This window comes from Hippoglossus hippoglossus, chromosome 18 (assembly GCF_009819705.1).
Source record: "Hippoglossus hippoglossus isolate fHipHip1 chromosome 18, fHipHip1.pri, whole genome shotgun sequence".
Taxonomy (NCBI): Eukaryota; Metazoa; Chordata; class Actinopteri; order Pleuronectiformes; family Pleuronectidae; genus Hippoglossus; species Hippoglossus hippoglossus.
In genome coordinates this window covers 6,139,591-6,274,590 of record NC_047168.1, presented here as the reverse complement: position 1 = coordinate 6,274,590, position 135,000 = coordinate 6,139,591, and the positions used below count along the sequence as shown (strand labels likewise).

At 41.7% G+C, this 135,000-nt stretch overlaps 6 protein-coding genes and 11 non-coding genes across 25 annotated transcripts in view; 9 read left to right on the top strand and 8 right to left on the bottom strand.

The window, feature by feature from the left end:
* hspa12b (heat shock protein 12B) overlaps positions 1–2,243 on the bottom strand; it is a 12,133-nt gene extending 9,890 nt beyond the window's left edge. Inside the window, 8 exon segments of the mRNA XM_034615613.1 lie at positions 15–44; positions 46–81; positions 83–129; positions 448–556; positions 887–1,073; positions 1,161–1,285; positions 1,732–1,814; positions 2,184–2,243. Of these exon segments, the coding sequence (XP_034471504.1) occupies positions 15–44; positions 46–81; positions 83–129; positions 448–556; positions 887–1,073; positions 1,161–1,285; positions 1,732–1,814; positions 2,184–2,229 (663 nt within the window). The 5' untranslated portion in view covers positions 2,230–2,243.
* nagk (N-acetylglucosamine kinase) overlaps positions 1–29,519 on the bottom strand; it is a 30,991-nt gene extending 1,472 nt beyond the window's left edge. Inside the window, exons 1-11 of one of the 2 annotated variants that reach the window (XM_034615608.1) lie at positions 29,449–29,519; positions 28,967–29,051; positions 28,711–28,809; positions 28,478–28,619; positions 28,068–28,178; positions 27,862–27,974; positions 27,654–27,741; positions 27,480–27,577; positions 27,286–27,364; positions 26,687–26,906; positions 585–591 (exon numbers count right to left, since the gene is read on the bottom strand). In XM_034615608.1, coding sequence (XP_034471499.1) covers positions 26,704–26,906; positions 27,286–27,364; positions 27,480–27,577; positions 27,654–27,741; positions 27,862–27,974; positions 28,068–28,178; positions 28,478–28,619; positions 28,711–28,809; positions 28,967–29,051; positions 29,449–29,477 — 1,047 coding nt within the window. In that variant the 5' untranslated portion in view covers positions 29,478–29,519 and the 3' untranslated portion in view covers positions 585–591; positions 26,687–26,703. Of the gene's footprint in view, positions 1–584; positions 592–26,278; positions 26,907–27,285; positions 27,365–27,479; positions 27,578–27,653; positions 27,742–27,861; positions 27,975–28,067; positions 28,179–28,477; positions 28,620–28,710; positions 28,810–28,966; positions 29,052–29,448 lie in introns of those variants that run through there. The other variant, XM_034615607.1, reaches the window with a different exon arrangement.
* On the top strand, positions 11,251–24,395 carry paip2b (poly(A) binding protein interacting protein 2B). 3 transcript variants are annotated; one of them, XM_034615612.1, is made up of 4 exons: positions 11,251–11,543; positions 20,988–21,154; positions 22,122–22,301; positions 22,409–24,395. In XM_034615612.1, exons 2-4 carry the CDS (start codon positions 20,999–21,001, stop codon positions 22,463–22,465), a joined length of 393 nt encoding a protein of 130 aa, XP_034471503.1. In that variant the 5' UTR covers positions 11,251–11,543; positions 20,988–20,998; the 3' UTR covers positions 22,466–24,395. The 3 variants fall into 3 exon arrangements, with proteins under 3 accessions (XP_034471503.1, XP_034471502.1, XP_034471500.1); XM_034615611.1 differs by lacking the exon at positions 11,251–11,543 and adding an exon at positions 14,215–14,397; XM_034615609.1 differs by lacking the exon at positions 11,251–11,543 and adding an exon at positions 20,854–20,886 and having other exon boundaries at positions 20,960–21,154.
* Positions 29,520–31,542: 2,023 nt separating the features above from the next.
* dok1b (docking protein 1b) lies at positions 31,543–45,071 on the top strand. Its single transcript, XM_034615601.1, has 5 exons — positions 31,543–31,931; positions 41,047–41,370; positions 42,196–42,295; positions 42,389–42,561; positions 42,846–45,071. The coding sequence occupies exons 1-5, from the start codon at positions 31,875–31,877 to the stop codon at positions 44,187–44,189; spliced, it is 1,998 nt and encodes a 665-aa protein (XP_034471492.1). The 5' UTR covers positions 31,543–31,874; the 3' UTR covers positions 44,190–45,071.
* A 6,506-nt stretch (positions 45,072–51,577) lies between these two features.
* Positions 51,578–85,007, bottom strand: m1ap (meiosis 1 associated protein). Of its 4 annotated transcripts, none has more exons than XM_034615603.1 (13): positions 83,059–83,272; positions 82,631–82,894; positions 82,273–82,470; positions 79,141–79,312; positions 58,606–58,761; positions 58,220–58,379; positions 56,700–56,841; positions 55,631–55,694; positions 55,408–55,550; positions 55,084–55,199; positions 54,765–54,846; positions 53,334–53,592; positions 51,578–51,724 (listed from the first exon to the last, which is right to left on the bottom strand). In XM_034615603.1, the coding sequence occupies exons 1-12, from the start codon at positions 83,065–83,067 to the stop codon at positions 53,350–53,352; spliced, it is 1,749 nt and encodes a 582-aa protein (XP_034471494.1). In that variant the 5' UTR covers positions 83,068–83,272; the 3' UTR covers positions 51,578–51,724; positions 53,334–53,349. The 4 variants fall into 4 exon arrangements, 1 of the variants encoding a protein (XP_034471494.1); XR_004617006.1 differs by lacking the exons at positions 51,578–51,724; positions 83,059–83,272 and adding exons at positions 53,029–53,264; positions 84,826–85,007 and having other exon boundaries at positions 53,295–53,592; XR_004617005.1 differs by lacking the exon at positions 51,578–51,724 and adding an exon at positions 53,029–53,264 and having other exon boundaries at positions 53,295–53,592; positions 82,273–82,467; positions 83,059–83,273.
* Positions 70,115–70,186, top strand: trnaa-cgc. The gene has a single exon. It is a non-coding gene; the product is annotated as a tRNA-Ala (tRNA).
* Positions 72,013–72,084, top strand: trnaa-ugc. Its single transcript has one exon. It is a non-coding gene; the product is annotated as a tRNA-Ala (tRNA).
* trnaa-cgc lies at positions 74,335–74,406 on the top strand. The gene has a single exon. It is a non-coding gene; the product is annotated as a tRNA-Ala (tRNA).
* trnaa-ugc lies at positions 74,656–74,727 on the top strand. The gene has a single exon. It is a non-coding gene; the product is annotated as a tRNA-Ala (tRNA).
* trnaa-ugc lies at positions 74,999–75,070 on the top strand. The gene has a single exon. It is a non-coding gene; the product is annotated as a tRNA-Ala (tRNA).
* trnaa-ugc lies at positions 75,307–75,378 on the top strand. Its single transcript has one exon. It is a non-coding gene; the product is annotated as a tRNA-Ala (tRNA).
* Positions 85,008–114,172: 29,165 nt separating the features above from the next.
* Positions 114,173–114,244, bottom strand: trnaa-cgc. The gene has a single exon. It is a non-coding gene; the product is annotated as a tRNA-Ala (tRNA).
* An 893-nt stretch (positions 114,245–115,137) lies between these two features.
* trnaa-cgc lies at positions 115,138–115,209 on the bottom strand. Its single transcript has one exon. It is a non-coding gene; the product is annotated as a tRNA-Ala (tRNA).
* Positions 115,210–115,522: 313 nt separating this feature from the next.
* trnaa-ugc lies at positions 115,523–115,594 on the bottom strand. The gene has a single exon. It is a non-coding gene; the product is annotated as a tRNA-Ala (tRNA).
* Positions 115,595–121,040: 5,446 nt separating this feature from the next.
* trnaa-cgc lies at positions 121,041–121,112 on the bottom strand. Its single transcript has one exon. It is a non-coding gene; the product is annotated as a tRNA-Ala (tRNA).
* A 604-nt stretch (positions 121,113–121,716) lies between these two features.
* trnaa-cgc lies at positions 121,717–121,788 on the bottom strand. Its single transcript has one exon. It is a non-coding gene; the product is annotated as a tRNA-Ala (tRNA).
* A 4,288-nt stretch (positions 121,789–126,076) lies between these two features.
* The window catches only part of sema4f (sema domain, immunoglobulin domain (Ig), transmembrane domain (TM) and short cytoplasmic domain, (semaphorin) 4F), a 46,825-nt gene continuing 37,901 nt past the window's right edge, over positions 126,077–135,000 (top strand). Inside the window, exons 1-2 of one of the 3 annotated variants that reach the window (XM_034568733.1) lie at positions 126,078–126,542; positions 126,624–126,858. In XM_034568733.1, the coding sequence (XP_034424624.1) occupies positions 126,735–126,858 (124 nt within the window). In that variant the 5' untranslated portion in view covers positions 126,078–126,542; positions 126,624–126,734. Of the gene's footprint in view, positions 126,859–135,000 lie in introns of all 3 variants that reach the window. The other 2 variants (XM_034568734.1, XM_034568732.1) reach the window with 2 other exon arrangements.

Genomic DNA, 135,000 nt, shown 5'->3' with positions numbered 1-135,000 from the left:
GTGTGTTTTGGTACCAGGTATGCGGCCTCTCTCATGAACTGTTTTGGCAGGTTGTCTCCACACCGCGGGGACCGTGATCACCCCATCTGATATCCTCTCCCTCCAGCACTGATGAAGACTGGTCTTCACCTCCTACAACAAACCCCCCCAAAAAAGTTTATTTCTAGTAAAACATTAAAACAAAGAAACTTATGTCTGGCACTCAACCGTAACCGGAGCCAAACAGATTCTTGATTAAATCCATCTACTGTTTCATTTCACTAAATACTGAGCTGCTTCGAATTTGCCAAAAGCAACTACTGTGTATATATCGATTATAAAACAATCTGAAGATGTTTCTTTGGCTGGTTTAAAATCATCTCAACACCCTGTTTTATGAAGAAATCTGTGAGCGTGTAAACACTGTACATGACGGGGACTTTGTACTCATTGAGCCAAGCTTTAAACTGACCTTCAGAGCATGTTCCCTGAAGAAGCGCAGGGCGTGGGCGAACACCTCGATGGCCCTGACCTTGCGTCCGTTGACCGCATCCAGCTCTGTCTCCATGGAGAGGTCCTGCATCAAACACAGACACAACTGCTACAGCACTACTGCAAGGAGACATCCACTCCCTGATACTTAGAGAGAAACTTAACAGCAGATAAACCATATTTTTAAAATGTTTTTTACTTCTGATTTTGCTGCTGTGATGTAAAAGGGTACTCACTGTTCCGTGTGGTTACAAGTACAAGATACCTTTTTATCCAGGCGGCAAAACAGTTGTTTTAACATGTTAAGTTGGTTAAGTTACTTTTTATATCTTTGTTTTATAATATGTGCAAATTAAAAGCTTTTTGTCACTTTCACTGTTCTATTTCTTTTCCCCATTAATTTTCTTTGTCTTACACTTGTGCTGTGGATCTTCATTTTAAATTTATCGAAGTAGAGCCAGTGCCGGGCCTCTTCTGGGTCCAGGTCGTGGTAGAAGTCCCGCGCCGCGAACCCAAAACTGTGGAACCGCAAATCAGGAGTCAGCAGCAAACACGTCGGGCTCTTCTGATTGGCCACCCCGGGGTCGCCGCCCTCCCAGCGCCTGCACAGATTGGAGGAAAAAAATCTGTAGAGAAAAGAAAGTACAGTAGAAGACAATAGAAATGAAGAAATGCACACAGAGTCTTACTTCATCATGTGTATGGCGTCTGAATCCTTTGTGAAGCTGAACGCATAGCCGCTGGAGGTCGTCCCGAAATCGATCGCCACGACGACGGAGAACGGGCAGGCCATCCTGGGTCGGACCTCCACCCTCTGAGAGAAGAAGAAGCAGATAGAAGAAGGGACATTTGTGTATATTTAAGGGAACTCCTTTTAATCTCTTATTTTAAAAAAAAAAAGTCCATATCCTCTTAGTACAAAAGCAGAATCATGAAAAAAAGAAAAAGAAGTTCAAAAGCACGGCCATGGAACTAAATATCCATTTTTGTGGAACTAATTTGTCCTTTTCCTATTTTCTCACCGTGTGAGTGTGCATGTATTTCTTTCCCACAGACTGTAGCCTTCACGGAGCACTGGTTTCAAGTCTACACTTCACTCTAAACTGTTAGTGTAAGTGCTATTATAAACCACTAATAACACGTTGAAGTGGATGTCGGTTTACAAGTCATGTTTAAGAGCTCTATATTAAGAAAAATAAGGAGGAAGAGGAAAGGGTGTGTATCTGTGGCGAATGTGTGTGTGTGTGTGTGTGCAGTTACTGGTGAGGGTGAGGGCGTGAGGGGTGTGATGCTGCAGTCGATTCTCGCCGTGGCAGGTGACGAAGGGGCCGATAAATCATCACCTAGAAATGAATGGAGAACCATTATTAGTCATCAACTACTGATACTAGCCTGTACACATGCAGACAACACCTTATTTTTTACAGGGGAGATTAAACACACTTGACCTGAGGCGCTCCAGATGTGTGATTGAATATTTGTGATGAACTGGAATGAGTGGAATGTGACTGGAATCTGATGTGAGCATTTTTAAGTGGGAGAGGGACACGGGAAGGTCAGCGTGTTCACACAAAGATAACGAACGAGGAGTGAGCCATTTTAACCAGGATGCCGTATTAATTTAGCGTTTGTGTGTGTGTGTGTGTGTGTGTGTGTGTGTGTGTGTGTGTGTGTGTGTGCGTGTGTGTGCATATGTACAGTGTGTGTCTCACCCGGGATCTGCAGGCTGTTTGTGTCTGGCTGCACCACGTCAGCCATCTTTACAGGAGCCAGGGCCTGCAGAGCAACACCAACATAATGCAGATAAGATAATTGATACAGAAAACCCTACTTCATGGCGCTGTCGATGTAAATATAAAGTGTTTAAATATAAAGGGCCCATTCTAGGGTAAAGAAAACAACAATTTGTACAATTTAGATGAAACACACTAGAGAAAACATCAACATGATTATTTTATATTTCTGTCAATAGATCCCTTTCACCTAAATCTTACACACTGAACCTTTAAATATCAAATTGAACTTCAAGACATTCATTTCAATGAGTTGCAACCAATAACAATAAGATTATATGGCACATATACAGAAGTGACGAAATGGAGAATGTGATATCCGAGCAATTAGAGGAGTTGATAAAATACTAAGTAAGCCGTATATTAATAATTTGGACACAAATTAATTGTTGCAATTTCATTCCATTGTAATGGGTGTTGTGCATATTTTCCAATTTTACTCAAATACAATGGCAGAAAATAAACATAGCGTACAAGTCAGCGAACAGACATTAATCAGCCAAGCAGGGGAAGTGAATGAGACACACCCCAACAACAGCAACTGTAACTGTAGGTCACTGGTGGTTTGCAGAGGGAAGCTCATTTTTTAAATATTTATATTAACTTGTACAGTATTTTACTGATATATGACACACACGGCAAACAGTAAGAGCCCATTACGTAAATCAATACATTTTAAGGTGAAGACGTTTTTTGAAATTTGGTCAAGTTTAGGTTTAGGTTCAGGTTAGGATTAGATAAGAAGTAACTATGGTTAAGGTTATAGTCTCCAGGAAATCAATGTAATGTCCTCTGAATTCACGGAGACACAACTGTGCGTGTGTGTGTGGGTGTGTGTGTGCGTGTGTGTAGTGAATTGCAGCGCCAGGAATCATTGGATCAAAGAGTCTGTGATCTGAGCCGGAAGCAAACTGAACAGATGAGTGCAATGAAACAAGGATGTGTTTGTTTAAATCTGATTCTTGTGCAAGCGTGTGTGTGTGTGTGTGTGTGTGTGTGTGTGTGTGTGTGTGTGTGTGTGTGTGTGTGTGTGTGTGTGTGTGTGTGTGTGTGTGTGTGTGTGTGTGTGTGTGTGTGTGTGAGAGAGAGACAGAGAGGGACCATAACTTTTTTTGAGATCCTTGTCTTCCGTACATGCACGCAACATATGTGTGTGTTCATTCAAGCATATGCCTATAACATCTGAATATATTGTGTGCTTGTGCATGTTTCCAGCCGCCGTCCTTGCACTTTGATGATAAAACCAGAAGATGAAACTCCACATCTCCTTCACATTCTTTTTTTTCTCTCCTTCTCTCTGCTTTTACTCTCTCATCCCCCTCATCTCTTTAAACCCTTCGTTTAAAGAAACCCCCATCGCCCTGCAGTCTCTACCTTTGTCTCCCTCTCTCAGGCGCACGACCGGAGTTTTGCAAGGGATCAGCAGATAAAGCAGCTCAAACTCCCCTGAGATTTTACATTAGGCACAGACTGTGCAACACGCTCCACTTTTACGCACCATTAACAATGGGGCCCTGTCACTTTCAAGTATGTGGAGAAGTTTTGTGCACGTTAGATTTAATGTTGCACATTTGTCTCTGAACTATTAATGCAAAATATTACAAAAGGAAAATTCAAAAGACTGCAAGCAATACAAGTGACACTATAATAAGAGCGAGCAACATCCAATACAAAGCAATACTTTTAAGTGCATTTCCTTCTTTTAATGTTAACTCACCTCTTTGGAAGCAGTTGCAACACTATGCCCTTGTCCCTTTTATGCTTCTCAAAAAGTGTGTCCCAACTCTTGCAGTCCGAAGTTTGGAATCCGCCTCCAGGGAAGAGATGAAGAGGAAAAGGAAGAGTGGTAGGGATACAAAAGGATGCTTTTGTAGAAACCCCCTCGTTGAGAATGTGAGACGTCTCAGCTCACTTGCAGGCAGATCTCCCAAAATTGGGAGTTCAGAATCAGAGGGATGATCACGACGAGAAGAGACGAGCTGCAGCCTCGAGGAAGGAAATAATGTCCCTCTTGTTTTTCTGGGTAAAAGTCCTTGTTTTTGCTAATGGAGTTCGATATGGAGCTCTGCCTCCCTGCAGCCAAGCGCACCGTCTCTGCGCTCCGCACAGGAATGTCAGAGAAAAGTGGTGACACATACACACACACACCAGTTGCATTAGAGGGAGGGCTGTGGCAGCGTATGGGGGGGGGGGATGCTGGGGATTTACCTCACTGGGATATTGCTGTGTGTATGAGGGTGGAGTAATCTTGAGTGTATCCCGTTTAAGTCATCTTGCCCCCTCTTTCCCCTCCCTCCCACTCCCTGCGTATCTATCCTTCCTCTGTTTAATTGGCTCTTCCTATCTTCCTCCATGCTTCTCCTTTCATCTTGTCCTCTCTTTTTTTAAAGCTTAATTTCTGTCTTTGTCTTAGAGTTATTTCACGCTGCCCTTTAAACCTTTGCACAAGATTAATGCCCGACTTTCTAACTTTGAAGACAAAGGCAGGAAGCGACCAGGTGTTTGGGTCAAACTGACACAGATATGATCACACAGAGGGGAAGACGACAGGTGACTCGCTCCACATGTATCCGTTAATAGTTTAAAGGAGTTTCACTTGTCCAAAATATATCGATTTTCTGTCTTGCTGGGAGTTCGACGAGAGGAAGGATGTGACGCTCATATGCGACCACTTGATATGAAGGCTGGAAACGGGGGGGGGGGATAAACTAGCCTGGCTTCATCTAGCCTTTAAAACAAGATGTAATACGTCAGCAACTCAGCCTTGGAGATCTTGGCCAGAAAGCAAATATGTGTTTTTACCAAAATGTCATACTGTATCACCTTAATGAGAATCATATTAAACCTTAAAGCGTAGATGAATGCATTTGCTGCGCTCTCTCCTGATGTCTGAAAAGTGTTTTCTTATGTTCCGAGTGTGTCCATTGGTGTGTGTGGATCTTGGAGTCGGCATCAACACTGCAGGGATCTGATTTCTCCCCCACTAGAGCAGTGATTGAAAGCATACATTAACCCTCAGTGCTGGTAACACACACACACACACACACACACACACACACACACACACACACACACACACACACACACACACACACACACACACACACACACACACACACACACACACACACACACACGCACACACACACACGCACGCTAACTGGCCCCACTCCCAATGGGCAAAGGAAGTCAGACCTCTTGAGTATATAGAAAAAGGGCCCCTGGTATATACACACACGTCCACATACACTCAGTCTTCTTGTCCTGTCAGATTTCCAAATCAAATTAGTGTGTGTGTGTGTGTGTGTGTGTCTGGAAGCCATTACCTGGCATGTCTCCCCTTGCTGCCCCAAAACCAAGAGGATATGGATCCTGCCATCACCTCTCTGTCTTTTTCATTCTCTCTCTTTCTTTCTCTTTATTGCCTCATTTATTGTTCTCGTACATCCATCCCTCTTCCCTCTTTTACGAGCAATTCTTCCTTCTATTCTCTCCTGCACGTTTTATCTGTTTGATTTGACACCTTGCTTGCACTGCCCGCTATCGGCATTTCATAAATTTGGGCACCTGACGGAAATTTCTGTTTAGCAATAGGCCTGATTAAACCCACCGGGGACACTAGGAGGTGGTTTGGAATTCAAATCTTTTCTCTGTCACCTCTGATAGACTAAATAATGACCCATGACCAGGACCGCTACAGAGACGCAACCTTGCCCTCCTCCTCAGAGGTCCAGACGCAGGAAGCCTGATGAAGGAAGTGATGGAGTCAGGTGACAGGAAGGAACCCCTGGGCTGCATTCCTCTCATGAATTCCACATTATCTCTCGGACCTCGAGCAACGGAAACACACACATGCACACACACAAACGCACACATGCACACACACAAACACACACACACACACACACAGTGCAGGAGTCACTGTTCTTCTTCCAGCTCCTCTAAATAGCTGCGGCCTGAGAGAAAACCTGATGCTAGAAAGCATCACATGTTACTCTGTCACTGATGATGTTCTTGTTTATAGCTTTTCCTCAGGGTAACCATTAATATACCAATGACCAACTGTTTTGCAGTCATCTTTATGTGCAGAATGAGTTTTGTGATTGACAGAACTATTTCAGCTCAAGGTCTGCACCATTCTGGAGCTTTTCACCACATCACATGGTCTTCGGCAGAAGGTGGAGTTTGTCATGGAGCTAAAGACGCCGAGCCTTTCATCCATGTTGGCTCAAATTTCCTTCACAAATTTTTTGGGGAGCAGTTGAAGACTCAAGGTCTATCGGTCTTGATTTGTAGACACAGCCAGGGTGAGAAGTCCAAAAGCTGTTCGTAAAAACAAAAAGCAAGTAAATGAATCTTGAGTCGACCAAGCATGATGTGTCCAGCTTGAGATTTATGATCCTTTGTGCATATAAAGAACTGATGTTGTGCACATTTCATTTTCTGCAATCAGAGTCAATAATGGTCACAAATATTCCGACTTATACTGCATTAGTATAGTAACAGTTATACAACTGCTCCTACGATAAATGTCCTTGTACAAATGTTGCGTGACTTTTATTTCCACCATTTTTCAAGCAAACAAGGGGCCCAGAGTCTGAACATGTGAGGGCCACACTGTAAAAAAACCCATTAAAGGTTGAAATGTCTGCATGTACCGTGTGACCCGTTGTTTTCTTAAACGTTTATGGAACAAACGTGCAGCCAGAATATATTCCGTTTCTTGCTGAGCGTTGACAGCACCTCAATTGTGACTGTTAACACGACCTCGGACTATGAGCACTTGGTACGTGCAGGGGTTTGTGCAGAAAATAATAAAGGCAACATTGTACCTTTGAGTGCCTCTGTGTATGTTAACGCGCCACTTCCTGTTCCTGTGCACGTGAGAGTGTCCCTCAGTGTGTGCATATTCATGTGAATGTGTGTGTGTGTGAGAGTGTGTGTGTTGTATCGGACAAACTCACCCGTGTAGCCTGGGGTGGGGACCCAGGGCCACAGGAAAGGCTGGGGTAGAAGATATACACACACACACACACACACACACACACACACACACACACACACACACACACACACACACACACACACACACACACACACACACACACACACACACACACACACACACACACAGGTTTGTGTGCAGCTATCCTCATTCGGACTTTGCATTGACTTTGCATTCGTTGTCTAACCAAAACCATTGGTTCGATCCCAGACTCCCTGATTCCATGAGTGTGTGTGTGAATGAGTGAAAGGCAAAACTGTACTGTAAAGTTTGTTGGGACTGGGCTTTGGTCCCCATGAGATGTTTATACTGGAAGAACACACATACACTAATGTTACATCCCTCTGACATGAAGTGTGGACTATTGTGTAATGAACAGAAAGGGGGGCAAGAGGAGAGAGAGGAAGGGAATTTATGATTTACGATTCAACGGCAGAGACGGATTGTGAAATTTAAAGCATAGGGGGAGAGAGGGACAGAGAGAGAAGAGGAGGGAGGGAGGAAGGTGTCATGTAACAGCAGAGTGGAGAAGAGAAGTGGTGGAAAAGAGTTGAAGAGGAGCACTTCTTTACGTCTGTAACTAGAGAGTGAGTGTGGAAATAATTGAGTGAACGCACTATATCACAGTGCACTCTCATGGCTCTATATGTGGGAGTGGGCCGTCTACTGTGGGCACTTGAGGTTTTCATCAAGTTTGGTGATAACGGCCTCAGACATGTGAACTGAGAAGGACCTCTATTTGAAGTCTCACCGCCGAGTTTATGAAACATATTTGGCTTCTGTTTAGATGTGTAAGTTTAGATGTGTAATCACAATGAAACAAGCCATTCCTGCAGCCTTTTATGAGATTCCAGAGGAGAGGTGTCACAGGTCACTATGGATAAATCATCTGCAGACAAACATCTAACCTGACTCTCTGAGGAACATCTGCTCGTCATCTCCTTCTCAGTACATATGCACTTCCATGCATCTTGCACGCAGGTGGGACTTCGCAGAAAATCATTTAGCATGTTGGAAATCTGTTACAGTGATGATTTATGGTGACTGTTCACTTCTGTGTTCACAAAACAGTGGTTTAATGCAACATATACACACAAGAATATGCACTGCTCCTCTATTGTAGAGTACTTTATTTGGTCTATACCACAACAGACATTAGTGTTTATAGGGTTGGGATCAGGCTAATCTTTGGTTCTAGTTACAGAACTTAGATCCACATTTACTGCACAATAGCAACGATTCTGCTGGTGGACACACTGTGAGCTACAGTTGCCCTCTGCTGTCTTTTTATGGTGATGCACCCTCTTATTGTGCCGTCTTAAACAGCTGGCTGAAAGTGTCTCGTCCTTTCTGGTTTTCTGAAATGCACGAGGACCTTGAGAGATGATGGCTGGGTTAATGCAGGCGAAAGCTATACTCAAGTACTGTTCATGTCACTTCAGTGAAGATGAGCAGGGTGCAGACAGAGAAGATGACTGAGGTAAGAAGCTGCTGCAATTCAGCCTCAGAAAGGAAGTGTTCAATAAATTCAGTTTCCAGTTTTGCATATTCCGCAGTGCAATGTTGGATTGGAAGTTTGTTCTTCTCTTCATTAGGGCCCGAGCACTGACGGTGGGAGGCCCTATTGTATTCCGAAGAATTTGTATTTCCCTTTTGGGGCTTTTTCAGGGCCTAGACAGGCTCAAATTCTCACCAAAGTTTGCAGGAAATTCAAAACCCTAAAAAGTATTTGAATACTGGAGTAATTTGAAATGGGCGTGGCAAAATGGCTCAACAGCGCCATCTAAGGAAAAGCCCCTCAGTTAGCTTTCACCGATCTTCACAAAAATCGCGACACCTGTGTATTATGACCAGACGCACAAAAAGGTCTAGAGGTGCATTGTGAAAAACACAACAGGAAGCCCGCCATTTTGGATTTAGTGGCCATTTTCCACATTTTCCAAATTTTTACTTTGACGAACTTGTCCAAGGGCTTTCATCAGATCAACTTCATATTAAGATGAATGTCATCTCAACAAGATGGAGATATAAACTAGCTTGAATTTCGTGTTTTTGTTGCACGGTGTGACCGTGGCGTGGCGTCAAAGTTTGATTACACGCCATCAAAACACGAGGTTGTGTATCTCAGACATACATGGTCCAATCGAATCCAAACTAGACATGTAAGACAAGAGTCCCGGCCTGATGACATCTACACAGAAATCCTGGGAAATAACTCAGCCGTTATGTCAATGCATATATTATGTCTGATAATATATAACTTAAAAGCTATTACACAAAATCAAAGGCGTGTCACTGATGTTAATTTGGCACTGATCTTGCCTTTGATCATTATTATGCACTAGTGAATGGCATGCACTGCCGAACTTCAAAGTAAAAAGCTTGCAGCTTACAGCTTATAACTATAAGAACAGTACAAGCCCCGTCCACAGTCATTAAATCACTATAATCAATCACTCTGTGACATAGTCCATTTAATGATCATTTTAAGAATAATATAAATCACCAAAAGAAAAAAGAGCCCCCAAGAGACAATCTCATTGAATCTCCTGGGCTTCCAATGCAACTGTGCTGGACTGCCTCACGAATACAGATCTGGGACGAAACGATTTTCCCTTGGTGGGGGAGAGACAACCTGCTACTCAATGTAAAAGAAAACGCATTCAGAAAACCGCTTGAGACACTTGACGACTATGAGATTCTTTTGAGGCGTAGTAAGGCACAGTTGTGCACATGTAGAGCAACAAAGTCCATGGTTGTAGATAATGCTAAAAAAAGCTTAACTAACGCAACAGGAAGTTGGCGATTTTGGATTTAGTGACCATTTTGGCCATTTTACACGTTGTGTATTTTAATGAACTCCTCCTGGAGCTTTCATCAGATCAACTTCAAAATCAGTACGATGAACTTTGAGTTTTTACAACTTTTCACCGTGTGGTCTACACTTGATGGCGTGGACCGTAATTCTTGATTAGTGGGACGCGTTTATTCATCCCGCGGAGCGCAAGACGCACGCCGTTTCTGAGCCGTTTTGCAGCCCTAGTTAGTAATATTTTTATTTGTTTTTGCATTACTCAATTCACTGCCACAACACGAACATTAGTCACCCTGGATAAAGATGCCCATCAGCTGAGTTTATTCTAACACAGGCTAACAAAACACCACACGAGGAACACTGAGCATTTCCAATTTGATCATTTACATAAACAATTTTTCGGTCGCGGTAGTGTCTCATCGCACCACACTCACACTGTGCATGGTGTTGTGTATAGGCCCCAACCCTTAAAACAACATCCGAGATGCACGACTATTGTTATTGTTACCTTATTTTCATTGTTGTTATCTTATTGCTACTTTACTCATGCGATCGAATCCGAAGTGGGATTGGATTGCTGGAGATGGGTACTAATTTCCTCCTTGTAAAATTGGGGATGCAAATGATAATGCTTGCTTTTCCTCTGTATGGTGTCATGCAATTTTCTGCAGTAAGACCAATCAAATATGCTTCTAAATACGTTGTGCTCTATAGCAAAATAGGATACTACATTCCTGATAGTTTACAAATCTAATTTAATACATTATTCTGGTGGCATTTCCAGACTTATAGAAACATCTGTCTTACATAAAACAGATGTGAGTATAATGGCACTTAATGGATTTGGTTTCCTCAGCCCTGAAAACTATGTGCACGCCACTGCTTACTTTCACACCATTAAAATCTTACAAACTTTACACTTTTAATCAAACCCAAACATCTGTAAAAAATAAATAAATACATGAACCTAGAACTGTTGAGGTAAAGGTCAGTCATAGTTAACACGGCCCCACGCTGTCAAATATTAGCTGTTCATATTGATCTCAACAAAAGAGGCAGGGAGAAAAAAACCGGGTTAAATTTGGTTTACTTACGTGAATGGGGAGGTGGGGCGGGGCATGCGGTCGCCCGGGCCAATAGCATCCCGAGGGGCCGTTGACCGATGGATGCTCCAGCCAATGAGTGAATGCTATAGCTGGACAAACGCGACCACGACGCTTATGTTTTTCAGTCTCAACGTTTCGGCAGACAAACACTGGATTTATCCGTTTTTTCAGTCAATAACAGGAGAAAAATAACTAAGGAGACCACTGTTTATTTACCATAGTGGAGAAAACAGGAACATTGTATTCTCTGCGCTTTTTTCTTGAGACATCCGGGACCGGAAAAGAGCAGTTTTCACCCCAGTACCGACAGCTTGTTTGTGGATTCCCCCACTACTGGCACTTGAAGTTGTGTGGTGAGTCTGTTGTTATTATAAAAAAAAAAAGGGGGGGTAGTAATCAATCATTAAGAAACAGAAAGAAAGAGCAGGGAGAAAAAACAACAAGAGAAACTAACCGTCAACAATGTTTGGATGCACACCAATAAACTTGTGCTACTGGGTGTTTTTGATTACTTGTTTACATTTCACGTTGCCTAACATCGGCACCACTTAAACACTGAGTTTCAAACTATAAAAAAAGAGCTATAACTATACTTTATATACTACAATACCGGAGCACTGTCGAGTTCGTGAACATCTCCACTCTTTCCTCAGATCAGTAATATATCTATAAGTGTTATGGACACAGTGAATCATTTGATAACACGTTGTTTATCACGACACCTTGTCAGTCCTCCACATCGAAGCTAATCAAAGCCATTTTGGATTATTTGTGATCGATTGACAGAAACGCTTGTATTTCCCTAAGCCACGCAGGCATTTGTGTTTTTGGAGGAGAGCGAGCTGCTAGAGCGAGAGGGGGGTGTTTGCTCTCGTGCTGCGTTCACGTACCCACTGTGAGCCCCGAACCTTGAATCTCAGCGTTACTGTGACGTGTAGCACGTAAACGATTGGTCAATTATTTGATTAGCCTGGATCACTGCCTTCCCGAACTTTTTGATTTATGTCCCCTTTAACGATCACATGTCTACTTGTGACCCCTTGGCTTTTTTCACCCGTTTCATGTTTTTGAGTTGCAGTTCAACCAAAAGTGAAGCTTAATTCCCTCACAAAGTTGTTGCACTGCAGATAGCAGGTAAACCCCCCCCCCAGTATGTTTATTCTAATTGAAAAATAAATGTAGATTCAGGACAGAGGGTCAACTCCATTGGATTAGATTTAATTCAACTATTTTGATACTATTTGATCTGTATTGAGCGCAGTGAGCAGTAACCTTTAAAGGTGAAATTGTTAAATTAAGTGTGGCCTCTTTAATGTCTTTGGTAATTAACAGAAGCAGAAACAGTTGCTGCAGGTCCTCCATATGTTTTTACTCTCATGTCATGACTGAATGATCAGTCACATAAGTTCTTGACCTTATCGCATTATGAATAAACTCCTGACTTGAAGGTATTCACATTTGTCTTTTTTTCATTGTAAAGCTGCAAATTAAAAGTGTCGGACGTTCTTTGTTGGCTCGAGAATAGGACAATCGATTTTTGTAAGAAGTTGTTGCAGGCAAAAGCACCATAGGATCATGCCTCACTTGCTGCTAGGCAACCACAGTGTCAGTTATTGTCAGTCACTCCGTTAGCATAACTAACGACATTAACCACTGGAACTTCAAACTGGCGAAGAAAGGAACACAATATCTATTTCTGGTGGTGACACACCAAGCCCAATGGTGTTTATTTCTGTTGTGATATTGGTTGTTGATTGAACGGGAGAGGGTAAGAAAAAAAGAACACACCAACCACATTTGATTAATTTTTCTTAACACAGAAAACTCCTTGCTGTTTTTCATCTGAAGGGATAGCAGAGGAGAGAGGTTCAGTGATTGATAGTGTTTTTGTACTCCAAGTGCATCGGCGCTGGATCTTGTTCAGTCTGAGGATCAATCCTCTAATCATTCACTATGATTAGATGGGGAATAGGAAAGGGAAAAAGACAGTAGAGGGTCTTGTCTAGATGTTGTGGTGTAGCTTTTTTTGCATTTTTGGTTTGTTTTTCAGTTGCATATCACGTGCACTGTAGACCTGCATAACTACACATTCATATTTATCAGTCGATGCTGGTCATCCTGAAAATAAACATCAGCATCCTCCGAATATGTCAGATGATTTCAAAACATCTGAACTAAGGCTGTTTGATATAGTTGAAATCAATAACACAATATGATTAAGTATATTTGTCAGTATCAGTATAAATCAGGATATGCCATGGTAAGAAGAGAACTGTATTCTAGCGTTATGGATCACACCAGACCAAATTCTGAAATTGAGGCATTTATAAAACCAAAACTTGAATATCGAAATTCTATTGGTTTTTAAATTGAGTTTGTTTCAAACCATTTAATTTAAAAACATAGATTAATAACAACACAATTATGTGATAACAATAAGATTGCACAGCAATCATACACTGAAGTTCATATCCTATCTGCCATGTGAGGTTTTGACTGCATACTTGTATGATGTGTACTTATGACACTTGAGAACTTATTGTTGCGTTATTTAAATGTTGTGTACTTATATTTCTACGTAAATGCTTACACACACGTTCAGGGAGAAACAGAATTTCAATCCCTTCTAAAGTTCATAAACAAAAAAACGGAATTTTAGACAATTATCAACTTCAAATGCATTAGAGTTCTTACAATAGATTAAAAAGGAATGCGAATCGTTAATATGTGCTTAACTTGTGTAAAAGAGCCCCATCTTATAAAAGGTTTTAAAATTATTATATTTTTTTAAATCTCTTTTATTAAGAACCATTTTGACATTCCAGATTTTACTTTTCTATCACATTGACATGATCCTGTCTTCATAACTGGTTCTTTTTCTCACTCTTATACACGAACAATATGTAAAATAACCGTTTAAAGAATAAATAATGACTTTTTATTTTTCACGTTCGCTCAGACCAAACGTGAAAAGTAAAATTCCCACGCTCCTTAAAGCCCCTGGACGCAGCAGCGGCTCACGTGACCCCCCTGTAACGTTAGCAGAGGTGGCTAACGGGATTTAGCTGAGTGGAGCTACGTCGCAGCAGCAGCAGCACGGAGCAGCGGCCGCACGGAGAGAAACGACGAACGCACTCTTCGCGGTGTAGTTGCGACAACTTCAAATAACGTCACACTTCGAGGCGAACACCGGGATCACGATGCCAGGTAACACGGGGCGCGGGGAGCTCGACGCCACGCGGTTTTGTGTCGTGTGGCGCGGCGGGCTGCTGTAATCCCCGCAGCGGAGGCTTGTGTTGTTGACCTGCCTCCGTGATGCTGCCATGCTTTAGCATTAGCTCTTAGCTTTAGCAGCGCGCTAGCTCGTAGCGGAGTAGCCGACTTTGTTTGGCCTCTAGCATCCGAACGGGAGCGGAGTTTGACCTCGGTGCGCGGTTTCATTGTCGTAATACCTCACCGCGTCGACGCATTAACGTGTTGCGTTGGCTTTTGAGACGTTTCCACGCTTCTCCTCGTTGCCACTTAACTGAAAATAACTGTTTTCGCTCACCCAGCCCTCTACCCTTTGTTGTTGCTGGATTAGCATTCACCTTAGGCCCGTTCGCTGACAGCTACCTATGTGCTAGCCGCTTAGCATCACCTCGGCTAAACCAGTCCAATCCATTACACCAACTTCCCAGGTAGGCCCCGGACACCTGGATTAGCCCCGTTAGCCGCGCAGGGATGTTAGCCGGGGTGAGCCACGACGACGCTCCCATTACACACAGGACACTAACTGTTGCGTTACATAATGTGTTATGGAGCGGTTTGTTCCCAGCATCTTGTGTCCACAGGGGATGGAGCCGCACAGACCTTTCTGTGATTCTCACTGATCTGTCGCACATTTAATCTGTGTTTGAGATTTTACAGTTTTTTTTTTTACTCACCCTTAGGTACACGACGTATCCCGGGGTTTCCCTAAACTCTCATTTTCACATGTGTAAAGTTGAATATTTTGATATTTCTCAACTCTTATATATCCTTTAAGCGCCATAGCCTGTTTGTGTTGTTGTCCCTTTAATTCCAGCTGCTTATTCAACACTTTGCAACTGGTGTGAATCAGAAATGGTAAATATAACTATATAAACGAATGTTTTTAGTTCCACAACTGAAACATTTTCATTGTCAATGTAGTACTTTGTAGTACTTTTTTTTTTTTTGATGTCTTAATGAATTGAAAACTGTAAAATGTCCAAAAGCCCATGGTGATATCAGGTTTGTCAAATCAAAAACTCAACCTAATATATAAAATGTACTGATACAGTAAAGCACGACATATAGTTAAATTAGATAAATATAATTTCCTTGATGAGTTTATAATTTACTCAGATTGAGTTTTACCTTTCTTTGCGACACAAAGTATCCCAGGCTTTCTCTAAAGATCAAAATACATTAAAACAAAGTCGTCAACAGACGTAAATAACATTTTCACGTCTGTAGTTTAATATTTTCCGTTTGATTTCAGCTGCTTATGAAACTGTTTACAACTGGACTGAATGAGGTGATGTGGAGAAATATCTACACAATATTTCATTGTCATTTTCCTGTTTTCTCATTGAATTGTCTCTTTGAGAAATCTGTGTAAAATGTTGTCCAATCACCAGCTCAAAACCTAAAGATATTCAATGTACTAGTGCAGTATACAGGGCATGAATCGTAACTGGCGAACTTTCAATCACTCGTCTAAATGTTGCTTATAACTTTAGCATTCAGTCCATTATTTGTCAGAAACCAATGAAAACTAAACATCAAAATTCCCGAAAGCTCAATTTCAGTGTGTCTGTGTTTCAGGTTACAACATAAGATACATTTGCCAATTGCAAAACAGGTTTTGTAAGTTTTACATCATTTTAACACTATCTGTGTTGCACCGCTGCAGTACAGCCCTTTACTTTTCCACTGTTTACCCATGATTCTCATTAGATATGATCATATCGCACTCTGCTTGCTGGATGGGCCAAGCTCTGCTAACTAAATATTACATGGTGACCAACACACGGTTATGCAACGTGTACATGTTAAGTGCTTTGTGCGGTTCATAATGGCACAGTGCTGACTGTCTTTACTATTCTTTATACCAGTTCACCATTTGCTACTGAGTCGTCTGAGGATAGCAGAGAAATGTTCACGCTACTGAACAGTTGCAGCGGTTGTAAATTGATTTTAGGGCTAGTGTTCACATGATAATTCTCAAAGGGATGCAGCTTAATTTTTTCTATTTGTTCTTTATTTAACTCGGGAATGCTCTTATTAGTGATATCTGCTGTTCACAACTTAAAAATAAGAGAAAAGCATCAGAATCCTCACAATTTAAAAAGCGCAAACCAGAAATCAGATTGGCACTTTTGCTTCATTTTATCATTAAATCAAATGCAAAATATCATAATTGCTGTGGATCTTTTTCCAGCAAACTTGAGCAAAGTTCTTGTTAAAACTTAATGGAACTAGCACACACTTGCACAAATGCCTTAAACACTTGGGACTTGCACCTTGCTCAGACAGTGCATAATTAAATCTGGGCCTCTGTGTATTCTCCCACAAAACATTCTCTTTAAACCTTTCGCTCTCTGTTTGCCTTTTTTAAAGCTGACATCTTCTGCAAATCACTGCGCTGAATAATTAGGCTGCGTTATCATTGCTAACACATATAGACACACCTCTTCTTAGTCTGCTAACCTACTTAGATTATCCATGTTTATTTGAGCTGCATCCAGTGAACGACACTCTGCCTCAGGTCACACTCTGTCTTCATGTGTTGGATCACAGCGACCAAGATGGAAGCTGCAGGAGCAGGCGTCAAAGTAACAGAATGTTCTGACTTTGGACATCAGGTAATGGCGCGGGTGAAGATCCACCAGGTTTGGGGACTCTAAATCGTTCCTTGCAAGTCAAACACACAAATGCGTGTGTGCATGAGGCTGACCCTGGAGCTGTGTTCACGGCCCGTTTTAGATCTTTTTTTTTTCCCTCCCTTTCCCTCCCCCTCTGTATCCACCGCGAGGCTGCAGTTGAGTCATGACAAGTCTGTTGGAGCTGGCTGGCTGGCAGTCTAAGGATTATGTCATAATGGTCATATCTCATCGTAGAGGTAGTTCTGTGTCTGTGCCACAGAAACACTGATGGACAAACTGTTATTACCCCTTTTTATTCATTATGAAAGTATTGCATTTCTGTATATAAGCACAGTTAACCCTCTGAGAGCTGATCTCCTGTAGGCAGTCAGTACTCATAATTGATATAAAATAAGAACTATATTCTATTTGCAGCAGAAAGCCTAAGCATATGTCTCCCACCTCATCACATTATACACTGTCGTTACGTTAATTGCAGAGCTAGAGAATGGCTGGAGAGGAACAGAAAAATGTAAGCGCTCAATTAACTTATTGAAGGTTAGCAAATATTTGGTTTGTGTTTCTATATTTACAAATCTTTTGGATCACTGTTTAGCGCAATATAATGGGGAAATTTAATTTGAGGCACAATTAAAGTACATTTATTGACTTACTTGGCTTAGGTTGTAAACATTTGAGATATGAAATCCCACAAATGACGTCACAGTAAAAATGCATATGTAGGCACTGGCTGAGCATTTCTTTTGCAGAGTTCAAATACTAAAAGTATTTATGTGTAGCAAAAAGTGCAGGATAACCATGATCACTTAATCTTTAGCGAGGGGGTTCCCAAACTTTTCAGCCCCTAACCCCCAAACTAGATTTGTATGAGTAGGATTTTCCTACTGTGCATTCACCCTGTTTCTGTGGTTGGTGGACTGTCATGTCATGTGGTTGACACTCAGTCTTGTGTAAGTGAAGCTGCAGGTCTGGATACGCAACATTGTTGCTGCGCTGGATAGTCCACGTCAGATAAACTGGTTGTATTGTGTTGCTTTGTTATTGGAATTCCTTGTGGTGTGGAAGACAGCCAGCTAGTGTTAACACAAATGGCAAAAAGGCCAAGTAAAACATTCAGGATGTACAGTGTTTTCAGAGCAGGTGTCGATGTTCAGCTATGAGATTGTGTCCATTCAAGCAGCAGATCATAAATCCACATGGACAGGTCATGAGAAGAAAGAACTACAGTATTTACACAAGGGCAACTTTGTATTTTTTTAGTTGAGGAGAGTTGCATCATGTTGATGGATCCTCAGTCGATTTAGAGATTCTCACTCGTTTGTATTTGTGCAAAGATGAGCACAAGCAGTGATTTTTGTGTTATTCTAACCTTGAGACAGGCTTTGTTTATCCACCCAGTGAAAAGATGAGATAAGAAGCAATAAGAAGGAAGTAAGTTGCATGAAAATGAGGCTGCAAATTTGACTTTTCAGCAGAAAGGGGGAGATGCAATGTGCGGAGAAACGTGATCAATCTCAAAGTTACTCTCTAACCAACTGCCGGCTCCAGACTAACTTTTTACATGGGTTGCACTGATGCGCCTAACTCTTTCATTTAGGTGCACCCAAACATTTTCCGCAATAACACACCTATTATACCTTTTCTTGACAGTTCCCTTATATGTTGGTAATTTCTTAAGGGCTGGGTATCACCACTGATTTCCCAAATCAATTCGAATCACAAGGTTTAGATTTTCGATATCGATTCAGTCCAGAATATATTGTACAATACTACATCTGCTCGGATATGGAAGAAATTCTCAGAACTAAAGCTGTAAACTGCAAGGAAGCCTCTAACTTGATGTGTTACAAAAATCAATGTAGGCCTTTCACAATAACAAATTTTGTTGGACAATATTTTGTCCCAGAAATTATTGCAATAAACGATATTGTCATTTTGAAACCATTTTATACAACTGATATAATATTATAGCATAATCGTGCATGTCAAAGAGCGGTGAACTTAATTCTAAAGAATATTCAGTCTGACATTTGAATGTGAATAAAAAATATCCTAATCAAATGAACTCTCTGGCTCTAAACAAAATGCTCTTGAAAAATTATTAAACATTATTTGGCACAGAATGTCACCATCTCAGTAAACGGGATGGTTATGATTTAGATTGTGTTGTGTGTCTGGTTAAGTGTAAAGTGAGCACAAGTCAGGAGAGTGGAGGGAGGACACCCAGACACGGTACAAACCAACCGCTGCTTCTCCTCTGAGCCTCAATCAGTGGCACTAATCGTTTATCATTAGCACTACGTCATGGAAACTCTGTATTCACACTTTTCGTCACCACTGTTAGTCATATACCCGCTTGTTCACCGCCTCTCACCTCATCTCTGTTTCACTGTCCGCATGTCACTGGGTGAGTGAGAGTGGGGGCGGGGCCAGCCCAGGGCCTGTGTGTGAGATGAGGAAGTGACGCAACTCGCTAAAATAGAGACAGACCAGCTTATTGTAAGGAGCACCGGTGCGCCTGAAGACCTTATTTGTTCCATTTCACAGACTTTCGGTCGCACTCTGGAGCCCTGAACTGTCATGATCAGCTCTAGAAGTACTACCTTCATGTCTGTAGCACAGTGTCAGTCAAACATCTGCACTAAACTAGTTTCATTCCTTACTGGTTTTCGTTTGGGCTTCACCTGCAGCCTTTAAATAGCACCAGCACAAGTCGGTTCTAAACATTTTCTGTCATGTCACCTGTCATTGTGAACATGTTTTATTTTTGTATGTTGGGATACAATGTAGTGTTGCTTTTTTTTATTGATCTATTGCTTTTTTCCCCTCAGTAATCAGCGAGCTGCTCAATTTATGAAATTAAATTATGAAAATGCCCAAATCTACAATTTAATATAGACCAGGATGATGTCTTGTTGTAGATAAATGGTTCAGAATCTAAAGACACTAAATATATTCTTTTATATCTGATTATTTTGCACGTTTGCTTAAAGAATGATAAAAATTAATAAAAATAAAAGTACGTTCTGACTGAAGTTTACACTTTTAGTTTTTCCATTTGTTGCAGTATTTGGGAAGCATCTGTGATTGGCCCAGCTGTTGAGCAGAGTGATTGGCTGAAAGGCCAATGATTTGTCATTTTATGTGACATCAAAAAAGCGTCTAGTGAAATACGTGTTTTAACATAAAGAAAAATACTAGCTTATATTCATGCTTCTGTTTGTCAGTAGGTGTGTAACCTGATTTACTGTCTTGTTTTTACCTCACAGTTTTCCTACCATTGTTGTACTGTACTGAAGTTCTGGCGATGTATTTTCTCTTTGTGGTCAGCCTTCAGTAACTGATGTCGCAGGGTTGCAGACCACTTGTCTGTAAGTGGTGCTGCAGGTCTTCATGTTGTCTGTCTACACCACTCGGTGTGTGTGTGTGTGTGTCTTTAAACACTCTTTTCCTGCAGTATAAACAAAACCTGGAAACTCGATTGCAGCTCTTAAATGCCTTTGGACTAATTTCAAAATGTTCAGTAAGAACATTACTTATTGGGTGTATTGTATGTTATTTTTGGAGACACATATGAGCAGGATCAGTCCCAGATATTGGTGTCGTTTTCAGTCTTATTCAGACCATGAGATATTGAAAAGTGTTATTTGGTTTTTGCACTTTTCAAGCTGTAGCAAAAATGTAACTGAGACACTGCTGATTCGTTAAGTTTGGATCCAGGGCTGAAACCTCAGAGCCTTGATTCAGATGAGTCAATATAAGTATAAGTCAATGAGAGTAATATTAGATGAGCCAATGTTATGTCTTCCAAGGAAAGAAGAAAACCAGGTGTTTAATCAGAATTTATTTTCCTAATTTTGAGTTTTTCTAATTTCCATTTTTTATTAACACTGCGTTCTCTTGCAGAGCCGGCTGAGATGAGCGGTCCAGAGGTGGCCAAGACACCGGGAGGCGGTGCTCCAGGCAAGGAGGGAAAGGAGCCGGTGGCCAATGGGCATGCAGGAGAGGGCAGCGACGCCAACCCGTTCGCCGAGTACATGTGGATGGAGAATGAAGAGGAGTATAACAGACAGGTGTGTGTGTGCTCATTCTACATGTTGTTATGGGACATTGAACACATCACAGACACTTGTTAGAGCAGGAAAGGACCTTTTATCATGCTGTTGGTTGAACTTTAGTTCAGAGCATGATATTTAGCCCGATTTGCAAGTCGCCAATAAAAGCCCCTGATTGGTGCTCAATTCAGTCTCTATTAGTCTTAAAAAACATGATTAGAGAGGTTTGTTGACGGGTTGGATTTCCAGCGCAGGAGGATCATTTGGATTCAGTGTCTCCTCTCGAGTGTCTTTTGTGATTGAACGTCATATGAAGACCAGTCGGGGGTTTCTCCTGTTGAAAGACCTTGTGTTAACGCTGGCTCTCTGGTTAAGTCTGTGATGCCCTTTAAACTTGAATGTCCTTCACTTGACCTTCCAGTTTACCTCCTGCCGTGTTGCCCTGTCTTCGTTGTCATGGTTCTTCTTAAAACCTCTTCCACGCTTTCAATAAAAATCTGCCATTTTATCTTTATCTGCTTCCCCTTACCCTCCATTATCATCCTCCCATCCACTCATTTTCCTGTTTCCCATGATTGTCAGCGCAGCTAATGGCTGATAAAACACACAGACACTACCTCACTCCTGCTTCTTTTGTCCCCTCGACCTCATGTCATACAGACGTTTTTCTTCGTCATGTATTGGGTGTTATTTGGACCCAACCTTAATCTCTTGAGTCACATGATTAGTGTTATGTGGGTAGAGGTGTGTCTGTGACTTTTCAAATCCATCCTCTTCGAATCTCTGATGCCCTTTTCAGCTCCCTCTTATCTCCAACTCAAGTCTTTTTCTCTCGCTCAGATCGATGACTCATGCGTTTTACGAAACCTCCCGTATACTTTTTATGCAAATTCACTCAAGCAAACCACCCTCTCCTTGTTTTCCATCCTCTTGGTCTTCTCTGTCCCTTGATTTCGCCGCTCACTTGTGTTTCCCGTCTCCCCAGGTGGAGGAGGAGCTGTTGGAGCAAGAATTCTTGGAGCGCTGCTTCCAGGAAATGCTTGAGGAGGAGGACCAGGATTGGTTCATCCCGTCGCGTGACCTCAACAACCAGGGGATGGGGCAGCTGCAGCAGCAGCTCAACAGCCTGTCCGTCAGCGATCACCACAACCTGGAGGAAGTGGCGGTGAGTCACAGATTGTTTTATTTTTTTAACCTTAGCGCACTTTAGTATTAATCATTTACAGTTAAGAGGAGTGTTTTCTTACTCGCCTTTTCTTTATTTTCCTGCAGAGGAAGAGCATCTTGAATCCTGAAGCGAAGGAGTTTGTTCCGGGGAAGAAATACTAGGAGTCCCCCTCACCCCCATGGAGCCTCCACACACACAAACACACACCAGTCCTCACATGTTCTCAGAGACTCTGGAGGCCACCATCGTGGACACACTGATTCTTACACATACACACACACGCACACACTTGAAGTCAGTGGCGTGCTGGCAGGCCCAGTTGGGGGGTGGGGGGATTTCTTTTTTTTCTCTATTCTTTTCTTTATGTTTCTTTAATCTTTTTATTTCCTGTTTGTTTCTTGTAAACTGAGGGACATTGGGAACAGGGGTGGGGGAGGGGTGTAATAACAGAACAGCCCCACTGCGGGTTCCAGCTCATCCCATTTCAGATGACACCGCCGATGTTTCGCAGAGTCCGCCGAGCTCATCTAAGTCCCCTTTTGAACCGAGGCAGCTACCAAGGAGTGATGCCGGGGTAAAACTTAAAACGAATCCAGAACATCTAAAAAATTCACGCCCTCGTTCGTCGAGGGTTTCCATGACAGTGAGCTTAGAGAACGACTCACACTTCAGGGGACTTGATGGGCATCTGCTGCTGCTCTGCAGAGTCATCGCGGTCAAGCAAACCCGCCAAAACATTTGCTCCTATGATGTCCCTGTGACATCACAGCCCTTGTGCATCGAGAGATGCGGGTCGTTATTTGTATCCGCAGCGGCTCCGTTCCAAACCAAATACAGACCCCCCGCCCTCCCTGTGCACTTTGTGTGACCAGAAAAGACATGGACACGTGTACTCATGGATGAATTATTATTTTTCCCAATTTATGTGGAAGTCCATGTTTCTCTTTTTGTCCAGTTTATAAGAACAGAGATGTGAGTTCCCATTTATGCATCAAGTCGAGCTTAGCAAGGATCATGTCGATATAGAGGGATGGTCAGGGCTTTTTGAACCTTAAAAAAATTCAGTTAAGTCGTTTCTATGTTCGTCGTTTCAGTCTTTGGTTCCGTTTGGATTCACGACATGTATTGAGCAACCTTGTTACAGGGGAGTGTTTGGTCTGGAACACAGCCACTGCCTCTTTCTGCCAGAACAACTTGGTTTGTCCAGCGTCAGATCAAGTGTGCATCTCCAAAATCAGGTTTTCAAACAGCCTCTCCTCCTCTTTTCTTCTTTTTTTTTTTTTTTGTTTTTCCTTCATGTTTTTGAGGACGAGGTGTTTTGTGTCTCTACTGGGTACAGTAACCTGCGGTGTCCATTCAGTCCTATTTGTATGAGGAAAGCGTTAGGAGGCAGTATTGCTCACAAGCCAATCAGAATAAAGCAGTATGGGACACGTGGCCGACGGCATGGCCTCTTTGCTCATCTTCTCTTTGCAGGTTGACTGTTTTTTGAGGAAGTTCGTCTATTTAACCACTGAAATAGTAAGAGATTATGATTTTCAGGAAAACCATTTACAGTAATCATTAATTATTGAGTCAAGTTTTCGTCTTCTCTGCCAAAATTTGGAGGCAGCATTGTCACAAGGGGAAATGTTGTGATCTGAACATCAGTCGTCTTTATACCGCTATTACTTTGTGGTATAAACGGCGACATTAATGTCTCCTGAGGTTCAGCGCACACACTCGTGCACTGGCGTTTGGCCTCTGAAAGGTGAAAGCGCTTCAGTCTGTCCATCCCTGCAGCTCGCAGAGAATCGAGCGCTCGAGTGTCTCGTTGAAGCCGCGCAGCAGAGACGGCGAATACGCGGTTAAAAAGGGGAACTTCCTCACAGTGTTGGACCACAGATGTCGAATGGCACCCTGGTGAAGCCAATAGGAATGTCCGCCAGGTGGATTGTACAACATGGAAATCATTTTTGGTGATTTTTGTTCGAGTTAGATGACAGATGCCGTTTAAGGAAAAAAAAAAAAAGAGGTCCAGAAGACACAGAGTATGAATTTCAATACAAATAAAAATAATGAAAAAAGATGAATAAAGATGTTAAAGACAAACGGCTCAGTGTCGTGTGTTTTGTCACATTCTGATGAGGTGTGGTGGACCAAGACTGTTTGTAAATGTTTGATCTGTAAATTCAACATTTATTATATAGATGCATAAAGTCTTAATGCTTGTACAAGTAATTTACTGTAGAATAGAAACACTACGTTTTGAAGTTTAACTTTTTTTGTTTCTCTAAGAATTAATTACTAATGAGGGAATTCTCTTATTCCTCATTAGGTGCAATGTGTTAAATGTTCACAGCCATAATGATGTAGTTGACTGCTACGGTAGGAATTGGGCTACTCTTGTCTCGTACTTTTACTTTGTATACTTAAGTACATTTAAAACCCAGTTTTTATTTACCATGTACTTTTACTCAAGTAGTAAAGTGTATATAGTATTTTTACTGTTACAAGAGTACTTTGGTCTATTGAACTCAAATGTTTGTGTTCCTCCGTACACATTTTACAACTGACCCTGATTTCCAATCTACGTTTTCCTTAAGTCTATGTAGTGTCTATTAAAGTTGTTGTTTTGAATTCAGGATGGAGCCACAATGTCGGACTACACACGATCAATTTAAGGATTACTCGTCTGACATTTGAAAACTTGGGTACTTTGTGTTTTTCATGCTACCTCACCACAGAACCTGATCTGCCTGAGGCCTTAATGACAAATGTCAGGACAGAGAGTCTGACCCCAGTCTTCACTTATGTTGAACTCTGGAGGCTTTAGGAAGGACTGCAAGATACCTTAATGTTCCTGTCCAATCATTCTGGGATAGCATGGTTTTCATGTTTTAATTGATAGATTGACCTCCTGCAACGTAAGAGTTTATATTATCACAGCTAACAGTAGAGGTTTCTTTCACAGGGCTGTGTCCCCCTCGTCCACAGTGCTGGAGAGGAGCAGGTACTGTCTATGGTAGAGGAGCAGAGGTCATAGGAGGACCTTCAGAAAAAGAGGAAGTGGATGAGAGCAGTGGTGATATCCCTGATAAAAAATACCTGCTGTCTGCCATTTTTAGGGAGGGGGCTTCCAGAGGTTTTAATGTGAAGGTTAATCAAGAACATCTCATCCCGTCGCTTTTACACTCGACTGCAAATGTGGTGAATCCAGCAGAACATTGTCACCTGCAAGCTGATACTGTGGCCTCAGACATCATCACGCCAGATAGAACAAATGCATGGTTGCTTAAGAAATGCATTTAAAATATTGGTTTAAAAAATGTGATTACATGAAAATCACAGTCAACAGAAGAACAAAAAAATCTAATCCTGTCACAAATGTAAGATATCAAATTGCCATGCAGAGGTTTTAATGAAGGAAATGTCATTAATTAAAAAAAAATGTTGGTATGCATGAGGTGAGATTGGGGTTTGGTTTGACGTCGCAGTAATGCTGAGTGTCAGTGCAGTTTGGGTTTGGTGACAAAGCCTGGAGGCTGCAGACGAGAGAAAACAGTCAGTGTGAGTAGTGGTCAAATTAAAACTCATTTCAATTGGAAACCCGCTAGAATAACAGAAACAAGGACAAATACTAACCAGTCGCACAATTCAACACAAAGATGTGCTCCTCTTTGGTGATGAAATCTCAGCAGTGAAGCTGAACTGAGCTGCCATACACTGTGTGCTGTGCTGTTTTTAATCAAACTTTGTTTATCCAGTGGATAATTATTCTATTACCGCTGCTCACTCTGCATTATTTCAGTCATGACTCATGAGACGCTGTGAACCAGCAGACAAGCCTGTGGAGCAATGTAACGTGCGTAAAGCTTTTAAAAGACAAACTTTTTACACTGAGACAACCTGTAAAGCAGCTTTGCACCTTTCCCCCTCGGTTAGACACAAAGTTATGAAATCCACTGGCTCCTGTAAAGTAATGAATCATGTTTATTATAAATCTGAAAGATCAATAAGAAAAAATTGTAAATGATTGAGCTGTGAATAAAGACACATTCAGCAATATCTCAGCACGTGTGGGCCCAACAAGTAGAAAGGCAGGGAAACAGCACCATCTAGTGGTGAAAAACAAGTACAGAATTAACCTGCACAACAATGAACAAAGTGCTGATTTCTTTTGAATGAAACTTGAATTATCTTCAGAGATGATTTACAACCCTGAATCTGTTTTCCGTCTAATAAACGGTGTTTTTTATTATACATGTCAAATGTAAACAAAGGTACAAAGATTTGGAATGAAGCAGCACAATCTGGGATATTTTCAACATTGGTAGAGTCATTATCGTAATTATTACTAGCATTATTAGCAATTATGCTAACCATTACAAACAGGGCGTTACATTTTCCTCCACTGTACTCATTGGCTGCTGCTGAAGGTGTGTCGGTAGAAAACGTTGGCATTGGCAGCGTGATCCATGGTCAGCGTGGCGCCTAAACTCTGAGCTCCAAGACTGGCGCCGCCGAGAGCCGAGGACTGCCGCAAGCTCAGGAGGCTGTATCCATGGAAACGGCCCTTGAAGTGGTCAGATGAGGCGAGTTTATCGAGGACCTCTGTGAACCCTGGTCAGAGAGAAACAGGAAGTGAGAGTTCGTCATGACAACAGCGTAACTTTTCATGCCTTAGCAGAGAGTAGCATCGAATCACGTCAATGACAAATTAAGGTCCTGCCCCTCAGCAACCGCTAAAATGAGCCAAGAAAGAGGCAGCTGATGAACCTGGTGTGTGTTTATCTGGTTGTGGATTTATCTTTATACAACTAGTATGGTAGGTTAGCACCAAGTAGGACACTACGCGGCCCACAAAGGCAAAACTAAAATGAGACAGTCTGGTCTACGAAGGATTTCCAATATTTGTGTCAGCAGCTTGTCCTTCCCCTTACTGCTGTTGCAGCCCCTGAATTGAGACACAGCGATGACGTGAGGCCCCAGGGACACTGACCTGGCTTCAGAAGCTCCCAGCTCTTCCACACCGAACCGACGCACAGGATGGGCAGGCCGTGGTCCCCGCTCAACAGAGGCTGTCAGGAGACCAAGATGTAGTGAAACACGTGGAGTCAGTGTTTATGGCGAATGAGTGAAAACACACCTCTGTGCTGTTGTGTGTGTGTGTGTGTGTGTGTGTGAGGATGTTACCTCTTGTGCTGCAGGCAACACGGCTTCCACATGTTTCCCCAGGACTCTCCCGGCCTGAGTGAACACGTACTGACACAGAGCGTCCCCGGCCTCCGCACCTTAAACGCAAAACACCATTTTTATTTTACCCAACTTATTATTTTCTACTGAGCAGGAAGTGATGGCACCAACTACCTTCAGCCAGCTTCTTGCAGAAACCAGCAAAGTGGGACTTCTGGAAGTTCCTGTAGAGGTGCGGCAGCAAGCCCATCAGATCTGACACCTGGGATGAATTCAGTTCAAGTTACTACAACACCCCAGTCGGTTTAAAGGTTAAAGGTTAAAGGTCAGCTCTTCCATGCAGCAGAGAGCAGCAGCTGGGAAGTGACTGATTTGGTCTGACCTGGAAATATTCCTCCATGGCTTTTGTGACGTGGGTGATGTCATGAGGAGGAGCGACCAGGTGGTCTCGGGCATCGAACACCGTCTTCACCGCCGAATGAGCGATCCAGAACGCTGAGAGACAGAGAGGTGAATTAAACGTGACATTCTCCAATTTTAAACATGCAGTTTGTCCGTTTTTAATGTTTCTCGTGTCGCCGTGGTTACCCGATCCTTCATCTCCCATCATGTGACCCCAGCCTCCGCAGCCGATCTGCGAGCCATCGGGATTTACTAACTTGCAGTTGGAGCCGGTCCCTGATATCAGCACTACGCCTCCTACAGAGAGAAAAAGACTGAGCTGAGCGGACATGAGGATAACGACGGCGTCTAGATGTCACCGAGCCATAAAGTTAAAGAACATCCAGTATAAATGTTATCTCTTATATAGAGCCACACCTGAAGAGGGTAAAGTATCAACCTTTGCATTGTTAAAACATGTTCAGGTCATGATTTCACCTGAGCAGCAAAATGTTCTGAAATTTGACATGGTAAAAATAGTTGAACATCAAAATCCACATTAGAGATTCATATTTAATACAGTGTAAATATAGCCAACTTTTAAAATGGCTATTTACCACAATCGCTAGCGGTTGCCATGGCTCCGATGGCGTCAGTGGTGATGAAGTAGTTCTGGCTGAGACCGGGGAAGCGTTCCTTCATGAGAGCGATCAGTTTGTCGATGGCGTCCTTCTGCTCCCCTCCACTCAGAGACATGCCCTGACACACACACACACATTTCTGTATAAGGTCCTTTCATTACAGCTCAGTCAAAGTGTACATGCGTTAGTATGAGATCAGTGGGACTGACCAGTGAGCCCAGTGGCGTGTTTGGATCCAGTCCGGCCTCCACCTTGGCTCTCTGCACCATGTCGTTGATGGTTTCAATACATTTGTCCAGCCCCACCAACTGTGTGTACACACACACACACACACACACACACACACACACACACACACACACACACACACACACACACACACACACACACACCAATCTGTATGTATTCAGAATTTGTAGCTTACACAATAAAATGTATTAAAATAAAGTCCCTGTCCCTGCTCACCCAGTGGTTGGTGGACGGCCCCTCTGTCTCTGCCAGGATCCTCCCATCTCCTGACACCAGAACCGCCTTCGAGTGGGTCCCTCCACTGGAGACAGAGGACAGGGGACAGGTGTGGTGAGACAAACACTTCAGTCCATCAAGACCACAACACAAGAAGCCATTAGGGAAAATGGGAGAACTCACAGAGGAGCGAGCACAGACTCAGATCAAGTACATAAAAAGCTTCAAGAATATTTATATATGGTCATTTTTCTTTAAATGCATACACACAAAAACACACAAATACACACAGCAGCATTTAAACTGGAAGTGATCACGAGACTTCAGTCAGAGGGGAGAATGAAAGTGGTTCACTACAGGCGGCTGCGCTACTTTTCTACACGGGAAAGGCGAACAAAACAATGACAGGAAACAGGAAACACTAACTTTAACTGACAACTTCAACAAATATCAAGGTTTTTAGTATTTAAAGACTGTCTCACCCCTCTACTCCTCCGAACACGGAGGCCATGTCAATGGTTCCTGTTTATGTCCTGTTCAAGTGCGCAACTATCGCGAGAGGATGTAGCTGAACTCACACCTGCAGTGCAGATTATTGACCAGTAGATGGCATCAGCGTCTGTGTTTTTTATCAGTGGTTCTAAATTAGAGAAATACAGTAAATTATGTGAAAATTAGTATAATCAATTATATAAAATCATATATCATTATATTTTAGTCATATATATATATATACACACACACACACACACACAATTTACTATACTTTATTTACTATACTATATACCAGTGGGTTAGGACGAGACCCAGAAGGTCAAAGCATGTTTAAATCAAAAGCAATTTAACAACTATTTGAAAACAACATATTTTAGCCAGCAATGTTACAAAAGCTAAAGAAAACACTACTTAAATTTAAAATAAAACCATGCGAATAATCACCAGCCCTCTGCCACCCACTCATATCCTGTTATAGCCGGTTAATTTACAGCATCACATGAAATACTGCAATACTACGCAACTCTCTGGCATGGTTATAGTTAAGAGCTGCTACATCTATATTTACTTGTTTATATTTAGCAAAGACGTATTATGAACAAGTTGGATTCAAAATATGAACGATAATATGAATGTGCAAATATTAGATTGTTAATGCCTCAGTGGAAGGAGTCTCAAACCAAAATGTTTAAAACTTTAAAACAACACTGTGTTGTCTTTCATTGGATTATTATATGTTGTGAAAATAAAAATTTAAGGGTAACAGTAACCAGTAGCTGTAGATGTTCAATAAAATGTACCAGAGAAGTCAAAAATGTCAATACCCAAGTGCACATACCTCAAATGTGTAATCTCCTCATGCACAGTACTTGAGTACTTGTACTTTCCTCGACAAAAAGTGAACGACAGGACATGTACAGACATTTGTTCTCTACTGGAGGAACCCTGGCCAGTTAAAAACCCATTTAATGCCCTGACTCACGGTCTAAAATCCCCTCTGACTGTCAAGAACAACACTGACCGAGATGAAACACCACGTGCTTATGGGCCTGAAACAGGGACAACAACACTAGGTGACACTGCGAGCCAGCAGGAGGCATCTGCAACACATTAATATGGAGGTCGTTCTGGTCTTGCAAACACAGGCTGCTTAGAGAGAACTTTCAGTCTTTGGCAACGGACATATGTCTGTGGTTCATATATGTTAAAGTACTTACTGTAGGTATAGGGAATCACAGCAGGTTTCTATGAGGTTTACAGTCCTGCTGTAAACTACAACACTTTATTATCATCATATATAATATAATCATCACCTGTGGTTCAGTGCATACAGTTTATTTTACATCATGGTTTATGTATTTGTGTTAGAAAGTTGGTGTGTGTGTGTGTGTGTGTGTGTGTGTGTGTGCGCGCGTGAGTCAGAGCTGAAGTTACACAAGAGTGAGGAGGAGGAGGAAGAGAAGCTCAGCACGCGCCACTCACTCCTCCTGCAGGAGTATGTCAAGTTTAGCATAGTCCCTATAGTAACAGATGTCAGCCTTTCACAATAAAAGTGTGCACTAAGCGACATAATTCATTTACATCTTAAATTTTTTCTTTAATGCATGTTTATAAAATGGTTTTCAACCGCTTTATTTGATCCTTTATCTCTTGCATTCACTTTGTTTTTGTGCTGTATTATATTCGTATATAGTTTATATACATACATACATTATAAACCCCAAAGATGTGTGAACATATTAATAAATACTTCCCCAAATCTCTCAGGTTACCAACAAATAATAATAATAACAATAATATACGTTTTACAGTTTATCTAATAGTTACAAATTGCAGATTGTTAAATAAATACATTTGTGCTCTATCAAGTTACCACAAATAAACTTGAGATCAGATAAATCAGGACACACAGCTCAGTTCTTTTGACCCTGTGGGACAATTACCTACATATTGTCTTGCGCTTAAAATACATTGTTAGTGTTGCTATTTTCCACCTGGCAGAGTATTTACTATTTGTTTTATTGTGAAGGCTGTAAGCGGATGCCTCAGTGCAACATCTGGAGGCTGATGTTCCGGTGCAGCCGTGCAGGAGGAGAGAGAGAGGCAGCAGAGAGAGAGAGAGAGAGAGGGGGAGAGAGAGAGAGGGAGAGAGAGGGAGAGAGACCCGGCGACAACATTGAAGACCTCACCTCAAACTTTTCTCTGTGGACCACCGTGACCCTGTGAGGAATCCGCTCCACGTTCCACCATGACCACGCTGAACCTGCGCTCTAACAGCTGGAGGGAGCGGACGTGAGAGAAGGGGGAAGTGAGAATTAAAACCACCCGACACCCAAAAAGTTTGGTCCTGCAGCAAGTTCAAGTCCAAGCTGTGGTTTCTGGAGGGAGAGCAGCCTCTGGAGTGGGAGTGGGCATGGACACCCACGTCAAGGAGGGACAACTGTATGTGCAGCACCAGAAGTTTGGGAAGGTAAAATTTAAATTTTGATGGTTCTGTTGTGGCATTGTTGTTTTTGCTCATTTGTTGATTAATAGAGTTTATTTCTAAGATAATGTCCCTTATAATTAGCGTGTTGAGGATGTTAAATAACACTGAAACGATTAGACACTGACCAGCAATAAATAAAGCAGCTAAATATGAGGAAGTTCCTTTCAGGAAGCTAAAAAACAAGATGAAATACATTTTAAACATACTTAATGTCACTGTAGGAATATTATTAGTATCATGTATCATTATTACTCATATGGTGCAGTTTAGAGACACTACAAACCCTTTTAAGTATTTTTTTAATTTAATTCAAGGAAGTCAAGGTGTCCCATTAAGTCTTAGAAATGTTCAGAGGTCACAAAAACATGCTGATCCCAGTTGTAAACCAGTAAAGAAGCATTTGGCGTGGCAGTAAATAAACAGGCTGAGCACACATTGGTGCAATTACAGCCCAGTCACTGTGCAAAGAGAGGAAGTTACTGAAGTGTCACTGATCTGATCTGGACTGGTTTTGATGTGGTGGTTTGGAGTGAAGCTACCGTGCATCTGTTTTTTAATCTGTCTGTGTGTGTGGGTGTTGATGTGCTGGTAAAACCCTGGTGCACCGTAGTAAATGTCACTAAATGTCAAAATACACGAAGGTTGGATAGTTGTTGCTTTTGTGAGCTTTTAATGCACTTTTCAAAATCAAGCCATTGAGATTTGTACAACTGGGAAGTTCACACCTCTGCAAACACACCTTCATATAGATCACATGCTTGGACTGCATACTGCTGAAAGGACAGTGATAACACTTGTGTGCGTGTGTGTGTGTGGGTGCATCTGAGTGTTTGTCTCAGTTCATGGCCTCACAGCAACCTTGCCTTTGGTGTCAGAGCTCCACTGCCGGATAAGAACTCACTTTACTCTTTCAGATTGGTAAAGAGGGTCTTTGTCTCTCCGTCTCTCTCCATCTGGTCATATGACGCGTACCAACACAACACTCTGGCCCCCGTTTCCTGCCCTGAAATCACCGCTCCACAATACATGTTCAGAGCCCTGCAAAAAAACACAGCTTGAAGTGTTTGCAAGAGAAAACTTCTAATTCTACAAATGATAAAAAAAAAACCGCCTGAGAGGAGAAGTGAACAGAACAGGAAGCTTGAGTGTTCTATCAGTGTTGAAACTGCCGCTATGGTGAATTATGCAATGCCGCTCGTGGACGTACACGCTCACACATATATAGGCCTCGGCCCTGTGTGCACACTCGGAAAATGTGACTCAAGAGGGAAGGACTCTCTTTCTGACTGCTCTCTCGTGTCATGTCAAGAAATGGCCTTAGCTGTCAAATATCAAGCCTCAATTACATTTATTTGTCAAAGGAGTTTGATAATGACATCTTGGGAATCACTGCTTATTTTTTTAATATGTTCAAATCGGCCTTTACATCTGTATCCGAAATGTTTTAGTCATTAACATCAGTTCAGTCAGACAACTCGCGTTCAAGTGTTTATTCAACAGTAGAACAACAGTTTGGCGTCTAGGCTCCGACTTAATCACTCCCCCAGATATGATTACATAGATGTGATGGGAGTGATGAGCATATACTTGTAAACCCCCCCCCGTCGGAGCCTACAGGTGGATGCTGGGCTGGTGGAGGGGCTGAAGCAACTGGCAGCAGTTCTAACGCAGCAGCGGGGGGGCAAGCAAAGGGAGTGATGGGACATCTTTCTCTGCTTAAATAGCTCGCCTGGGTGTGTATTATAGACGATTGTGGAGAGTGAGGTATGTCACATGAGGTATGTCACATGATTGGAGCAGCGCAGCTCGAGCTGGCTGCCTGAACTAGATCAGGCGTCGCTCCGTTCTTGCCTCCGCTCCCCAAAATCCATACTGATAGGTCTCTAATGAAAAGTCTGTTGTTTTAAATAATCTATTAAAGAGGCACAGGATGTCTCTATGTACAAATATGCTGCGTCTCTATCAGTATAAACGGCACCTTTCCTTTTCTTCTTTTTGTTGGTTAAGATAAAGTAAGAATTTGAAAGATGACATTTATGGATTATTGGAAAAAAAACCTTGCATGATTGTCATTTTTAAAAAGTTTTTTTTGGGTCATTTATGCCTTAATTTGCTGATATCTTACAGAGCGCTGACAGGAAATGAGGAGAGAGGAGAGAGGTCTAAGACCTTCAGGCCACTGGGACGCACGCAAACAACAACAGCTACCAACTAGTTCCATCCTTAGTATCTGCACTTGTTAATTTCACTTGGTGCACTAATATTTTCAATAGTCAATATTTGTTATTCTATGATTCAAACTCGGAATTAGATTAAAACATGAGATTAAACTCGATGCAGCGGAGGCCGAGACATCCTGACGTCCACTTCTACCAAACTCAAAACGTTGAGCACACACTTTCTGACGGATAACCCTGATGATGTCATCTGGGTTGTTGTTTCACCATCAGAGCTCCTGGTGACGAGTAAACTCAACTTCCCGTACAAAAATAGTTGAACTGAAACTTTGAGATGTGAAAAATGAGAAGCATGTTCAATCTCTGTGTCTCAGACTCCTCTCACATACAGGAACATATTTGCTGCGTCTTCTGAACTGTGACACACACAAAGGTATTCATACCATCCTAAGCACGAGGGTGTCGGCCAATCAGAAGCACATGTGAACAAGGTGAACGGGCTGGGCTGCTCTGTGAAGTCCAGCTGAGATGTACATGAACACAATACGGTCGTTTGTACAGAGAATATACTGTAGGATAAGACTCCTACATTTACTGCTGATGTAATTCTAGTTTTTCCACATTTGTAGTAGCTGACATTTGATTTCATGTCGTGGCTGAAACGTGTGCATCAGAGCGATGTGAGATTTAGTGCTGGGAAAGTTTCCGTCTGTGTGTGCATCTGCTTGTCCGCCACACGGCTTCACATCCACTGTGCTGCCGTTTCTAGTTTACCTGCAGCCAAAAAAAGCTTTTGGCCTCATGCTGATGTGAATGGCTCCGCAGCAGCACTACAGACAACAGCTCGGGCCTCGCCGTCACTTGAACAGACTGGGTGTGCCAGGATAAAGTGGTATTACACACCCTGAGGCGGCTACATTCACACGTCAGAGTTTCATGTCTGAAGTAATAATTCGCGCATGGATTAATAGGACTGGGTGTCATCAGACACTTAATCATACTTTTTTAAGAAAAGTAACACCCCCTCTTTTGTAGTAAGAAGCAAGCTGACGAAGGAAAATGTGTAATTGTCCGTATACTCTCTGCAGCAGATGTATTTTAAGGTTGAGTGGTGTGGTTTTTTTATTTGGTCATGCATGGGAAGGACTGATTAAGCTTGTGCAGAAACAAGAATTACAGAGTTCTCTTTTACCGGTGTAGTTTTCTTTCCACTGCCACATTTCATAGGCTTTTATCACCTCATGTGATTCCATATGAGTTAATGTAACTCAGCACAAGACGTCCTCCTCTATCACTGTGATCCTCTTGTAGTTGAATTAATAGGTGATCTGTTTTAGAGACGGACCGGGCCAATGTCGATATGAGGGAGTCAAAATTGCAGATACAGATATTTCAGCTGATATATATATATATATATATATATATATATATATATATATATATATATATATATATATATATATATATACAGCTTTGAGTATATATATTTAAAATTGTCTCGATCCAACAATAATGACAAAATTGGCAATTGTTTTCAAGATGTCATTGTGAAACCCTTCTGATAAAGAAGTGTAACTGAGTCCTGATATTTTACAGTTATACCACACACATGCTTAATTATGGAAAAACTATAAATAGACAGAAAACAGAAATACAACCAAACATACATCCATCATCTATACTATAATTCCTTCAAGGGAAAAACATAAATACACATCTTTTCCGCAATGTTGACTCTGTAAATATAAAAGTCTTTATATCAGCGGATATCGGCAAACAATAACCCCGATACCTCAGTGTAGAGATCTGTGGCCTGAATTCACGCGTTAAACAAAGACAAAGATATTAACTGTTGAATGGACGCTGTAACCGACAAAAGGCAGATTTTTGGCTTTTGTTGGACAATCGGGCTATGACTCAGTTTATGTTTTCACAAGAGAATCTTTTTGATCTCCCTGCAGGGTTGGTCCTTCTCCTCTGAGTCAGTCATTGCACAATTTCAATAGGGTTGATTATCGCTTAGATTGCATTCAGTTTCCCACACTGCTTATCGTTTCCTGTGATTATAATCAAACCTGATTTCCACTTCAAAAACCACATTTTCATCATAAATGAAATGATAATATTGTACTAACATTGTTTTCAGGATGATCAAATAGAGTTTTTTTCATGAGAAACGTTGCAGTGTTGCGCCACGGCTTCATCTCACACTTCTTCCATTACATGCAGTTAGTGTCAGACAGTGGTGACTCTTCGTGTGTCATGTACAGCCACAGCTTTGAGTGCTTTTGTCTGCAGACATGAATCCAAATCAAAGCAAAAATTTGAATTATTTAAAGCTACAGTAGGTGGGATCGCTAGAAAATGTAGATGCACGGGCTTCATTGGTGCACACGTGACCCGGGAACTTTTTTATTGCTTTTATTGTCTCTCTTTTATTTTTCGATAATACGCTCTCTACCTATTTTTGATTGCTTCTGGCAGTTGTTACCAAAGCTGGAATAGTGACCTTTCCTGTAGGATTTTTCCACCGTTGATTCATGGCCGGCTTTTTACCGAAGAGGCGTGCAGCCAATAGGAGTGCCCTCTGTCTCTGAACTGCTCTGTGATTAGTCAAAGTCTCAGAGCCTAGATTCCTCTCGGATCACTTTATTTACATTTGCAAATTGTTGCTCATAATGAAAGAAATATGTGACCTTCCCTAGTTTTAATCTTTTAATCTTATTCTGAAATACGTGACATAGTATCTACAAGTTTCTCAAAATAACACAGTGGTTTGGACATGCAAAATGAAATGTGATGTAAATTCATAAACAAATGAACACGCCGAGCGCACACCGAAGAACCAACAGGATCAGTCTCCTCATCGTCATAGGAGAAAAAGAAAAACCATTTCACAAGAAAAACCAAAACTGTCACCATGTCCCCTTCGTTGTTGAAAGACAGGAAGAACAAACAGGGCCTGCCTGAGGTGAAGACGTTTCAAAAAACAACAACATATTGATGGAAACGAATGTTTGTTGACGTCCATGAAAGGATGATTTTTATTCTTCCTTTCTTTCCAAACTGCTCAGTGACTTACTTGCGTGTTTTTTTTGTCGATTACAAACTGAAAGAATGTTTCAAACCTACGCTGAAAGAATTATGCAAGATGGACTAAAAGGCTCGCCACTCGGCAGCCATCTTGGCGACACCCACGGGCGGTTATTTTAGATTTAACAAAGCAAGGCTTCTTTCTACATGACAGAAGAGAGGAAGAACGGAAAATCCGTCGCAAAAAGCTGCTTAAAAAGAAAAACTGTTAAGAGCCTCTTGTAGTTCTTGAAGCTTTTGCTTTCTTTAATAATTTCTATTTGGAAATGTGAGTGTGTCACCGTGACACTGAAGCCAGTGTGTTGTTTTCGGGAGTGAAGCACACACACACACACACATGCACTTGTATCCGATCTAATTCTGTTGTGTTCTGGTGAACAGGCAGGTCATCAGTGAGGAAGTCTCCCTCCCTCCGTCTGTCATCTCTCTTTTGCATAATTTCCACTCTGTGTATTTGTGGATGATAACGGCCTGTTGCCTTATATGGAACAGCAGTTTCACATGCAGGAAGTGAGTGCTGCAACAGATGGTCTAGAACGGACCAAGGGAATATTTAAAACAATACAAACAGATACGCACGCACGCACGCACACACACACACACACACAAAGTGAGACACACCTGGGTGCAGAAGAAGGAAGCGAATCCCAGAGAAAATGAAAATCCCACGCGTTTCCTGTCCTTTCTGGCAGTTGTTGTGTTTGAGATGTAGAAACCGATGAAGCTGGTTTTCACATGACGAGGCCTTTACAGCTTATTAAGAGATGAGGGTTAACTATTAGAATGTGCAGCGTATGGGGCGTGTTGCTGCTGTTATATCAGGAGCATCTATCAAATACCACAATTAGACCTTTAAACTGACTCACACGCCTCCTGTTTCCGTGCTGTGAGTATTTTTACGTAATGTTTCCACTTCTGTTACACTTTTTTAACAGCTAACAGCTTTTTTTAAACAGCTTTTCAAATGAAGATTTAACAAACAAAACCCAGAACTAAGCAAATTTATTTCACATATCAGGCAACAGCACTTTATTCCCATTTTCCTCTATTGATTCCTTAAGTAAAAGATCTGAATACTATGTCCACCATTGGCAATGTTTGCAGTAAGAACATGACGACTATACAGCGGCATCCAGTTTAGCTGGTGAACAGTATATCTGGGCTAATATGCAACATTAATATCCAGTATCAATATGTCGGCATAAATGTGAGTGTGTGTTTATTTATATATATATATATATATTTTAATTTGAAGTATCACTGTTAGAGAACCTAGTTTGGGACCTCGGGCCAACACTGTATTCCAGATTATTTCAGAATAAAAGTTTTCAGTTGGGATAGAAGGTACAGGAACAACCGAGTCTTGATGTTTTACAGTTTAACCCTAAGCTTTAAAATAAATAAATGAAAACACAAATACAACCAAATATATAGAACGTAAATAGAAAAAACACAACGTAAACATGGATGCACATCTTCTCTGCATTGTTTATTCTCTAAAATAAAAGTTTTCATATCAGCAAACATAAAAGGCTTGTTCTGATATTTCTGTGAAAGGTTGATATTTTACTGGCCAACTAATAAATCAGTTGGTTTCTATACCAACAGGCAACAAATATCTACAGTATATAAATGTCATCAATATCTGTCGGGCTGTAGTTAGTTGCTGTTACACTGGATACACACGGATCTGTGAGCTGCTTGAAGGTCATGTTGATTTTCAGATGTATCGCTTGATGTTCTTTTGTTCAAGCTGTAAAAAAAATAAAAGCTCACTGAGCAGGGATCATTTCAGGACCTGTAGTTGTCGTGTTTCTTCTTCGTTCGCTGGATTTTCCCTGCTGGCTGAATGATTCTCAAAATGCTGACCTTCCTGTCACAAGCTCAGCTCATTGAATGTAGGGGGAAACACACACACACACACACACACACACACACACACACACACACACACACACACACACACACACACACACACACACATCTAGAGGGTACAAGGGATGATGGGGACTTCCCAAATCATTTCATTTCTGTTTTCTAGTGCAGTTTCTCCATATGTGAACTACTTTCTGTAGTGATCGCGCATAATCTCACATTGTGCCACCATGTCCACTGTTGACACTGAACATCCGGAGTCTAAAACACCTTCGCTGTGCGTCTTATTGCTCAGTATTGTGTATCATGTTGGTCGTGTCCCTGTTTGTTCCCCAGGGAGGAAGAGATCATTGTTGGCTCTTCCTCCTCGCTGTTGTCCTCGGGGAGAAACGAGGCCCCCGTCACCTCGTTTGAAACCAGTCATGTCATGTTTTTAACCTGTTAGGGACCTCGGATCAGGGCTGTGTCAGGTTATTCTTTAGTTGGAAGTGGTGTAAAATATATATATGTTATCTAACCTCATGAAATGAAGGAAAAAAAGTCATACCAGCAGTTATAGTCTGATATTTATTGAAGCGGGTGTATTTACTAAAATGGTTTTTCATTCACACAATCTCGAGCCACACATATGCTCAGCAATAATGGCAGTGTTATCGAAAACATGAAGTGAGAAAGGAAATTAGATAAAGTAAATTTAAATAAAATCAAGTAGATGTCAATAAATAAAAGGAAAAGTATCAAATTTTTCAGAGGTAAGTAAACGAACAAGAAAAACAAGCAGATATGCAGAAGAGCATAAAAATAAAAGCTTGAAATGCGCTCAACATCCCAAACTAACAGTATGAGGTGGATTTGATTTTAACAAAGTGAATATAATATCCTTGTAATTGCACAGAGCAGTGTCATTATGTGGTTATTTCTGCTCTTTGGTCCAGATTGTCACCAGCTTTAACTATTTGGATCAAATAGTAAAAAACCAGAGCAGGACCTGTTTTGATTGTTTGGAGGGTGAATGGTTCTTTTCTCTCTGAGCAGTGATGACTAATGCTCTTAACCGTGATTCGCTGCTGGTGATTGAATGCAGGGGAAACAACGGTGTGTGGAATAGATCTGAGTCAAGCTTCAGTGGGTTTATCACCACACGCCTCCCACATGAAGGCCCCAGTCGGCAGACTCAAACAGTTTACTTGACTCAATTCTTCTGTGCACGTTAACATTTTCTTTTCTCTACTCATCCATCTTTAATACATTGTGGCCAACTCTGCATTTGACCTTTCCTTCATTGCTACCTGAACAAACCACATGTTTCCTTTCTCAGACAGACAATTTCAGTTTCTGCTTTCAACCTCCTCGTTTTCCTGTCATCCTCTACCCAGTTTGTCTACTTTCAGTTTTAGTTTGAAGGAGACATGTGATGCTTTGTCAGTTTTTCTTTCCTTTAGTGTTATGTTGTTTTTTTGTGTTGTGTATATATTTCTTGATTTATCAGAGCTTTTCTTAGCCAACTGCAATTTGAAATAATGATGATGAGGCTCTAAAACCGAAACAATGAGCTGAAAAGGGCTAAAAGGCTCAATAGAGATGAGGGTTTCAGCATAGTTAACCTGCACAACATGTATAAGGTTAAAGGTCCGGTGTGTAAGATTTAGGTGAAAGGGTTCTATTGGCAGAAATTGAATATAAAATAATCCTAGCGATGTTTTCATTAGTGTGTAAACATCTCAATTGTAAGAATTGTTGTTTTCTTTACCCTTGGAATGGGCCCTTTATATTTAAATACTTTATATTTACATCAGATGTCACTAAATTCTACACACTGAACCTTTAAGTATGGAATAAAAAAGTTGTCTAATAGTGTCTGAGTTCATCACTATGATATAACTACACAAGAAGTTTTGATGCTGTGTTGGTATGAAAATAATAATATTAACTTTCTCTCTTCTTCTCCTTAGAAATGGAAGAAGAACTGGTTGGTCCTATACCCCGCCAGCCAAAATGGCATCGCGCGCCTCGAGTTCTACGACTCGGCCTCAGGCAGCGGGGGCGGGGCCAGCGGAGGCTCGGGAAGCGGGTCCAATGAGAAAACCAGGAAGCTGGACAAGAAGATCATCCGCTTGTCCGAGTGCATCTCCATCCTGCCGGCGCTGACGGAGAGCTGCCCCAAAGAGAACATGGCGGCCTTCTGCGTGGAAACCAACGACAAGACGTACGTGTTCTCCGCAGAGAAGAACGCCGCCATGGAATGGATGAATACCATGTGTGACATCGCATTTCAGGTAACTCTACTCTTTTCCTCCTCCTTTATCTTGCAGGTACGTGGATGTGTGTCTCATACAAAGCAGGTTGACTGATACCATTGTGTGTTTGCTTTAAACAGTGTGACTAAGCCATGGGTGGATGTGTGAGGTTTTAAGTCGAAGCTTCCTCCTTGTGTTGAAATTCTTTTTGTGCTCTCATTGTCTTATTTTGTGAATTCAAACAAAGTAACACAATATTCTGAATTTGGTCGGAAAGAACTGCTGCTTTAAATTCAGTTTTCAACAATGTTTGCGTCAGTCTGCCAAATGTTCCCACAAGGCCCTGGAGGGTCCTCGCAGGCCACAACTATTGAGTGAGCTAACACGCACATACACATGAACATAACATACTGTATCTGCAGAAAGGAAACCAGAGGGAGTTTCCTGGAGGAAGAGTCCATCCGCTTCACTCACTGTTGCACACACTAACTCTAACTCTTCATTCTCTTTCCCTTTCTCTTATATCACTCTTTCTCTGTCCTTTTAGTGTTGATACTGAAAAGCTCCCAGTTTCTTTCACTCTATAATCTCAAGAGCAAACTCCTGCATGTTATGTGAAGACTAAAGGGTTCAGGGTAGTGGTGCAGTGTATAGCACCGCGCGTCTGTTGCATGTGAGAAACGTCATCAACACGACTACTTACTTGCGGTTAATCCTCCGGAGAATCTCCTGCTGTTTTCTCACACGAGCTCATTCGGGGGCAGGAGAAACTCCCCTCACATTTGCGCTCTCACACACAGCCCCTCCGCAGAATGTCCGGGGTTCAGTTCATGCCTGACAGCAGCTTCTGTGTTTGGTCCACAGGGAGGCAGCGGAAGCAGCGGCAGTACGGTCGCCGACTCTAATGGAGGACCCCAGAACATGGAGATGTCTGAAAACCTTATCTACTACTCCAGAGAGGAAGGTGAGGATAAAAAAAAGGCTAACATCATTAAAGATTTCAAGAAAAACGTTATCAACATATAAGTTATACATATCCCCCATCCTCTCCTCGCAGTGAACGAGTTCTGGGTGAGCACTCAGCGAACCGAGGCGTCGGAGCGCAGTGGCCTGGTGGGGAGCTACTGGCTGAAAGCCGAAACCGACGTCTTGATCTTGAAAGAGCCGATGACCAAGAGGAATGTCCTGGTGTGGCCCTACAAGCTGCTGAGGAGATACGGGAGAGACCGGGTGGGTACTGATGAGAAATGATCGATCTCTGACAACACCTGACAACAGGCTGAGGAAGCTTGTTGCGTTAAATTTAGTCCCAGGCTGTGACGATTGGTTATTAGGAAGTGCACAAGACACTTTAAGTAACTGTATGCGCGCATGTGGTCAGAGTTTTGATGTCAGAGATATTAAGCTATTTAGGCTGTGGTTGTTTCGGCATTTCAAACTCCTCTGTAGACATTTATTCAGTCACATGAACTTGGACACACATTCAACTCTGTAATTTGTCCCTAACTCCATAGGTGATGTTTTCATTCGAGGCGGGTCGGCGCTGCGACTCGGGCCCAGGCAACTTCACCTTCGAAACCAAGCAAGGCAACGAGATCTTCACGCTGGTGAACCAGGCCATCCAGTCGCAAAAGGCTCTGACAGAGGATCCCCACCTCAGCTGCCCCTTGAACTTCGACCCAGACTGCCCCTCGACGCTGCAGCACATACGCAATGCTGCCAGCGTGACGGGAAGCGGCGACAGCAGCAGCTGCAGCAGTCGTGAGGCAGACGGCGATTCGGGTGGCAGCAAGCCGGGGTCTGCTGACGGCGTGCTGGGGAAGAGAGAGGTGGGAGACGGAGGAGGAAGCGGAGCCGGAAGAGGGCAGGGAGGTGGAGCAGCAGCAGCAGCAGCAGCAGCAGCAGGACTTAAAGGCAGGAGTTTACCAGAACCACCAGCCATGTCAGGGGTTTTGGGAGGAGAAGGGGCCCCTCCACGGACTCTTAGAGGGCACGCGACAGGAAAAGGTCTTTCCTCAGCTGATGAACATGCTGGACTTTATTCTGAGCCAGCTGACTCGGTCCGTCTGCCTCTGTACAGTTCTGAGTGCCTCTACTCGGACCCGGTGGACAGCATCAAGGGGCAGAACCAGACCAGCAACTCATCCACCCCTCCAGTGCCCAGCCCACGACTCCGACCTGTGGGAGATGAGGCCTCGGCAGGTGGCACCCAAGGGGATCATCACCACAGAAAGCATCCTGACCTGTACTCACATGTGTACGACCAGATCAGCCTGGAGTTACTCCAGAAAACAAGTGCTCTGAATCTGAACGGGGCGGCAGGGGGAGGAAGAGGCGTGGGAAGAGGGGTGAACAGTAACAGGCGACCCCCTGGAGGCCAAGCGGAGGGCGCTGCGTCACCTCCCGCTCCTCCCTCGGAGCACATATACGACGAACCAGAGGGCTGCGCCAAAGGAAGTGCACCCGCTAGTTTAGAGATGAGTATCTACAGCGAGGCCCGTTTGGAGCCTTACAGCCAGAAAAGACAGGAAGTGGTGGCAGCCCCATCAGGACACTCTCCGCCGCAACTGGGCCCGAGCCGTGGCACAGCGCCTCCTTCTGCAGCTTTAAGGGGGCGAAAACCGGTCACTGCTCCCAAACCTGGAAGGGACGTGTTCGGTCGGAAGGAGCCAGTGCCACTGCCCCCTGGGAAACATGGCGGTAATATGAACAACAACAACATTTGGGGAGGAGGAGGAGGGAATGAGCTGTTCAGCGAAGTGTCGAAAGAGACGCCTGTGAGCTCCTGGTGTAGCCAGAACCAGCAGGCACCGCAGAGATCACCTGATGTTATCTATGACAACTTGGGAGATATTTAACATCTTTATTCCAAACGTGGACTGAACATTTTTATCCTTTTAAATAAGAGAGACGACGAAGAAAATGAGAACTAAGCACATTTTCTCATTTCTTCCATCTTTGGACTGGATTAATTATTTGAGACAGTCGATCCATTTGCTCTGAATTAGCTCACAACTATGAGAAAACCACATTATGATGGTATTTTATGCAACTGTTGTCGGGCCACCCTGTGTGTGTGTATGTGTGTGTGTGTGTGTGTTTAAGAAAGAGGGAGAGTGAGTGTTTGTATGGCGAAACCCATAATTGGTGTACGAAGCCACAGTGCGGTCGTAGAAACAGAAACCGTATGGATTTGCCAAAAGGAGCTCGGCCTACAGGCTTCACTGCAACAAGCTGCTCTCTCAGCTTGTTGCAGTGACTGGGAAACTGTTGCTTTTCTGTTTCTCCACAGTTTGGGACAATGTGACGACGAGGACTTGATCTTTGACCGGATTGGAGCTTTCTCTTTTTGGGTGGCTGGGACTTGGAACTTTTGTGTTCTCTGGACTGATGACTTATCTTAATTCCCACCAAAATAAAGATGTAGAACATTTTCAGCCCAGAACACTAATATGTGACGTGGTTGCATCTTAGGATCCACTCGTTGGAAAAACTTCGCTGTTCCCGTTTTGGAGGAGGCATGAAAAGTGGGACTTTTGGACCCTATGTTGACGTACATGGTTCATAAAGGGTTTATAGATTCACATTGGCAACTTGTTGCACAAGATAAAATAATGTTATGTTTCTCTGTACGGACTAACTAACCAACCCCCTGTAATGTGTCAGTACTTGTGTGTATGTGTCAGAAACAGCTGTGCTGTCTGTAAATATTACTAAAAATAAAAATGTCTCAGAAAACATAAAGCAACAAACTCCCCTAAATGCAGCATCACTACTTCCCCTGTGTGATTTATCTCATCATGAGCCAATTAGACACAGTTATCTTGTCTTTGAAAAGACTTTTCTGTTCTGGAGCGAGTGGGACAGTGAAACAGTCTGACCTCATCCTCCACTTCCCTCCCTCCACCACGCTCTGTTTTTGTTGTTTCAGGCGGTTTCCAACCACTTAATCGCACCGTTAATGTCGAGCCTCGAAAAACGAAACAAAGACGTCCTTTCTTACTTTGCCTGTCTTTCTCGCTTCCTTTCTTTTCCTCCCTGCGTCAATTCTGTTGTTGGGTTGCCGTGGTGACAGTTAATGGCGGCCGGTTCGTGTCGGACACGCCGTGCATTTCAACTGCGGAGGTACTGTTAGAGGAGGCCAGCGAAAAATGGGAAGAGGGAGGGGAAAAAATGCAGCAGAGAAAAGGGGTAACATGTTGGTGATTATCCAGAGCTGAGGATGGGGACTGGGAAAATAAAGTGATGTAAATGAGAAGAGAGCAGATGAAAAAGAGGCTGACGTGATGAAAGCTGGCTGCAGGAACCTGTCTGCGTCTGGTTGGCTTACAAACCGGTACAAACTGTTCCCTTCACTGCCGCTGCTGTCGCCGCCACTGCTCTTCATCCCTATTTATCCCTCTCTCTTTTTTTTTTTTTTTGGCCTTTATCCCCCCACCTGCTGCTGGAGAATGTTCTGGACAGGAAACTTCTCTAAAAGACGAAGTGACGTGCAGAGAAGGGGGAAGAAAAACAGAACTTCTGCCTTTCTCATTAAACTCGGGGTGAACTCATTGAAAGGGCCCGGTGGGGGAAAGGACACACACACACACACACACACACACACACACACACACACACACACACACACACACACACACACACACACACACACACACAGCATGGTGGTACTGTTTTTATGCTGTCAATGTTCTCTCCTTTATATAGCACTTCCTTGTTAGCGTTTACTCAGTCAGGTGTGTGTGTGTGTGTGCTGAAGACTTTGGCCACATTCTGGTCGTAAAATGTTCTGAAGACATGAGTGCGAAACCTTGATAGTTGCGGAGTTTTCAGCGGCAGAAACTTTTCAGAACAAATCACAACATACTTGTCAAGTCATTTGGTGGAGACTTTGTAATATTCTAGAAAAAACAGTTCCCACAATGAGCAAACACTTAGCGACCGTGGAGAGAAAAAACAAGTCCCTTTAACGGGGGAGAAAGCTGGAGCAGCAGCAGGACTGTGGGGGGAGAAATGGGGGAGACAGGAGAGGTGGTTGGACAGAGAGGAGAGTGAGACCAGGAACAGTTGTGTAACCGTAATACTTCAGCTCTGTCAGACTGTTTGTTATGATGAAAAAAACAATAATAGTGATACCGTATGCGTTTGTCATCACGATGACGCAAAAAGTACTCAACTGATTTTTACGAGACTTGGTGGAAGGATAATCTATTAAACTTTGGTGCGGATCCAGCAAATTCTTTTCACCTTCTTAAAGGGCAGGGCCATTAACACTCGGATGCAAAGCAAATATCGGGCATCAAAGTTCACCAAAGTTGAACTGCCACACTGCGATATGCTTAGCCACAGGAAGTAAATCTTTCATTCGTACAGATTGGAGGTGAACGGGACAATATGGTCGTTGATTTCTCAGAGAATAAATCAGGCATGTTTAGGGAAATTAAATGTGGTTTCATAAAGGGACCATTCTAGTCTAATATTGTAAATAATGATTAGAAGTTTGTGCTTAATGTTTAGTCCATTTGAGTGGATTTACACATAGCTGTACTTTTTAGTGAACGCTTTTTTTAAAGTTTTAAAAGTTTTTCTACTATTTATAGGCTTCAGATGCACTGACTTCCTGTGGTGGCCTGGCAGCCTCACATTAACGACAAGCCTCTGCGCAAAGCTCCAGCTCAGATGACTAACTTCTGGTTGTGGCGTTGTATTTAACGGACACATATGAGAGTGGTATCAGTCTTCACCTTTGACTCAGGGAGGAAGTAGGAAGGTTATTTCCCAAGATGTTAGACTTTATTCCTTTAAAGGCTGTAATGTCCTTCAGAGTGTCTTCTGTGTAGCTATGATGAGTCTGAACACAAATACCCACAGAAGACTGTGAGTCACCTAATCATTATGATTTCACACTGGAGAGTATGAAATCATAATGATTAGGTGATTTGTTTTTTTTCACTTGAATCAAATTTAAATAGAACTCCACAAAAACAAACAGTTCACTTTCTGTCTCCTCTCTTCCTCTCATTTCTCTCCTCATCTGCTTTGACCTTTTACACATCTGCAGAAACAGTTCAACCAACTGCCTGGTGTGTGTGTGTGTGTGTGTGAGTGTGTGTGTGTGTGTGTGTGTGTGTGTGTGTGTGTGTGTGTGTGTGTGTGTGTGTGTGTGTGTGTGTGTGTGTGTGTGTGTGTGTGTGTGTGTGTGTGTGTGTGTGTGTGTGTGTGTGTGTGTCGGCTATAGATAAGTCTATGTGTGAAAAAGTTTCTTCAGCTCGCAGCACTGCGGCCATATCACCTTTTGTGCATGCCTGTGTGATTGCGTGCGTGTGTGTGTTGTTGTTGTGTGTGCGTGCTCGGTGTTAGTGTCTGTGGCCTCATACTGAAAAAGCATATCTCACTTCATAGTTTCAGATCCACCTCTGGGAGCTCAGGAGAAATCAGTCAGTGGAAAGTCCTTCGGTGTTATGGTGCAGAGACAAGACGGATCAGCGATGGGTTAAAAACTGGAGACAACTTGATTCATTTTGAAAAAGGAGATAAAAAAAAAAGCATATTCAGTATAGATAAATAGACTGACTTTAAAAGGTAGACACAACCTTATTTACGTGTGTGTGTGTATATGTGATGTTTCTAGTCAGTTTTGGCTGCAGGTTTGAGGTCTCTGCATTTCGTCTACACACACACACACACACGCACACACACAACCGTTGACTATTAATATGCCAGGGTCAGTCTTCCTGTTGTCTGCTGTACATCTTGTAACTTTTTCAGGGTCGCTGACTTTTTTTTAAAGGTCATGTCATACTTACAGAAAGAGAACTGGATCAGTCCGACAACAAGAAGCACTGAAACTTGACATCACACAAACAAACAGGTGCTTCTTGTGGGTGCTGGACTGTTTTTACATGCTGCAACAATGTTTTAACTTAAGCAAAAAAAAGATTAGCAGAGCTTTATGAATCTTGTGGAGCTTTGTACTCCCCTTCATAAGAAACTAGGGAGACTGCACTTAATTTGTGCTGAGATATGTCAGAGGCTGAGTTGCTCACACACACACACACACACAATCACACAGGTGGAGCTTCTGTATCTAGCAGTTGGTACAAATTAACAGAAAAACTCCAATTTGTCTGAATGCACCTTTTTTGGGGGGGGGGGGGCACTTGACTGGCCACTGCTGGGAGATCGAGGAGAGTGGTGAGAAACAGAGTTGTGGCCTCTAACACCAAAACAATGAGCTGAAAGACATTAAAACGCTCTGCAGAGCTGCATGAATTGGTTGATAATTCATCATAAACTATTACCACGGGTGACACCTTTCAAATAAAACATTGTCATTAGTGCAGAACCCCTTAGGAAACCTAACAACTTTGTACTAATCTACATATTAACATAAGCTTGTTAATACAAATGAGCTGCAAGGTTGAAAGAAACGGAAGTGCACCTGTCAGCTGCACTGTGTAAAATAGAAGGAGGTGCTGGTGCTCTGCGTTTCCTGAATCTGTTGTCTGATGGTAACATGAAGTATAAGAGACCTGATGTTACAGTCTGATTAAATATGACGACTCGTCTGTGCTCTGCCTTCACCTGAAACCCAGCAGACCACCAGCTGTTATTTTTAGCTCTGCGCAGGCAAACCCATTCACCGGTGCGTCTGAAAGAGAGAGTTTCATTCACTCATTCTCGGCTCTCGGTGCTCTAGCTGGAGGAAATGACAGACTCTCGTTCAGTTTCAGAATAAAGGGGATGCCGATGCAGAGGAATGTGTGTATAAAGTGATATTTGTTTCCAGCCTGGTTTGGTGGCTCGTAAATGTTTGAGGACAATGACAAAAGACGAAACTGAGTTCATGCTTAACCTCTGGAGCAGATGAGGTGATTCACGAGTCTGTGGCAGAGACACGTTAATAAGCAAATGAGACATCCAGACTTTAGTCCTGCGTAGGAGTCGAGACCTTTTTGGATTTCTGTCGGCGGGATGATAATTCACGTCCCTGCAGCCTCCTGACTTCACCTCCTCACTTCCTCCTCACCGAGATGCACTTCCTCTTTCTGTTCTTACTCACAGCAGCTTGTGAGAGAGTTGATTATTCTCTGCCTGTAACTTGTGTATGAACTGTGACTCTTGTGCTGCTTCGCGTCCCTGCCCTGTCCTGCTGTGTGTGTCCCTCCAGTGACGACAATCGCAGGAAAGAGACAGTGTATTATAGTTTATGAGACAGTTAGAGTCTGGCAGAGGGTTTTTTTCTGCAAAGAAGGAAATGGAACAGTGCGAACCAAGCAGGAAGTCACAGTACTAATATTATCTCGACTCAGATACAGAAGCTGATGAGACATAGACGAGATATTACTGCACTTTTTAGACAGGCAGCCGACCACAAAAGATCTCTTTTTTTTTAAGGTCAGGACGGAAAAATGCTAAACACTTTATGAAACTACAAGAATAGTGTTTCGAAAACTGCATCAGAAGAACAGCTGACGCGAGTTCACCGTCTGCAAAATGAGACAAAACGGTGCAGTGAAAGGTCATTTCTACACCCTCAGGAAACAATGAATCTGAACTCAAGAGACAAACTGTCTCCTGTGTGGTGGTATGTGATGACTGGTACTAGTTTCGTACTCTTTTGTGGGTTCTTTTCTGAAAGTAACACCGACGAAAAAGATGCGTCTCATCCGGTACCAGCAGCAGGAACAGCTCATTTCACTAATGTTTGATTCTCTGATTATTATTGATTTATTAAAAATAAAGTGTTTACTTTATTTTATTGACACTATTGGATGAAATGCTATGAAGGGTGGCGTGTGGAACTTTTAAAGTTTTAACTCAAGTCACATGACCAACATTTGACTACATGAATAAGTTTTAATATAACGTTTCAACTGAGTTTTTAGTATAGACACTATTTCATGTTCATCCCCATGCTCATTAACATTGACACAGTTCATAGTACTTAAATAGTGATGGAAAAAGGTGATAAAAAGTTACAATAGCTATCATAATAATCCTCTCACCAAATACATAGTTTAATGTTTAACTTTTTAATGGTTGGCAGAACTGATAAACTAGAACGGTGCTTGCAGAGCGCATACATCCGCAAAGGCCAACACCCTATCTGCCGTGTTAAAGAAATTGGGTTATAACCTAGTTATATAGTAGGTAACATATATTTATGGAAATCAGTTGACTAGTTTTTGAGTAATCCTGCTAATCATCAAACACAAACAAACGCTGATTAGAACATAATCCTCCTTGGCAAAAATAGATTTAAGAAAAATCTTGCTGTGAGCAAAATCAATTTTTCAAAAACAAGGGGTTTTAGGTTTTAATTACCAACACCACCAAGGAGGTTATGTCTTTGTCTGCATTTCTTCATTTGTCTGTCTGTTAGCTGGCAGGATGATGCAGGAACTAGCACAAAACACGGTGGAACGATGGGGTATGGCTCAGGGAAGAACCCAGTACATTTTGGTATGGATTCAGAAATTGGCATTTTTTTAAGAATGTATTTACAGATTTTACAGAAAATAATTCCTGGATCTTGACAAAAATAATCAGGCATGTTTATGAGTGTTGCAATTTGGTGCAGCTGGATTGAATTTCTGCCTTGGTAAGGTATGTGCTGTGCTGAGTGACCTTCTAGTTCACTATGGTTTCTTTAATGTTGCCCTTTAGCATGTGGTCAACCTGACTGAGAACAAATGGCCTTCATTTGATCTTCTGACCTTTGTGTTGCTGTGATGACTGCAAAGATAAGTGTCTAATCTATCAATAAATACACTCTATTATATATTTATATCCATGTAGTTTTTCATAGCCCTGTAAGTCTGTGACAGTTTCCATCCTGCTGACAGAAGGTGAATAGATGAGCTATGTTTGGAAGCAACATTTATTAACCCACAGTTCATAAACTGTTACAATACAACTCTGAGAGAACCTTAATACATAAATAAATATACACATATATATGTAGAACTTACAAGAAGATCAAACAACAGCTGAATCACAGTTTAGCGAACTGGTATGAATTTACAGAGAGAACAAATTACATCAATCCATGTTCTTTTCCTTTAAAGATCAAACAGTAAACTAGATTAAAACCATGACGACATTAAAGCTGAACAGGAACATGACTGAGCTACTATGAGATAAAGATGTTTGTCATGTAAAACAACAAAGAACAAGAAAAACAAAGTTCATATGGGTCGAAAACTCACAAAAAACCCTAAAAGAACCCTCTGAATGAAATTTGCAAACACAAACAATCACACTTTTGTTGCCGTAGGTCACGTCCCATTAATGTCTCACAGTTGTGACATTTAATGAGGAGTGTGTCTGACCGTGCTTAGGTCAAACGGAGGAACTCTGGCCGCGGGGAGAGGGAGAAGCTGCTGTGGTTCTGTTTCGAACAAACGTATGAAATTCAAACACTCAACTTGAGCTGGTGAGGACCAGAAAGAAAGTACTGAGTGAGGCAGGAAAGGACGGAGAGAGAGAAGTGGGTAAAATGTCAGCGGGTACTTTTGGACGTGCAGATGAATTCTCCTCAGAGACAAAAGCATCGTTGTGGTTGTAATTCGGCGAATGCGGAAGTCCCGCAACATCACCACGTCATGAAGTCATGGACCCTAATGTTATAAGATTCAACGCGGGGGTGGAATGGCGGGAGACTGATTAAGTCTATGCGTGTGTGTGTGTGTGTGTGTGTGTGTGTGTGTGTGTGTGTGTGTGTGTGTGTGTGTGTGTGTGTGTGTGTGTGTGTGTGTGTGTGTGTGTGTGTGTGTGACACTGCTCTTTGACGAGTAATAAATTAATAAAAGGGATGATGGATGTTTGTAACGACCTGAATCTACGTATGAGCATGAACAATCAATGTTGCTCAGAATTCAACCAGTGATGTCACTGCATGAACACGAGTTAACCCCTACACACACACACACTGGAAATTCTTCATAGCAAAGTTACCATGTTTAAAATCAGTTTTCTCTGTTCTCCTTCCATCCACCCCCCCACCTCGCCACCTTTCAAGCCCCAGAGAGAGAGCGAGCTGTGGGGGTGAAGGCGAGCAGAGAGGCCCCTCTGTCTGCTGCTTTCCTCTCTGTCTCATTAAAACACTGAAGCTGTGTTCACACTGGGACTTAAGGGCAAAATGGAAAAACGGAATGTGCATATGTGTTTGTCTGTGAGTCGCTATAGTATCAAAGCTGCTGTGCGTCTGCTTTATTGCGCCCTCAGTTGTATTTCTGTCACTGGTTTCTTTGTGTTTTGAGTTCTTGTGTTTTACTGCGTGTGTTGGTGGCTGTGCTGCAACATGCAGACGGTGCTTTTTATACATACATCAGCTTTTAATCCCTCTCGTATCCCCACACCACCCCTCTTTTGTCATTTTTGGGGGAATTTCTTTATTAGTCTGTTCCCTCCATCTTCCATTGTCCCGCTGTTTCCCTTCTTTTCATTTTCTCTCCTGCTTTTTCATTGTTTTTAACGTGTGGTTTTTAAAAAGTTTTTCAGTCACAGCAACCTAAAGATGGCAGTGACTAGAAACTTTCCTTTCTCACATGCACCCACACACACGCTCGGCTGATCGGACACCATCGTGAAGTTCGTGAGCAATCAGGCAGATTGCAAAACCTTTACAGCCACAGTAACTTGCACATAAATGTGCACAACACACACAGTGACACAATGCGAACACACACTCAGGCTTTGTTGCACTTCGGGTTATGACAGCTTCTTTTCGCACCTTCTTTTCGTCTCTATTTATTCTTACCACACGTATAACATAAGCTAGATGTGAGTTTAACAAGCCTCAGTGTGCGTATGTGACTGTGAGCCACACTGTTTCTCACTCGAAAGTCCTTTGAATTGACATGTTGGCTTTTCAAACTGTTTCTATTTTAAATGACTTGTTAAGAATGTTATTCACTGCCTCTCTCTCTCTCTCTCTCTCTCTCTCTATCTCTCTCTCCCTCTCCCCTGTCATTGTATTGTTCTCTCGGCCCACTCACCCTCCGGTTGCTCTCACTATATTATCATGGAGTCATCATTGTCTTCCTCCTGTTGAGATGGAGCAGGGCCCCCCCTTCTACCTCTGCTGCTGCTGCTGCTGAGGAGCGTCAGAGCCAGACGGGAGGCCTTCGCAGACGGAGGCCCCAGGGCGGAGGAAGAGGAGAAGGAGGAGGACGTGTGGAGGGAGGACGAAGGCATCGGAGCCACGGTGGCTCTGACCCTGCTGTTTGATCCCAGTTGGCGACTCTGGTTTTGTGGCTGAATGGAGACAACGCACACCCTTTAGATTTCAAATTCACAATAATACGTTAAAGTTCTGAAAACACAAGATAAATAGGCAAATTAATTGAATACTGCAGGAGAGAGGAGTAAAGAAGTAGTGAGATAAGAGGGGGAGGCTCCAAATAAGGTGGGACGAAAGAGAGATAAAGAAAAAGAAAAAAGGAGAAGGACATTAACAGAGTGTTTGTATAAACAATCCCAAACATGCAGCTAAGTGTTACCACACTGGATAAATCAAACAGAACAAAATCTGTCCTTCTGCAGAACAGCGAAAACATTGTTTCTCTGTTGAGTGAACGATTTGCATGTTGTCATCATAGCCTTATCGAGCCTGATGACATATCACCACCAGCTACATGCGCTCAGGTCGTAGTAGGTTCCAGTTAATGTGAAGGAAATAAAATGAAGGATGAACTGAAACAATCGGCTTAAGTAACATAATGATGATTTATATTTAAAATACTCACTGACATATTTACAGGAGTTGAATTCTAAGAGATGCATTAAATGCAAATAGGTCTAAATCTCAAAGTACCACAGAAGTGACAGGTCAGATGTATGTCTTAATGCCAAACTATAAAAACCATAATGTATAAATATAAACTATATAATCTATAAGTAGAATTATTTATTTTTTGTTTCAAACAAATACACACTACAAACAGTAATTATTTGATGCAATGAGATACACACACATTAAAGATTCATGTTAATCTGTCCAGTAGATTTGATGTAATGCTGCCCTGACCCTAACAGACAGACAAATCAACAAAAAAACGTCGTACCACTTGAAATACATTGACAGATTTCTATCTGCTTTTTCCCCTGAGGCCGACCTCAGCAGTTTGCTGCATCACTTCCCTTCATCAGAGAAAATAATCATTTGCATGAAGGTCAAGTTTGGACGTGTGTGTGTGTAATTACAGTAAGAGCTTCACTGTATCTAGAGAGTGCTGCCATCTGGTGGACCAGGAAGTGACAAATGAGGAGGAAATTTGTAAATCACTGTACACGGCATTAAGAGGTTTATAAAAATATTTGTGCTCCTTTCAGCTATAACGTTGGTCCTTAATTATGTGATAATGGTTGTGTTCATACGAGAGCGGCACTTCATGACCTTTACACTGTCATAAAACTGTGTTGTTTACCTGTCGAGGCTGTCTGCCGGCTGTGGGTTTAGCGCCCTCTGCTGGTTGAGACTGGTCTCTGAGGACAGCTGCTGGCTGGATCCTGGAATCATCAATCATCATCATCATTGTCATCATCAAATAATCATCATGATGTAATGAAACTAGTGATTAAGACTCAGTATGAAAATGTTGAATCATTTCCACAGATTCCTATAGAAACGGACTCTCTGCTGGTCTTTTTAGAGACTACAGGTTTCAGGTATCTCTGCACTGGCTTCACCTGCAGTCTTCGTCCATTTCTATTTACATGTTTTATAAACGTGTCTCTGGTGCAGACCTGTATGGGTAGCGTGGCTGTGAGAGCAGGCCCCTGCTCTTGAGATGCTGGTAGAGGTTACTGCTCAGAGAGAGGGGGTTGAACACAAACTCCTCGTCCAGCTGAGTGAGACAACTCTGACACACAGAACAGAGACAGAAAACATGCAGGTATCAACCAAAGCAGCACATCAGAATGTCTAGACTGTTTTAAAGTTTATAGTTTTGTGGTTCCTGAAATCAGTGCACACATTTGTGATTTAAATGTATCCATAGTATTTCTACTTTCTGAATGCTTCCGTCTGTGTATGTACCGTGTGTATAACGAACAAAGTTCAAACCTAACCTGTACTGTCTGCATGGCATCAGGTGCAGGGTCCTGAGTTGAGATTGGCTGATGGCAGGGCAGCAGCAACTCTCTGGAGGCCACAGGCTTCAGAAGGAGGGTGAGAGACGGGGACGGCTGGAGGACATAGTGAGAATACACACCTGTATACACACAAACATACAGATGAGTGCATACACACACACACAAACACAAACACAAACACACACAAACACACACTGACCTGAGCTTTCGGCTGTCGACCTTTGGACAGGCTCCACCTGCAGCAGCAGGAATAAGTCACGACTCTGAAAAAAAAGGCAACTTAGATAATGTCACAAAATTAATGTTTGTTTGTTGGTTGGTTTGGTTTTAGCAAGACTAAGCCAAAAACAACTGTACCGATTTGAATGAAACTGTGTGGGGAGATGGGGCATGATCCAATGAAGACCACATTTTGGCAGGGATCCGGATAAGGAAGCGAATCCAGGAATTTTTCTTTAACATTGTGTTTTCATCATTTCATCATTGTTTTTTTTTTTATCATTTTCATTGATTCATAGATCTTAATGAAAAAAATCTGCCATGTTGTCTGTTACTACTGAAGTTAAATGTGGTTTCATAAGGGGACTGTTGGGCCTTATGGACTGATGCCATCTACTGAGTGTCATTCCTGCTTAGTTTTATTTGGATTTCACAAGTGTTTGGGGATTTTTGAGTTGGTCGTTTCATTTATTTTACTAAATGTTACTTCCTGTTTTACTTTGAAGTTTCTTGCCATGTGTGTCTTTTGCTGGTTTTACTCCCTGTTTAAGTCTAATGTGTTTCACCTGTGCCCCATTATCCCTTTCTACCTTGTGTATTTAGTCTGTGCTCCTTTTGTATCTGCTCTGTTCCCTGGTGTTTCACCATGTTTTGCTTCCTGAGTTCTGGACTAACTTTCTTGCTTGCCAACACAGACTGTAAGCCTATTCATTATTAAATATTCTTTCTGCTACTACCTGCCCTGCCAGATGTTTGCTCCTTAAGTTCCTGTAATCTACACCCCACCGAACAAATATGACTAATACCAATCTAGTCTTAAACCTACAACCTGGTTAATGTGATGCAAACACACACATAGATTGGCAGTGTGAGATAAAACATCCTGGAATTGTCAAAACAGTCCTAGATGTGAATATATGCAGCTGTAACAGAAACAGTGTGGTCTCAGCTTAGACAGCCACATGAGATGCATAAGTTCTCTTGTTGTCAGATGTTTCACAAGTTCTTTTTGAGGCATTCTGTCAATGTCCAAATTGTGAGTCACACACCCTGAGTGTGTGGCAGAGAGCGTGGAACAAGTTGTGGTTGGCCTCCATTTCTTCCCAGTCCAGCTGCCAGCAGGTGGTGGGACGGATCACCAATGGCAGGCCGTACAACACACTCTCACACACTCCGTCCGCACGCAGAACCCTGTAACACACACACAACACTTTGGTCAGCCTACAAGATGAAGGACTGGTGTGTCTACGATGTCAGAAAACGTTTTGTGGCCTTTTTGACTTCATTACTGAAAAAAATGTGTACACATGTCATGAAAACCAAGTTTCTTTTCATCCAGGTCCCGAGATGTGTTTCAGCAGCATATAGCAGAGGAACAGGATGACATCATCCCTGCTGAGGTAAATTGTGAAGCTTCATTTGAATGTCACTGCTGCAAACCATTGTTAGTATGGAAAGCACACACACACACACACACATACACACAAAAACAACTCTGATATTGACCTGTATGCAAAACACACACTCAGTCACACAAAACATCTTACAGCAGCTCCTGGAAATGTAAAACCAATGCAAATCAGGGAAGATAAAGAAACTGTTAAACTGGTTTAGGCACTGTGAGACAGTGTGTGTAGACACAACACAGTGCAGCACTCACTTGTGTATGGGATGCTTTGTGTGTGTGTGTGTGTGTGTGTGTATTATTTCTTTGTCTTTGAACATCACTCCTCTGCTACTGATAACCCAGTTACTGAGTTCTTAAATATTTCTTTCAGTGTCATGTGCTGTATGTATAATTTGTGTAATGACACATGAAAATGTATTCAAACACTATTAAATGAAAACAAATTAAAACCGTAAAATTGTATCAAACAATTTAATTATCATTCCTCTTATTTAAAGTTTGATAAATCACAACTTTTAATTTGATATTCAGACTTATTTTGTTCAGCTAAACAAGAACCTCACAGGCTTTTAGACAATAAGATTTTATTAGATTGTAATTATAATTATTGCCTTCTACTGTATAGGCTGCATAGAGTTGCAGCTATGCTTCCATGCACTGATACAAATATTCAGGACTTCATGTGAATATACTGGAATAAATTCAGTTTAATATTTTTCACCCTGGGTGCTCCCATTGATTAAGTCTGGTTGTGAGTTTTGTTGGGTTTGTTGAGGAAATGAGAAACGTGGTTGTTTAGGTTGTTGTTTAGGTTGCTGACTTAGTTCAGACACTGAGGATTAACGGTTTGATTCCTGACAGTTTCCTCTCTGCTGCATTTGGCTTTTTCATGTGATCGCTGCCGATGACGCGATCTGGTCGGTCCCCAGTTATATTACAGAGCTACTAACTTCCTATGCTCCAAGCCGTAATCTAAGATCTTCTACCCATCACTTGCTAATGGTTCCTAAGTCGAGGCTGGTAACTAAGGGTAACCAGGCTTATGTCATCAGGGCCCTGAGCATTCTTTATCATAACCAATGTTAGTGTTAGAGCTCGTGATTGGCTCCTGCTGAATGGGATAGATCTGAAATATTTGTCAATTGCTGCCTGACGTCTTACTTGATTACTTTCAGTCTCTGTGGTGGTGAGCTCTGATTGGCTGAGCCCTTGGCGACAGACAGGAAGTCCCGGACGCTCTCAGTCTTTACTCCCAGGTTGGGGGTCAGGGGGATGAGTGCGGGGCTGATCAGACGCTCCTGCATGTCACACTTCACACACACTACGCAGGGGACAAATGACACAAGTGCAGGATATAATATGCAGAAAAACAACTGGTCACACAATGTCGGTTTTAGCACCAGTTTTGATATTCTTTGTAAAATGTGAAAACAACATTGGTCACCTATATTGTCCTATTAAAACAGTGTATTAGTAAACTGTATATTTTCATTGCATGATGCCCAAAGCATCCATGGGTGTGCGTGTGTGTGAGCGTTGTTTCTAACCTGGGATGGGACTGTCTGTGGGGCTCGGCAGCAGGAGGTGGAGGTGCTCTCTGTCACCTCCCTGCTCTTGAAGCCATGATTTCAACACACTCTCCACGGCGATCACGCTGTTTTCCACTCGCTGCAGGTCGATCTCCATCCCCAACATCAGACACTCTACAGACAGAAACGTTGACGCATTAATATGCAGGTGTAGGTAGACTTAAAAAAAAGAAGAGGTTTCAACTCCCAATAATCAATTCACTAGCAAGGACCACAGACAACAACACGTTATTTTAAATTATTATTATTAATTATTATCGTTATTAAATTTGTTTCTTTCAATAATTTAGCTAAAGTTTAACATCTTCTCTAATTGTTTCTTAAGGACATTCCTGGGGGAAATGAACTTTTAAACAATTACCATCTGTGACCACTAGATGGAAGCAACATTTAATAAATTCTAAACAGTTTAGCCTCAGTGACTGAAGAACTCTGAACTTGATGACATCTGAGGCTTTATGTGTCTCGGGATCATCCGAAGACCTTTTTAAGCTCGTCTGGATGAGAAAGCCTGGCTTTGATTTGATGAAGGGGAAAAGGCAGGAGTGCAGTTTGGATGAAGACACAAGACGCAGCCTGATAATTGCTCTGCTTTGGTTTATTTTTGTAAATTGATGTATATCTCCGTCGTCTTTTCTTTGCGTTATCTCAGAGGACAGACTGAACTGTTCCCGCTCTCCTCCTCCTTTTCCTACTGATTTCCACTAATCATTACAAACAGAAAACCACCCTATATGGACCTGCCCCACCCACCTCCTCTCCTGCTCTCCCTCTGTGTCCATTTATTATTGCAAACGAGACACAAACCTTACCGAGCAGCCCTCTCCTCCTTTTCCCTCTATCTGGTGTTTAATAGTTAATGACCCATCAGGAGATAACTAATGGGACCAAAGGGAGAGGAGATTAGCAGGAGGCACTGTAGCGAGTGAGGGGAGGTACAGACGGGGGAGAGGCAGAGAGAAAGGGTGGATAATGGGATGGAAGAATATTTAAAATATCCCAGTCAGGAACTAGAAAAAACTCTAAATTCCTACAATAAAACATGTCAATGCTTCTTTTCATCTGTCAGAGGGAGATGCAGAACTGAAGTTTTTGATTCCGGGCAAAAGTTATTCAAAAAGTGCTTCATCTGGAAATAAGAACTTGATCTGAGGGGAAAGAATTATGTTTGCTGAAGGATGTTTTATGGTCTGATCCTTGCTGGGTGAAGGATGAAGGCTGAGAGAGAGAGACAGTAGATTAAGAGGGTAACAAAGAGGGAAGTAATGGCACTTTTGCTTTACAAGTTCCCCTTTAATGTGTCAAAAAAAGCTGTAAAGTCAAGATGCTTTGCTTTCAACTGCGACACTTGCCGCACTGCTCTCGCTCTAAGTGATCTGTGGATTAAAGAACTATTGGGAATTGTTTGATTCTTAGGATCAGAACTATAATAAGACATGTATTCTTCTGTATACTGGCATCAGCACAGTTATGATCCTGCAGGAAAATGCAAAATGACTGCAGAGAAAACTAGTGGATCTAGAACAAGGAGGATAAAATTCATACTAACCCAAAAGTAATTAGAAAGAGAGAGGCAGGATGTACGGTTGGAAGAGCAAGAGGGAGGATGTGTTCTGGAAATGGTGATGGAAAAGATAGAGAAAACTACTGGAGATGGTCAGAGATAGAGGAAAAAGGGTTGTGGCAAATCGATACCCACTCGCTCCAATAATGTCTGTCTGGGGAATAGGAATGGAGAAAGCAGGAAACAGAGCGAGTGATAGAGGGAGGAAGGGAAGAGTTATGGAAGTTGTTAGAGTAAAGAGGGAAAGAAAGTATAAATTACAGATAGGAGGGAGAGCACAGAGGAGAAGGGGAAGATAAGATGAGATATACTTGTAATTAGTAAACAGTGTGTGTGTGTGTGTTTGAACACATTTATTATTTCTTTAGGACATTTTCCAGCATAAACACTGACCTTGTCAGGACTAGCAGACATGGGGATGAAGAGTAGGCAATTCAAAGTCCTATCTGTGTGTGTGTGTGTACGTATTTGCTTTTAAATTTAGATTTGGATTAGGCATTTAGTTTCAATTGAAGCTATGTATTATGCCAATTTAAGTCCTCCTTAAGAAAGAAGAAGTGTGTGTGTGTGTTTGTAAGAGATAAACACTTCCAGAAAAAAAGGAAAGAACGCTTCTCACAGCAGCATAAAACCACCCAGACAGTCATGAGTGTGTGTGTGAGGGTGAATATCTATATATTCCACAGAGAAATATGTTACCAGCCGAGTGGGATATAGGTGAGAGCAGTTAACCCTGACGGGAACTGAGGTAATGATGCTGTCCGTCTCCCTCCAGCAGCCTTATCTGCGTTCATGGAGGATTTGTTTACCTTGCTAAATCCTCCCGTCCCTCCCTCTCGATCTTTGCTGAGTTCATGAAGTGTGTGTTTACTGTAGGTACGCAAGATATACAAGAAAAAAAAATCAATTAAGCTTTATCATCCCCCACTTCCCAGCTGTTACTGTTCTATGTGCCCTGTCTGTGTTGGAAGATTAAGAATCTATTAAATTATGAGGCAGACCATGTAACTCAGCCCTCTCATCTAAAAGTTTAACAGCTCACCTGAATCTCATTAACATGTCCTGCGTGTGTGTGTGTGTGTGTGTGTGTGTGTGTGTGTGTGTGTGTGTGTGTGTGTGTGTGTGTGTGTGTGTGTGTACGTGTGTACGAGAGAAGATAAAGTGTGACACCCATGCTGAGGTAAGGAAGCACAGTCGCAGTGGAATCTCATTAAGTGTGTGTGGTGCGAGTGTTGTAAATTTACAATGACATAAGCTCATGGTGGAGTCAAACATGAGGATTACAGGTTAAATATCTCAGTGAACACACATGAATATAAGTGAATGGCTGTTCAACTACTGCCGGATGTGAACGATGTCTTCTTAGGACGAATCTTGGAGAAGAATTTTGAGAATAAAGTGGAAATGTTGAGAATAAAAGTTGAAATTTCAGGATTAAAGTCATCAAACTAATGTAAACCCATATGACTGCTTCAACAAAAGGCCTTGTGTAGGTGATTTGGCGAAATTGTTCTTCAAAATCAGATTTAGTAACAAGGAAATTCTTTCTCTTTTAGTGCATTAAGGCTGAGTGGTAATTAGTATTCAGAGGCTGAGGAGATTGTGCTGAAAACTGTCTGTTCAGAAGGAGAAACCACACGAGCGTGGAAAGATGGAACATTGGCAGCTGCTCGAACTGGATCTGATGGACCAGAGGAGTTGACTTTATCCTCTGCATTTCGACTTTATCATCAAAATGCAAAATGTATTTATTTCGGCTTTATTCTCAACATTTTTGACTATATTAGCTTTTAGATTAATTGCTAACTTAAGGAGCCATGGGGTTATGTTTTCACTGGCACTTGTTTGCTTGCCTGTTTGTTATTTAGCAAGATGACGCAAAAATTACTGGTTAACTGTGAACTTTTGTGGAAGAATGAAATATAGGTCAGGGAACCACCTAAGAAATTTTGGTGCGGATCCGGATCAGTTTGCTTCTTTCGTTCTTTCTTTCTTTCTTTAAAATTTTGAGAGAGGACATTTTTCAACATTTTCCTTTACTTCTCAGGGAATATTTCATGGATTCTGATGTGAAAAGACACTTAACGAGTTCCAGACAGAAGGTGCAAAGAAACCAAAACAGTCCTGTAGAAATGCGAGGGGCCTGCAATGAAAGCAATTCGTTTGAACGAGTTTGATTTCTGGATCTACTTAATTTAAATGTGGTTTCATAACAGGAGGTATGCATTTATTTTGGAGGGTAAAACCTTCAACTTTCAATTCTACTATCAAGTCATCAGATAAAAGAGAAGCTTTGCAACAAGAAGGACAACTCCCTTGTGGCTTTGGGGTCCAACTGTAGCTTCTACACTCTATCTGTTGAAACGGATTTTAACTGCAGGAACTGAGTCATTACATTTCTGGTACCACACATACAGTCATATAGAGAATAGCTGTTAATGTCTTGCCCGCTTAATTTTACATTGGCATCTCTCTTCTTATGACTATATATGAAAATGAAATCTTTTCCCATCCAAATAACTTGTATGTTTCCATATGTTGATGCACAGTTGAGACACAACCATGTCAATATTTTTGCATTAATTGAAACCCTAGTGGTGCTGCAGTACTGTTGAGATTTGCCAAAGGGCAAAGACACTTGTGATTCACCTCCACACACACACAAATACCCTTGAAACACAATTTGATTAGAGGAAAATGTAATGACTTCACTTCAGCTATAATTTCCCTGGAGAGGCATGTGTTCTTTTTGTTAAATAAATGACTGATGTGATGGCGTTCAGAGGAGGTGGGTTAGTTAACAGCTTTGTAAGGAGGGTAGGGCTGTTAATTTTGAACAATTCACATGGCTTGCATTCAAATTACAGAGCCCCCTGGTGACATTTGGGAAAAAAACATAATTCATGGCCACAAGATAATAACGAATTGGAACAAGATAACTAAGTTGTGTCTAAAACTTTAAGAAGTTTTGAAGAAATGCTCGAAATACAAGGGGGGAACCAAGGACTGTATATAAAGATGGACAAGCGTCTTGATCGCCCCCTGGGGGTTTACTGCATTATAGGTCGTAAACAAGGAGCAAGTCGGAGCAAGTTGAGATACATCATCCATCTTTATATACAGTCTTTGGGGGAAACCAACGTAATTGGCTACGACATGATATCAAGGGGCCTGTTTGTTTCTTTCTCTGATCGCTAAGACCCTCTTTGCTTTGTAAGTAGATGACTGGGATAATATAAATATGTACAAATTACACTGGACAGAGATATAAATCCATCCTACTCTCTGGTCTTTCTCTTAATGTCCATCTCTGTTATTTATTTTTCTGAGCCTCCGCTCTCTCTGACCGACCCTGCAGGACCACACCCAGTAATATTTCCTCTTACTTGCATTAGGACAAGTGCATCATCCTCATGTCCATCGACCTGTGTAACATTAGCTTGGCTGGGGAAACCAGTGACACTGTTAGCTAATGCATGACTAGAACAGGAAGTGGAGCACTGCACTACCATCCTGTGTTCACTCATTCATTTCGATATGGATCAGCTCGACCAGATGCAGATAATGGAAACAGTGCTGTGTAATGGTGGAAATCCTTGTAAAAGCCTCTGACCATTACATAATTCTGGAAAGATCACACTAATGGAGGACTACTTTGAAGTTTGTCAATAGCTTGGAGCTCTTTGTTCTGTTTTAGTTCATTTGTTGAGTTATGATTATTCAGTTCAAGTTCTGTTCTTTTTTTAAAGCATATTCATCTATTTCTAAGAACATTATTATTTAATGTATAAAATATGCATTTTTCATTCATTTTACTTACATAACATTTCTAATGAGGTCAGATGACAAAAAACAAACAACTGCATTGAATCTGAAAGTAAATGAGCTTCTTTCACAGTGACACTTCAAAACAGTGGGAGATTCCAGAGTTTGATATCCTTCATTAAAGTGCAATTCCAGTTTATTACAACTTGGATTGTATTTTGGTTTCAATCAGTTCTACTGATTATGGTGGCGTTGTACTGTTGATTTATTCTTTACCCATATTCCAATATTTCACCAAATAATTTGTTGCTATAAAAACAAGACCCCAGATAAACTGGAATCATCCTTTAATACCTCTTTTGCACCAAGATAGCGGGTATACACTAATTTTTCATATGCATAAACCCTATGGCCAACAAATATATTATCAAAAAATGACTCCCATTAATTCACTAACTAACTCCGCTTATGTAACACAAACAACAATCCTGCTACTTGGCACCGATGTGTCAAGTGAATACACAGATGAGGCAATACTGTGATATCAACCTAATGCATGGCCCTGGGACAAACTTCACAGAGTGTGCATAAACATGAAGTTAGCAGAAATGACTGTCTGCGTGTGGAATTCCCCTCTGACATCCATATCTCACTTACAGAGAGCGACACTGTCGACACGCACTCTGTCCTTGTCTGTGAGTGTGTCTGTGTGAGCAATAATGATGAATAGCTCATTGATGTAGTTTTGGACTGGGACAAATAGGACATTGATCATCTGGTCTGAAACACAGGCACTCATCACACCAGCGGCTGTGTGACCTAATTGCCTCGCAGTCACTTGTGTTAGGGGCGTGCGATCATGGAGACAATCAAAGCAGACGGACACTTTTGAAAAGGACAAGAGGACGACCACACAGTTATCTGGCTGTCATTACTATGGAGGACGAACAGAAAGAGAGCGCAGAAATAGAGGAGTGACAAATGGTTACGGGAAGGTCAAAAAAGGGGGCATCTTCAATGGCAGCCGATTTAATTCTGTACGTGTGCAAAACGAGAGTGGATGGAAAACGGAGAAAAAATATTCATCAACAAATTCCTCCATGTTCCTGCCTTCAGGCGCGTATACGATGTTTCCATAGACTACCACAAATCTGCTGCTACAATTATTAAAAAAATGATACCTGTGATGTTGGGGAAGAGGAGCTGCCGCCACGTTAATTCACATAAATCATATTATAATGAGCATGGCCAGCGGATAGAGAGCAAAGCGACAGCAGGAGATCAACTGCTTGTTTTTCAAGCAGAATGTGGAAACGGGTGGATGACATATGGAGACGGACACGGAGGCTCAGAGAGGGTGGCAGCTGAATGACTCCTTTTGAAGCACTTGAAACAGGACAAGAGGACAGAAGATGAGAGGAGCTCTGCAGACTGTGCTCAAGGAGGTTCAGAGGAGAAGAGAGGGTTACAGAGGAGGAGAAGACGAAAAGACATCGGAAGGATATATACTTTATGACAATGGCAACAGTTTATCACAGTTGCAATGATGCAATCCCAAAAATCTACTTTCAAGGATTCAACAATAGTTCACTCTCATAGTGACTCTCACACACTTTTGGTTTTTAATGTCATGAAATGTCCCCTAACCAGAGTACCATGTATACGTGTAACGCTTTCACATTGAGTTCATTTGGTCTGAACCTCCAGATTTTCACTCAAGTCCGAATCAAAATAACAGGTGTGAAAGGCGCCTCGAACCGTGGTCCAGACCAGCGGAACCTGAAGGTGGTGATGCTGGTAGTATCAGGAAATTAATCAAATGAAGCGGTTCATTCACTTTCTCCATCATATGGAAAGACTACTACCCACCAAATCAACAAGTCAATGTCTGATGCTCACCCATCTACAAACCAATCAATGTCAAGTGTAGTTAGATGCAGCCCACGTATATATAGGTGATGACAACAGGACGTATGTCATACAAAAGACATTAGTGTGCTCCCAATAGTGTGATGTGAAACCAAACCTAACCAGATCAAATGTTTACATATAAAAAACCTTGGCCCAGACCTTTTGGTGTGGAAATGCCCCTTTAGTAAAAGACAAGTAGAAAGAAAACCGGTGGCAGAGCTGACTGATAAAAGAGAGATTAAAGAAGAGATGAGAGCAGGGTTGTGACTGCAAACGTGATCGTAAATAACAGACCTCTCAGAGGAGATGGGAAGAACGACCATGTTTTACATAAGCACCTTAAAAGCCAAGATGTGAGAGAAAACCTGAGGCAAATTCAAATTATAAATTGGGAGGTTGAGTTTAATTACTGTAGCACTGATAAAAAAACCAATAATAATTTAGCACATTTTTATACTGTTAATATGTAGTGAGTGTGTTCAGGGGTATTGCAACAGGGTGGGCAAAGCAGGCCCACAGCAGAGAGGGGACCCAGTGAACGGCTGATTATCTTGGTCCACAGACATTTTGTGCAATTCCCCTTACGATTCCCCCCTCCTCGATTTCTATGATCGAGAAGACTGCTACAATGCCATGTTCAGATTCTGCTATTTGACCTCTGGGCCTTACTGCAATTTCAGATACAATTTTCAACCTCCAACTTTTCCCTTTGGAGAGAGAGGTGATGAAGGTGGAAGAGGGGTATGATTGATATGGCAGCAGACAGAGGCAGGTAGGCAGGGGTGTTTAATAGCTGTGAACTACTCAGAGGAGTTTCAAGGTTTTCTTTTACTTCTTTCTCTGTCCACCCCCCCTTGCTTTTCTCTTCACCAACCATCTGTTGTTCTTAACAGGACGATGACGAAAAACCTGCAAGAAGGAGGGATCACGAAACCTCTCTTCCTGCAAGATGCAACCACAGGAAAACGTATGAGACCCCACCCTGTTACAGATGTATTAGATTTGCATGGAGAAGACTCTGACTAATAAGATGAAATGCAGGGTTACAGACTAGTAAGGTCGTGCTCACGAAGCAGGAAAATACAGTCTGGGACTAATAGCTTATATCCTGGTGTGAAGAGTGATGCCAGTCTCCATCTGTCCGATCACCTGCTGCCCTGCTAACGTCACACAGAGGTGTGAACAGCCCGACCTTGGCCCCGCGTGTGGGTAGCAATATGGAAAACAAGCACTCCTCATTTTCATGCATCTACACCGTCAGTCATGTTAAACAATATTTATTCACACAAAAAAAGAGCAAATATTGTCTCACCGTCCTCATCCGTGTCCCTGTGTGTGTGTGTGTGTGTGTGTGTGTGTGTGTGTGTGTGTGTGTGTGTGTGTGTGTGCGTGTGTGTGTGCAGTGTTCCTCCTCTTTGTGTGAACGTTTTGAAGCAGCTGTGGCTGTGTGTGTCTGCAGGTCTGGGTGGGGTTTCCTCCCAACGACGTTTACTATAACCACACGCCAAACTGAACTAGCTGACTGTGACGGAAAATCAACTGGCTTTAAGAGACAGAGGAAGAGACTGAGCAGGAGAGGGTGACCCCGTGTTGAGCAGCTGCAGGTGTGTGGTTGAAATCGTAGCTGAGGAGGAAAAGTCTGGGGGAGAGTGGAAAATAGTTTTTACACAGAACTAATTACACAAAAATGTAGGAATGGTGTTTATTAGCATCCTATGGGAATTGAGTTCACACTGGAGTTAGCTGCACACGGCCGATGCACTGAGCAAATCACAAATACCAACAATAATTACAATAAACCTCTTAGTACTTCCAGAGATTCACTCAATTCAATTTGTCATGACAACCCTCGAAGGATAAGCGGTGTAGATAATAGATGGAAAAAACTGGGGGGACTTTCGAACTTCTGAATCTATACAAACAATGAAATAAAACCAGACAGTATCTGTGAAGATTCTCAGTCATCTAGGTGATGGTATCTTCAGAAGTTGTAAATGTGAACAAAGGCAACTGGACTAGCTTGTCTCTCTTGACGTTTCACCTCTTTCACCCAAAAGGCTTCTTCACCTTTACCCCTGCACCACCTCAACTGTGAAAACACGCCCATCTCCCTTCAAACCGGCCAATCAGAAGCCTTCCTCCTCTATTCCTCATCATCACCACCAGCATCTAGCCCCCTACAGAAAGTCTCCTTTATATCTTAAGCACTTAATTCATTGGACTGCTTCCATCGTGTTCTACTTCCTGCCAGGGTCTAAGCACCAAAGTCTATTCCTGCAGTTCAGAATAAATAAAATTCTATTCTGACTCATTTGTTTCTCTGTAAGTCGGTCCTCATTGAAATGCTATTTGGAGACCCGAGTGTTTAAAGTGTATAAATCCTTTTTTAAGGCTGAGCAGTTTAAGGCTTTTGTCTCAGTTCGGGTCAACTAAGTTGTATTGACACTACAGTACCCTTCACCGTCCAGATGACCAAAGTTAATACAACCACATTTGCAAGCATTTGCGCTTTAAAAAAGCTGCACGGTCTTTGCTCTGTTCGTCTTAAATCTTTGTAAAGAGGATGACAACTGAGTCGAGAAGATGCCGCTGGGGAGCGACGGAAGCTTCACATTATTATTGTAATGCAATACGTGAAACGAGTCTCATTCTAAGCCCTCAGGATGAAGACTTGGTTTACCCTTTTAAAAATCTGGGCTGTAGGCCAGTGGATTATAATCCTCCTCTCAAGGGGCAAAACATTTTGAGAGTCATTATTCCTGCGAATTCAAAACGTTTTTTTGTGAGATGTTCGCTGATCCAACTGTGGCCGTGTGGGGTGTGGGAATGGCTTAAGTGTTCCGGAGGAGGCAAATGAGGAGAATGACAACGTGGAAAGAAAAAGAGCGTTACGTGTTCAGGGTGGCAGTCACACAGATGATACACAGTACACACCGGAGGCAGTGTAACGGTTAATATGATTACACAATGCAGAACACCCACAGTCTTGGCAACATGTAGATATTCAGTTGTGACATGATCTATTGTGAAAACAGGCTTCCTTCAGTGTACACAGAAGGTATTGTTTAGTCATGTTTACTTCATCTTTGTATCATTTACATGCTGATATACCACAACCCTGTTTAAGGCTATTAAACATAATACTTAATTTCATGTTTAAAGTGCATGTTTTTGAGAGTTTGGCTACAAAAACAGATACAAATTTCTTTGCAGCCCTCCATTCACAGAGCCTGGTTTTAATGTAAGCAGACCCACTTCTAGAAAAACCCAAAGTGATTAGGGCAGAGGAAGAGAATAAATCTAGGTTAATACATCATATATCTATGATAATGCAAAAGAGATACAGTGAGATAAAAGCAGAGAGGAAATGGGATACTTCACTGGAATCCTGCAAAATACCAGGGAGGAGCGAGAGAGCAAGAGAGAGTCAGAGAAAAAAATCAGAGCAAAGACATAGGAAAAGAGGAAGAGTGAGGCAGAGGAGAAAGAAAAGGAGTAATTAAAGAAGTGCAGAGAGAAGAGATGGAAAGGAGAGAAAGTCCTCTCATCTCTCCGTTCTGCTCTGATGGAGCGCAGCAGCTCCTGTGAAGCCGGGTATGATTAAAAGTGAAGAGTGAAGATTATATGGGAACCCCCCCCACACACTTCAACCCCTCCACACACACACAGGGGAGAAAAGGTGCAAAAAGAAAAACTGTTGAGTCACTCGTCTGTGACATGTTTGTACTCAGATCCTAACCTGCAAAAACAGACATATGCACATGAAATGACATATCACTGAATCACTGAATCACTGATGAAATCTCAGTCCAACCCATGAGTCAGTCTGAGTCTACCTGTAGCTCAGAGATCCCAGATACAAAACAAAAATTGCAGCAATTTGCTCATTTTTTAAACCAGTAAAGGGATTTTATGAAGTTTGAACTTTTGTTATGTTACATTACCAACACATTCATTCACAATATACTAATGAAAGGGATAACAGTTTTGTGAGCATCTGCATCATCGTCATCCTCTATTACATTCACAAAAGTACTTTTGTGTAATTTGAAACAATATATCTAACAATGTAGTGTTTTGGCCAGTCCAGGAGAAAGTTTTAGTTTTGAGTTTGAATTAAATTGGCAATTACTGCATTTACTGATTTGCAGAATCCTACAGCACTTTATCAGAGATGAGATATCCTTCTTATAGTTTAATATTGAAGTATTTTAGGAGATGACAGAAGGGGATGTAGCTCAGTGGTAGAGCGCATGCTTCGCATGTATGAGGTCCTGGGTTCAATCCCCAGCATCTCCAGTCTTTCTTACACTTTGCTCACTCGCTGAACGAAATGAAGTATGAAGTGCTTGGACACAGATATGCAAGTGTTGCCTCTTATGGTCCACAAGCTTGCAACAGTAATTGAATGTTCTATCCACCCATGCTCACACTGATTAGAACTAAACCTCACACACACACACAAACATATTGTGTAAATTGTCTTTACCTCAGAGATGAAATAAGCAGAGAAAGAAAGATGTTTGAGGCTGACTTAGTGTAGACAGACAGAGAGAGAGTATAAAGATATAAAATATGACTTTTTACACTCAAGGTGATTTGTTATGATCATAGTCTGACCTCATTATGGCAACCGCTAAAAGGTATTTCAGCTGTATAGATGTGTGGGCTGAACATCTACAATCGGTATAATATTAGGATCAACTGTCGGAGATGTAGCTCAGTGTGAGTGTGTGCTTCACATGTATGATGTCCTGGGTTCAAGCTCCAGCATCTCCAACTAATACTATGAAATTTATATAGAATCAACCTTTGTCTTAAACGTTTACAAAAACTGAAACCACGATTATTAGCTTTATTTGTCCCACTAAAGAATGACCAAATAAAGGTGCAGTTTCACTGTCAAATTTATCACAGTTTTTTCCTTTGCATCTTTGCAACTGTGTCTGATTGAAGGTTTGTCTCACCCTTTGCAGAGACACTCTCCTGGAGCCAAATTACAGCTCCGATCAGGCCAGATTCCACTGATTAATAAGGAAGAGAGACACAGTCTGGCAACCAAAAGGCCATTTAGGTTAATGCGAACACTATATCAGCTGCAGGTGACCCCACCCACTCTCCTTGTCCTGAGATTAATCTCCAGCATCTCCAAACTTTGTTATGCACTGAGGTGTCTTCAGTATTTACTGACTGATGAAAATAAAATAACTTTGTGAGAAAGATACATAAAAGAATGTGGTTCAGTGCTCACAAATAAGGTCTCCTGGGCTGACTGTGTGTGAGAAAATGTTTACCTCCGAGCTCAGAGCTAAACCGAAGCAATGCAGGAGCTTATTGATGTGAGACAGATGGGTGGATGGATGGAGAATAAATCAATGTAGGAATAATACACAACCGCCAAAAGAAATATCACAAGCAGAATACACACTGTGACTTGAAAGTAGGATTTAGGGCCTAAATATATGTGGAGGGATCAACTGCATTGTCACTTTGAGAGACATTTGCAAACTAGGTATTCAAATAAAATAAACACCTCAACAAAGCTGAGAAGTGATGTGAAGAATTTGGGATATATAGGATGATAAGGAAGGGATTTTTGAGAAGCATGCGCCACATGGATTTATAGAACAGCGCACCTTATTATATAATTCTGACAAAAGAAGAAACACACAAATACACAAGCACAGCGATGTGCATAAAGATTTTAAACAGCTGAAAATAAAAATAAGAATAATAGTAGGGGTGGCTGTGGGACATTCTAAAACAATGTCAAAGAAAAAGGGGTAGAAGCTTGTGACACTTCCCTCTTTAGGTCTTTTACATCATAAGTGACATGCGCATATGTTCAAAATCTCTTAACTTGAGAAGAAGACCAAAGAATCCCATACACTGTCCATCACTTGAACGAACCTTACGAACATGAAATGTCATCCTCAAGCCTTAAACAGGATGAATAATATGGGGGGAAAGGCATGATGAAGGTCTGAGAGCCAAGACATTGTCTTCATAAAGTCAGATCATGGCAGGCCACTTTTCTCTTTGATTTGTATAGTTTACAGTTCAATGTATTTAGGCCAGTTTCAAATTTGATTGTAGAAGACTAGACACAGTTTTTAAAAAGTGAAGGGGATGTAGCTCAGTGGGAGAGTGCATGCTTTGCATGTATGAGGTCCTGGGATCAATCCCCAGCATCTCCATTTCTTTTAATAATTGTCCTCTTTAAATTGTTTGAGAGGACAAATAGAAAACACCTGCTATGATCAGCACTGAGGCTTTAGATCTACTGTGACTAAACAAAGATCAGACTTTGTGCAAATCAAACCACAGTCACATGTGATACTACTACTAGCAAATACAACACTGCCACCATAATATTGCATGATGGCACTTTGAAGTTGTAATTGTAATCACTTTTACTATGGGACACTGAAGCTGAATCTATTTCAGAAGCTTTGGAGAGAGACAACCACAGGTAACAAAGTCTTACATTGTATGTATATTTAAAAGCTGTTGAATCTAAATATTGAATGATTGATTGAAATCTATATCTATATGGGTCACAGAATAAGGTCATATACAGCCTATACAGATGGATGATGTGTCTCCACTTCCTCTCACTAGCCAGGAATTAAGCCAAAAATACATGTGTAATAAGAACTACTTAAAATGACAGAAACCATCTTTGAGAAAAATGTATTTGATTTGTACTGTACTAACCATTTCTGGGGAGCTGTCAAGTCATCCATCTTAATAAACAGCCTATGGATAAGGTTAGTACGTAAGTAGGCAAACAATATTTCCACCACATTATTACCCCAATAAACAACAACATAGAGGTAGATGTAGTAGAGAAGGATTGATCAGACCCCTGGGAACCTCTTTGGTTGTAGATGAAAATCTCTTCCTGCTCATTGTCATATTGTTTGGGATTAAACAGGCTCAGAGAAATGACAAGGCCCAGGTGTTCATAAGAGACAGCCAGACAGAAGTGATCTGTCATGCCAGCTGCTCCAGCTATCAGTGATAGAGTACTACCGTCTGTGTGTGTCTGCGTGTGCATAGCTTGTTCGTCTCAGAGGGGGTCATCAAAGTCATCGTGTGGGTGTGTACGCGATGACTTTGCAAAGATAACATGTAATAAAACCAAAAGAGATGTTTCTTCAATTGAAACTGATTATTCGGTCTGGAAGGTAAATATAATATGCCTGGTCGATACTTTATGGTGGTCGAGACAAGCGCAATAACACACGAATGCAAGAGTTACACAACAGAAACACCACCCCAACGGTCATGAGCAACAACGGATGTTGAAACATGCAGAGCTACTTCATCTTTTTTGTGCGATCCAAGCACCTTTACTGTATTTGTGTTGTGGCTTTGCCATTGTGTTGTCACTTCACATTCATGTTTACCGTTAATGCACTTGTGTGAGACGACTCGGCCACAGTCATATTTTTAATTCAACATAGTCTGTGTGACGCCAAGTGTTTGTGATGGATGCTTAGAAAAAGACACTCAGGGTAACAATACTTTAAATAAGGATTTTGAAATGAAGCATGATTGGACGCTGATGAATGAGCTTTCCTTTGTGCAACAGATTGCACAGGCACATGCACACCATAACCTCAATATGGACCCAGAGATACAGGCTCTGTTTCTTTGTAGTTAATTCACGTCACAAACACACAGCAGCAGCAGCAGATGGAGAGGCTCAGCGAGCTGGACATATTCATATTTCTCCAGTCTGGAGGGAGGAAAGTATTACTGCTAAGACTGGCAGGAACTTCCTTTTGGCCTGTAGAATGTCAGATGGATCCAAGTCATCCATCACATTCCCGGTTCCTTACTTTCAGCTGGCAGATCCCCAGCACCAGTGTCTAGTATCTCTGTGTCACAATGTTTGAACCAACACTAAGCTCTAAGATTGTTTGAAATGTTTTGATACATCAGCAACATACTAGGTGCTCCCAGGAGGCAGCTCAACTGGTAATGTCTGTGCAACACATAATAGTGGTTAACTGCAAAGACGAGAAAATGTATTTTAAGTTATTAACCATATGGTAAATATATAATATATATCATTGATAAAGATATACATGACTGAAACATAAAGCCTATTATAAGATAGTAATTACTTACATCAAATCATGGACGACAGTGATTGATCAAACATTGTAGTTTTTTGCCAGTCAAAGATATGCAAGTTTATGTTTTGAGTTTAAATGGCATTTTTAGAGCTAACTCTAACCTCCTGAAGGAGTAATGAAGTGAGTCTGTGAGAATTATGTTTCCCTCAGAGCTAAACGTGAAGAAGCAGAAACGTGTGAGAATAAAAAATATTATCTTATTATATTTTGTAGAGTCAAACCTCCGAAAGTTTAATCATCTGTATGAGTTAGGTGTGCTGTGAACGTCTAAAATTGGGATAATATTCTGGCTTTATCGATGGGGATGTAGCTCAGTGGTAGAGCGCATGCTTCGCATGTATGAGGTCCTGGGATCAATCCCCAGCATCTCCAATCTTGCATATTCTCTTACTGACTCTAGTAGCTAACCTCCTGATGTGGGTCTGTGAGAATTATGTTTCCCTCATAGCTAAACTAGCGAAGAATCAGAAACATGTGAGAATAAGCTCATGCATTTAGAAAACTTTTTTTTGTAATCAAGGTGATTCTTTGTACAGTCAAACCTCGGAAACTTTAATCATTTGTATTTGTTAGGTGTGCTGTACACGTCTGAAGTTGGGATAATATTCTGGAATTGTAGAAGGGGATGTAGCTCAGTGGTAGAGCGCATGCTTTGCATGTATGAGGTCCTGGGATCAATCCCCAGCATCTCCAATCTTGCATACTCACTGTAGTAGAACTAATGCTAACCTCCTGAAGGAGTGAGTGTGAGAATTATGTTTCCCTTTGAGCTAAACTAGCATAGAAACAGAAATTTGTGACAATAAGCGCATGCATTTGGAGAGAAAAGGTGCAGTTAAATTAAAAATATTCTTTTTTGTAATCAAGGTGATTCTTTGTACAAACCTCTGAAAGCTTAATCATATGTATGAGTTGGGTGTGATGTGAACATCTGGAGTTGGGATATTGTTCTATTACTATAGAAGGGGATGTAGCTCAGTGGTAGAGCGCATGCTTTGCATGTATGAGGTCCTGGGTTCAATCCCCAGCATCTCCAATTTATGCATTTCTCTGACTCACTGTAGCCGAACTGTGAACCTCCTGATGGAACCCTGACTTGTATGTACATCAGGAAATGAAATTGACCTCAGAGCTAAACTAGCAAAGAAGAAATATGTGGGAATAATCTTGTCTAGAGAGGAAAGGAGCAATTATCATTTTAACTTTATTTTGTAATCAAGGTATTCTGTGGGCAGTGGGTTGACTCCTGGATGAATGTCTGTTAAACTTGAAGGGGATGTAGCTCAGTGGTAGAGTGCATGCTTTGCATGTATGAGGTCCTGGGTTCAATCCCCAGCATCTCCAAATATATCTTAAATCTTTACAACTAAAACTAATTATTAGACTGATTCATTTGAATAATTGGTTTCAGGTACCCACAACGTTCATCCTTAACCTTCCCTTCTGTGAGAATAAGGAGGCAAATAAGACATATATTTCAGTGACGTGATGATGAGGGAAGAGAGACACGTTCAGTCTGGAAACCGAAAGGCCATTTGGGTTAATGGCAGCACTATACGTCAACCACAGGTGATGTCACCCACTCTCCTTGTCCTCAGTCTGGCAAAGGGCCAGAGGGCGTCTGTCTACTGATACTGTTATCAATATCCTTTCTGTCACTGTTATGTCCGGACGTCGCACTTTTTGTTTCCCTCCCTTTGTCAAGATCTTTGTGTATTTGTCTGTATCTTTCTGTCTCATGCTCTGATTCATCTCTCCTCTGCCTCTGTCCTTTCATTCCTCTACTTTGTGATTGAGATATGAGCGTGTTACAACTGTAAACCCAACAGAGATAATGTGACTGCTGCTACGGGACATGCTAAAGGGTCAGCAGAGACAACAAAACTACATCAATCCTGCAAAATCTGTACTTCCCCCTCTGGAACAACCTTGTTTTGACTGATCAGCCAAGCATCCCATTTTGACTGGCTCGTAATTTTTTCTAAAATGTTGAAATACTTCATTTCTCTGACCAACTGCATGGGAAATAATAAAAGTAAAGCTCCTCTGATCTTTCTATTAATAAGGATCATCTCCGGCAAATGTCCGATGCAAAGAAAGGAACCCCTTCCATCTTGTGTTTCGTCTGCAACAGTTATTTTCTGTCTGACTCTTTATGATGTGTCTACCATGTGGCAGAAAGAACCAAACAAGCAGCAATACTAGTCATAAATACTGAAATGTTGAGAAAAACAAGGATTTGAATGTTTAAAAAAAAAAAAATGCTACTCTTGTTGATATGTTTCATTATGTGCTAAGGAAACAAAACAATTACATTTCTCTCTCATCACTCAAACAATAGAAATAACTAGTTTTAATCGGATGCTATCCCTGAGGGCCTGCTGCATTTAGATTGACTTGTCTGTTAAGCCATGTGAGGAGAAAAACCAAAACCACTGGTGCCAAAATCATCTCCATCTCGGTCTCACTCTGCTCCTCGCCGTCGCTCTTGCTCTGTGACCCATTTCTGGATTTCCTCCCTGGTGCTCAACTGTACAAATACATTTGTACTTTTATACTTGTTGTGAGGACCCTCATTGACACAAGTTATTCCTCACCTTTAACCTTCACCAACACAACTGCTGAACCTCACACCTTTGTCCTCATCTTCACCCTAAACCTAGTTTTCCCACTAAAATCAAACCCTGAACAATCACTTTGCAGAATTGAGAACCAACCAAATTATCCACACTTTGCAATAATGTCTGCAATCTTCACAAATATAGACATACAAGAGCAACAAGAGAGCACACACACAAACCCACAGCCCTCATAGTTGTGCTGCCACTATAAAATGTATAATGCAAAAAGATCAGATATGACTTTTGCTCCAATTTCTGTAAAAAATGGATACCCCACCCACTTCCTTTAATATACTGCACTCCAAGGACTGACTGAGACACACACACACACACACACACACACACACACACACACACACACACACACACACACACACACACACACACACACACACACACACACACACACACACACACACACACACACACACACACACACACACACACACACGGCTAGAATAAATAGTCTGGTGTTAAATAAGACATATTTGCTGTGTTCTCTCCCTCCCACTGAACAATCCCACCCAGCCTCTTACACACACACGGACACGATTAAGATTCCACCACGCGTCCAGATTCCCAGAATCTACACTGCTTCCTGAATTTGGTGAACTTTGTGTGATATATTAGTTACAATCCAAAATTTCTTTACAAATTGCACAGTGGGTCATTCTTCCATTCTCGGCATTCAAAAAGTCAAACTGTACACCATCATTTCTGAAAGTCTCTGCACCCTCCCTTGTGGTTTTCACTCCACTGGCAGGTGTTCAAACTCTTGTTTTCAACACAGGAAACACGCTGTTGAACTTTCACTCCTGGGTTTACAAGTAGGTAGCTGTGCGTAAACTACTTTTGAACATCCAGTGCTAGACGGTTAAACTTCTTATCTTTGATTTAAGCCTGCTTTAGTTTTCAGCCAGATAAACTCTGAGGTCAGTGTAGCTCTTGGATGCAGCTCTGACCCCATTCCTTTTTCTATGCTGGCCAATTCTACACAGGCCCTCATCCAAAATGTTTGAGGCTTTACTGTTAATAATGCCTAAGAGTGAAATATCACAGAAAGTACATTTAGGAGTCTGTGGCCCCATAATTAAGAAGAAATATTTAGATTGTTTTCTCACCTGTAACATTTTCTCTTTACGATAAACAAACATCCATCATTTCTCGAGAGGATCTGGGCTTTAAGCCACGAAACACTATAACTCATAATACTGTATATGGAGATGTTATGGTAGCAACACTTCTGTTTTCTCCACTGTGGAAAGAACTTTTAATAAAACAGTTTCATGTGGGACATCACTGGTGTAGTCGAACCACGAGCGGTGACACCACTGTCATATGATCGTGTTTCAAATACTCTTGCTCTAAACACTTGAGGGAAGAACACTGGAGAACTGCAGTGGTCTAGTCCCACTGGCATCACAGAAGCTAAAAGGGCGTCAACCTCTCTGTCATTCAACTGTGGTTACTACAGAACCATGTCTCCACGGCTCCATTCCAAACATTTCTGTGTAGATATTTATGTGAATACTGGCGAGAGAGAGAGAGAGACAGAAACACCACTTATATTGATTGATTAATATAATAAATACTTAAACTATATGTGATTTAGTCGCTACTGCAGGGACACGTACGGAGTGATTCCTGTAGATCTACCGCAGACAAAATATACACATATGCTTACCATTACACAAAATACACACATGCACTACAGAGCATAATCACTGCTCTTTCTTTAGATTGGCAGAATCAGAAGAACATTTCACCTGAGATATGATGTAAAAATAACAGCGGGGGGATGGGGATTATGGCAGTAAACATGCTGAATTACATAACTGACATAATTGTGTCAGGTGAGCTCAGACTCTCAGCATCGTTAGTATCATCATTTCCCACATCTCAAGCACTAAGTTGCCGCAGTTTCTCCACTGATACAGAAGCTATATATCACTCTGGAATAAAAGCATTCCAGATGGTGCATACAAACTTTTGCAATGCAAAACTACGCTGCTTGTGTTTACCACACCCTTCTTTCTAAAACAATTTTTTTGTAATCTGTTTTCTCATCTCTCTTCTCCCTGTATATTTGTCTTGTTTTTTTTCTTCATTTCCATCCAGTCCTCACAGATCTCTCTACTTACTTACCACTTGTGAATTGAGCCTTCATTTATTACAAAGATAACATAACATGTTGATGGACCACTGCATTTTTACTTTTAGTGTCTTATAAACACATGAGGGTTAGGTACTTCTGTGTGCATAACACAAAAATAAAGAAACAATCAATCATAATAGAGCATGAAGGATAAGTATGTGGAATGAAGTCTGAAATAGATGGTACACCTTCAAGTTGTATGCGGTGTGTGTTAATCCTCCAACGCATTGATAGCACTGTGAGTGTGTTGATGTCCCAACCTTGCATTAAAGTGCACTAATTCTCCTTGTGTGATCCAGTCATGTGTAAGTGTGTATGTATGTCTCCTACCTTCACTCTCAGTGTACGTGACGTCAGGTGAGGGAGCTTCCTGTCCCCAGTCTCCTCCACTGTAGACTTGCACGACCAGAAGTCGCTTGAGTGACACCAGGTCAGCGTCTTTCAGCCCCTTCTCACACTGGCAGACGATTCCCTGCCCTGGCTGGCTGGTCACCACGGTAACCTGGGAATAAAGTAAGACGATATTGAAAAACATGGAATAAAAAGCACCCAGACGGAATTAATTGAAAACAAAAAAGTTTACAGCGGCATCCTTGTACTCAATGTATGCATCCAGGACATTTTGGCAGCAATTTAGCCAGTAGCTGCTCTTGAACAACCACACTTAACAACCTCTAGCACTTTTAATTGGGTTATTATAAGGCCACAATGCAGTTCCTCCCCACTCCTATTTTCCCCAAAAGGCTGTGTTTAAATTGTTCCAGTTGGCATTATGAAAGATGAAAGTTACATGTTGAAGTACAGGCGAAGTAATCCCCACAACAAAGCACTCTTTGGGGTCTCACTGTATTTATTTGTTAAGAGTCAAGACATTAAACGGGCAACATTAAATATGAAAATGTGTCCCCAAAGTCTTTACTGACTCCCCAAAAATAGAGAAAACACACTTGTTGGCTCCATCTTTCTGAAAACGTGTGCTGAAACCATACATTTAGATTTCGAACCCGTGTGACGTCCTATGGGGCTCCAGCTTAATTGACACTCCCGGAGCTAGGTTTCAGGTCTGCCCACAGGTATTTGGTCCAATTGTTTCATAGTAGATCTAACTTGCAGCCCTTAAGTAAATTTATAGTTACTAAATTAAATACATTATGTCAGAACTACTGTCTCAGTTTAAGCAAAGCAACCCACCCTGACAGAAAAGCGGCTTATCCATATGTTATAATGACACAAATCTACACTAACATACAAAACATATTTAATACCATCTTGCTGTATAATCTGTAATTGTAAAGTTTTCTGTATCTGAGCTATTATTAACTCACAAGTCACGACAGGAAAACTGCTGGATAATTAACTGTAAACGTTTTTTTTTTACTAATTGATTAATTTTCTGATAACGAATGATTCTGCAGAACATTAACGCAAACAGCAAAATCTGTAAATGAGCACTGGCTATATCTGAGGAAGGAAACAGATGAAATTAGTTTGGGTGGAAAAAAGATAAGCTGATGAATGAAATTAACAGCAGCAGTAAATGTTGATTATGATGTGGTTATTGATGCGTTCTCTTCTCTGCTTCCTGCTCAAAGTAGAATCTGTCTGACGCACATCATCATGGAGGACATGAGTCCATGAATGAAAATGTGCATTGTATAATTTCATCAGCAGCTCACAGACTGGCGTGCACAGTGCCACGTCTCTGCTTAGTGTCTCTCTCTGCCTTCTAATAGTGCTATTCATATCTGCTGCTGTCGGAAACAGTGGCTCTTAGTGTAATCATCTGTCCAGAGCTCCCGAATAAAGCTGGCTGGATTTGAGAAATCCTCGTCAACAACCCCAGAGCCTTGTATCCAGAGGACACATTGTTCAAATTTAACAAGGCGGCCAGTGAGCGGCTCATTTTTTCGCTGTCTCCCCAACAGTTAAATATACTGTAACAGATGAGATGCTTTCAGTAATGGCAGCTACTATCCCGCTTCCCCTTAACTGCAATTTGCTGAATCAAAAATCTATTTACAGCTCATGGGCCTGGAAGTGGAGAAGTGGCCTCAAGCTGGCTGTGAGTTACATTACATGAACGTTTTTATGAAATGTGCTGCATCTAAGTGGTTGTTATGATCTTTTATTGATGTCAACAATCCGATCCACATAATGAATGTACGTTATGCTTTATTGTACATATTTATATTTTTTGTATTTTTCTTACTTTGATATTTATCTTAACTCTTAAAAAACACAGTATTCAGAGTGGAAGGCAAAGAAAGAATTTCATTGTACAGGACTGTATATGTGACAATTTTACACTCAATTTGCCACTTTTAAATGAAAGCTGATTGGATATTCTTGTAGGAATGAACTGAGAAGTGTCTCTGGTGTGAGTTTTTCAACTCTTTCTAGACAGAAGACTCAAATGAGTGGAGCTCATTTGCTGCATTTGAATGAGCTGGGCTTAATTGGACAGTGTGAGGTTAGATGTGAAGAGTTCTCAGCCACTAAAATGGACTGTTAAAGCTTTTAAAAACATGCTAATGGGATTCATAATTCAATATGTTGCTTGCTGCTGCTAAATACAATGAATTGGTGCTGAAGAGAGCTATATATAAGTACAAATGGAGCCTCTTCACTCCATACATTAGCATGAAGCTTGAATACCAAAAGAGATGTATTCAGTCTAAGCTAGTCTGCAGCCGAAGAGATGTTCCCTCGTATGGAGACAGAAACCAGATATTTAGAGGAAATTACTTCATAGACAATTAGGATGACAAAGTGGTAACTGTACTGTGTGTCATGGTTATCTAAGTCTATATTCAGGGCAGGCAGATACAGTTTTTCTTTTCTTGAGATAAACATGTCTCCACTGTTTCAGGAAGGCTTGCGGGTACATAGTTCAGTGGTAGAGTAAATATGCCTTGCTTTCATGAGATCCATGGTTCCGTCCCCCAGTAACTGTTGCAATAATCATCATCAATCAAAGTTGCTAAACTCACAGATGTTTCAGGGAAGTACTTCTAGTCTACAAATCCACTTAAGGCTCATTTATGCTCTACGTTAGATACGTATATGGAAACAGATGGAGACTTCTGTCTATCCTTAATGTACTGTGCATTCATTTCCTCCGTATTTGTGCACATCTCCTGAAAGCTTGAGGATACGTAAGAACCCTTTGAGGGTGCCAGCACCATTATCTCTTTGAAAAATGGTTCATCAATGAAGCGCAATGAATCCTGGGCTAAGTTGGGCCGGGAAGGACCCATGCGTTGGATCATTGGTTTCTCAGGGATGAAAGAAAACATGTCAGCCGCATTTTAAGGAGCCTCTGAATGGGACAGCCTTGTCATGCCGCTGCGTCTTCAAATGCAGCCTCCGAAGGATAAAGACAGCCTTAATTTTACAATGATTTTAGTCCAAATCCAAAAGACGTTATCTTGTTGTGCATGAACAAGGTCTGTCTATACTCACCTCCACAGATGTGTTGTGGCTGGGCTGGTTTCCATTACTGGTGTGTCTGATGTACTGTTTAAACTGCTGAAGACTGTCCAGCACAGCCTGTCGCAGCAGCTCACCTCCTCTGGCTGCTCCCCTGACGCATCCTTCACCTGGAATAGACCTCAGCTCCTCCACACAGGAATGCAGCCTGGCCAAGTTACCACGGACCTGCTAAAAATAGAGAGGGACGAAAAGAGAGAAAAGGGATAAAAGTGAGAGATAATGTGGGTGACAGAAAGCAGCAAAGGGAAGAGGGGCGAGAGAGAGGGTGCAAAGGCCAGCAATAATAGGAAGGAGATAGAGTGTTCTCCACTACTCTACTCAGTCTTACCACAAATGGCAGGAGACATTCCTGCTGCCTGCTGATGGCGTACAGGCTGAGTAGCGGTATCCTGCAGGGTCCATCCAGATTACAGGCAAGGGAGAAGAAGTTATCCAGAGCATCGCAGAGCACCGTAGATGTCTCCGACCACCACGGTGGCAGTGCTTCAACAATCAGGACCCTGGCTGGTTGCCTTCGGAATGAGGAGGACCAGAAAGCAAAGCTCCCAGAGTTGGAGGAACCTGCCGGCCTCTTTCTGTTGTCCATGGACATCTGTGAACGAGAAACACTCGATGACAAAGAAAATGGAGCGAGATATAATGGGAATATCCAAAGTAAGGGTTCACTCCAGGGAAGAAGCATTTACCTAAGAGCACAAATATAACGACAGATACAGCTATTAGAATTGTTAATTTTTGAATTGTTAAACCATTCACCTTATCCATATTTATCAGGGAAAACAATCTTTTTTCCTTTTTATTTCTTGAAACGCGTCATCAGTTGGAAAAACGTGTGTGTAGCTGTCCAAAGTCAACAGTCAGTCATGCAGCACAGAGGATGTGGGCTGATGGATGCCGAAGGGAAAACCCCTCATGTTTCCGAGGAAATCATTCTGTGTGAAACACTGTTATTACGTGTATCTGCATGAGTCTGCCTTCTTGTGTCTGCTCTCTAGCATCATCATTACTGTGGAGAAACCCTGTATTTAGCAACATCAAGGACCCCCTGTTGTGACACTATCTGTACTGTTAGTCATTGCTCATTCCACACCTGAGTGGAACGAGAGTAGACATGGAACAAAATTGCTCAAACGGGAAACGAGGCAACAGACCATGATACAGTTTTTTTTTTTTTTTTGTCATTTCGCAAGAACTGCTTTGATCAACAATTTACAGATCATTTTAAAAATATGCAGATTAGACTGAAATAAATTGTCAGATTGATAATAAATTAATTGTTTGAGGCACTGATCTCTGCTTCACAAATTGCAGACTTTCTGATTTGTAATATTCTTTATGTCACTATAAATAGAGCCTAATAGGGATTTGGACCATTTATTAGACAAAATATACAAGATGAAAACACCACATTAACTGAAATACAAGTATATAGCAGTATATATTTATTCCTATCCCAGCAAGGAACGTGCTTTGGGACTAAACTGGAAATAGCACAAACACAAGCAGAAACCTCTGATGAGCCTGTGTTCAAGGTCTGGGTGCAGCATTTCTAAAGACTTACAGACTTACATTTTTGTTTGCACATTCTCTTTTCTGATTTGAGTAATGAATCAATTTAAAAGGGGAGGGAATATTTCAGCTTTCCTTCATTATGTTGCCATGAATCTGCCACTGAGTCGGCTTCATATCATGTGTCTGTCACAGGCTTCGAACAGATACACACATTAACATACTGGCCTGCTGATGTCTGCAACTACACGTTGACCAAGGTATCAAGTCTCACGGAAAATCACCTGAAAGCCTGAGTTGCTTTTGTGAAAGTGAAATTCACCCAACAAACATCCCTTCCTATCAAAAGCTGAGCTCTGAGGACTCATTATTGCCCGGGATCTGAACCCCACTGTCCTGATCTTCACAGAGAAGGGCTATTTTACCACTTAGATCCAACATAAAGGGCATATTGTGTGAAAATGTGTGTTTGTCGTTTGATGTTATGCCCCTCTCATCTGTCTCTGACTCAGCTCCCCCTTTATTAGCCTAATTTTATCCTCCTCACCTCCCAGATCACACGTCTTTCACATTTACCCCTTTGATCCTGGCATCATCTCTTGGAGAACTCTCCGTGTAAACATAAATACATTCAGCCCAGTAGGCAAACAACATTAGCGTCTGTTTGCCACACTCAGCTCAATTTCTTTGCTGACATAAATGCATCTCATACACAACATTATTAAAATGGCAAACAGTTTAGTTTGAGCTACAGTTTAACGTGCATGTGAGCGTGCAAACTTTCTATGTGATGAGCCATCGTCAACATCAGAATTAGCTCATGTAAACCTGGGAAAGGTTTTAAATGAAGCAGAGAATTAAAGCAAAATTAAAGAATTTGACTATTTTCAAGAGCTCAAGGGGGCAAGAAATATGATAAACTATTATTCAGCTGACTGCTAGCTCTTTCACTATCACTTTTAGCTAACTTTTGCTAGCTTAAATTACATTTAGCCACCTTTAGCTAACTGTTACCTTAGCTAGGTTTATGCTCCTCCTCTTCGGTTGTTCTTGGCTGGAATATTGATGTAGACGCAGTAGATACAGAATATTTCTGAAAGTATAAATATTTAAGAAGAAAAACGACAAACTTTTAACTCCCTGTAACTAGGTAAACAACTGTAAGCTAACAGTTTCCTAGCCAGCAGGCTAACGCTAACCTGTAAACACAGCCGGGTTACAGGCAAAGATTGTCTATTGGAAAGATGTGTCACCCACCTTTAAAAACTTACCATCCAGAAACTTTACTTTTATTTTTCGTCATCATTTATTTTCAAACTAATTATTGATCACTTAATTGAGTATATAATTTAATAATACTAGTATATGTTGTATATGTATTATTATTATAATTATAATTATTATTAATAAAAGTACAAAAAGGGCAATAGTATAAATATATAAAATGCAGAGTATGTACATAATATACACATTTCACTGTACTATAAACCTTAGTTTATTTTAGACTGACCAGATTACCACCACTATCACACATATGTTGGAAAACTACAGAGCCTGGAGCGCCTGCCATATCTGCAAAGAGAAATAAACACATAGAAAAGCACAATGTAAAGTAACCTCCTGCCCAAAGACTGCCCTCGCTTCATGTGTTTCATTCTGCTCTGCATTTGTAGATGAATCAAGAAAAAGATGAATGACAGGCCAAGTGCAGGGACTGTGTGTGTGTGTGTGTGTGTGTGTGTGTGTGTGTGTGTGTGTGTGTGTGTGTGTGTGTGTGTGTGTGTGTGTGTGTGTGTGTGCGTGTGTGTGTGTGTGGTGTATGAACGTTTTTTGTTAAGTGCTGTGGTCTGTGTAAGAGGCTTTGGCGCTGGGTTGTGAAATGAGAGGTGATTGATGAGCAGTCACGTAACTCTCTCTCACATGTACACACAAACACACAAACGCACACACACTGCGACCTACTACTTTTTTGGTGTGCATGAGATTGACATGAAAAAATTTGTAACATGTACATCTGCTTGAGGGAGATAAGATGAGGTGTGTGTGTGTGTATTTGAGACAGGATAATATAACTTCTGCCAACTCTCTGTACTAGGCGTTGCCATTCCCAGATCAATTTGCCCAGTCCTGATTTAAAAGAGTGTGTGTGTGGAGAGCTCAGATGTGCTTCATGTTGCTGTTGGACAGTGGCTTCTTGAAGGCACTGGCAGTTCTCCACCCTGTCACCCTTCATTTTTCTCCTCCATCCCAGTTTACACTATTAGTCAGACATGTCCACACACACACCTCACACTCCTCTTACCTTCCCACCTGCCCGTCAGACCTCGACGCTCTAATTATATCTGTTACGTCTGCAATGTATATGCTGTATTTATGATTAACACTGGGATGCATAGATTTCACCATGGGGTTCTTACGCTGAGACTGATGTTGAGTGTTCAGTCGCCAATATGAAGGCCCATGGAAGGGGATTAGGTGTTCCGATATGCCTGCAGCTTAATCGGTCTTTTGCACACACACACACGGAGACAAATGCGTACACACACATAATGAAATACACACATGCTTCTTAATTTAGTTGTGGTAACCACACATACTTCTAGGTCAATAGGGGCTTTGCGACAGCGCACTAATCCGCTATGCCTTTTTGATTTGCTGAGGGGAGGATTGGGGAAAAGTTTGCCCAGTCCTTATTTCACACACTAGTTGCTTTTTCACTTCTCGTACCATTTTGACGTTTACTTTTGGGTTTAGTGTTATTCACTGTGTGATTTAAGTTAAATCAGTGTTAAGTTGTTTGCTGCCTTGAGAAGTTTCAGTTCAGTTCCCCAAGATGGGAACAGCAGCATGAAATTGGGAAATCTCCTCGGCAGGCACATGGAAGTTGTGATATTTAAGCTCACCAACAATACATTATTGTCTCTTTAACAATTCAATAGTTTGCTGTACAGATGAAAGTGGCATTGACCTTCTTGCCTAACTCGTGGCAAACACACGATCGATCTGCTCCATTGACAAGAACGGTTTGTTCTGAGTTGCCTGTTTCATATGATGAGAGAAAAAAAAATCTGAATTCACCATTGTACTCTCCATAGGGAACTCTTTTTATAAATGTTCAAAGCTATACATCCTGTGGCAGATGTGAAGCCTGAGGGCCTCGCATTAAAAATATGAAAATGTTCAATCAGTCATTTTAAATCTGCTTTAGCTCAGGAGCACAAACAGGGACAAACCATGTTGTTCTTTCATCCACGTGAGCCCTATTTCAGGGCCGATCCTGTCTAACTGGGTCAAATTACAACAACGTGTATTAGGGGAATTTTTGCTCTCAGAGGTTTGTGTGTGTGTGTGGGGGGGGGATTTATGACTTAGCATCTGTACTTTTAAGTGTTTCTAATAAATTGACTGGGAAAACAATTTAAATTAAAAAAAATGTGTGTTGTGTGTGCGTGTGTGTGTGTGTATGTGTGTGAACCTAAACTAACATGCAGAAATCAGAACGAGTTGTTACACTATTTAGATTTTTTTAAACTGATAAAAACTGGAAAAGCCCTTAATATCGTAATGAATATTTGTCAGCCATATCACTTAACTAGATTTAATTCACATTTTCATTTGATTTATTTACTTTTTTTGAATGAATTTACTTTTTCATCGTCTCACTTAATGTTTGTGCATATTATTGTTTATTTAAATTGTTGTTGGAAGTTGTTTTACATGTTGCAAGAGTCCGGATTTATGCCATATACTGCATCCAACCACCAGATGGCGATCGAGACAGTTTGGCTTTACTGTTGTGGCGCTGTCAGGTCAAAGGTCAGACTCGTCAGAAAAACACAGGGTACTAGCAAATTAGCGATGCTAACGTTAGCATCTCTGGCAACGAAGGAGAATTGTTCTAAAAGGTAAACAGTGGAAGTTGTCGTCATTAACACTGAATGTTTATACCTACTTTCTTGACAGGGAGGATGAATTAGAAGATCCACAGCCTGGTGAGACATTAAAGTGTAAGTTAATTTTTTAATTAATCTTTCTTTCTCAATTGTTTCTTTATTTATTGTTTGTTTCCTTCTTTCGTTCTGTCTTTCTTTCCTCCTTCCTTCCTTCCTTTCCTCCTTTCTTTCTTTTCTCTGTCAGAGCAATTAACTCTGCAGGTCTCCACATCCTACATTTAGCGTGTAACTAATACCATTCAAGCGCCACTAAATGTGATTATCCATTACATATCAATCTGCAATCTCATTTGTTAGCGAAGGCCCGGGGACACTTCCCCCTCTAATGAGATGATGGATGGAGAGTTGAAGCTGGTTCTGGTCCGTCATGGAGTCAGGAGGCTGCAGCACAACGACACAACGCCCTCCAAAGGTCTGTTTTACACTGTTCCATTAGCTTAGCTTTGAGCTCAGGGGGGGAAATATGACCTAAAATTGTTATATCACAATGTTACTTTTAGCGAGTTTTGGGAGGAGCAGCCTGCCTTGTCCTTTTATATCAATTTAAAGTATGTATTTTTATAATATATCAAGTATATGGGATATATCATTGTCAAACAAAGACATGGGAGAGTATAATGTATTTTCAACCCAAAGATCTGGAAATTAACTGTACGTGCTTCAACAAAACTGAAACTAGATTAAGAAAAATGTAAAAAAAACGACGGTTAAAGACAGTTAAAGAAGGTGAAAAGGTGGAGGTTTCACACACTTGAACACAACATATTAGCTGTTCTTAGGGATTGTTTGATCTTTACTGAGATGGTCACTATAAAAAAAGAACAGAAGAACAGGGTAATAATGGTTTCAATATTTTCTGTAAAAAACTAGTGATGTCTTTCCATCTCTTACATAAATGATGCTTGGACGTGCTTCATTGGCGCTGGTTGTCCCCCTGCTGGTTTTGCCTCTTCATATATAAACGTGGCTACAAAGCCTCCATAATACTGTAGTTTGCACCACGTCGGATGATTTGGAACCAAATCTGCTCTAAATAACCCCTTTCCCCTTTTTTGGAATAAGAGTTTCTTCTCCTGTGGTCACCTCAGTCTCCCTGTCTTATTCCGACACTCCACTCATCTCGTATAACATCCTCTTGCCCGACCTTTCTTCATGATATGTTTCACATATAGTCTCTTCATTGATTTACCAATACTCAGCTTAAGTGGCTATGTTTGAAGTAACCTCACCATGCTTCAACTCATCAGTTGGGCCCCTCCCTTTTTTCACGTCACACCTTGAAGGCAGTGGCCGATATAGCGATTACTTTTTAATTTGCTACAAAATGACCTTATAAGGTAATTATTCAGACCGCAACTGAACCTTTTGAAGATTTCTTAAAGTCAGGATGTTGATTTGTTACTGTGGTTAAGGTGTTGTGCAATCCATGTCGTGGTGCACTACCACACCAATGATGACTATGACGCCGCTGTACCGCCCACTCCTACTCTGAGCTCACCGCAAGGGCCTTTGCATTCAGCCGCATGAGAAAATGGCAGAGGAAACAGATTATCTGCCAAACAACAGAAGCTCCTGATGATCTTGTGACTGCAGCCTCATCAATAAGTCAGTGTTTCTAATGTACCACATGTACGGGACTGATGTTCTCTGGAGGAAAACTGCAGCGAGAGTCCTCAGAAACACGGGTGACTCATCTTTCATCTTTCATCTTCATCGTCTCTGGGGCTAATGCTCTGAGAAAGATGACGTTATTCTGGTCAGGTTGTCCCCTGGTAGTCTTATGATCTCATTAATAACACTTGTTATATCACCGTGGTATCAGCAGATTGGTGATGCAGTGTCTTTTTAGCCCAAGTATTTAAGTTCAAATAGAAACAATAGGTTATATAGGTATCTTAACAAACTGAAGGTAGGAATGGGAATTATTTACAAGGCTAGTGAGCATATGTGGCCCACAAAAACATTTCATACAAATTTTGCCATTGCTAAAATCCAAAACCAGGGCATTTTTATGGATAAGAGGCCCTGATCTTAAACTTTTTGCCTGACCTGATGCAAAATATCAAAATGCAAAAACTTAATTTCAGCAAGTGGCTCAAACATGGCGTACTCTTTGGTCGTTGATGTAGCCAGGGCATCACTGGTCTTCTTTGTACCATGTGGGGGATGTTGAGATGTCAGAAAGCACATCCTGCCCATCTCTGCTGAGGGACAGTATAGACAGTAACGGTATAGCTCTGTACACTGGCAGTCACAGCACAGCATGGTCTCATCGGATCTGTCCATGTGTCATGTGACTCCCCCAACAATCCGCGCTGTTGTTGTTCTCAGTTCCCAGGACTCAGATGGGGAACAAGCAGCAGCATAGTCTATAGGCGGTGCCAGCTGTGGAGGTCACACGCTAATGGCCGCTACACAGCGCAATTTGTCTTCTTCATTTCCTTTTCCAAGTTTTTTAGCACGTATAGATTTATAGTGGGATATGAGTGTCATATCTAGTACATATCCTAAAGCCTGTATCACAAGGTGTTTACAGCAGAAGATCGGCAGCTCTCACTATACATTTTGTATCTAGGGCAATTTGGAGGGCGTACATGACACGTGCATGTGTGAAGTGCTCTACAACCACACAGCCATTGCTTTCTCTCTCTCTCTCTCTCTCTCTCTCTCTCTCTCTCTCTCTCTCTCTCTCTCTCTCTCTCATGTATAAGAGGTGAGGGGTTGACAGTGGAGATGAGTACATCATGGTAACGATGTCACCGCTCTCCCTCTGTGGGTCTCTCACAGCTCGCTGTCATCCTCCATGCTGTACATTGACCCGGTCACTGTCATGTGCCTGTTTATTTATATATAGACTGTTGTATCCCACGGGTGGTCCTCATGAAAATATTCATGAATATTTGTTCTCCTGTTGATCATATTTTAAAGATTCATGTCATGTGCACGCATGTATTTTTTGCATATCGCCTTCTGTGTGCCAAGGAATTGATATACTGCACTGTACATGGATTGTAAATGATCAGTGCACTTCTCATGGGAGCAAAACATTCATACCCCCTCTGTTTTGCTAATAGATGGGATTTTTAAAATGCCTTCAGTTAATATTACTTTAACCTCATGCTTAATTTTTCAGTACGCTGACAGTTAACTTGTCTTTTCAGCTGGATAAAAACCGTCAAGTCATTAGATCCACTTAAAAAGAGCAGATGTTTTTGAGGGAATGGCTGCTAACATCAGAAACGGTTAATTGGAGGGAGGCAGCATCCACGCGTGCAAACGTTGTTCCAAGCCAATCAACACAGAGGAGACCGTGATGAATGATGAGACCGCTGTCTGTGAAATTTGCAGGCGGTTTGAAGATTTGTGCGTTATGAAAGAAATCAGTTCTAAGCAGGAGTGAAGCATATGGATCAACTTAAAATAACCTGTCAAACCGCTGCGAATATGGCTTTTGTGCAGTGCTGCCAAAATATATAAAGCTTAACTTAAGAAAATAGAGAGACTGACAAGCTGCTAAAGCACAAAGACATGCAACATTTTGCTTTGTGGCTGTGTTTGTATCTGTGGAAGTCTGTTACTCTCGCATAGAAAGATGAGGTGAAATCTAAATAACATATATAAAACGAGCACTTTAAATGTTAAGCTGTTTCTTTAACCTGCATCCGGTCTTTTCCAGGTCTTTGAAGCAGCCGTCAAAGTAGTTTTGCAGCTGAGGATTATTCATGGTCCTGTTATGTTTGGTGGCAGAGCGCTGTGTTTTCTCTCCGTCCGTCATGTAACTGCCACATGCTTAAGTCATGTTCAGTTAGATCAACACATTGTTTCTGAAGGGGGAAATTGTCTCACAGTTTACCTCTTAATCCAAGACATATAGAATATAGAAGACATTTATTTTCAGCAATTAAACCTTAGAAATATTTGCATCTTCATAGATGCCCTTAACCCTCTGCAAGAGTGAGGAAAAACTAATTTTGCAGCACTTGTTGAAATTCAACATGAGATATGTGAAATGCATCGAAATGCGTCACCATAGTACAAAGTACATCTCTTATTACTTCTACCGTCTTGTGAAGATTAAGAGCTGAAGCTGGTGGATGGTTTCGATGCTTCACGTTTTGTAATCAACGAATTTCCCTCCTGCTCTATTCCCTTTCTTCCTTTGCATCACCATCCCTTTTCTTCTCTTCTCACAATTCCATCTCGTTTTTATCTCCGTGTCGTCATACCACACGACTACACATTTACATTTGAGGTGTTTTACCCCCCTATCCACAGTGACTTACAATGAGCAGGGATGTGGGGGTAAAGTGATCTTCAGCAGGATCATTACCCATTCCTTCGTTTCTCCCTTGATCCTTCCAAGCGACCCAAATTCCTCTATTTCCACCCCCGTCCTCTGCCTGCTCCTTCCCTTCACTCTTAAGTGCTCTTCTGAATCAAGGTGCTCTGACAATTGCTCTGGAATGACAGTTTTTCACCCTAATCCTCAGGCCTGTTGTCATGGAAATTGGGCTCTCCACACGGCACCATTCACTGGCCCTCACACGAAAGATGAATTTGAGTTTCTGTGTGCATCACTTTGCATGTGTGCATATGTGTGTGTGTGTGTGAGGGGGCCAACTGGCAGATTTCCGCAGTTAATCACTCTCTCTGTCATTTCATGACAAGAGGAAAAAAGGGAGGGAAGTAAAAGGATGAAGAAAACCATGTGTTGATTGGAGCCACGGAAGGTAGAAAATCTGGCCAGTGGTTAATTTCTCATGGCAGGATTGCATTCAATGCATTCACTGACAGGGCAAGTGAATTTGCCTAATTGCCTCGGGCTAAAAAACGTCTCAATCCACAAAGAAAAACTAGGCTAAGAGCTTAGCCATCTGAAAATAGACAGAGCTGAGTACCTTAGTCTCTGGCACTGATGCAAATTAGCCAGTTTTAATAACCCCGCTAAGACGGAAAATATGGCGAGTGAGTGTGGAGAGATAAGGAGTGATTCTACTGATATATTCTTCACTCCCATCAACATTTTGGGCTTTTATTTTTGTCCTACTTGGGTGGTTTCCCACAATGCAGGCTGCATTCCAGTGAATCCACTCATACTCCACTCCAATTAGCGCAGAGGTTGATGGGGACACCTTTAGTGTGTGATATTTACAAAAAGTTTTCGGGAACGACAGACGTAGTGGATGTAATGTCAGCATGAGTCATGATCAGACTTTGCTCTATAAGCTGTAAATGTGAATGGAATATTCTATTAGTGACTCAAGTAAAAATTCAAATCGGAGGAATTTAATTCAGTAATTAAAGACATTAATTAAAGAATGAATGTAAGTAAATGTAAGGTATTAACATGACAAAAAGCCTATCATATCCAGGATACTGCTGCACACTACTCATTCAGTAAACTTGGATGAAGTGACTACAGAACATTGAATACATTAACATATGTTTCTTTGTGTTTATTAATATGTTAGTGCTCTTTTTTCTCGTGATTAACAGTGGAGTATTTAATAATGGAGTACATTATGTCGCAGACTCGCTGTTAATCAATTGTCAAGAGGTTCAATAGGTCTGTTGCCATAGAAACCAACAAAAGAAGAAGAGTGGATTAAATCACTTGATTGGACAGTTGTTCCAGTCATTAATTATGAACTAGTGTGGCACTTTGTCTTAATAATGAGAACACGGAAATCAGTGTGTGTGTGTGTGTGTGTGTGTGTGTGTGTGTGTGTGTGTGTGTGTGTGTGTGTGTGTGTGTGTGTGTGTGTGTGTGTGTGTGTGTGTGTGTGTGTGGGGGCATTTTTTCAAGAATCAGCGTCCGGCACATTCAAGCTTTGTCCTTTAAGCTGTTTTCAAACATGCACTGAACATCAGGCACTTTCCTCAAATTTTCCGAGGGGGCTGTATGTGAGAATGCAAATGTCCGAGCAGGCTAATCCAGACATTTTGTGGGACTTTCCCTGCCAACCCCCTGGTAAAATGTCCAGAAAATATCAGATTGAGCCCATGGGAGACTGCAGCAGGAAAATGTCCAAATTCACGGCAACTGAATGGGGAGTGTTTATGACAGATATAATTCATGACCAATGCATCTGACTCTGCCAATTTCCTGCTACATTCTTCATATGTAGTAGACAAACTCTGGAAAATATCCTGAAACAATTTTCAACAAATTTTCCGGATTTAATGTCTGAAAACAGCTTTGACCTCTTCACTGTAACCTGCCCTAACCTCCTGTACTGTATAGGAGCTGCACATTGGTTTGCATGCAATTAAGGCCCATGACATCCTTAATCGCACACTTCTGTAATGTGTGTGTAAACTTCAATACAGTAACCAGCAACAATCGGAGCAGGGGGGACCATGTGACGGCTCTTTCAAAGTGGTTGAGGTTGTGTTTTGTTTGAGTGAATACACAGTTGTTGAACCAAAGCCCAAGGCTGAACTCAGATAGGTCTCACAACTTGTGAATATCATGCGCTGGGTGTTACTGTTGACCAGTGAACTCTTTTTCCTGCGGTGCTTGAAATATCACGGCAGCTGCGTAACAACCTCTGTCATATGATGTTGTTTTCGTATCGACAGTCTTTCCCTTCTGTCGAGTAGAGACACAGTTTGTGTTCTTCTTAACCTAATGAAACATCTGCTCTGCCGGAGCAGTTTATAATATAGTTTGCTGTTGGTTAGTTTGACATGTTCGAGTAGAAAACCCCTGGAAAATCAAGCACTCTACTCTATTTTTTCTGTCGATGCATTTTGGATTATTATAAGTACTTTTTAATCTCAGCTAAGCAGTCGAGCATGTCATCAACCATAAACTGATACAGTCAGGGAAGACAGAGATAGTTCAGAATGGCGTGCAGATATCCTGTACGAAGCTCTAATCAGTAATGCTATCTGACACACTCAGACACACTTTATCAGCCAAGCTTCATCAGTGTGCAATGATTTGTTGAAATGGCAAAGACAAAAGATCCACTTAAGTTTTCTAGTTTTCCTTGATTGCGATGTTCTCCCAGCAGAGGTTCAACCTTTTAAAGAGGTGAGTGATTGTGAAATAAACAACATAATCATATTGGTTTAACTGGCCTCCAGAGTAAACATGAGGTTAAACAGATAATTGTATCCAGCGCACAGTGCAGCTAACTGATTTCAAGCTGGAGATGCACATTAACATGTTCTCTTGCAAATGTTCTTGATACTGTGCTCTGCATTCATCCACAGTCTAGCTTTAAAGCTCTATAATCTCTATGGACAGAATTATCTCCACCAAAAATAGTATAGCACTTATAGCCCATGTGGTTGAGTGTATGCCAGTTGAATTGAATGTGAAATCAAAAATTGATCATGTAGGCCAAAAAACAGATAAACACCAAAAAAGGCCTATTTGTGTCCTTTGCCTTTGTGGTTTCCTCAGCCTGAGAAAGAGCCTCTGCTCCACAATAGACTACCATGTACTGACTTCTTGTATCTTTCATGCCTTCCTGCAAATCAGAACTTCATGCCACTCTGAGATGTCATTTGGAACGTCCATATTGCTGCTTCCGTCCTTTTAAATCCCTGCGCTATTATTGTTTTATCCATTCCATTATCTCAGGGTAAGTATATGCAGAGTACAACAGTTTATCAAAAAGGGAACATCGTGTGCTGATATTAAGCCACACAGTTGTGACCCTTAATCTTTTCAGCAGCACGTCAAGGCTACAAACAAAAAAGCAGCAAGCCAAAATAGGTCACTTCATAACAGTAACATAACAGCTCCTCGCAGGATGTGCCTTGTATCTTGAGGTTGTCCTTGGTCTGGTGTCAGTTTGGAGATTTCCCAGACTAACTGTTGTGGTGACATGTAGTAGTCAGGGTAGCAAACAAAGAGAATGAATTCAGCTTCACACCATCATTTGTTAACTTTCTAAAAGGAAGAAGGTCCTGCAGGGGTCTCTTCTGGGTCTACCTGCTTCTTATCAGGCCCAAGCTGCTCTCTAATCTACTGTCACATGGAAGGCTCTGTATGAATTCAGCTCAGGGCTGGGCAAGAAATCAATATGCTCACAATAGCAATATAACAAAGTTTCACTGTATATCAATATATTGCTTCGGCATTGTGCAGAGAGAGGAGGCATAACATATGTTTGATTTAACTTAGATTTGTAAAACGTTTCGCTGTTTAAGTGTTTGCCATTCTCTATCAATAAAGACAAGTTTAAAACCACAACCTTCACTCAGAAACAAAATTCAGTCTTTAAACTTACTGAGGAAATAATAACATGACATTTATCGTGATAATTATTGGTATTAACTCATATTAACATTTTTATCTTGATATAATTTTTGGCCATATCGTCCAGCCTTTATTCTGGTAATTCAGCATTTCATTTCATTAACTCATTTTGATGTCAGTGACCAGTCTTTATTAAAACCTACACACTGTATGTGGTATGTTGTAGAAAGAGTGTGTCATTTACAGACCTTTGACTGCCCTCTCTGTCTGCTCCCTTTATTATCTCATCCTCTCTCCACATGCTACAAGCATCCAGGGCCATAATTAATAATCAGTCTCGCCCCGCTGGATCCATTCAGTGAACTGGTACACACACATACACACACACATACACACACACACACTCACACAATGCAGAATGAACGGTCACCCTACATGGTGGTTTCTTATCGACTTTTGTGTGTGTGTCTGGAGAAAGTTCTTATCCACTGAAGAGTCCTTGGAGGCTTCGGCTATGGGATAATAAAGCACGACAACACTCACACTATAACCGCACACTATGACATGAGATCACAACAAGCAGGTACACAACTGAATTATGGTTGGACGTTATAAAGTGAGGACAAACGGTCAGAAGGCTGAGAAGAAATCAAGGTTATTCAAATAAATCAGGATTATACATGAGCAAGAGCACACACATCGGAACAAAACCCCAAAGATAACAGAAAATGGAAGGGGCACTTTAGGTAATGAGGTTTCCACATGAGTTCAATTCCGTTGAAATCCACTTTCCCTCTAATTTGTGCATCAAAAAATAATGAGCAGAAAAACCACTAACCTGCTACAAACAATAAAAGTCACACAGTCTTTGTAAGGTGCAGAAATAGTACATTGGTGTATTATTTATTTCTTTTAGCGAGGTCAGCTCGTAAAAGGGAAATGTCTCCTGAAAAGAGGGTTAGGGGAGAAAAGGGGCTTTCATCCCTGCAGAGCCAGGAGAGCACATAAAAAGCACCTCTGAATTTAGTAGTCAAAGAAACTTATGTTGTGAGTGCGTTTCTCTCAGGGTAAATGAATGTAACATACAAATTTGAGGGACATATTCAATTATATGATATATAATGCAGTGTATTATATTTCCTACCTAAGAAACTACTTATAGCAGACTTGATGAAATACACAACTCAAAAGGCCTCCGCAGAGCAGTGCTCATAGATTTTTGTTTTGTATGGAAATTAATGGAAACCACTTGTGGCTCTAATGAATGGCAAAATATTCAAAATGCATCTTGGTATGGTTTTCATATTTGCATGTTTAGTTGTGTCATTTTTAGTAACTTTAGCGTTGCTACAAGAGCATCACAAGTCATTTTGATGACTGATTGGTTGATTTGATTGGTTGCATGTGTATGTTAATGTCCCTGTATCCAGAAATGCAGTCAGAACATTCTGGACACAAACTCTACCATCTTTTGTTCATTCGGAGTCAGAATCTGCCAGGTGGCGATCGAGACACTTTGGCTTCACTCTCTTGGAGCTGTCATGTGGTCCCATCTTTTCTAAAGTCAATGATTGGTTGCTATTCAGTATGATGACTCTTTAACTTTGGTGAACTCAGGCCTGTGAGCATGGCTATAGACTATTAATCTGGTTTCAGTGAACCACTCTTTGAAAAATGAAAGATGCTCTGACAGGAAGTGGACCCCCGATACAAACTTGAATCCAAAGCCTTTCCTTTTACTGGACTGGAAGAATAGCTGTGGCCTCTCCCGGTGTGAAATAATCTTCCGGCTTCAATAATCAGCTCCACTCTTCATCAGCGGTGAAAGACCCAAAGCCTCAACTTCAGCGGCTGCCTGCTGTTGAGTTGAATGAGTCAAAAAGAGAGGGGGGGGAGAAATTAAGAGGGCGAGTAAGAGGGCACCTGATGAAAGTATAAAGAGAAAGAGAGAGAACGTAAAAAGAAAAGAAAATGCAGACAAGGACAGGCTGCGCCCTCCGGTGCCTTTGTCCCATTGGCCAAGGGTCTGCCCGATGCCAGCGGCAACCGATGACATCACTGTGTGAAACGCGGCGGGGGAGGGCGGGGCCTCTGCTGCCTCTTGTCACCCTGGCAACAAGTCCACTAGTGTGTGTGTGTGTGTGTTATTGTTAGAGTTGTACAGTGATTGCCTCACCTCTGGCAAGAAGTCTGCCGCCAATTCTCTTTCATGTTCTCTTTCTTGTCTTTCTTTGGTTCCTCTTGCTGTCCTCCCTTCATTCTTCTCCCGGCTAAGTTACATTTTGTCATCCGAACAGTAGTTACTCATTTTAGAACAAGATTAATCGTCTGTGACCTCTACCTCCCCTCCCCTAGCTCATATCCATCTCCACTTCCTCAGTTTCCTCCCTCCCTCTCGTCTAATTCCATTCTGCCTCTGTCCGTACTTGCTTTCATCTTTCATTCTCCTCCTCTCCTCTCCTGCTTTTCCTCCCCTCCTCTTAACTCTTTTCAGTATCCTGCAGAGTGTCATAAGTGGATTGGTGGTGTGCCAACCTAAAATGAGTGGAGGAATCATACCACTAATCCCATTGTGAGAGGACAAGAGCTGAGGAAGGCCAGTGTGCGTTTATGTGTGTGCCTGTGTGTGCCTGTGTGTGTGTGTGTGTGTGTGTGTGTGTGTGTGTGTGTGTGTGTGTGTGTGTGTGTGTGTTTCGAGAAAGTCTGAAAAAGGAAGAGGGGTGGGGGGGCCGTCCTATAGACAGGATAGACAGAGCGATAGAGGGGTCTTTGTGTGAGTGCCCTGTTAAATCAGGCTTATAATGCCAGCTTTTATAGGAAAGCCTCTCAAGACTCCTGTGATAAGTGGCACGCTTCTCTGATCTGTACATGAAAGACCAAGAGCAAGAAAAGGAGAGGAGAAAAAAATAAAGACATGAGAGAGCGTGGTCCGTCCAGAGAAAATTAATTTTTTTCTGTTTCCTGGGGAGCTTCATGTCCTGTGAGAGGAAGGGGGAAGGAGGAATAACTATACATTCACACATCTCTTGACTTTAACACACTGTCAGGGCTGTGCAACTTGCTCAAGGGTTTTTTTCTGCTGATTCCAGAACAAGAAAGATGTACAGCTTTTCAAAGTGTAAGAGAGAAGTGTTAGAGAGAGTATAGAAAAGCAACAGGTCATCCAAACTAACCCTAACCTACTTGTTCAATGCATTTTAAAACAACACATCGGAGTCTGTTCTGATCTAGTGTCTCTATTGTCGGTAAGAAATAAGACATTCCAAGACATTTCTTCTCTATAGTGCTGCAGAAGCATCCTCTATGGCCTTGTTCAGATCTCGTTCCAACATCCATCCTGAGAGATCTGATCACAAGTAGACAGCTGACACCACTTGATTTTGGTTTTACCCAGTCTGAGTTTACAGATGAGTCCACTGTCAATATGTGTGTGTGTGTATGCAATAAGATTTTATTCTGAGTAGGCGGTCCTTCATACAGTATGTGGCCTAAGACACATTTGCGTTCAAACAGCCAAAAGAACTTGACTACATGTGTCCCAGACCAACTTTGGACGCATTTTGATGGTTTAGCCCTGAACCTGAGGTCTCAGCAGGTTCTAACTGACACTGTTCTACAATGGCTTTCGCAACAAACTATTTCCAAATCGAGTCCTTGTCGTCGCTTAGCGATAATTCCACTTCCAAAAGTGCTGTAAAAAGACAGCTACAAAATTCTCGTTGTTTAAAACTGAAAACTACTGAGTTGAGATCTTTAAAAAGATTGTCGCAATAGTTCATGAATTCATGAATGTTTGAGTTTGCGATCACTGGTTTCTGGCAGCTTGTGGGCGGCAGAAACAAGCGCTGACATATGCACTAAATTAATATGGCAAGCTGTTTTCCTCTTCGAGCAAATCTATTCAAATTTAGACATCGGATCTTTGATCCTTTTAAGCATAAAAAATGTATTAGCAGAGCTCTGAAATTAGCCAAATATTGTGGTAATGGTTTATAGAAAATAACACAAACCTTGACGTGCAAGTGTGGGGATTCATTTTGGTTTATTTTCATACATCAGCCTACTAGGCTTTCTTTTAAATTGAATCATCTAACCATCCACTTATGTGCCTTCTTTATATTCCATAACCTCCAGCTAGTGTCGCAGTAGGAATTTAAAAACACAATGACCAACACTGACATGTATCTGAGGCTGAAGAAACAAAGAAGGACGTAGGAAACTAAGAGTAAAGAAAAACACTCAGATCCCTGGTGAGCACAGATCACAGGAAGCCTCTGTCTCCTCTGATTTCTCTCGTCTGATAAAGTCTTTCTTCTGTCCTTTCCAACCCTGATTTACTTGCCTGCACGTCTTTCTTCATCTCCTTGTTCCCTTCTTCCCTCCCTTCTTCTCCCTCGCACACTCATCAGCCACCAGGCTCAAACAGCCTTCTCTTTCATTCCTGACACTCCCGCTTTCTTCCCGTCGCTCCCACCACTCTTCGCCCTGTGGGAGGTAGAAAGAGATTTATAGAGGACGAAGTGATATCATTGTTAGCGGCTGTCCTCTGAGCTCCCCTTTGAAATAAACACACACACATGCACACACCCGCACACACACACACACAACAATAAATGACAAGCGATCAAACACTTGCAGGTGACTGAGCAAGCCACAGAGGCACACACACAAGAAAATCCACACACACACACACACAGTTAGAGATACACACTCCCTCCTTAGCTTTCTCCTGCCTGCCGTCTAGAGGGCTTGTTCCCACGCCATAGGGAGTGTGTCTCATGACTGGCCAGCTGTGTGTCTGCGTGTGTGTGTGGTGTGTCGGAGGGTCCATCGTCGGGACACCAGGGGCTCCTCCTTTGGGATTAAACTCGTGTTTTAAGGTCACGAGTGGCGGCTGGAGCCTTAACACCCCCGCTCCAACTCCTCCCGCACAAACACACACATACACACTCGCTCACAATCAGTCACCTCAGACATCACTGTTGTTAAATGGATTGAATTGGTTTATTCCAAATGCAATATGGTGAGTCTTAGCTGTTGTCCTGCCAGCTAATCCATTAATGTGACCACATAGGTCCCTGTGGTACCAACATCCATCCTCCTAGGTACTTGGGTAAATGGCTCATAGGTGATTGGCTGGAGGAGCCAGAATCATTTAGAATGTAAATCACTTCATGGGCAATGTGCTGTATTTGAGATCGACAGGAAGAAATGTCCCATCCTCCCAACAGTTCCGTTTCCTGCTGCAGGGAGACATACAGTCTTTTTTACTGCAGCGGTTCTTTGGCAAATTTTATGCAACGTTTCTTCTGTTCATAGGAAGTCAATCGAAAAAGTGAAAAAAGCAAATTAGCTGCTTATTATGCACAAGTGCCACTTAAGCCTCATTCACACTGGATTTATTTGTCTAAGGGAGGTGGGGGTGATTTTAACAGTCATTGTGTTGGTCGGTGACTTTAATCCAGTGCGGATGTTGTAAAGTTTGACTTTTGTATGGAATCTGATAAATGGAAACACAATGACACCAACATACAGGCCAATATGACAATGGCAATAAAAGGTGTTTGTTCGAGTTCTGCACTAGCACACAATGAATCTCGGGATATGTTGACCTGAGAACGATCCACCCGTTGGAGCCTTCATTGCTCCGCGATGCAAGGGCGGATTTATCGGCCGTATATTAAAAGCAGCCTTCGAATTGTCTTGTCATGCTAATGTAATGCAATCGGCCTTCAAATGCAGCCCCTGAAGGAGGTGGCACCTGAATTTAGACACAGCTCATGTCTATTGCACACCACTTCCAATAAGTTCACTATGGTTAAGCTTGAATCCACTATTTGAATTATAGTGAATATTTTAATTTCCCACCTCCCCCAATGTTAATTTAAAGAGAAGGACCATGTTTGCTTTCCAAAGTGAAATCTCACATCTGTCACTCATGTCCCCAACAGGATATATTTACATGTGTGTGTGTCCTGTTTTTTTTTTTAAGTTTACAGGTTTTATTTACATCCAAATTAGCATTAGTTACAGATATTGACTGAACTGTCTGTGAATTAAACCAAACCCCATTGATCCAATTTGAGCGCAACGACAGATACAATTGGGAAGGAGAGCGGGATTAAAGTGAGACTTTACAATGTTAAAACAAAAGGTCATAGCTTCAGATGGATCACATGTCATTGTTTGATTTAATTGAAAAAAGTATGATCAACGTGTGACAGTTCTGGCCGACTGATGTAAGAACCACGAAACCTTTGTTGTAGAAGATCAAGCGCAGATGAAATGGAGCTGGCATGCAAAATCGTACGTCTAATTTGTAACTCCTATAATCATGTACCATAATTACTGAAGTATGTTTTTATTGAAAGGAACATGAACATGAGTCTTTGATAGTGAACTTGAATGAGAAGCCCTAGTCTTATCACTTAAGATGATTATTTGCAAAGTGTTTTGGGGGAAATCGAGGAAGAGGATTAGAGAAAGGGACATAAGAGTTGTTTTTGAACAGGGCCATTAATGCCGTTAATCCCATTGTTATGAGACATTCTGGCTTTAATGCTCTAGTGAATCATTGTGTCAATGTGTTTTGATGTGATTCTACAACTGTCTAGACAGATGACATTAGTTGAAATGTCCTTGTTTGTGTCAGACGCACTGATACGTTACAGCCACTTGTTATGTGTGTGATGTTGTTTGGATGTAGTTGGAGCCATAACATGGCTTTGTGCATTCTTACCAGCATTAGGTGGTGTTTCGCATTGTAAACAGATTAAGTCTTGGAACACTGTACCAGGACAGTTTACATATTTGCTTCACCCTTACTTATCTCCTTCAATCATTAGTAAACCATTTTCTGAGCCTTGATTGCGTTTACATTATTAGGCTGGAAATATAATTTTTTTTACTGTTTGATCCAATGTCCAGCTGCTGGGATCAGTCTGTTTTCATTGCATCTGCAAGACTTAAACTCAATCAAATCATATCTTATGAAAAGGTTTTTTTTCCCTCCCTAGCTATAATATTTCTTTAAGAGGCTGATCAATATATTGGTTAGCTAATACAAATTGTCTTGATATGAGGATGTTCCAGCCTGATCTTTGAAACGATAGTGAAAAAATATGAAATATTAATTATTAGCACAAATGTTATCTTTTGCAATCTGTAATTCATTCATATGTGATGAGTAATTCCAAGGCAAAAGGGGGAACTGGAGCATACAGATTTATCTAAGTGCACTACATCTACAACAGGCTTTCAACTGTTATTGGATCAATGGATGTTTTTAGATCTATTGGATAATGGAACATCAAAAGACTACAGATATATTGTGTAGTTAGAAAGATAAAGTACAAACAACAGAAAAAATACTGCCATGTAATAAATTACAGGAAATGTGAGAAACTCAGTTCCTCATTTAAGCCAAAATGTCGGTGTTGTGTTGTCCTCAAAAAGCACCTGAATCAGCTGCATATGTACAGGGAACCCTGATGCCCTTAAAAACCAGGGTCAGTCAAACCAGAGGGATTAATATTTGGACAGAATACTGTAGAGCCCAGTTTACATTTAAACATCATCACTAGGAAAAGAAAATAGGAGCCAGTAACGCTGCAGGACACATGATAACAACAAGGGAGGCAATGCAATGTGAGCAACGCGACTGTGACCTCTGTCTAATCGGTGCACTCAACCCCAGAGCAAATCCTAACCTTTTTACTGGTCACCCGACCATGACTCTGAGGACAAAGGACTGTTCCAACAAAGAGAAGGCAGGTTTGTGATGTATAAACACGATTTGTTATATTTTCCAAGGTAAGGGTTACTGTCCTGGAAAATCTCTCAACCTTAGATTTTAAACCTATGCTTCCCTTTGGCATTTTAATAGATTTTCATTGGTCTGGGTACATTTTTATGAATTAATCATTAATCTATGAATAAATAGACTAAATTACACAGTTATTCATTATTTTAAATGTTATTGGGAAATAGAAAGAGGAATAAAAAGAGTCTACAAAGGATATATAAGTCTGCCATGTTTGAAGGAGTCTTTGAAATGGGACAGCTTAGTCGTGCAGCTGTGCCGCAGTCTGTCTTCAAATGCAGCCTCTGAAGGATGCAGCCCCTGAATTGGCGTGAGCTCAGTAGAGCTACCACCAACTTAGGCACAGCCCTGATTGTCTCCCGCATTTTGATTGTCCTTTCCTGACATGTCAGACATATGACATGTCAGGAAAGGACAATCAGACAGATCCTGGACTTCCTGCTCGTGAACCCACGCTGAGTAAGAATAAACCGATGCATAGGACACAGACGATCACATCTGGAGGACGCTGTTGTCATCCTCGTCATCTCCTTTATTGGTCTGACACTTCAACAATCAACAATCACTGTCACTGTTGACAAGCTGCAGGCCTGATCCCACAATGGCAGAGGGGATGGTGACGTTGTTGTCTCCTGATTGAAGTGGTATTTGTAGTGCTGCAGACAGACATTCAATCACGCTGGTGTTATTAGGAGCAATTGTGTCCCACATCTCGGTTTGAGGCAAACAAGGAAATGAATCAACGGGTTGTCAGTGTGCACACAAACTACAGACAGAAGCAGTTGAGAGGAGAAATGTGTTTTGACAGGAAAATTCGTCCACACTCAATACACTCGTTCAGATTCATTCTATATCCACAGGACGCTATAGAGCAACCTATTGTTGATCCTGACTGTGTTGCTCTGGAGTGCTTTAGTCTGTATTGACTCTTTAAAATGCCTGTTCAATTTTCCAATAGGTCGTGTATGCACAACTATTTCTGTGCCAACAATTGACCTCCTCTGTATCGGGTTGACAGCAAAGGTACAGCAGTTATTGATGATTCTATATATATTTTAATGATTTATAATTTTGAGGTATTTCTACAGTTTCAGCCATTTAAATGCTACTGTATACTTTCACTATTTGCAGCCACTGCCCTTCATTATTTGGGATAGCTAGATCAGATGTAGCTTTGATTAATCAAATGGCTTTTCAGCTTGATAAAATGGTCTTATACACAATATCTATACCTGTATAATTCAAATTTTTTACAAGGATAGAAATAATTATGCTGAGAATCATCCCTGACCAAATCACAGGTGTAAAATAAAAATGTGACAGCAAGGCCGCCGTGTGACCGCGTACGCTGCTTTGAAACGTGTATTTTAAGAAAGCAGGTGCTGGTCAGAGCTGCAGTTTGGAAAAAAAATCTGCACACACTAAAATGCATGTGCACACTCCTGCACACACACAATCAGCCCCCCTCCCCACCCCCAAAACTGAAATGCCAGAAAGCATTGATTGTGACATTGTGAACAGGAGCCTGTAGGCAATTTCAGGTTTTGTTTGTCTCAACAAATATATGTAAAAAAGAAAGAAAAAAAACTGACAGTGTATTTAAAGGTCAAAATAGAAGAATAGAGGAACTGTGTGTGTGTGCGCATGTGTGTACAAGCTTGTGTGTTCGTGTCTGTGTTTGGCAAAGGCTGACGTGAAGAAATTTGCAAGAGAAAATTACTTTATTATTTTTACTTGTATAAAAATGGTTAAATACTAATCTGCTTTTTCTTCTTGTGAAAGAAATGCAGAGAATGAATGGTTTATTGTAAAAACGTGTGAATTTAGGTTCCGACAAACATTCCTCATGAAATAATTGTCGGGAACTGACTCTTAAGTGGCATGTGCGAGATGAGTGAAAGAGATTCTGACATTCATTAATGTTGTCGTATTTGTGATTATGCAAATTAATCCAATCTCACAAACACATAGCTCCGACTGAACAGGGGGTCTTCATCTGAAAAGTTCAATTCACAACAAGTTTGTGCTTTCAACAACTTTCAGTGAATCCAAGTTGAAACACTCAAATATTTTATAATATCCATCCGTACATCCATTATCCGTACCCCTTGTCCCTCAGGGGTCATGAGGGACTGGAGCCACATATTTTATAATTTATTTAAAATTTCCTCTGCTCTAAGTGAAAATGAAAATCCCCTAATGTCCCGATTAGGGTTCAGTCTCTTTCCGTTTCTCATCACTAAACCCCCTCTGTATACCATCGAATCCTCACATGTCATGCTGATATCATTAATAAAAGCACATGACCTCACACACATACATTCATCTGCCACTACTTGGTGCTGATTTTAATCTCAGTCTCTAATCCTACAGATTATAGACCCCTTACTTCAGCACACACACACACACACCCTCACACACACACAAACACACATGTTATTGACAGCATCTTCATTGAATGTGACAACCCCCTCTGAGGCATCCAACCCCCCTCAGCTTTCTCCCACATGACACCAGCTGAGACATGGACAGATATTATGTGTTTGCACACTGTTGTCTCGTGTGTAATCTGCAGTGCTGTATCTCCTCACATAATCACACGTACACTTACATTTGTGCATGCATGCCAACACACATAGACACACACACACACACACAGACACACACACACACACACACACACACACACACACACACACACACACACACACGCACAGATGCACAGCAAACATACAGCATTTGACCCAAGACTGACCTTGCTTAATTTATTGTTGCTTATGAATTGACTACAGCTTTACACACACACACACACACACACACACACACACACACACACACACACACACACACACACACATTGTTAAGGTGATTAAGTGCTCTGTATTAATCTGTGTCAGTGTCAGTGTTAAGACAAACAACTGAAATATGCTGACTTCCACCACATGTCAAATGAATGATGCTCGGATTATACAGCCACACATGTCTCTGTGTGTGTTGTGTAATCACATGTAATCTGCAATTATATAGACACTGAACATGGGTCTCATATAATCCCTCTGACAGACAAGATATTATACTGTAATTTATACAGTACTGTATATATTACAGATATGTATATCAGAAAGAACTCCAGATGCAAACAAGCAGGGTTAATAACACATTTTAATTAAATGTAGATAATCTATCATAAAGGTCAAATGGGATAAAGGTTTTTTTTTCAGAGAAAAAGAAGAGCTGAATAACCAAATGTTTTGTATGTCATTAATTCTTTAAAATATTATTTTCTAATATTTTGAGCTTTGTAAAAATGTATTTACAAACTATAGTGCTATAGTTTCCATGAGGGAATTTCACTTTCACAGCTCTGAAGTCATTGTCGCCATTATCTTTCACAACCTTTATTAAATATATAGTTTGTTTAAAGAAAACCACAATATTCTTTACATACAACTAAACAAAAATGTAAAATAAGAATACAAATACTCTCAGTGCACTCCAGCTAATTTTTATTCATTCCTTTTTTTCTTTTGTCCTTCCATCCTTCTACTTCTAACTCTCCCATTGTTTCTACCTACCGTACTTGTTCATGTACTCCCTCATCCTTCAGCTTTTTCAGCTATGCAGTTCATCCCCCAGCTTTTCAAACAATGAATTTCAGCAGCAGTCAAACCATATCTTCTTCAGAAAAGGCAGCTATAAAGGACGTGATTCCAGAGAATTATTTTGGGTACAGTTTCATTTTTAGTGGCATTATATTCTGGTGTCCTCTGAGCATGTGGGTATGTTTATGCATGCGAGGGAATTGCGATTAATATAATGGAGAACTGCCAGTGTGTGTGTGTGTGTGTGTGTGTGTGTGTGTTAGATGGATTGATGCCAGTGAGTCTGCATCCAGCATTAGCTTGAGATCAGAGAGTCATGTCATGATCCTTTTCCCCGTTTTTTTTCGTGTGTGTGTGAATGTATGTGCACTTGCCGTAGTTAATCACTTTGATAGTGATCGCTCGTCTATCTCTCTCCCTCCAGCCTCTCTTCATCATCATTCCTTTATCAGCTTTAAGCTCAGCCAATCGGTCGACATATAAGCAGGTCACCCGATACGCATACAGACAACCAGCGACTCCAGTCAGTGGGCACCAGCTCATGTTGAAGCTGCACAGAAACGTCACTAGTGCTAACGCTCACCTCGTGTCCTCATTTGTCATTGGTTTAAAAAGTTTGCTGAACCGAAAACATCTCATACTTCAGTTAAATCCAAAATATGAGCCACTCTTTAATCTTCCTCTTTGACAATTTTTCCCCAAAGAACTTTATAACTTGTGTTTTGCAAAGGTATAAATAAATGATGTGTGGTCTGCACTTTTCACTTTGCTTTTTACAATATAGTCTTTGTGTTGAGAATGCAGCGATCTTCAGCCTGAATGTGTCCATTTCATGCGGGATGGATCTGGCATTTGTGACAGAAATGCTTAGTAGCGGAGGTTTGTTGCGTTGCCAAGTAGGCCAGACCCTTATCCCTGCTTCTGCTTTCTCTCCCTCCACCGTCTCCGATGCTTGTGGGGCCAGCTGACAATCCACGGTCATCCCGGTGGTCTCGCAGTGTCCTCCGGTGGGTTGTGGGACTTTGTGACAGTCAAATTGTTCCGTAATCGACAATAGGCACAGTCTGCTAGTCAGAAATTGACAACCTAAAATGACCATCTTTGATATAATTCTATTTGTCGTTTTTAGTTTGGTCCATGTCCCATCCACTAACATGGACGAGGCAAGGTTTATGACCCATACTGCAGCCAGCTATTAGGGGGAGAATGAGATGCTTTGGCTTCACTTTTGCGGGAACCATCATGACATCCATCTTTATATACAGTCTATGGTATGATGGTAGTAGTCCCAAAAGCTTCTTCTTGTGCTGATGTTAGGAAAATTCAATTTACCACTAATGTATCTACATCATTCCTATTTAAAGCCTTTTCTAAATTCATGTTTTATATTCCCGGTATTCCAGCAGTGGAAGCGAATGCAGCACCATGCAATATTGTTCAGACTTTATTGCTCTGAGCACAATCATGAGGCTAGTCCTTCATGTTTAGCCCCTCGTTGGCCATCTGAGTTTGTGGAATCAGTAATTTCTTACAGCTACAGTACAACAACATCTCGCATTTGGTGAAAAGAACCACAGAAGTGTCAGCAAAATGGTGACAAAGTGGCTGCAAGGCCCGGCATCACTGACATCTAAAATAAAGTATTACACTGCAGTATTACACCAACAGCTTAGTTTAGTAATTAAAAAGGAGCTACAGTCTATTTGTTAGACCTTAGTTTTACTTTTGCCGTTACATTTATGTGCAATGATCAAAATAGATGATGAAAGTTTCCCCGCTCTTCCTATTTTGCAGATATTCTGTAAATTCAGACTTGCAGTAGACACATTTAAATTGAATCTTTCCTAATATATAATTAGTCCTTCTCTGTTCACATATGCCAGTATTTTATTTTTCATTTAATTTCTGTCTTCATCTATAAAAACCTTTACAGATATGCTGTATTTGTTGGTATATGATAAATCATGTCTCATTTGACTGAGAGTTTCAGACATAATTTATATGAATGTGTGTGCTTGGTCGCCATCTTGGCTCCACAGAGCAGCATTGGACCGGAGCCAGGATGGCAGATGGTTGCTTGTCTGCAGGGTTTGGATTCCTACAGGGCCTCTAACACAGCAAACAGTCGAAGATGCTGAAATTTATTGTGTCTCGTTTCTCTTTCTCCATCCATTTTTTTTATCTCTCATCCCTGATTCAAAGTCTTTTAAGGTCTTCCCATCCCATCTATTTTGTCCTCTTTTTCTAATGGTGTTTCATCTTCCTTTTTTATTTTAAAGTGAGATCTACTGGAAAACAGGCAATATAAGAATAAGCCAGAACAATAACATAATAATACAATTTTAAGTCTGTTCAGCTTATAATTATGAGTCAGTTATGAGTCCCTATGCAGACTTCTGTGCATCTGAAATAAATTAAATGATCTCCTGCCAAAAAAATTGATAGAGAATGAAGAAATGCTGAATTACGTTTATAGATTTGTTTTGGCGTCGCTGTCAGAAAGTCATTCCATTCAGGAGAATACACTGAACTGGATAAAATACTGCTGTGGCAACAATAAGACTTTCATTCATTTCTATATCTCTTTGTCGTCTCTTCCTCTTTTTTTCTTTTTATTTCATGTTTCAGCCACTTTTTTATTCTTCTTGTGTTCTCTGTCCTTACCCGCTGATTCGGACTCAATATCATCCCTCTCAACCTCCACGTCCCTCTCTCATCCCTCTACATCCCATTCTCCTCTCCATCTCGCTTTCTCTCCTGGAGCAACAGTATGTGTACACCCGGTTGCCATGGCAACGCGAGGAGGCCACATCAGCGGGTGGATGAACAAAAGACCCAGAGACCCTCTTCCACAGAGAGAGAGAGAAGGAAAATCTGATTTCAGTTTTAGGCGAAGGGTTTGGTTTGTGTGGAAAAATGAGGAGGTGGAGGGGGAGGAGGGGAGAGGGATGGATCGCGTAGGTGAGGCGAGTTCATAAATGAAAGAGAGAGAAAAAGCGAGTGAGAGAGAGAGAGGGGGAAGGGAGATGTGGTTAACAAGCAAAAAAAAAAAAGAATGAAAAAGAAAAGCCTAAAAAATGCAACAGTGCAGTGTATAATGTAAAACTGCAGCTGTGGCAGCACCATGGCCACCGGTGGTGTCTCACAAATTCAGATAATTTAAAATAACTGAGGATCAGAGAAATGGGTTCTATCATCATTCAATCATTCTGATTGTTAACATCATTGTTAGAAAGGTGTTTCATCATTTTGTTATGAAAAATAGGAGATCATTTTAAAGACAAATTTCTGGATGTTTTTGAGGTATTTCACCGCATGAAATGAAACCTTTCTAGCTTCTATATATTACTGGCCCCATATTACTCCATTAGAAAGCTGAGTACATGCACCAGTAGTGTGCCATGGACACCAGTGATGTGTGAGGAATGATGCTGGCATGATTTGAATGCGCATTATTGCCTTTGAGCCAGTAAGATGCTTAACACTGAAAGAGTTCCCTGTGTTATGAGGATCTGGAGCACAGTTTCCCAATCTGTGGTTCTAGGACCCCCTCAATAAATGAGAAACATTTGCGCTGTCGCCTCACAGGTCAGGTTCTTGGTTCGAAACCTGGTGCCGCGGCATCTGTGTGGAGTTAGCATATTCTCTCTCCGTGTCTGTGTTTTTTCCCCAGTTAATCAGGCTCCCCCCCACCGTCCAAAGACATGAAAATTGGGTTTAGGTTAAAGGCTGATTCATGGTTCTGCGTTGAAGCTACGTCGTAGGTACGTATGTAGCCTAGGAGCATAAATTCAGTCTCACATAAGAAGCTGTAACCTGGTATCGATTAGTTGAGAAGAAAGTACACTTGGGAAAATGTCTCCTTCAAGCCTTCCCCTTATTATTCTGTTCATTTATATTAACGTTTTTAAAGAGGTTTTGTTTTATTCATGGCAAAAGGCACAGCGACAACTTTGTGACTTGGCTCATACTATACAAGGCGATTCCTGTGTTTCACTTGATGCCACACAGGCTCTTACCTCTCCCAGTCGTCTATACGGATGACCCTATTTGCTCCATTCATATCTATTACAGTTTGAAATCTGATTAACAGCTGAGTGAGTGCTCTGCACTCCTATTTGTCTAAGTAAACATATGGAGCCGTGATCCTCCTCAAAATATACAGAAAGAGCCTTGAGGGCACTAGTGAGGGAACCATATTCAATTACCCTGCCTATTAAAACTTGTCAGGGGTGTGTTTGTGTGTGTGTGTGTGTGTGTGTGTTAGCTGAAACAGGACAGCCTTATGCAAATATAATTACACAGATTAAACCACAGAGGGTCCTCAGGGTGGGGGTCTGGGTGGAAAGACTGGCAGCCGTTGTGTGCGAGAGCTGGTGTGTGTGCCAGGAGGTAGGGTTGGTTATAGAGCTGGTTCTCCAGTGTGTGTGTGTGTGTGGAGATGCATGTATGTAGGTTGATGAGCACATGTGTGGGTGTTGACATTCTGGGAACACTATTCTTTACACCCTCTCCTCCATCCCCCCCCATTCGCACCACCATCACCCCATCCCCCCAAAGCCTACTTGCCTATCTGTCTGTCTTCGGGGAGTCGAGGGAGCTCAAAGGAGCTCGGGAGTGTTTGGAGGAGAGATGGAGGAAGGGATGAGGACATGAACAGGAATGGAAGCTGGGATAAAGAAGAGGGTATTGATGAAAGGGAGAATGAATGAGTGGTGCCCAGGAGCAAATTAGCTGCCAATTTACACATATAGATAAAATAATATAATAGGAATAGAAAAATGAATGACATGGTGACAAGAAATCATTAGCTCTAGCTGTAAATGGCAATTATTTTGGGAAATAGATTAGATACTGATTTAGTTAGTTTATTCCATCAATCTATCACTATCGTTGCATCAGTTACTGCAGAGTGTTTAATTGTTCAATTGTTCAATTGTTTTTATATTTTAGGCCCACTCGTATATGAACAAATCATTTTTGTTTGTTTGCTTTTATGATACCAAGATATTCTTATTGTTATATTTCATATGCTTGTGAATTGAAGCAGTGCAACATTTTGGATTTAGTCCTTTTCAACTCAATACTCTTAAGGATAATTTAGACAGTCAAGTGCTGTCCAGTACATGGTGAAAGTTTCCTGTGTAAAAGCACCGATGACTTTGTTCCAGAGTGACTACTTTTCAGATCTTTCCCCTACGATAGTTTATGTGATGGAGATGATGATCAAAAGAGAGAATGAGTGGCTAAAGTGATGTAATATTTTCTGACATTTACTGGTGATTTTTGAGCACGTTTCCCCCCCCAGCTTTCTCCCTAACCGACCGGCATCCACTTGTTTTTGCCCAAGGGGGAACACCAGCAACCAAGTCTGTCAGATTCAATTTACCCCTGAGAATCTACCTGTTCACCCACTCAGAAGAAAAAACAAAAGAAAATGAAATTTTTGTGACGTTGTCTTTTCATTGTCACTCTCACAGGAGATAAACTGTCACACAATGCAGAAGAGGCAATTGTATCGCAAACATCAGTGGCTCCGGGAAGTTTCAGTCAAGCAAATTCCCCAACTTTGGCAGCCATGTGTGACGTTCCATGTACGCTGTACCTGCCTGTATCTTATCAACTGCTGTTATAATATATATATATATATATATATATATATACCCCGCTTATAATATATATAAAATACAAAATATATGATAAGCTGAATTTTGGACCACACAGCAAATGCTTCTCACTCTAATGTACATCCAGTCATAGGAGAGATGTTAACCAGGGTTCTTTATCCCTCTCCTCATAAGGGATGAACTCTTTTTACTTAAAAGAGACTCACAGTTCCATAATTTATCCTCTAATCTCATACAGTATTAAAGAACATATGATTTATTTGCTCTCTACCCACTTTACCACTTTTTAAAAAAATTCTCACACAAACTCTAGGTCCTCTCCACTCCTCTCCACGCCTCTCATCTCCGCTCTTGCTAATCAGTAAGCAGATGCTTGGGAGGGAAAAACGCCACTCTCTTCCTCCTCCCTCCTGTCCTCCTGTCACTCCTTCTCTCCCCTTTTAATTCCCTCTGATTTTCTTGCCTCTATCCCCAGTTGTGAAACCTTAAAATGAAGGCACTGCTGTTGTGTGAGCAGACGCCCAGCTGGCTTCATCCGTCCCTCCACAAACCTGTTCTCCCTCCTGATGAAATTATTAATCCATATTCATGTGCTGATTATTGAAGCATGCCTTTTATTAATTGACATGATGTGTTCTCAGACCAACATTTCATTAGTCCTCCATCCAAGCATTTCCCATCTTTATCTGCCTGCTTGCCAAGAACCAATTTACCCCCTTCTCTTTATGTCTACCTCTTATTCCACCCCCACTCCATGTTCCCTGCTTTCTTCAATCTCAACCCTTCCTTCTCTTAACCTCCTTCATTTCACCCTCCTGTTTTCTGTTTGCTTAAGGAGTGGCCTGGTGTCGACAAAAGAAAAGGGCGAATGATGGAGATAAAAACACGTCTTGTGATAAAAGGACATGATGATTATAACATCCCAAAAAAACCCTGTGATTGAGTTAATCTAAACATGATAAAGGCTATTGGAGCCTAAAATGTATGTGGATGTTTGCTTTCTGAAGAAAGACTCACATTCTTTTTCATTCATTTTCTCTATAAAGAAGTGCAAGGATTTAAGTATAAAACCATTGGACATATGATGGTAAGGTGAGCATGGACAAAGTGGGATGAATGAGTTTGTCATTGTTAATAAGATTTGGAGATGCTGGGGATTGAACCCAGGACCTCATACATGCGAAGCATGCGCTCTACCACTGAGCTACATCCCCTCTGATAAACTGCTCTTTTCATTTTGAAAGAAAGAACAACATGAAGAATATCCCTTGTATGGATATTCTTCATCTTGATTTTAAAGACACTATGTCGGGGTTTTCTTCTTTTTAAGCTGCTGAAATCAATTATTTTGGGTCTTTCAGGTTAAGTAGATGTGGATGAGAATGCAAATGCTTTAAACATTTATGGGGTTTGAGTCTTTACAAAAAACAGCCTTGAACATCTACTACATCTATCTGTCTCTGCATTCACTGTACACTTAACTCGTGCCTTGATTTATTTGTGCAGTTATGCAATCAGTCAATCGAATTCAAATCTCATTGACTTTGACTGTGGCATGATTGTAGGTTTACTCAGAATGTGAGGAGCAACTCTAAGGAGAGAAGAGAGAGGTCAGAGGATCATTGTCAGACTGGTTGCAGCTGACAGAAAGGCCATGATAAATATGTTAACCAACTATCTGTGGTGAGCAGATTGAATATGTCTAACCTTGAGGTGGATGGTCCTACAATAGCAGAAGACAGTCCAGGCTGCTCCTGATGGTGTGGAGAATCATTTCTTTGCAAATGTATTCTCCTTAAATATTATTCAGTCTGAGTATTGCTGAACAGTTTACCGTTTACCATCTTCTAATGGCAACTTCCAGCTCGATAATGCTCTATGTCACAAAGCAAAAGTCTCCTTTTTTCATGAACATGAAAATGTGCATAGAGAATTGTATTGTCCATCCCAGTCACCAGATCTGAATTTAACTTTGTGATGTGGTCGATTGAGAGTTTACAAACCTGCAAGGATGTCAATCACATCAACATGGAGCAGAATCTCAAAGGGAACAGAAATCAATGTCATAAGTGTTGCTGTGGCATCAGTCTCAACAGTAAATGAGTAATGGAGATGCTAGGGATTGAACCCAGGACCTCATACATGCGAAGCATGCGCTCTACCACTGAGCTACATCCCCTGTACTTGCATGTTAATGCTTAATCACTAAATGCTAAGGAGCAGAAATGATGATTAGTTTTTGGCACCAGTCCAAAGTTAATTAGTAGTGGAGCCCCTTACAGAATACATCCATCTTGGAGGTGGTGCAAGGCTGCAACTCTGCTTTTACCTAAGGTACTCTTGAAAAGTGAATGTAAGTCTCAGCCTATCAGATCTATGGATACATCAGTTTGCAAGATTTGTACATGTGTAGACAAATCTGCTCTTCAGACTCTTTTGTTGGCCCCATAAGGATCAACCTACCACCTGATTCCTGCTTTGTGCAATACAAATGGAGATGCTGGGGATTGAACCCAGGACCTCATACATGCAAAGCATGCGCTCTACCACTGAGCTACATCCCCTCTGTCTACAGTAGCCAAGATCATTAAAGTACGACAGCCTCACATTGCTGATCTTGCTCGTTGTGAGTTTTCAGTTTTGTTGTGTTCACAGACACACACCCTGCTGTAAGGCTCTGATTTTCTACATGTAAGACCTGTGTGCATTCTGTCTCAAGTGCACATTGTCACTAAATTATATTAAAAATATATATTTTTTCAAAAAATAACCGTTGATATATATAATATTTACAGTATTGGACACCACTCACACAGCTGCAGACAGCCACACATTAACACAGTGAATTATTTCATCAGTGATTCATAGTGAAGTATATTTTGTAAACCACTGAATCAGCTGAATGAAATGATCTGCATCCTGCATAGAACCATTATCTCTTATCTTTTCAACACTGGCTGCTGTAGTAATTATTCCAGTGTGATCTAACATAGTCTGTCTATTAAAGAATCTCATGCTTGAATGCTTCAGTGCTTATTCTGTGAAGTCATTGTGAGGTGGAGAGATTCACCTGTCTGTGCACAGGGGAGGAGTATAGAAGGGGAGGTTATGTAAGAGCTGGGTGTGTTCAGCCCCAACTCCTTTTGTTTGAGACCATGTGGCCACCAGTCAGTGTTTTGAGAGAACTTATTTTAGTAGTTTTTCCTGTAAATGAGTTGCAAGGCTTAAATTTTCTTTTTGTCTCCCGTCTTTTTTAAGCAGAAACATTGTTTGTTCAAGTGTGAACATCAACACAAACCATGTCAACCATTTCAAACATTTTTAATTGGCAATAAAAGAACAGCTGACATGTAGCTTTTGAGTTATTCGTGGGTGTAAATGAAGTGGAGAATGTAAACACTAGTCACTGGGAGAAAATCGATGTTTAACAGTCCTGGAGCTGGACTTCACTTTGACAGCTGACTCGTGTCCTGCCAAAGCTTTCTTCCCCCTCAAACAATAACTGCTTTGACACGAAAAGACCTTGAACACTTTCGGCAAAGCATCTACTGCCTCTGAAATGGGAATGTTCCACATCTGCTCGGGCCCACATTGCAGCACAGTGATAAAGCCAACAGAGGCAACTGCAGCCAGAGTCAGAAGCTGTGGTGACATTTACTGTGAGGGGTTTTTAATCTCTGTGCTATCAGCTACCCACAGCAGTTTATCTCCAGCGCTGGGAACAAGCGTCAAAAATCAACACCAAAATCTGCCATCGTCATTGTCACTTCAATGTCATTTCTCCCTGAAATGTACATTTATATTTAGCCTACTGTAAAACATGCAACTGCTGCTAATGTTCAGAGCATCACGCCACTTCTTTTCAACTAAGACTCTTTTTCCTCATTGGATGAGAATCAAAACATGTTGTCAAGACCAGCTGTCTTATCCTTGTACAGTTCAGACTCTATCATTAAGAAACAATGACCCCAATCGCCTCACATGCTGCAAATCTATAAGTAAACATATTGTCACATATTATCATCCACTGACCCACACTAACATCTGTCACACACGAAAACACAGAGACACACACACACACACACAATCAAGTGACTGAATTATCTGTGGTTGGATGATGAGGTAAATGCTGTTTTCAAAAAGCTTTAGTAACAATAAAAAGCAGGTATGTGGAACCATGTGGATAAAAACATTGAAAGCTAGAGATCTGTTGATTAGCTGAAGCTGAGAGCAAAACAGCATGATCAGGTGACCTATATACTGTATGTATGCTGTACCGGGCCTTAGCTGTGCTCTATTCTAAAAAGACAAAGCCTGTAATTAGCTTAAATCTATCCACCAATTCTAGGACTGATTTGCACGTCTTCCCCAACTTCCTCGGATAAACTACAGCAGCGGTCGGCAACGTGCCAAAACTTGCCAGCCATCGGTAATATCTGGCCCACCAGCTCATTTTGATCATTTGAATATTTTAATTTGACCATATTGGACTGACACAGAAATTCATGTGTCTCGTGGTTGCTGATCTCTGTCATGGCACCAACATTCTTAGAATCACTTCCACCTCAGCGAGTTCTCTTCAAAGCAAAAGCGCACTGTTCATTTTGCCGCTGTCGTGCTTTGTAACGAGGTGAATTGCAGAGCTTTTCTTTTGAAAAGTAGAGATCTCGCAAAGCAAATTCAGTTTAATTTGATGAAGAACACTTTATTGCAGATATACCAGCAAGGATAAACACATATTTTTCTCACTTCACTCTGCACCAGACTGTTTATAAAAAGAATATTGTAGAACTGTTTGAGGAGGACTCACAAATGAAAAGGAATAATTGTGAAGTTGCTCAGCAGCATCAACACAGGACAAGCAAACAGCCCATTCCAAACAGGCAGGTTTAGAACACACACTGCACTAGTTTAATTCATTTGAAGTCAATTAAACAGCAATGAAATCAGACTGACTAAATTTGTCGGTGGCTGCACCTGTAGATTAGATGATTCACCATGGGAGCAGTAGATCTAAAATTAAATATAAACCGGTGTTAAAATTAGCCTCCTCTTCCGCTGCGCCCCCATATTCAGGATAATATTTTTTTGATTTATACGCTCTGGATCACAGTCATTTTTTAAAGACTAGTCATGTATTAATGTCACAGGGAGCCAAGGAGATTCACTTTGTACTGAGCACTTGTTTCTTCAATTGGATCTCAGCAGGGTGGAAGCGTACAATGTCGTACTCGCCCTGGGCTCTCTCCTGCTCCCTTAGCTTCTCCACACTGTTGGGGTGGGTTAAAAGGATTAAGGGGACATTTACATAGGGTTGGGTGGAGCGCTGAATACGCTGGCAGTGACTCCCATAGTGGTATGCAGTCGAATAACGCTCAGCGTGTAGCGTATTTAGGTGAGATTTGAAAATTGCATACCTTAACAGACACAAATACACCCAGAGGATGGATGGATGGATGGATGGATAAAGGAGATGTTGGGGGTGTGCATCTTGATGATGTATGTTCATCTACGAAACTGAGTCTGGATCATAAGGGAGTTGATGATGGCATAATCTACTTAATCTGATTGAGTGCAGGGTTGTCTTCACAGGCTCAATAATTGATAGCACCATCTGCTGTGGAATCAGTTTACCAGGATGTCGTGCATAACGAATTAGGTTAGAGCAACACTTGGTAATAACAGTTTACCTTTCTTTGCCATAAGGATGCTGATCCTGGAAAATTTGATTTAACACTCGGCTTTCGCCACAGTCACAACAGGATGAGTGTTCGTTCTTTGGGTTTGTGAGTGTATCTGCTGTCGATCCGTCCTCCAGAACCTCTGGTTCATCTCCAAATGTTCTCTTGAGTGTAAATGACTATGATAGAATTGGTTTCATAGATTTGAACTTCAGTAGTTTAAGTCCGATTGGTCACTTTAGCCAACTCTGATTGGTCTCTGCACTGCTGCCAGGCTGTTTATGAGAGTCTTGGTCATGAGACGCCTTTGACACCATCTTTTGAAGCATATTTCAAATAAAAAAACATTTAAAAGCTTCACATTTTGTTGCATTCTGCAGCAGCTACTTCAAGTTGCAGAAGTAACTCATCGCTGAGGTACAGGTACAACTGGTCTGGAATTACTGCATTAGATGATTAGGTTTAGCAGTACTCAATTGAAGTGATCAGCCCTTGACAAATAGCAGCGAGTAAGCATGTCTTACAAAGTACTTTGTGATCCTGAGAAGGATGAAGCTAGCGATTATATTAAAGAACGGCTACGCCACAGACGTGCAGGCTAATTATAGCTGAAATGATCCCTTTAATTAGACCAGGCTTTTTAATAGGATATGGTGTGTGTGTGTATGTGTGAGTCTGTGTGCATTCATGTATGTGTTTGCTTATGTCTTTTTATGGGTGCCAAGTGGTCGGCACCCCTAGGTAATGCATTGACCTAGTGGTGGTACCACTAGGCGCAATGCATTGCAGGGCGCGAAGCATTGCGGGTGTGGGCAAAACTTTAACATTGATTTTTTCTTTAGTCTTTCACAGGGGGACTTTTGAACTCTTTAAATAAACAACTTTCTATGAGCTCAACAACAATGTGATTGGATCAGCGGGTTGAAATGCTGACTCAGTGATCCACTGGTTGTGAGTTCAAAACCCACTGAAGCCAAAAATATATATTTTTTCTGACATGTCCAATTGCACTCAACTTCAATATTGACTCATTGTTATAGCGCCACCTACTGGTCAGTGTGAAAATGAAGTGTGAGCAATCAACCCCCAAATTCTGTCACATGATCAGAGTCAAGGCCTGATCAAGTCAAGGCTATCACTATCACTGCATACACACTAATAGTGATGATAGTGACTGGTACATTTTCTCTCTCTCTCAAATTGGCACAGTCTCTCTCTCTCTTAAAGCAGCCAGTCTGTGTCTCTCTCTCTTCCCAACCTTGATCATGTCACATGCAGTTTGCAAAAAAGAGTCTCTTGCGCCGGCAGCAAGCAAGGCACCCATTCGAAATTTCTCGACAGGAGGAATTTTCTAGTTTTATTTATTCTGGTGTGTGTGACATGTAAATAATTGATTGTTTAGCATCCTTTGAACATATTTAATTCACAGAACAAGGGTGGATGGTACACACTGTTTTCTCCCATGGCTGCATGAAAAACAAATGCCTGTGGTATCATGTGTTAATGTTTGTGTGATTATCAGACCTCAACACTGAAAACAGGCACAACGTGTTGTGTGCGATGATGCGAGGTGACTTTGTTTCCCCTGCCAAGCATTGTGTTGTAACACCTCGGCGTAGGCGCAGCTGCAGCACAACATCTATATATGTTCCTTGGAAGTCATGTTGTGTTCATGTCACAATGGAAACGATGGATTGATGCTCTAATTTGGGAATGCTGGGAGAATATTTAAGCCATGAATTTAAAGACGATAGAGGGCTGATATGAGGTATTATTTTTGGTTGCCCTAATTATGATACATCCAATATGACATGCATGTGACATATAGCAACTGCAATCCAGCCTGAAGGTATTCTAGCAATCGCTGTGTTTTAGAGATTAGCCTTGAAAATAAATACAGAAATGATTTCCGATTCTTACGTCTTGTTTTTCTTCCCCTCTTGTCTCCTGTGCTCTGCTCGCTCAAGGTTTTGCAGAGACAAATGTGAGGAGCGAGACTGAAGGAGATGGACACAGAAAATGAGCAAAAATAAAATGACATTAAACAAAATTCTTGCATTTTGTAATAATGAAACCACGGCCTTGAAAAAATAAGTTGCAGGCCGGGAGACAGTTGGGCCTGAAAAATGTAATTGATCGGAAAGAAGAGGTTTGTCAATATCCTTGTAAGTTTAGATGAAATTTATCCTTAGTTATTTTGAATTAATTCACCAGGATGTGGTGCAAGGCTGCTAATGTACTTTTACATAAACTATACATGTTGCCCTCATAACATCTCATTCTGACAGAAATCATTCTGTTAGGACCCACTGTGATCCTTTGAGAATAATGGAGATGCTGGGGATTGAACCCAGGACCTCACACATGCGAAGCATGCGCTCTACCACTGAGCTACATCCCCTCTGATTGCGTCTTAGTGCAGTAGCAATTAGCACTTTATAAAGAAAACACTTAAACAATGTCAGGGTCACTTTCTAAGCAATTGAAATAAATTATTAGGGGTCTTTCAATCATGTGACAGCAGTACAATGCAAAGAATCATGCATCTTATTGTGATAAACAGAAAACAGCCAGTGAACAGCAGCTTTATGGACTGAGACACTGTGTTGATGAGAGAGGAGATTTCGAGTGACTTGCTGACACATCGAATCTTCCCCAACTACAATCAGAGCACAGGAGGGGATGAAGGTGGTATAAATGTTGGAGACAAGACATAACACCCGTTGTCTGTAGAGTATGAACTGTCAATGTCTGCAAGTTATGTTTTAGCTACTAGTGTTGAATAAGGGAAAGAATCAAGGCTATTTGATCAGATTGTGGCACCAGTTAATATCCACAATGTTTGGCCCACATTTCTACATTGTTTTTCTGTTAATGCATATGAGCGGGTGTTGAGTAACAGATATGGAATTACCGTATATGATATGTTCGTGGCACCAGTCCATTGCAAATAAGTAGTAGAGATCCATAAAGTTCATTATTCTAGGGCCATCATAGAATAATCATGGAGATGCTGGGGATTGAACCCAGGACCTCATACATGCGAAGCATGCGCTCTACCACTGAGCTACATCCCCTCCATTTTATTTTTGTTCCGATTTTTGTCATGAACCATTTTCTGAAATAAGTTATGGACTTTGAGCTTATCATTTCCTGTTTTAGTTTGAAATTTCTGACCCAGTGTGTCTCTACTTTACTTCCTGTCTTTGTCCTGTTTCCTGCTCCTGTGATTGTTTGCAGACTAATAGATCTGTTCAGGTCAAAAACAGATCTATTAGTCTGTATGTAGTGATAGTGATAGCACCACCTACTGCCAAAAGGAGGTAAGCCTCGTTTTACAACTTTAATTCGATTAACATAAAATTTTCACAGTGTGGTCTACAATTGATGGCATGGACCGTAGTGCGTGATTAGTGGGAGTGGTCAATGCCGCGTGACGTACGCAGAAAGTGATGTGTTTATCCTTCCCGCGATGCACAAAACGCACGCAACATGGAGCCGTTTCGCCCGGTCCCTGTTTGCCCTCCCCCGCGGTCGCAGGTTTTGATGCAGAGCTCGGAATTTTTTTTCATTTTCTTTAACATTGAGAGATATGGCAGAGTTATGTGTGAATATTTATCAATGGTATCGGTGAGTTTATCAATTTGGTGCAGATCCAAAGGAAAATCGGGATGTGGTGTATTTAAATGTGGTTTCATAAGGGAACTGTTGGGCCTCAGTTTTCTACTGAGTTCCATTTTAGTTTTGTTAATTCAATTCACCATCATCTATACCTGCCTTGCCGTTTGGTCTGCCTCTTGGGTCTGACAAAAGCAAAACCGTGACTATCTGTGACCGTTCCAAACTGACAATAGGGAAGAATTTATGCGGTTCTATAGCTGCAAGGCTCCTTCACAAATTCTCCTTCTGAATGAAGTTTCATCTTTTTGCTATGTGTTTTTATTCTAACCTTTAGGTTGACAGCTTTATTGATAAATTTAGACAGACAGTCAGAGGGAGCAGAAAATGTGGGCAGATGCATCATGGGAGGTGGAAGGCATGATGGAAAATATAGTGACATGGGGGCAGAGAGAGACAGAGACACAAAAGATGGAGGGTATACTACATCTTGGGTGTAATTAGGGAAATGAAAGCTGTTAACTAAATTAGTGTTTTTATGTGTGGACCCACTGCTCTTTAGGGCCCAATCTCCCATCCATTTGTGACCCCCTCCTCTCTGACTGACACACACACACACACACACACACACACACACACACACACACACACACACACTGGAACTGAATTAAAAAGCATGACAGCATTAATTACCTCCCCAGCAAATAGATCAGTCACAGATTTGCTTAATTTAATACAAAAATAATATTTTCTTATTTCTGGATAAAGTCCTCTTGTGTCTGCTCTGATGTCCAAGAACAAGGTCAATGTCACATGCCTGTGTGTGTGTGTGTGTGTGTGTGTGTGTGTGTGTGTGTGTGTGTGTGTGTGTGTGTGTGTGTCTGTGTCTGTGTGTGTGTGTGTGTGTGTGTGTGTGGCTTAGAGCTGATCAAGGAGCAACCCACTCACTGATTCCCAGCCATATAATTACATTTGCTGGAGTAGATGGCTTGTCAGTCTCTCTCCAGCTCTTTCCTCTGTCTGGTTTTCTTTTCTGTCGTCGTCCTCGACCTATTAAAATCCCCCTCAGCTTCAATGTTCTCCAACTATTGGACTCACTTGCAAAACCTTTTGGCCTAACCCAGACTTTGGTTTTGTCTGCCACACAAACATTTGTACAAACATACTGTACATGCAAGCGTGCACACATATACTGTACACTCACAGACTTGTGACGATGCATAAACAGGCACGCACACTGAAACCAAACATTAACCGAAGGAGTGCAAGGTCACGGATTGCAGCCTCCTTACATCAGGGTCTGAATATTAATGTGTGGTGACAGATAAGCAGCCATGGCAATCCCTTTCAGGCCATGCTCCTCGCTGGTTGGTGCTCATGGTTAATCTATGCCAGTCTGAACAGCCAATTTATGTAAATGTTGTGCTTCAATTTCATCCAGTTTGTGTGTGTGTGTGTGTGTGTGTGTGTGTGTGTGTGTGTGTGTGTGTGTGTGTGTGTGTGTGTGTGTGTGTGTGTGTGTGTGTGTGTGTGTGTGTGTGTGCGTGCGGAGTGGTTTGAAGGCTTCCATCAATCTGAACGTGTCCGTGCATCTCGCTTTGTCTTCTGCCGCCTTGTTCACAGATATCTGGAAGAAAAATGATTTTGGTTGACTTCCCCCAGTGCCCGTATTCTTCTTTGCATTATTGTCTGTATTAGAAATCCTCTGTTTTAGTACTTGCTTCACCTGTCCAAAAGGGGGCATCAGCCAAAACAAGTTAAAAAATTTTCTACCATTCCTCTGAGTCCGAATGTCAACACTCATTAGTTTTATCCCACATGGACTTCAGTTGGTCTAAACAATGCTTGACCCAGACGTGGATCTGAACCTCCACCCTGACACTGATAAATGTGCTCGCCTCCCAGAAGTCATGGGTGAAGGCAGGGTGGGGTTTTGCTAAAGCACCGACAGCTCCAACTGCCTCAGCCATCACAAATGAATGAAGACGTCTATTGTGAATATGAGTGATGTTTCATCATTCAAAAGTCATTGGCCTCGTAAAGATGAGACACGCACAGTGTGAGCTTAATCGGGCTCGATTAGAGAGGGCGCCACTCACTTCTTGGCTCTGTTTGGCTTTTTCTTTATCATCGCTCCCTCACCTCTGACCCCCGTCCTACTCCTTCCCCCTCTTCATCTACCAAATCCTTTAATCCAAGCTCCTCTGTGACCCCTCCTTTTTGTCCATGGGTTGGGGTACATGTCTGCACCCCCGCCCCGTGAAATTGGCCGGTTAGCGCTGCCAGCCATGCCGCTCTGCTCCCGGGAGAAAGAGAGGGAGGAAGTGGGAAAGAGGGTGTCCATTTTTCCTACATTTTTTTATGATGCTGCTGTGCAGCTGTGAAAAAACCCCACCAAAGTTGCATAACAGGATGGAGCAATTTCTAAATGGCTTTTTTAGATAACAGTGTGTCTTCACTGGCAGTTATGTTTGTGTTTATTTATGTTTTTGAGCCACTGAAGAAGAAATTGTCAGGACAAATTAACAGCACATGGCGGAAAACCAGCTCTCTGTGAGTTATTAGTGTGGTTAAGGCCTGGAGACCGTTGACCTCACATCTACTGTTTAATCATCTTTACTTTGGAAGCCCAACCCCCTGTTACCCATCAGCCCCACACACCACCTACCCCAACCCCCAAAACCACTATGTGAGATGACTTACAGATGGATTAAGAACGCTAGAACACAGAGGAAAAAGGGGAAAGAGAGAACAGGGATTAAAAGTAAAACTTTAAGCAGGCTATTTTGAATGAAAATTGTTTAATTATGTGAAACGGACATACATTTGATACTGTATGTTCCTTCATTGTCAATGGAAGGGAAATAAACAAGGCTATGATAGTGAGTTCAACAACATAATCAATGAACAATGTAGTTTCTGATTTGGTCTCATCTGTAGATTGCATGTAAAGATGGACAACAACTCCAGAAATGAAGCTAAAATATCCCGGATGCTAACGCCGCCATCATGCATATTTGGAGCCAGAGTCTGCGCTGTAGCGATTGGGGGATAGAGTGGTGGGAGTGAGGTCCCATTGATACATGCACTCAACCAATCATGAATCAGTCTCAGCTGTCAAATCATGACATCTCTCACTGTTTTTGTAGCATCAAATTACTAATTAAAACCAAGCTTACAATACATACTGTGACAAGAATTACCTAAAATGACAGAAACCGCCAAAAAATATATTTGACGTGTACTTTGACTTTTTAGTTTGCTCCATATCTCATCCACCATGCCGGCCGGCTGCATTTTCGGCTTGACTTTGGCTTGACATTTGAGAAGCAGTCACGCCATCCATCTTTCACAGTCTACGATCTCACCATTTCTGCAACACTATATAATAAATGACGATCATGTAGTCTCTTGGGGAACATTGGGTAAAGCATTTCAGAGTAAATGCTCAGGCCTACTCAGAATAAAAGGTTCAGATGAACATTGTTTTTGTATTTATTTATTTAACCACTAAATAGGAACTTTTACAGGATATAATCACATTTAAACCTAAGTGATCACACTGCCGATCATTACCACACATGAAAAACAAAGATATTATAAAGAACCACGTCAAAAGGAAAACATCACTGTGTACTTTAACTGCACCTGGCCCTCGTGACGTCATCCTGTTACCTGTTGTCCTCTCGCGCTGCTTGTTTTCCGGAAGGCGGGGCCGCGCGAGACGCCTGTCTTCCACTCGGTCCGCTCTCGCGCTCCCAACATCCGTCAACCTCCGTATCACCGAGTGGCCGTGCAGCAGCGCGCGCTCCCTGCTTTTGTTTTTACGCGGATTTAAACGTGATTTTTTTTTTTTTAAATACTTATTTCGCTTTATAATATATTTTCCTGGATGGTTTTAAAGTGGTAGAAGCGGGCGGACGTTCGTTGATACCGGCGGGACAGAGTCAGCGACACCGGGGCACAGAGCGTGGAGAGCCAGGCTTATTCTAACCCAGGACACCGGGACGTGTGTTCGTGCACCAGAGGACTCCACTCTTCCGAGACTTTGACTCACAGTTTGTGTTGAATACACCGAGAGTCTCACTGTAATAATGAACCTCCTGCTGTTCGGCAGGTCGCCTTTCCGTAGAGGATAATACGAGCCTCAGTTGCGCGGAGCGGATGCATGCGCGTCCGTGCGCTTTGTGCAGACTGCAGCTCCAGGAAAAGAGTAACTGAGAAACAGATCAAAGATATTTAACAAGCATTTAGAAACAGCCACTGCAACTTATTTGCTTCTATCTTCTTGGAGAAACCCGTGGAGTCAAGGATCAGGATGCATCGTAGCTGAGACTCGCCAGTCCGGGACTTTGGTGTTGGAATCAGATCGGACGCATCTCCACCTCCCCCTCCGGACCGGGACATGGGCCGAATCAGGGTGACTAGTGACGGGGCGATGCTGATCGTGCTCTCGGTGCTGTGCTGGCTCTCCGGAGCCTCCTGGGCTGCGACCCTGAGCGGAGTGGAAGGCGACTACAACCTGCAAGGTGAGGGCAAACAACAACTCAGAGCAGCGATACGTGTGTGTGTGTGTGTGTGTGTGATAGTGTATGACAGTGGTGAGGCTGAGTGTGATATTTGAAACCAAACATTAGATATTAGACACAGTTGCAAACATTTTTTTGCAAGTGTGTCTAATATCATCCATACACCTGGTGGAGTAACACCTGCACCTTTAGTGGAATTTGCATGTTGTCTAACATTATTTAACCGCATGCACACCCGTCAGACTGTGCACAAAATAATGCGTAATAAGCTTTTGCATGTATTTGGCGCAAACCCCAAACCTGCAGTTTTACGCACCCAGAGCGCAGGTTCACGGGGCTGCCCTCTGCCTTTTATTGCAGCTTGATAGATGGTGATGTTGGCGCAGCAAGCAGGTGCCAGACTTGTTCTACCCCAACGCCAACAACAAGTGCACAGACCCGGGCACAAAACACCGGGCTGCGGGTTCATCCAGACACGTAGCAGTGTTCACATTTAAAGGGACAGTTCTGTGAAATGCGTTTCTCTCTGGAGGGATTGACGCGTGTTGGGAAATTTATCGTTTCATTTGCTCTGATCTGGGGAAGGCAGAGGTCAGGATCAGCAGCTCTGCAATCAGCATCTTGCTCCAGGACACTTCAGCAGAGTGGACACACGGGCTTAGATAGAACAGACACTTTAAATGCACCACAAAATTCACCCTTCCTGAAAAGCAGCTTTGTGCATCAGCCATACGGAAAAATGTTAAGTGGAAAAATGATGAAGGGGACCAGACACATATCTTTGGACGGGCATAAGTCAGAGGGAATGGAAGAGGAGCTGGGCTCTGAAACAAGCCCCCTCTTTGTGGCCACCAGGGTCAGAAGCACAGACTTGCAAGCCGCCTTGTTTTCTGCAAACTGACTGACAGTTAAAATGGAAAGCACAAAATGAGAGGAGACATCCATCACAACAAAATAATAAGAAGCTTATGAGGCAATATTCACACAGAGCTATGTTGTGATCATTTGGAGATTGGACTGCAGTCTGTGTGAGTGTGTCTGTCTCTCTTTGTTTGCTGGATAATAACCATCTCTATAATATTTTCATTTGACCCCTATTTCTTCCTCCATGCTTTTCTTTTTTCATCCCTATTTCAGCATTTTGTGCCCTACAGTTTTTTTCTCTACTCCACCATGTGATGGTGTTTACACCCAGATGCAGCGAGGCAGAAAGATTTAGCGGTTGCGTCACTTTGTCCACTGACCATTAGCCTGCACTCCAGTCACCTGACTGTATTAATGGGCTTTGCTCCACCGCTGCACTGTGCAACAGAACTTATTGTGCTGTAATCCTTTTACATTTCTCTGACTGACTTTCATCCTAACACTGACTTGAGATGGTCTCTGTTTGCTGTTGCTTTGCTGGATGAATGCAGTGTTTTGTTAGGTCGGATCCACTGTCTCTGAGTGTCCTTACGCAACTGTGGCCTGTGGCACGCTGGCCCCATGATAAATACAGTTGACATCGAGACAGAGACGCACACATCCAGATATGATGCCCCACTTAGCAGCGGTTTCATTAATTTTCCTTTAACAATTGGAGAAGAAATGCATCAATATTTTGAATTTCATGTAGCGTCATTGTTAAGCCAGAGACATGCATGACTCAAATCACAACAACATTTAATACCAGTTCACTTAAAAGTTCTTGCAGGGTGTGTGTGTGTGTGTCCATGGGTGTGCATGCTTCTGTGTGACGATCTCATACGTGGAACAGTGGCGTTGTTATGAGCAGCTGATCAGGTGATTTGTGTGTGTGTGTGTGTGTGTGTTTGTGTCAAGCTTGGTTTGCAAGTACAGCCACATCCAAGTGGCTCTCAGCACCGAGTGTGGAAGGCACTTCTGCTCCCTCGACAGAAACTCTCTGACCAGAGGGTGAATCCTGTTAGGTTTGGTGATAACCTGTCTTTACAGCTTGCATTACCAATAGGCCAAATCATGCTCAGCCAAATACTGTTGCAGCTGTACTTTGAAATACATTTTAATTTTAGGTAATACATATAGGTCTCCAACAAAACCTATTATGCTCCTTGAAATACATGAAGTTAAGGGAAATTTCTTGTAGTTATTTATATTGTTTCTCACTCTCACGTGTGAAAATGTTGTTCTGTTAAGATGTGCACATAATAACTAGTGGCTAATTAGACTGTCGCGGAATTGTTCCAGCTCTGTGGTTCAGTGTTTGGGGAGAAGTCATAAAACTGCTTGGCTGAAATTGCACGCTGTCTAATGATGTTACCATCAGAGTGTGGGATTTTAAATTCAAAGAAGTCATGAGCAACCCTGCGGAGTGTCATAATTGTGCTTTTACAAATAATATGAACCTGAAAACATCAAAACAAATTCATAAAGTACACCTTTATATTTAGACATGTAAGTAAATTAAAGAAAGCATCATATTTATGTTTAAAATATACACGGTTGCTGATGTAATTTCTATAATGACTATTGAATTCCTGTGTTTTCATGAAACAAAACAAAACTTTACATGGTTTTCTCTCTCTGTGTGTGTGACGGGATCAGAGCGCGGCCTCTCTGCCAGCTCCAGTCAGTTTCCCTGCTCCAGCAGCTGTTTTAATGCCCCTCACATGAAAGTCATTAGGGTGTCGGCCCACATGGGAGGGGGCCCGGCTCCCAGTGGTGCACCGGCTGTGTGGCTCAGGGTCCATTTATGGTGAGGGAAAGAAGGGCCACGTCTAATTTGATTAGCTTGGTTAGCTGGAAACTATGCAGGTACAGAAGCGCTACGTTGGGCCCGAGGCCACCCAGTGTCTGTCCATGCTGTAGCACCTGCTGGCGCAACCAAAACTATAATTTTTCTTTGTTTGCAGTCAACAGGAGCTTTGCAAAATCTCTATTCAAACATCTCTCCCTCCAGAAGCTCTCAATGATGGAGGTTTTATTCCTCTTTTGTAGATTTTTGCTTTCATGCAAACATTTGTACTTGGCAAATGTGTGTGTGTGTGTGTGTGTGTGTGGGCGGGAGTCCCGTATAACAAAGATGATCAAAGCAGCCTGGGAAATACAGTGTGATGTCACTACATACTGTTGAATGGTGGCTGGGGCCAGAGACTCTGCTCTGTGCTCGTCATGAGTTTGAGCAGCCGGGTAAAACTGTAGCTTCGCAGTTTAAATGGATCCAACTCTGACGATCACTGATGAGTGACAGTGCAGCCCCTGCCAACATTTTTGGCAAAGCTTGAATGATTTCCACAGGTCACCTCAGTTTACTTTGCTGCTCGTCTGCGGCTTCCTCCATTTGTGTTGATGTCTGATTTAAAAAAATAAAATAAAAGTGCGGCTCGATATTTTACAGTTTATTGTATGTATATAAAGTATAAATAACTGCACATGAAAAGAAAGCACATACAATCGATATATATATATAGATTTGAATTAAGAAAAATATCTGATTACATGAAGTCTTTTAGGTCGACGCACTTGTTGCTCATCCCTGCTGATCAGTTTCATGGCTGGAATCATTAATGCCATCATGGGTATCTTGTTTGGATGAGTGGTTGGGTCGAAATGTGCAACATTCTCATCGCTGCAGTGTTTCCATATCAGAGAAATACCCGGGGATTAGACCAGGAAGAGTGTAACCACCAACCGTCTTAACAGAGCTTTGCCTGTGAGAACACATGTGGACTTCAGTAGATTATGTGTTTGGGTTGAGGCTGCATTGTTGTCTCCCACCAGGGAATATGAAGTGGTTCTGCAAAGACAAGAGAAGAGCCTTTCTTCTCTCTCTTCCCTGCATCCTATTCTCTCTCGCTCTTTGTTATTCCTCTTCCAGCCCCTCATCCCTCTCCTGCTCCTAAGTGTGGATGAGAGGGCCTGCTGGAATTGAGTGGTACCATGGGAATGAAGAGGCATCAGAAATGCTTTCAGGGCTTCTTTTAGTTTAGCCCGATAACCCCCAGGTCTTTGTGGGCTGGGGCTTGAGCGCATAATGGTAAGCTGCGTCATTTGAAAAGCCGCCTTCATATCTATAGCATATCTCTCTGGCTTACAGAGAAATACCACATCTGGTTAAAAAGTTTCCATCGTGACATTTGTGGTTGTTAGTCTCTAAGTCCAAATTTTGCTTCTCTTTCCATTTCTTCTGTCTGTTTTACTTCTCTGCCTTTTACCCTTTTCTTTTATCTGCTGTAGCTCTTTGTGTTTTCTTCAATCTCCTATTTTTTTATTGTCTTTGTTGCTATCATGACTGACTCACCTTTCATTTTAGCAACATTGCTTTCAGACATGCACTGAACTCCAGATAATCTCCTGACATTCTCCAGAGGGGCTGTATGTGAGAATGCAAATGTCCGAGTGAGAGGCTCCGGACTTTCTCTGGAATTTCTCCAGCCAGCCCTCGAGTAAAAACTCCGGAGAATGTCCGAATGAGCTCATGTGAGAACAGAGCAGGAGATCCTCCACGGGATTCACCGCAAGCGAGTCGGCATGTTGAGGACGTTTCTAACACGAGACAGATGTAGAAGACGACGCCGAAGATGTCAAGAGAGGTTTTGGTGATGAGGGCCGATGCCGGTGTGGATGTGGTGTAAACAAAAACATGTGCTGAATAGCTGAATTTATAAGTTACATCCTGCCTCTGCCATCTGCACCAACCCTCACCTGAACGCTCTGGTGGTTTCTGTGCTGCTGAATGAGGAGAATCTCCCACCTCGTTGTTCAAACTCTGGAGAATGTCCGGACTCAATTGTGCAGACATTCTCCCGAGTTTATGTCGGAAATCAGCTTATGTTTTCAGAGATTATTTTAAACTGAGGTAAAAATGAGTGAAATATTTACCACAAAAGGCGGAACTTTGAAAACCAAAAGGAGGGAGAAGAATTGAATAAAAGAAGGATAAGAGGAGTATATTCCCAGTCGTCATCACCAACCTACGGAAAATATTCTCACACTCCTTCAGGCATTCGTCAGCAGAGTTCATCAGCATCTCATGCGCTTGTACCCATAATGCTCCCTCTATGAAGTCCAGTCATTGTCCACGGTTCTGAGCATTACATTAGCAATGCATACGTACATAGTTGTTCGTGCAGTGCCCCACGTTGTTTGTGAATGGTTGGCCCACACAGGCACTCCTGTGGCTGGAGCTTGTCACAGTTAAGGTCAAATCGAGTCAGATGTCAAAGGTCACACACACACACACACACACACACAAGCAGATGCCCTGTGTTGCGTTCCCAGGAGGATTTCATGACTTTGAGTCTTGGTGGCTTTTTCTCTCTGCGCTAATTTGGCATTTCTTATTCCACCTCATCTATTCCCGCCTAGAATGACAGCGCTGGATGGTTTATAATGCAAGACACTTGAAGGTCAATGACGGGGGTAGACTCCTAGCGTGGGTGGGCTGCTAGAATTCTCCTCCGTCTTCTTTCATTCCTCCCTCCTTCCAGTCTTGTTCTCACTCCCTCGTTCATAAAAATCTGGTGAAATGTGCTGCGTCATGACGTTGAGGCAGTTTGAGTATTCTGGGGTGGGGGTTTAGCACACAGGGCAATTTGTATGTATTACCATCAGAGGGTTTTAGAGCCAGAGACTGCATTGTACACCTCAAGCATATCACAAACTCATTGGCATTCCTTCCCCGCTTTCGGCCCTCACCTCCTTCCTCTGTAGCCCTCTGTTGCGTGAAAATCCCATCTGATTGAAAGCAAGTTGAAACCAATTATAATGTGCTGAGAACAATTTTCAGCTTTTTAACACACGGGATACACTTAAGCTCTCGAATTTTCTTTTTTTTCAACTTTTGCTCTATTTAATTTCAAGATAAAGTGATGCTTTTTTTATTGTATTTTAATCAAACCTGGACAGTCCCAGCGGCTTTATGAAATTAAAGTCTTAGTTCATGTGGTGAATGAGATTGAGGACTCTTCCCTCAGAGGCGTCGCTGTTCAATACTGCTGACTGGTGTCTGGGGCCATCATTACTCACATTAATCAGTATTGACTTTATCGTTCACCAACTGAAGGTGACGGAAAAAGGACAGAGAGGAGGTTGGATTTTAATGCTGTGACCCAAGAAGATAGGGGTGAAAAGCAGAAGAGGAGAGGATGAAATGAAAAGGAACAAAACAAGGTCAAGAGAACATTTAAAACCGATCTGGTAAGATTCGAAAAGTGAGAAAGAAACTAATAGTCATTGATGAAATTAGACAGAGAAAGAGAGCATCATTGATCCGTCTAATTCAGGACAAAACCACCTAGACAGACAGGAGGCGATGGGCGGGACGGGTTAAAGACGAGGTCGGAGGTCACACACAAGGTCACCCTGTTCACATCAAGGTGCAGACAGCATCCACTAAGGCTGTGAGCATCTTCTGCCCTAATGCACACACAAAGACAGAGACACACACCAGACTGCGGTCACAATGAGACGCTCCTCGGAGAGTAGGTGGATGTTTACTGAGACTGATTGGAAGTCTGGAATCAACAAAAGTCATCAATCGATGTAGCTTTCAGTCAGTGTCGGATGTGTGTATGTGTTTTCAGGTCATAGAGTGCATTCATTAAAGGAAACACTTGAATGTGAAGGCATGTTCCATCTATTTGTGTTTTTACTACATTCCTAACACCAAAAATAATTCTTGATTTAATCAATAACTGAAGCAGTTGAGATTATGAGGACCTTTGTGTACATTTAAGGCTCATAATTTGAGTGTGTGTGTGTGTGTGTGTGTGTGTGTGTGTGTGTGTGTGTGTGTGTGTGTGTGTGTGTGTGTGTGTGTGTGTGTGTGTGTGTGTGTGTGTGTGTGTGTGTGTGTGTGTGTGTGTGTGTGTTCTTGGTACAGGACCTGTGTCAGCTGTAAGGTAAAGGAAGCAGTATGGGTGGGGGAGGAAACGCACTGATTGGTGACTGATTTCCACATTTCAGACGGGTCTCTGCCTGCAGGAGCTCCAATCACATCCAAAGCTACATGGACATGTGTTGTTTTCATACTGTTTGTGTCACAGTTGATTTAAAGGGTGGACGGCTCATTATGTGATGAAAGCACACACACACACATCAGTGCTGCACTGCGAGCAGTCAGCTTGTTCCAGATTCGTGCCTGTTGGCATTTTTTCACCCTCAGTGACAGTTGGAAGCTGGAAGAAGCCACCGTGTGCAGACTGCTGAGTTTGAGTGCACAGGAAATGTCTTGTAAAGTTTCAGCTGTCCTGCTTTCTTACAGTCCGAATATTTCTGTGCTCTAATTTAAACCCTCCCAAAGCATATTACCTACAGTGACTGGGTCAAGGCTCATGTTACATTTTAAAAAACAGTAAATATTCTATGATTTACTTAAATTTAAATTGATCTACTCTTAATATGGGGAAACATTGCAGAATTAAATTCTGCTTTTATTAACACTAGTGCAGTGCCGGTTCTGAACACGTCTCATGGGCTGTTAGCTTGGCCTTTGGTAATACTGCTTTCTTTCTGCTGCTTTCTTTTAAAAGTGACCTGCAGTAATGGAGCTGGCACGAGCAAAGACCGTCTGCAGGACTCAGTCTGCAGAGCCCTGAAACCACCGCTGCTGCACAAATAGCCGTTCAGTGTGTGTGTGGCCCACCAGCACTTTATATCACGCTATTTATAAAATAATGTTATGTAGGTAATAAGTGAAATCTAACGCTCAACTATTAACACATTTTCTGCAATGGCGCTGACATTAACCTCTTGTCTCATCTCCATCTTAACTCTCATACATGTAGCTGCCTCATCTGGATCGCATCATCTGATGGTTGTGAAGGTGGGAAACTGCACTAGGTTGCTTTCCAAGGCAGCTTCCAAAAAGCTCCAGGCTCCTGTTTGGGAAGCTGCACCTCTAAGCACAACATAAAAATGTGCTTAAATAATACATATTCCACATTTATTTAGTTATTGATTAAATTACCACAGGTTTAAAGGATAGGTAAAAAGAGCACAGTAGATATTTGCCCTTTGAAGGTCAGGTAGGCACAGTGTGTGTAGTCCAATCTAATACAACTAGCTTTGTTTATGTAACTATATGAGTTATTGTAAAAAGGTTGACATAAACTGCTCCTTCCAGCCTTCATATATTTACAGACGTACTAGTCAGGTGGTAAGGCAGTAAATGTATGGGACACA

What these genes read in the sequence shown, in the direction of transcription:
- paip2b (XM_034615609.1), top strand. An exon ending in AAGAGGAGTATAACAGACAG is followed by an intron (nt 21,155 to 22,121) that starts GTGTGTGTGTGC and finishes CCGTCTCCCCAG; the next exon opens with GTGGAGGAGGAGCTGTTGGA. An exon ending in ACAACCTGGAGGAAGTGGCG is followed by an intron (nt 22,302 to 22,408) that starts GTGAGTCACAGA and finishes ATTTTCCTGCAG; the next exon opens with AGGAAGAGCATCTTGAATCC.
- dok1b (XM_034615601.1), top strand. Translation starts at nt 31,875, where the DNA reads ATGGACACCCACGTCAAGGAGGGACAACTGTATGTGCAGCACCAGAAG. An exon ending in TGTGTGACATCGCATTTCAG is followed by an intron (nt 41,371 to 42,195) that starts GTAACTCTACTC and finishes TTTGGTCCACAG; the next exon opens with GGAGGCAGCGGAAGCAGCGG. An exon ending in CTACTACTCCAGAGAGGAAG is followed by an intron (nt 42,296 to 42,388) that starts GTGAGGATAAAA and finishes CTCTCCTCGCAG; the next exon opens with TGAACGAGTTCTGGGTGAGC.
- m1ap (XM_034615603.1), bottom strand. An exon ending in GCCACAACACATCTGTGGAG is followed by an intron (nt 79,313 to 82,272) that starts GTGAGTATAGAC and finishes CTTTATTCCCAG; the next exon opens with GTTACCGTGGTGACCAGCCA. An exon ending in CACAGACAGTCCCATCCCAG is followed by an intron (nt 58,380 to 58,605) that starts GTTAGAAACAAC and finishes TCCCCTGCGTAG; the next exon opens with TGTGTGTGAAGTGTGACATG.